Genomic DNA, 132,169 nt, shown 5'->3' on the forward strand with positions numbered 1-132,169 from the left:
CGAGCCTCCAGGACACTTCCCATCCCACAGGGAGGCTCCGGATATATCTGTGGACTTTCCGGGGAGGCCCCTGTTGCTGGTGGTCAGGAACCCTAGTCCGCAGTCACTGCTGTCTTCCTGACCTGGGCAAGTCGCCTCACTCCTGAGCCTGTTTCCTCATTTTTAAAAGGGGCTAGTGGAACCCACCTTCTGGGGTTGTCCTGAGGCTTAGAAGAGAGAACATCTGTAGGTGCCTGGGACATAGCTGGTGCTCAACGGTGACGAATGGATGAATGAGAAGAGATTTATCTGGACAGATCAGGTTTATCATCACTGTCACATGTTGGCCAGATGCATGCACCCCTCTTCTCACTCTCGGTGGTTCCCCTGGGATGACTGGTGCTGAAAGGGAAGAGCAGCCCCTCAGGGGAAGACGCCTGCCCCCAAGATTCGCCATCACATGCCTTTCATTTGGCTACCAGCCTTGTGCAGGGCAATGAACACACACACGCTCTTTAAATCGCTGTGAATGCTTCAGCCTTGAATGGGGAGTGAAACAGTGCGAGTTGTCTGGAATTTTCTTTCCTTGACAGTCATTCCTGGTGGTGTGGTTAAGACCTGTCTCCTGCATTTCCCTTACCTACTTGTCTTCTTTGGAGACATCGGGCAAGTCTGTTTCAGACACCCCAGGCCTCGTTGCGTCACGAAGCCTCTGCCTGGTCTTCCTGCCTTCGCCTCCATGCTGTCCTGTTAATCCCTTAAAGGACCTCTTGCGTGAGTCACCCTCCTGAGGCAGCTCCATGGGGCTCAGATGCTGAGATCTGGGAGCCTCAGTTTCCTCATCTGTGAGGGGTGGGGGTGGTAATAATCGCACCTCCCTCCTAGGGCTGTCCTCGGCACCACATCTGCTCTGGCCCTTTCCTTGCTGCTCCTGTGTGCAATTTTGGTCAGCACCATTGTCAGAGCATTTTGGATCTTCCCAGAGAGGTGGTAAACCCCACACGATGAATTCTACCACCTCACTCCACCATCCCAAGGGCCTTTTATACACCGTTGATGACGAAACGACAGCAGCATGACTGTCACTGGGCTTTAGTTGATCAGAGAGTTTGGGAGCCCTTGAGAAATTCTAGCCTCGCCCCTCCCTGAGCAGCTATAACAGACCTGGCGTTTGCTGAGCACACACTGAGTGCTGGCCTCATTCTGATTGCTTTAAAGAATTCATTAATTTAATATTCACGTGCTTATTTGATAGTCACAGTAACCCCTGTGAGGCTTGCATCATCCCTGTTTGATAAACAGGGAGACTGAGGCCCAAATGAGGTGAAATCAAATGCCCAAGGTCACAAGGCTAGTGAAGGGCAGAACTGGGAATTGAACGCAGTTCAAGGAGGTATCAACCTCCTGCCCCTGACAGGGACCTCTCCTACCTCTAATCCTCTCACACTTCTTCCCATCCTAGAGAGTAAATATTTATTGAGTTCTCTGCACTAATAGCTCCTGCTGATTGAGCATTAGATACGCCAGGCATGTACTAAACCCCTCACATCCTCTCTCGTTGGATGCAATGACTCTAGGAAGTAGAAACTGTCATTCCTTTCATTTCACAGGTAAGGAAACCGAGGCCCACAGAGAGTCCAGGCTCGTGCAACAAGCCAGCTAGAAGCAGAACCAGCCACAGGTCTCCTGATCTTGGAACCGATGTTTTTCTTCCATTGCTTGATGTAATCTTTCCTGTTTCATTAATAAGCTTTCCCTGAGTGCCTACGCTAGGCCAGGTCCTGAGCTAGGTGCTGGAGCCACGAAGTGAAGGTGACAGAGACCCAGGCAGCTCTGGCAGATCATGGACACGTGGAAATACCGGCCCAGTGCTGCAGGACCCTGCATTTTCTAGAGGAGCCAGAAATCTGTATTTTTTGTGTGATCCCCCTGACTCTCAAATTTTGGCAACGAACTTCCATTTAAAACACCGCAGCTGCGTAGAATACCTCTGTTGTCCGGTTCACTCTGGGGGCTGCCCGTTTGTGACATTTTGTCAAGAAAGACAGACAAATGTGTGAACAAATCCTCTGACAAGGATCGATACAAGGCCCCAAGGAGCACCCCTAACCCTGGTTAGGTGGAGGGAGTTGCGAAAGATATTCTGGAAGGAGAGCCTTGAAAAGTGGGTAGGAATTTATGAGGCAGAGACAGGGGAAGGGACTTCCTGGGCAGATGGAACAGCATGTGCAAAGGCGTGGAGTTGTAAGAGTGAGTTGAGCATTTGGAGAATGGCAGGTGACTCTCTTGTCTTAGGTGTGAATGGGAGACTGTAAGAGATGGGTCTGACCCAGGCCTTTGCTCGAAGCCAAATATACAGCAGAATGGCAAAAGAAAGTAAGGCAAGGCCTAGAACCTTCTTTGAGGGCTTCATTCAACAAGGATTTTCTTGAGTACTACTTACTAAGTACCAGGGACTGAACCATCCTAGTGGCTGTTCTCAGGGAGCATCCAACCCAGTGGGGAGGCAGGTCATCAAACAGTGATGATCTATGACTGCTTGTGGTCAGGGTTGAGTAGGAAATGACTAGTTGCATTAAGAAAAACCATTCTATTCTGTGGTCCCTGGACCACACAGTGACCTGTTAGAAATGCACATTCCCAGGTCCCACCCAGACCAACTGAACTCTGGGGGTGGAACTCACGATCTGTGTTTTTATATGCTTTTCTGGTGATTCAGCTGCATGCTCATGTTTGGGAACCACTGCTCTTCGGTCATGCCAGGACCCACTCTTTTAACAAAAAAATATTTAGTTATTTTATTTATTTATTTTCCTTTTTTTTTTTTGGCTGGGTCGAGCCTTAGTTGCTGCATATGGGGTCTTTGTTGAGGCATGCAGGATCCTTCCAATTCGGAACGCGGTCTCTTCGTTGCGGCACTCGGGTTTCTCTCTAGTTGTGTCATGTGGGTTTTCTCTTCTCTAGTTGTGGCACACAGGCTCCAGAGAGCATGGGTTCTGTAGTTTGCGGCACGCAGGCTTTCTAGTTGAGGCTCACCAGCTCAATAGTTGTGGCATGCGGGCTGCCCTGTGGCATGTGGGATCTTAGTTCCCCGATAAGGAGGGATTGAACCCATGTACCCTGCATGGAAGGTGATTCTTTACCACTGGACCACCAGGGAAGTCCCTGCCAGGACTCACTTTTATCCACTTTCTTTGGTTGCTTTACTATTTCTTAAACTCTCCAAGACCCTTCCTGCCTCAGGGCCTTTGCACTTACTGTTCTCACCATGACTGCACAACTTTCTCACGACCTTCAGCTCTTTGTTCAAATGTCATCTCCTTGGAGAGGCCCTCCGAAGCATCCAGTTGAAAGAATCGCCCCCAACCTGTCAGACTCAACTCCTCGTCTTACTTTACTTTCTTCATAGTATCCACCACTACCTGGTATTACTTTCTGTATTAATTTGTTTATTTATCTAGTATCTGTCTTCCTCCACTAGAAGGTAAGTTTCATGGGAACAGGGACTTGGTCTCTTTTGTCCTCCCAGCATCTGGGACAGTACCCAGCATGGCGAGATGCTCAGGAAATATTTTTGAATGAATGAATGAATCTCTTAGAGTTTACCCTTCTGGTCATTCATTCATTCATCCAACAAGCACCAATTCTAGAACCAACTCTTGTGCAGGTAATAGGCTTACTGGTGGAAGGGGTGCCATGGCCATTTGGACGGGGGCAGCCTGATGCCTGTGTCTTCCACACCCCCACCTCCCCCGCACTGCACAGCCAGCTCCCAACCCGTAGAGCCTCCAGACCTTCCAGAACTTCCAGACCTGAGGGCTCGTGGAGGAGGAGGGGTTAACAGCGCTGCTTCCCAAAGCCAAGGACTAGGCTGTTTGGGCTGACTGGGAAGCGAGGGCTTTGGGTGAGAAGGAGGCGGAGAGGCAGCTCCTGACAAGTCGTTCCCAGGGAATGTTCAATCATCCTGGGGTTGAATGCTTTTTGACAGCCCTGACAAGCAGCGTGCATCTGAGCTGCGGCTCGGTGCCAGGGACACCTGCAGTATTCCACGCACGGTGCCCTGGCCGATCGTGCCCACTTCAGGGTGTGAGTCCCTCTGCCATGGTTCCAGAGGTTTCTGCACTGCCTGGGCTGCTCTTCAGAGCCCCATGCTTGTAGAGTGTATTAGCAGGACTGTTGGATGCAAAACAATCCCACTGGGGACATAGAGGCTTTAGGAGAAATTAGTGGGGAAAGGCCTCTTGAGAGTTAGCCGGCATAAATATTCCTGAATCCTCAGGAAGAATACCTTTCATACGCTAAAGCAGACTTGCTCGAATGCCCTCATGTGGCAGGGCAGTGCAAAAGAGAGGGCTAGTAGATTTGTAGGAATTTTATATATTTGGATCAGGGTTTCTTCATCGTGGTACTGTTGACATTTTGGACTAGCTAATTCTCGGGTGTAGGGGCCGTCCTGTGCGTTAGAGGATGTTAGCAGCATCTCTGGCCTCTACCCATTAGATGCCAGAATCATGTCCCTTGTTGTGACACCCCAAAATGCCTCCGGATATTGCCAGATGTCCCCTGGGGGAGCAAAATTAACCATGGATGAGGACCACTGATGTATGAACTCAATAGGTAGGGAATATTGATTTTAAAATGGAAAGCTGAAAGGATTGGGACTCAGCCTTTCTGCACTGGAATCCTGCTTTTCCTGTTAAGCTCAGTTTCCTCATTGCTGCACGTCTGGGTGCCCCGAGGATCAGCGGAGTTAACACATGACAATAAGGGTTCTAGACCGGCACCTGACAAGTCATGAGATTCAGTAAACACCCGCTCTTATTAACAGCCATTGGGATGCTGATGAATCCCCCTAGGGGGATCTATAATGCAGCGGTGGCGTCTGTTTTACAATTTCCTATAATGCACTGTGTCGCAGCTGCCTTCTGGTACACTGCTTTCTCATGGTAATGACCTTTGCTGTTCAGTTTTCCACTGTTCACGTGGGCCTGGTGGTTTATGTCTCTGCTGATGCAGTACCCGGCTGTGGCCATCTCGGTAAAGGGCAGAGGAAATGTGACTGACTCACCTTCTGTGTGCCCAGAATGCAAAGTGGAGCTCTGAGCTGTGGCCTCGGAATTGCACAGAGGCTGCGATATCCCAATTCTGTCAGCAGGGGGCAGCAGCAGCTGGGAAAATGCCCGCTGCTGCAGGAGGGCGCCAGGGGCTGCCTCGCTGTTTTGATTTACTTCGCTGCTGCAGGTATTTCAAGTTGAGCAAATCATCCCTCCAGGGCCACCCGAGGTTTCCTTTACCAGCCCATGGTAGTTTACCTGCGGGAGCCAAGAGTTGCTTTTGGAGAACATTCTACATTTAGCGTGTCTGTCCATTTCCAGATGGCTCAGTCTGAACCTAGGCCAAATTGTGCTAGGGACAAAGTTAAACTGGTTCCTGTTGTTCTATGTTCCTTTCCCCTTCTGTTCACCGCACCCCATCCTGCCCCTTATCTGAGTGACACAGTGCCCTTCCCAGAAAGCACCCCAGGCAGCTGCACCCTATGCTCAGGTGCCATCTTACCTTGTTCCCCATCCTGCCCCCACCATAGAACCTCAGCAGTCCAGAGTCTTATTCTCTCATAATTTCCCTGAGTCCACTCTTGACCTGCTCCATTGCATTTTCTACCCAGCAGCCAGGGTCATGTTTAAAATTTTTAAATTTTGAATAGACAGTCTCTAACCTAGCTTTAAAATTTTAAAGATGGAAAAGAGTACACAGAAAACGTTTCCTCCCACCCTTGACCATAGGCCTGCAGTCACCATCCCCATGGGCTACCACTCTTAACAGTTCCTCATACATCCTTTCAGAGAGATTTTATGTACATTGCAGCAAATATGCATGAACGTTCTTTCTTATCCTTTCTCTTCTCCTTTGCCCCACAAATAGAAGCTGCCACACACTCTTCTGCACTTTGCTTTTTTCCGTCTAACCATATACTTTGGAGAGGTTCCACGTCAGTACCCACAGGGCCCCTTGTTCTCTTTTATTTTTTAATCGCAGTGTCCTCTTCAATCGCAGAAAGTTGTTTTCTAAATCTTGTCGTATTGCCACTGCAACCTCCTCAAAGGCTTCCTACTGCCCTAGGGGGTAAAGTCTGCTTCCCCCAAAGAGCTGCCAGCCTGGGGAGCAGGCCACTGCCTATCTCCAGCTTCATCTCACTTTCTGTGCCCTGGGAAGGCTGGCTTTCTCCATCCGCAAACTTGACCTGCTTCTCCTGCCCCAGGACCTCTTCCCCCTGCTGTCCCCTCCTAACCTAGTTTACTCCTCCTGTGTTTTTCTCAGCTCAAACATCACTTGCTCCATGTGTCCTGTACATTCCATTACAGTGGTGACCATTGTCTGTAGTTATTGGCCCTGTAGCATGGTGATTAAGTCATGGCCTCTAAGGCCATACTCCTGAGGTTCAAATCCCAGCTCAGCCACTCTGTGCCTGGGTGACCTTGGGCAGCTCACCACACCTTTCTGACAAGTGGAATGAGAGCAGTAGATCCTTCGTCCTGGCTTTTGTGGTGAGGATTCGATGACTAAATGAGCAAGCACAGAGCAAGACTCCATGGAGGTGGGGATTGCAGCACATCTCTTTTGTAACTGAAAGTGGGGTCCAGCTGCTCGCAGCTCAAAAGCCAATAAACAGGCAAGGTTTGTGGAAAGGAAAGGTTGCTTTATTTCAGATGCCACCAACCAGGGGCTGGGGGAAAGGGGGAGGGCGGACTCCTGTCCAAAGGCTGATGCCCCCCCCCCCCCACTGACAACCAGTAGGCAAGAGCTTTTATAGGTGGAGGGAGGGGGCTACATGCAGAAACAGCGCAGTCAGCTCTGACAGTCATCTTGATTGTTTTAAGTACAGTTAATCTTCAGTGCCAGGGTCAGTTTATTCCCATTTCTCTGAGGCCAATTCTCGGAATTGTGGCAGCTTGTGTCATGGCTACAGTCTGGTCATCATGTAGTTAACTTCTTCCATCTGGTGGGAGTTTCAGTATCTATAAGACAGCTCCAGGATATGGCTCAGAATATTATCTATAGCCCTTGAGAAGAAACTGAAGGTCCCTGACTTTGCTTAATGATTAAACTACTATTATTTGGTCTCCTTTGACTGTTTTCCTTTGTTTCTGCGTTTTCTCACTTCTCTGATTAAACTTATTTTTTAGCTACAGTTTTTCCACAGACAAAAGGCAGGTGGAGGACATGGGGGGCAACGACCATAGGGTCCTGCTGTGTTTCACTTTCACCTGCTGCATGCAAGCCCTGACAGTAAGGGCTGTGTCTCTTGTGCAGGTGTCAGACCCCAGTGCCTGGTGCAGAGCAAGAATTGTAGAAATATGGGCCAAACCTGCTGGGCGTATTTACATATTAGAAGGAATCTCTGGAGGAATCGTTGTCTTAACCACTAGTTTTGGAACCACGCCTCTTGTGATACTAGTTAAAAATAACAGCCAATGGTTGTTGACCCTGGTGCCAGGCTCATCCTTAGATTGTTTCATCTCTTCTTTACAATCCTGACAGGTAGGTAGCATCATTAGCCCTATTTTCCAGGTGAGGAAACTGAGGCACAGAGAGGTTTAGCAACTTGCCAGAGGTCACACAGGAGCAGAGCTAGGAGTCAAACCCAGGAAGCCTTCTAGGAAACAATAAACGTTTAAAGAACGTTGTCTTCACTCAGAGATGGCCATCTCTGTGACTGAGTGTGGGCTGTGCTCAGGGGTACCCTTCCCATCCACCACTGCCTGTTTCAATTCTAGGCAGATTTCGAGACCCAACTCCAGTACCCCCTCCTTCCTCCAACCTGGCAGCCCATGTCCTGATCTACCTCTGGACTCCTGGAGAGAGAAGGTGGCCAGTCCCTCCACCTGGGTTTGGGCCCCCTGCTGTCCCCTCTGGTAATTATACCCTCTTGCTCCTGGGCCCTCTATTTCCTCTGCCCACTTCCGCCCCACCCGCCTCCCCCCATGCTGCCTACACAAGCTCAAGCCGTTCCTAGCTCTCCAGAGGAGACCATCCCTCAGTCCTGTGTTGTCCACACCTCCCCTCAAAGGTCACTCATGGCCGAGTGGTCGGCTGCAATGCCAAGGCTGCAGGAATGGGGGACGCTGTGCCCTTACTACGTGCCAGGCCCGCGATAAGCACTCAAGCCTCATGGTACCATGTGAGGTGAGGATGAGAAAAGCGAGGCACAGGGAAGTGGAGCAGCGTGCCTAGGATCATAGACTTGAAACAGCGGGGCCGGCTTCGAATCCAGGCTGAATCCATGCCAAGAGCCATGGCCGCTGTCTGCGATAGGGCACCTCTGCCGGCTGGCAGGCCTCTCCTCCCTCCTGGCCCTCTCTCCGCCTTGCTTGGTGGCACCTCCTGGCCCTCCACCTGCCTCCCCAGTGTCTTTCTCCAAAGCACTGGCGGAGGCTCTGCTCCCTGCAGCGAGACGGTGGCCCCCAGGGCTGTCAGCCTGCCCTGCAGGCGCTCCCTGGCGAGTGTGCTCAGGCCACGACTTAACTCCTACCGCAGGCCACATGACGTGGCTGGACCTGGAGTCACGATTCCTCACCCCTTGCTCTCAAAGTGTTCCTGTGCGGCTCAAAACGGACTCTGCCTGTTGCCTCAGACATGCTTGGAAAACTGTAAAATGCTGGACAAAGTTAAGGGCTGTCACTCTTACCATGATTGGCTCCCTTCCGAGGTCGATTCCTGATCTCTTGCTCCAAGGATTCTGGGGACACGTCGTCAGCACCCGAATGTGGCATCCGTGGGTTGGCATCTGGCAGCCTTTGAACAGACTGGAAATACCTGACAGCCGTTCAGAATGCAGAGTCGAGGGGCCTTTTCTAGATGGAACCACAGGGCTAAACATGGGCTGGTGAGCATGTTGCCCTACAGGGTGGCCTCCAGGCCCAACTGCCAAGCCTCTGGTCGCTGTAAACAGGCATGATCGCCTGGAGACACAGGCATCCCTCACTTTAGAAGAGGCAGCTGGCAGGACACGAGCCACCCAGAGCCTCTTGACTTAACCTGCCCGGGGGCTATGTGCCTGATGGTGCCAGAGTGACAGGGGGATGGACTTTTAAGTCAACAGATCTGGATTCAGAGTCTGATCTGAACAAAAAGATGGCTCTGGTCTCACCTCTCAGTGAGACGACCCTCAGTTTTTCCCAAAGATAGTTCTGACGTCTTGCTTGCTGGGAAAGATTTTTAAGATCTCATGAGGAAAGAAAAAAACAGTTTGGGGATATTTGAAATGAAGAATAGATACCAAGTCATGTGGAGTCGTCCCTCAGAGGGCTGGCACTTTAAAGCTCAAAGCTCTGCCCTGTTCTCTCAAACTTCAACAGTCAGTGCATCCATTTTCCAGAGGAGGAAACAGAGGCTTCAATAAATGATTTAAAATACGTGTCTGACGCCACATGGCTAGTGAGAAGGGAGAGTGGAATTAGAATTCATATCTTCTCTCTCCAAATCCAGCTCCACTGCTTACTGGCCTTGGGAGAGCTCATGAACTTGGCTGAGCCTCTGTTTCATCATCTGTAAAATGGGACCAATGACCTACCTCAGAGAGCTGTGAGGATTAAACAGGATAATGTAAACCACTTGATGCAGCCACAGAGTAAACACCCAACAAATACCGGCAGTTGTTACTACTTTTAGGACTCGCTGTTATTAGTGAATGAATGAATAACTTAAATGTATTTCTGCCCTCTCCCGGGCCTAGGAACCTTCCCTTGCAAGAAACCCCCAAAAATGAAGGCAATTTCCTTTAGATGGAAATAAAGGCCCACTGAAGCCGTGTATGGTGGCAGAAGAATTGGCCCTCATTTCCTCTATGTCATTCACCTTCTTGAAGGATCTTTCCCAAAGCCAAGAAAGTGCTGGCCTGCTGCGCAGACCATCCGTGATGATCTCTCCAGCGATGCTGACAAGGTGGCCTTTTGTGATGATTATGCAGGAAGCCTTCCAATAACTGACCCTCCGCTCCAGCAAAAAGCTTTGAATTTTGCAAGACTGCGGCGTAGCAATTTCTCATCTGACACTGGCTCACCCTGCAAGTCTCTCAGCCAACCCAGAATAGTCTCTGAAGCGCTCTGCCCGACTGACTGCCCTCCGCTCATTTCTCAAGAGTTAACAGGTGTGAGATTTAGAGGAGAGGGTGACAAGTGGCCTGGGACCTGGAGAAGCTGGAGTGGTAAGAGAGGGGCCGGCTTCTTGCTGGAGCACATCCAAGTCGGCACTGCGGGGACCGCAGTGAATACAGAAAATGCTAGAATGTTCAAGGGCCTCCACAATCAGAGCAGCTTCCACGCTGGTCCCTTGGCTGCTGCTCCCCTGCTGCATCCTGCTCTTGGTGGCAGATAGCCAGCTACTTTTTATTTTGTGTCCCTAAATATGGGACACACATCATTTATCTATCCCATAGGGCAGAGAACTGTAGTGGATCTGAGCTGGGGCTCTGGGGTCAGGTAAACCAGGGATGGTTTTTGTTTTTCTGTTTTATTTTGGCTGCGTTGGGTCTTCATTGCTGCACGCGGGCTTTTCTCTAGTTGTGGCGAGCGGGGGCTACTCTTCATTGCGGTGCGCAGGCTTCCCATTGCGGTGGCTTCTCTTGTTGCAGAGCACAGGCTCTAGGCACGTGGGCTTCAGTAGTTGTGGCTCGTGGGCTCTGGAGTGCAGGCTCAGTAGTTGGCTCACGGCTTAGTTGCTCCGCGGCATGTGGGATCTTCCCGGACCATGGCTTGAACCCATGTCCCCTGCATTGGCAGGCAGATTCTTAACCACTGCACCACCAGGGAAGCCCAACTCCAACACTGTTTTGGTTTGGGGTTTGCCCAGAAGCAGACCCTGACCAAGGACTTGAGCACGGTATTTTATGGTGAACAGATTCCCAGAAGTATCACTCGGGGGGTGGGGACACAAGACAGGGAGGGAGGAGGAACTAGGAGGGCACAGCACTGAGCCAACGGCCGCTGTGGGAAGCTCAGCCCCCTGGGGACGCAGGGACGCTGCGTGGAGCATGCCTGGAGTCACCCCAGCTCAGCTGAGGGAGCTGACGAGTTCTTATCCACCCCACCATCCGGCACTGGTCGGAACTGCACAGCTGTTACCCTCCACTCATCCGCCTTGCCCTGTGCAGGGGCTGGACGTCCACAGCCAGGAACCAAAGCCCCTTGGACAGCGAGTCTCGGGTCTTCAGGGTGAGAGGCGAGGACACTGCAATAACTGCTGTGACCACTGCCCCCACCCACACTCCTCTAACCTGTCTCTGCCTCAGTCTCCCAATCTGTTAAAATCGGATAACAGTACGCATTAGGAAAAGGAGACGCAAAGCATGCAGCAGAGGAAGTGGTCACTACTGTTGCCATTATCATTATAGTTTGCCTCCCGTCCTTCTGGAAGGCCCTTCTCCTCTTTGTTAACCAATGAACTTCTATTTATCCTTCAAACGCCCAGCTTAGGTGTCACATTTTCTTTTCTTATCTTTTTTTTGCGGTACGCGGGCCTCTCACTGCTGTGGCCTCTCCCGTTGCGGCCTCTCCCGTTGCGGAGCACAGGCTCTGGACGCGCAGGCTCAGAGGCCATGGCTCACAGGCCCAGCCGCTCCGCGGCATGTGGGATCTTCCCAGACCAGGGCACGAACCCGTGTCCCCTGCATCGGCAGACGGACTCTCAACCACTGCACCACCAGGGAAGCCCAGGTGTCACATTTTCTATGGCACCTACTTTTCTGTATGTATCAGTGTCCTGGGGCTGCCATAGCAAATGACCACGAACTTGGTGACTTCAAATGGCAGGAATTTATTCTCTCATAGTTCTGGAGGCCAGAAGTCTGACATCACGGTGTCAGCAGGGCCATGTTCCCTCCAAAGGCTCTAGGGGAGAATCCTTCCTTGCCTTTTCCAGTTCCTGGTGGCCGCTGGCGTCCTTGGCTGCAACCAGGGCCTGCAGAGGACTCCATCCTCTGCCTCTGTCCTCACGTCAGCCTCTTCCCTGTGTACCTTCTCCTTTTCTGTCTCTTATAATGACACCTGTCACTGGATTTAGGGCCCCCACACTAATCCAGGATGATCTCATCTTGAGACCCTTAACTGAATTACATCTGCAAAGCCCTTTAGGCCAAATAAGGTCACATTCAGAGGTTCCAAGTGGACGTGCAACCCACTACATTACATTTTACAAATTTTCTTTAATTATGATTGCATTGGTTTGAGTTATATTTGCTGCATGTACTAACCACAGCAACTTAACCAATAGGGGTTTATTTTCTTCCTGTCACAAGCACTCTCAAGGTTGACAGCTTCCAGGCTGGTACGATGGCTTCAAGGAGCCATGAGGGACCAGACTCCTAGCTTTCTGATGGCACCAGCTGCGTCTTTAATCTCCATGGTCGTAAGAACGCAGCTCTGTCTTTGGACACCAAAGCTGCATCCTAGACAGGGTGAAGGAGGAAGGCAAAGGCCAAAAGATGAAGAGGATCTGCTTCTCCGGAAGCTTCCCTGCAAGCCTCACCCAGGGATGTCTGTTTATATGTCATAGACCAAAACCGTGTCCCTAGGTCAGGTATTTTTCTCAGGGTACATTGCTGTCCTGCCCCCAAATGGGATTGTGATAGAAAGAAAGAGGTGAGAATTAGTGAAAAGTAGGCAACTATAATGATGAGTAGGCAAATTATAGTATAATATAATATAATATAATATGACACAGTAAGTCCCCTATATATGAACCTTCAAGTTTTGCACTTTCAAAGATGCTTCGAACTTTCAAAGATGTGCATTCGAATGTCCAGTCACGTAAGTTAGTTCACATGTCTGGCGTACATTGTCAGGTGCATGCATCTGACAACAAGTGGTTGTGCTCTTGTGTACTTTACTGTACAGCACTGTATAGAGTACAGTAGGACAGTATCTTTATTTCAAGCCCAGGAAGTCTGGAAGCAAACGTAAAAGCAAAGGTGATGTAGCTGGTACTACTGTACTTTTCAAGGTACTGTACTGTAAGACTTTAAGTGTTTTCTTATTTTTTGTGATTGTTTTTTATGTATTATTTGTGTGAAAAGTATTATAAACCTATTACAGTACAGTACTATATAGCCTATTGTATTAGCTGGGTACCTAGGCTAACTTCGTTGGACTTACGAACAAATTGGACCTGGTGACATCGGCATGTCACCTTCCCAAGGTGGCGTTCTGAACACTGGGTCAGGTCGGGAGGGAGAAAATAAAAAGAGCAACCTGGGGCTTCCCTGGTGGCGCAGTGGTTGAGAGTCCGCCTGCCGATGCAGGGGACACGGGTTCGTGCCCCGATCCCGGAAGATCCCACATGCCGCGGAGCGGCTGGGCCCGCGAGCCATGGCCGCGGAGCCTGTGTGTCCGGAGCCTGTGCTCCGCAACGGGAGAGGCCACAGCAGTGAGAGGCCCGCGTACAGCAAAAAAAAAAAAAAAAAAAGAGCAACCTGGAAACTTCTCTGCTTCTCTAGGACATGGTACCCTCTTTGGATCCACCCGCATGACATCTGTGCTCAATAAATATCCAGTGGATGATTGATTTAACAAGGTAGCAAGAGACTGAACATTTTGGGAAGAGTTCTCGCAGTTGCTATGATGACTTAACAAGGTAATGCTTCTAAAGTGCTTAGCTGTGCAGGGCACAAGTAATCATTCAAAAATCATTTGTCGAATGGATGAATAAGTGTTTTCAATTTTCATTTTCTGTTTTCATTTTTATTAGCTGTGTGGTTTGGGCAAATTACCTAACCTCTCTGAACCTTAGTGTTTTTCACCTGTTGTCTTCCTTAGAGGGTCATGGTGTGGATTAAGTGGTGGCATATTATATACAAAACGTCTGGCGCATATTAAGTGCTCAAAGGAGGAAGAGGCAGATGTGGACGGAGGCTCTGTCCAACCCCAGAGCTGGAGCCTGGCACAGTCATATTCTCCATGTCCGTGGCTGAAAGAGAAGAGCATCTCCAACCCCAACTCTCCCCATCCATCCTTCTCCACCTCTGGTCCTTCCTCACTACCCCCACCCCACCCCACCACCATCTGCATGCTTTCCCTTCTCTTGGGCATCCAGTCCATCATTCAGCTCTCTGCCCAGGTGCAGGCTGCTCCCGCTCTTATCAAAAGGCACTCAGGAGGGCTTCCCTGGTGGCGCAGTGGTTGGGAGTCTGCCTGCCGATGCAGGGGACACGGGTTCGTGTCCCGGTCCGGGAAGATCCCACATGCCGCGGAGCGGCTGGGCCCGTGAGGCATGGCCGCTGAGCCTGCGTGTCCGGAGCCTGTGCTCCTCAACGGGAGAGGCCACGATGGTGAGAGGCCCGCGTACCGCAAAAAAAAAAAAAAAAAAAAGACACTCAGGAACCCATTTGCCGGCTCCTCTCCCAGCCCCGAGCTCCCTCCTACCTGCTCCCGGCCTGTCCCAGACAGAAGGGAGACAGAGATAATGAGTGAGGCTCCTCTGAGCATAACAATGAAGAAAAGGAGTCACGTTCAGCTGATGAACAAATGAGGAAGGGGGCTCAGAGGGTGACGAGGTGTTGGGGCGATGGATGCTGGGTGGTCGGAGGCTGGTGACACTCGGCCTACAGCAGGGGATGCTGGGCAGGCAGGACTTCCCCTGTGCCCCTCCCTCCTTGCTGAGTTAGAAGGTCCCTTTGGATGAGGCACTGAGGCAAGGTGGGAAAGCAGGAGACAAGTTCAAGTCCCCGTTCTGCTCTGCACTTCTGTGTGGCCTTGAGTGAGTCACTGACCACATTGGGCCTCTGTGGCCACATCTGCATCATGCCACCTTTTTGTGTGCCAGGCCCTGGGATCCAGCAGGGAACCCCACAGACATGCCCTCGGCATCTTATGATCTCTGGGACACATGGCTGTGAATTAGCTGGTCATACTCCCCCTCCTTTTCACCTGTGATGGGGAGAGTTTAGGGGCTCTGACCCCAGCTGGGGGCATGGTCCAGGTGGCTTTCCTGAGGATGAAGAGGACTGAGCCAGGGAAAGAGGGGTGAGGAGGGCAGGAAGGGTAGAATAGTCTAGGCTGAGGGACCAGCTTGGAGGGAGAAGGCAAAGATGGAGGATGGGGTGGGGGAGAGAGAGGTCAGGCCGTCCCTGGGGGCAGGGAAGGCTGGGCTTGGCTTTTGTTTGTTTCTTTTTTTTTGGTGGTACGTGGGCCTCTCACTGTTGTGGCCTCTCCCGTTGCGAAGCACAGGCTCTGGACGCACAGGCTCAGCGGCCATGGCTCACGGGCCTAGCCGCTCCGCAGCATGTGGGATCTTCCCGGACCGGGGCAAGAACCCGTGTCCCCTGCATCGGCAGGCGGACTCTCAACCACTGCGCCACCAGGGAAGCCCCTGGGCTTGGCTTTTTATCTTATAAAATGATTTATAGAATACTTTGTTATAAATATATGTTAAATATATTACAGAATTATCAATAAAATAGGTTTATTTTATTCTATAGAAGGCGCAGTCACTGGGTAGTTTCAAGCAGAATGATGTGACCTGGTCTGTTTTGGAAAGGGCCCTTGGCAGCTCTGGGTGGAGAATGGATCGGGGAGTGGGAGATGAGACCAGAAGACTGGGTAGGAGGCCGCTGCAGTGGTCCAGTGGCCGGGGCAGCTCCCACCAGTGTCTCTCAGAGCCTGGTTGAAGCCAGGGCATACAGTAAACTGCCCCGTTTATAAAAATGCCAAACCTGAGTTACCAACAGCGACTGGCAGAATCACCTCACTGGAAGAGATGCCAAAAATGCTAATTGGAGGCTCTTCACAAGTGTGAGACTCAGGCCACATGGCTCCGTGGAATAGTGCCCCTACCAAGCCCATGGCCGCCAGGGACGAGGTGGACTTGGCAACTGATGACCGGGGTGTCACTTGTCATGACACCTCCTCTGACCGCACCACTGCTCCCCCCGCCCCGCAAGGTACCCCGACCTTGTCCTGCCCAGGCTCTAGGCAAATTCTTTCCAAAACAGGGCCCTGGAGCCAATGTCCTGTGTCCCCTACGAGGTCAAACAAACGTGCTTGGTGATTGCACCATGTGCTGCCCTGGGTCTGCATCGTGATGTGCGGGCTGTCGTTTGGGTGCAGGGCGGGAGGTGCTGAAGGCCACCCCAGACCAGCGGTAGCGGCAGCTGTCACTATTCCTGACCCGTGTCCTTCTCGCGGGGCCCTGTACTGGTTTCTGTGGGAGACGCTCCGGCTCCCCAGCCCCTCTCCTGTAATCCACGTGGGCCACGCATAGGGCGGCCCCTCTTCATCTGCCCCGTCCTCAGAGTCCAAAATTGGGCCCCGTTAGACTTCACATGGAAACCCAGGTCGGCCCTGGTCCTGACTGCTGTTACAGGCGCGTGTGCACACACGTGCCCTCACACCCACCAGCTCACACCGTCTCTTGCTCACACGTACTCACACGCTCAGGCTCACCCAGGCCCACTTCCAGCCGCTTGACCTCTGGCTCACCTGCTGCCTTCTCAGCCCCCGAGGCCTAGTGCCAGGCTGATCCCCGGCAGGGCAGCCCTCCGGGGCTTGCCACTGCTTTGGCCCAATTCCCGGTTCTGGGCCCAAGTCCCCTCCCAGGCCTGGGAGTGCTGGCTCTGTCCGGCTGGGAAGGTGGCCCATCCATCCCTGCCTCTCAGCCTGGATGCTGATGGGTTTCCTGCCCAGGTCATCCTCAGTGAGAACCTTCCCTGACGGCCCCACCCAGGGCAACACCTCAGGGCCCAGGGGAAGGTCAAGAGGCACCACTGGGTATGGGGTCTGGAAACATGACACGGGAGGGGAGAACACTGCTCCAGTTCCCAGCCCAAGGCTGTTGTGGGGAAGAGCAGAAGCCATCCTGCAGGGCCGCTGCCATGCTTGCCCACCCAGCTTCCCTCCCCTCTTCTGATTTCCACGGGGATCTCTCTCCCCTACTCTTCTCCAGACTTGAGCTTTCTGTGTCACTGACCCTGCCTGTGTCCATAGATGGGCACCTTCCAGAATGGGCCAATCAGGGCTCCCATGCTTCAGGTCGCCGTGACTGGTCCAGGGAGGGATGCAGGCTCTGGAAGTGGCTGCGGGTTTGGGGTCCTGGTCCCACCACCTACTCACAATGTGATCTTGGGTGAACGTGTAACTTCCTGTGCCTCAGTTTCCTCATCTATACAATGGAGAGAATAATAGTCCCCACTTCATAGGGTTGTTGTATAGGTGGAATCATGTAAAAGGGCTCAGTGCAGAGTAAGTGCTCAGTAAACATGAGCTACTGGTATTAATAGGATTAAATTTGGGGTCTTCTGATGGACTGATTGCAAAAGAGAAGCTCTTTTTTTTTTTTTTTTAACTGATATTCTGAATAGACACCTTGAGCGGCTGGAGGAATCTTGTCATCAGGAGGGAGAGCCTGCCTGATAATGAATCCAGCACAAAGGAAAGCAGTGCCCAGAGATGGGGAAAGAAGGACTTAATCCTGATGAAATCACTTAAGTTCCTTGATCCAGCTGTTCCTGAAGATCTACCCCTGGACTATTCAGGAACATAACCAAGTCTTTGTTTTCTCTTCCTTTTTTTCTTAAGTTACTTTGAGTTGGGTTTCTATCATTTGCAACAAAAAGAGTATTAATGAGTATCCATCTGTCCATCCATCCATCCATCCATCCAACCATCCACAAGTCCCAGCTGTGTGGGCTTAGACACATCACTTTCTCCAGGACTCAGTCTTTGCACCTGTAAAACAGAGTTTCATCACCTACCTTATGGGTGGTTTCAAGGATGAATGGGCAACCCACGTGCCAAAGGCCAAGGAGGGGCTCAGTAAATTTCCCTTCTATTTCATCTTTTCTGTCTGTATCCTGCCCCATCCCCGTGCAGGTGTGCCTGGAAGGCCGAGGCAGGAGCCACACCCCACCAGGTCTGGTTTCTCTTAAGCAGCAGAATCTGATTGGTTACAGCCTTTATTGTTTCTCCATCATTTTCCAGAAGAATGGTGTCCTTCAAGGGCCACAAGGGACAGGGGTAGTAAAAATAACATAAACAAACTGAACAGAAAGGCAGGAGGGCAGCAAGTGGGGCTGAGATCGGGTGTTTGGGGCAGAGAAGGACAAGACCTGGGCAGTCAGAGCCTCTTAGCTTTCAGCCACCAGAGCAGAGAATTCTGCAAAAGAAAATGACAGAGGTGAGTCAGAGGTGGTCCGTGCAGCAGAGACTGGCCAGGACCTGACTGTGGCCCCCGCACCCCCCACTGGTGTTTTCTCTTGATTCTCGAATCTGCTGCAGAAGGGAAAGCTGAAGTGATGGAGCAAGTGAGCGTGGGGATGAATGAATGAGTGAATGAGTGAATGAATGAAGTGAGATGGGAAATGATGAGCCTACCATATCTTTCGCTTCACGATGTCATGTCACCCACAACTTATTAGTAATAATAACTGTAATAATAGTGGTGATGATGGTTTTCTGTCCCTTTTCTAAGGGCTTTATATCCAGTATCTTATCTGACTCTGACAATAATCCCATATTGTGCATTTTATCATTATTCCCCTTCCACAAATGAGGAAACTGAGGCTCAGAGTCCAGCAATGTCTACGACGTCACACAGCTAGTAAGAAGCAGAGCCAGGCTTCAGACCCAGGTGTGTCTGACTTCGGACCCTGAGCTCTTTCACAGCCACTTGTCTTAGCCCATGAGGGTCACCAGCAGGATCTAAGAAGATATAGAGTCCCCTTGTCCTAAACTTTCTGATTTAGAAGATCCGGGGAAAGGGATCTGGTGAGCAGCCAGGAACCACTGTGTGTTCCTCCTCATCTGGGGGATGGAGCCAGACCCTGGAGCCGTGACTTCAGCTCAGAGGGGTGAGTGCGCCCAGGTGCTCAGAAAGAGCTGGTCTCTGTCTCCTCATTAATCTTCGTGAACACTCAGGGATCTGGGAGTTATTATCCCCATTTTACAGAGGGGAAAACTGAGGCTCAGGGAGGAGAAGTGACTTTTCAGAGTGTCCAGGTTGTAAGTGGCTGAGGATTCAAGCTCTGCGGTCCAGACCCCTCCGTGTGGGCTTGCCTGCAAGCCACAGTGCCCCCCGCCCATCTCCCCAGCAGTGTCCATCTGCTCTGCTTAGCCTTAATATTAACTAAGGAGGTCAGAGACTGGTGTCAGCACCAGGGGTTGATCAGATGTCCTTCTATTGAATCCAACTCCACAAAAATGAACAAAAGGATGTCCCAACCAGGTGAGGGGAGACACAGGGGAGCCGGAGATGGTCCCTGCACCCCAGGAGCTTCTGGAACAAGATGATATCAGGAAATGCTCTGTGCTGCTGGCCTTTTCTCTGAATCTCAAGCACGCCTAGGGCATTCACACCGCAGGATATTTGCACCTGCCATTCTCACTGCCTGGTACACTTTCCAGGCTGCCTCACAGCCAGCTCCTTCTCACTTATCTGGTCTCAGCTTAAACGTCACCCCTCAAGGGGCCTTCTCTGACCACTCTGGCACAAGCAGTGACCCACCCCTACTGCGATCCTCTTTGCTCTCATCCTTATTTATTATATTCCCAGCACTCACCACTCTCGAAATACTTCTGAGTATTTTCTTGCTTATTCACTTGCTGTCTGCCTCCCCCATTGGACCATAAGGCTGCAGCCCCACTGGCTTTGTTCCCTCCATCCCACTTCCTGGCTCCACAGCTGACACCGAGGGGACCACATGTGTTTGTGAAAAGACGTGAGAGGCACAGAGACTTCTCATTCACAGGAGAAGAGGTGCCTTCTATTTAAGGGATCAGGAAAACCTTCAGAGGAAAGGTGGCTTCTGATACAGGTCTGTAAGATGCAGGATTCCCATAGAAGAAAGCAGATGGAGGGGTCAAGGCTCAGAGGGCAGGATGCAATGGGGTGTATTTAGGAAAGACCCAATAGCCGTGCTGGGCTGGCCTCTTGTGTGATAGGACGAGCTCAGCTAAAGAGGCCTGGGCCCCTGAATCTGGCTCTTCCCCTGACGGGCTGTGTGACCTCAGACAAGGCGCCTAGCCTCTCTGAGCCTCACTAGCATCATCTGTAAAAGGAAGGAAAGTCGGCTTTGCTTCTTGATCCAGAGACAGTCAGAAGAGAAGTGCTGGTGCACAGGAGGCCTCAGCCCGCATTGGGAACCCCTCTGCACCCCTTTCCATGTCCTCTCAACTGTGGGGCCCTCGTGTGCTGGTTAGAAGGGGTGCTGCTCACTAGCCAGGTCTTCTGAGACCTTTATTTGGAAGATTTATTTTAGGAGAGTCTTCTCTGTTGTTTTTCTCTCCAGGGGACAACAGAGGACAGAAGGAGTTTGCCACCCTCTCCTGGAGATGCCAGGTCCCCAGCCTGCCAAACACTGGGGGGCATCAGGTAAGTCACCATCGCCTCTGGAAATGCAGTGTTGTGATGTGGGGACAGCGCAGGTGGGGATCAAGAGCTAGGCTTCGAGGCCCAGCCTGGCCATGTTTGCTGGGAAAGGTCCCCCTCTGGGCATCTGCTCCCCCATCTGCCCGTGCAGTGAAGAAAGGGGGCGGTAACAACTCCTAGTGAGAGACAAACGAAAAACTGAATGTGAAGAGTCATGTACCAAAACGTTCACTGCAGCTCTATTTACAATAGCCAGGACATGGAAGCAACCTAAGTGTCCATCATCGGATGAATGGATAAAGAAGATGTGGCACATATATACAATGGAATATTACTCAGCCATAAAAGGAAATGAAATTGAGTTATTGGTAGTGAGGTGGATGGACCTAGAGTCTGTCATACAGAGTGAAGTAAGTCAGAAAGAGAAAAACAAATACCATATGCTAACACATATATATGGAATCTAAGGAAAAAAAAAAAGGTCATGAAGAGCCTAGGGGTAAGACGGGAATAAAGACACAGACCTATAGAGAATGGACTTGAGGATACGGGGAGGGGGAAGGGTAAGCTGTGACAAAGTGAGAGAGTGTCATGGACATATATACACTACCAAACGTAAAATAGATAGCTAGTGGGAAACAGCCGCATAGCACAGGGAGATCAGCTCGGTGCTTTGTGACCACCTAGAGGAGTGGGATAGGGAGGGTGGGAGGGAGGGAGACGCAAGAGGGAAGAGATATGGGAACATATGTATATGTATAACTGATTCACTTTGTTATAAATCAGAAACTAACACACCATTGTAAAGCAATTATACTCCAATAAAGATGTTAAAAAAAGAAGAAAAGAAAGGCCACAAGAGGTATCTGGGGCTCCCCTGAGGTATGTCCCACCCTCCCCAGGCTTAGTATGAAGCACATACTGTAAGAACCTCCCAGTGTAATTTCTTCAATGCACATGGTTATGTGAAACGTTAGCATTAGGAGATGCTGGGCGAGGGGGATATGGAACTTGCTGTACTATTGTTAGACCTTGTCCGTCAACACAGCTAGAAGTATTTAAAAATTACAAAGAGAAAAAACAAAAACCGCCCAAACCAACATGTGCTATCATCATGGAAATGACCTGCCACTGACCCCCGCCAGGTGGAGGGCTCCTCACCTTTCTGGGGTTTGACCTGGGAAATGGACACCACTCTCTCCTGTCCCCAAGTAGTCCCTGAGGCCAGGAAAGGCAGGTGGCCTGGATGTAAGGGCCTGGGTATCGACTCAAGGTGGGAGAGGGGAAGGGTTCTCCTGTTGGCCCTGAAAACCCTCGGAATCACTGGCTGAATGATCACAGTGACAGGAGTGCAACCGGAACACGAAACATTAAGAATACCTCTCACGGGCCAGATGTCAAAGCATCCGCTTTCTCAGCCACGAGCTCCTCTGATCCTTCAGAACCTCACTAAGCCAGGTGGTTTTTTTGAGATGTCTTTTATCGTTAGTACTTTGATTAGTATTGCCGATTTTTATAGAATTAAAAAATTCTTATTTTCAAGAATCACTTCCTCCATGGGAGAGATGCTTTTGTCTGCGTTTTACACATCGGGAAACTGAGGCCCAAGAGTCAAGTAGCGTGACCAAGATCACACAGCGGACGTGATTCAAACTTCCCTCTTTACCCTGGAGGTTTCCGATCTACCTTGACCTAGGTCTAGAGTGACACAGGAGTCAGCTCAAGTATCACCACCCCCATGACTGTCATATTAGCCGTTTTTTATTACTTCATGGTACTTAGCACTCTCTGAGAATGATCTTATTTATGTACGTACTTACTTTTTGTCAGTTTCCCCCTACCAGAACATAAACTCCAGGAGGGCAGGGGGCACTTTTCACCGCTCTCCTAGCAATAGAACACACCTGGCCCCCAGCAGGTGCCCATAAACAAATGTCAAGTGGGTGGACAGATGTCTGGACAGATGGATGAATGGATGGCATGGCTCATGAGTCCTTCTCAAGGTTCAAAAAGTACCGACTTACTGCATATAATTAAGCCCCGGGAGGTGAGTGGGATGATTCCCATTCTATAGATGGGGAAGTGGAGGCCTGGAGAGGTCAAGTGGCAGGGTCACGCAGAAAAGAAGGGGCAGGGGCAGGAGTTGGCCTGAGATCCCATGAACACCCCCTACATCAAGGTGGAGAGGCCGTTCCTGATGGCGCTAGCATCCCAGATCGGGTGGAAGCATGAACTCTCTCCAGCTTTAACCTGCCATTTGATCTGGAAAACTGGCCAGAGCCAGTAAAGCCTGTCCTTGGGCACTGAGTTGCTCTGTCCTGGGAAAAAGGAGACATGAGTCCGTCCACCAACACCAGCTCATGGAGTGATTGGCAAGAGGGGAAGTTGGTCCTTACTGTTTCCTGACTTCCATCTACCTTCCCCCTCCCCCCAATCCTCTCCCTAGAAGTTACGGATTCTTGGCTGCACCTCAGCAAAGAGCCTGACCATCACCTTCACACCAGATGGCATTTGGGACAGTCAGCATGAAGGGGACCAAGGGACACCAACCAAGGGACTCTCCAGCGGTGGCAGGTCAGACATTTTGGAGCCTGACTATGGGAGAGGTTTTGGACCTGTGGGGTTTTCAAAAGCCTCTAAAAACAGACCCCTGAGATCCACTGTGAAGCAGCCGGGTGTCACAGTGGCACATGCCCTGGCTTTCTGAAAAGAACACAGGATTCTAATTTTGTCCACCCAGAACCTGGAGCAGGGCACTTTGGAGACAAACTGAAGGCAGGAGTCACCTCTTTTGTACCTTTTGTACACCTCTTGGGGCAGAGCTCAGGAACCAGCCAATTAACTAATGCCCTCCTATCAAAAAAAGTCTCCTCTAAAACATCCAGGTCTCTCCTGAGAGAAAAGCAAATGAGCAAACATACAAAGACCCTGTAAAGTCTAGGTCAAGTGATTTAGCGGTAGGATGCCGGGATGGAGAATGGGCATCAGAGGATGGGGCTCTGGTCTTGGTTCTGCTCTTCACTCGTGTCCCTGGACAAGACACCTCACACTTCCACGTCTCTGTTTTCTTATCTGTGCAGCCTCGGGTCTAGAACATGCCTTTCTAGCTCTCCTCCGGAGTTTGGAGCAAGGGAGCTGGGAGTCAACCCTCAACTCCCATTTCTTGCTTCGGTGACCTGGGACTAGATACTTCACCTGACTGTGCCTGTTTCCTCATCTGTAAAGTGGGCCTCCTTGGGTTGTTCAGAGGAACCAGCACTACATCCCTTGTCGCCGGCCTGATCCATAGCCAGCATGCAGCATTTGGTAGCTGTTATTATCAAGATGCTTCTTTAGCTCCAGCCACTTTATTTATTTATTTTTAACATCTTTACTGACGTTTAATTGCTTTACAATGGTGTGTTAGTTTCTGCTTTATAACAAAGTGAATCAGCTATATATATACATATATCCCCATATCTCCTCCCTCTGGCGTCTCCCTCCCACCCTCCCTATCCCACCCCTCTAGGTGGTCACAAAGCACCGAGCTGATTTCCCTTTGCTATGCGGCTGCTTCCCACTAGCTATCTATTTTACATTTGGTAGTGGGTATATGTCCATGCCACTCTCTCACTTTGTCCCAGCTTACCTTTCCCCCTCCCCATGTCCTCAAGCCCATTCCCTACATCTGTGTCTTTATTCCTGTCCTGCCCCTAGGTTCATCAGAACGATTTTTTTTAAAGATTCCATATATATGTGTTAGCATATGGTATTCGTTTTTCTCTTTCTGACTTACCTCACTCTGTATGACAGACTCTAGGTCCATCCACCTCACTACAAATATCTCAATTTCGTTTCCTTTTATGGCTGAGTAATATTCCATTGTATATATGTGCCACATCTTCTTTATCCATTCATCTGTCGATGGACACTTGGGTTGCTTCCATGTCCTGGCTATTGTAAATAGAGTTGCAATGAACATTGTGGTACATGACTCTTTTTGAATTATGGTTTTCTCAGGGTATATGCCCAGTAGTGGGATTGCTGCTCCAGCCACTTTAAAACCAAGTCCATGAAATGCCTGGCTGCTGCCCAGCACAGGGGGAGGATGCCACCAATGGCACTGTAACCTTTATTTCTTGGCCTTGTTTTTGCCATCCCCCACCGTTTCCTGTCCTGCCTGGCACCTGCCGACAACGTTGCAGTAATCCTGGAGTTGGATCTGAATCTTGTTCCATCACTTTCTGGCTGGGTGGCCTTAGATCATCACCTGACCTCTCTGAGCTTCAACTTTCTCATGTGTAAAATGGATATGATAACGCCGACGTGCACAGCTATTGGGAAGACCAGATGAGAAAATACAGAAAGATGCCTGGCACATAGGAGATGGCTTATAAATGTTAGTTCCTTGGATATCCTCAGCACAACTGGCACAGGCTGGAGCTTTGAAATAATAACAATAGCCACAAAAATCCCAAAACTAAGACAGGAAGATGTAAACAGACAGAGGACACGGGATGCCCAAAGAGCAAGTTTCTGACACTGTCTATCCCATCCGAGTTAGGATTCCATCCCTAACATGCCTGCCCACGGACAGTCAGTCTCTGCCCCTCAGTTTCTACGTCTGTAAAATGGGGACAATGAGAGTATCTCCTCATACGGCAACAGTGAGGACTACACGAGGTACAGTGGTGCCTGGCACACAGAGGGAGCACAGTTAAATCAAGTCTTACTGTTGAGGTGTGAGGGAGAATGTTCCTGGGTAGAGGGGGGCGGGATCCAGAGTCCTTCCTCCTATAAAAATGCAGGTACAACTCTACCTTTGCCAAAGAAGCCTCACCTGAGGCCCCTGGGGCCAGCTCCCTGGTATCTTCATCATTCAATCAGGAAGAGACAAGGGGTGGGGCTGGGGCTGGGGAGCAGCAGGGAAAGGGTCAGAGGATGGGCGGACTCACTCCTCTCCTTTCCCTTAAGAAACTGAAATTAGCCTAATGAGGTCTGTCCCCGTTCCAGGCACTGTGGGAATTGGACCAAATTAGAAGCTATTGACAGGTGAGAGCATCGCTGCTGATAGCCCGAGGTGAAAATGAGATGAACTTTGAGTCAGCGCCTGGAAGACTCTCTCCTCCCCTCTGTCGTGATGACCAAGATGAAGACACCGGCCTCCGCTTTATCACCTCACTTCTAAATAGCTCCCAGGCTGGGTTTCTTATAAATTGGTATTGCAAACAGGGATCACCTTCCCACCCCAGAGAACAGGGAGGCTGGGTCATTTGGGGTCTAGCCGGACGGCCGCAAGGAGCCGGTAAACAGTCCTGGGGGCACACTCTGTGCTAGGCACCGCCCTGCGAGCTGCCCCATTTCATCCTTGCCAGCTGTGTTATCCCCATTTTACTTACAGGGAAACTGAGGCCGAGAGTCACTCAGCCAGGAAGATTGTAACTCAGGCCTGGCTTGTGGCAGGATGTGTCTCTTTCTCAGAGCTTGGAGTTGAACAGCCCTGGGTTCTTGAATCATGCTGTAACCTCCAGAGGCAGGAGAGGGATAAATGGAGAAGGAGGGTCTTCTTTCTGCCCTCACTACTGCTCCTTTTCTCAGGAGGGCAGTTATATAAGGAGTGCTGCTTTCCCTCCTTTGGCTAAATCTTATCTAGTGCAGCATAAGGTGGGGAGTTAGGGAGAGTCCACACGGGAATAAAAACGAGCATCTTGCTAAGTACAGAAACCATTTATAACTTGAATGTCCCAGCTCAGCCTGGTGGAGGGAGTGGTAGACTCAGTAGACCTAGGTTCCATTTGGCCAAGGGCTTGCTGTGTGACTTTGGCACTTCACGTCTGCTGGGCCTCACTTTCCACATCTCTCACTGGGGACCACAGACTCTGTCCCCCAGACCATACTGGGCTGGGATGAGGATGTAATGAAATAGGACAAAACACTGCATGACTTGGGGCTCTGCCATCAGGGCTGCGGGCTGGCCCCGATGTGCCTATCCTGCCTTGCTTGGAAATCAAACCCCATAGGGGCTGGAGGGCTGGAATTACAGGGAGGCAGGCATGACTCTCCTTTTATCCCTCTCAGTTTCTTCCCATCTTAGACTCCATTTCATTTCCTTTGAGAGTGGGTATTCCACTATTTCCAAAGGGTTTTGAGGTAGCTTACAAGAGAAAGCACACAAAACAAGAAGAAATGAACCATTTCCAGAACACTCACAATTCTTGCAACAACCTTTGAAGGTGGTTATTTTTAATCCTGCTTTGGGATGAGGACAGGGATGTCCAGAGAGAGGAGAAGCCTTGGCCATTCACACTGCTGGTAGCGGCACTCTACAGGTTGTATTTTCTGCCTGACTTCAGGAGTTTCAGCCCGAGGGCTTACTCCCTCCCTCCTGCCTCCCACGTTAAACATGCTACTTAAGGATAAAAGAGAACAGATTTTTGCCAGAAGGAAGCAGAAAAAGCAAATGCCTTTAGGCATGCGGAAACGACTGCAAGGGTCAGGCAATCATTATGACTAAATTTTTCAGCCACGGAAACAAAAGCAAACCACAGGCTCTTGAGTTGGAACAGGCTTGAAGCACAGGAAACAGGCTCTGCCACTGGGATCAGGTTTCAGGAAAACTAACTAGGATTGCGTGTGTGCATGTGTATATGCGGGGTACGCAGTTCCTGTCGATAGCATGGCGGGGCAGAGAATGTCAAGGTTTGAAGCAGCGCCCCAATGCTGAGTAGCTGTGTGATCCTGGGCAAGTCACCCCACTTCCCTGAGCCTCAGTTTCCTTGTCTGTACAGTGAGGGCATGTCTTGTGATGCTCTTGTGAGGACGGAAGGAAGTGCCACACGGATGGTACCCGCTATTCCCAGCAGCCTGCATGGTCCATGCGGGCAGGTATTGGGTATGGAGAACCCAGGCTGTGGACACATGCAGGGTGGCAGAGGGTCCTGCTAGGACCTCTGAGTCTCAATTTTGGCTCTGCTACTGAGGGACCCTGGGCATGTTCCTTAACTGCTCAGTGCCTCAGTTTCCTCAACTACAAACTGGAAGAGGGATGGCATCTATTTTCTAGGATGATTATAAGGCAGTGGTTCTCAAAGTGTTGTCCCCGGACCATGAGCACCACATGGGAACTTTGTAGAAATGCAAACGCTTGGGCCCCACCCCGGACTTAAGGAGTCAGAAACTCTGGGGATGGGGCCCAGCCATCTGTGTCGTGAAAAGCCGTCCGTGATTCTGATGCCAGGTGCTGTTGGAGACCCGCCATGGGGAAGGACAGTTACTTGAGAGAGAACCTGCTACTTACTAGTCTCACCTGTTACTGATCCCTGGGTTTGGGGGCACCTTCCACCTTTGATCACCTTCTCCCTCCTTTTCTGCTTTAAATCCCCCCTTTACCAGCTCTACACCAGGCTTTCAAGGGTGGCCATCGAGAATCAGTCGACCACATCTATAAAAGTCTTTGAGCTTCCTGGAAGTAGCTGCCCAGAAGTGGGAAAGCAAAGGGCTGTTATGAGAACTTTGTCTTTCTACCCACTCCCATCAACCTGTGATCCTAAAGGACCTGGTAAATATCACTCACCTTCAGAAGGGCAAGCAGCTAGAGACAGAGGCAGTATCCCTGGTTCTAGAATCCGCTAGCACCTGCAAGCCCCAGCCCAAGTGGGTCTCCACTCTTAGTCTGTGGACCTCTCCCTATACACCATACTTCCTCATCATTGCATCCCCAGAACTGGACACATTCATTCATCAAACTTTCCTTGTGCCCCTACTATGTGCCAGGCCCTATTCTAGGTGCTGGAGTCAGAGCTGAACAAAACAAAGTTCCTGCCCTTGTGGACATGACATCCAACCCAGTGGGAGAGACAGAGAAGCAATCAATAAGTCAATAAATAAAATCATCTCCAGTAGAGGCTCTTTGACTTTGAATGAATGGATGAATGAATGAAGCAGGCAGCACAGGGCATGTGCTTTGGATCTGGACAGACCTGAACTCAGATCTTGACCTTGTTTCTTCCTAGGCAAACTCTTAGCCTCTCTGAGACTCAGTGTTCTCATCTATAAAATGGGGATAGTAATAGTATCCTCAAAGAAGCTGGGAAGATTAAATGAGTAAAATGCTAAGCTCAGTGCCTGGCACAAAGAGGACTCCATGAAGTTAGATGTCATTGCTATCATTATTCAAGGTCACATAGCTGAGCCTAGATGCCAACCTGGTCCTCTGTCTAGAGATGTATGCACTGGGGCACATGGAGAGTCCCAGGGCTGGAAGGGACCCCAGTGATCAGCCAGTTATCTGACCCCTGATTTTAAAGAGCGGGCACCTGAAGGTCAGAGAAGTTCTGTGACTTGTCCCAAGTCCTACCGGGAGTTGAAGGCATCCTCCAGCTGGTGGACAGGGCTCAGCCTCTTTGGCCTTTAGAGGGAGTGGGCAGCAAAGCAGAGAGTCTAAAAGAGAAAATACTGGGCCCACGAAGGGCTCTTCTTCCCATCCCGCTGTTTATGAGGCACCATCACACCCATCCTTCCTGTCGCCCTCTGGATAAAGTACTGTGTTTGCGGGGGGAAGCGGGGAGGGGGCGTGTCTGCATCTTCCCACCTCAAAAGCATGAGGTGTGGGCCCCCCTGCCTCGGGTGATCTGTTCTCATTGCCCATTTCATCTCTTGCCCCCCTGTTTTGTTCTGCCCTGATTTCCAGACTTTCACCAGGTTGGCCTGAGCCTGGACTGTGCTGGCAGACAGACCTGGGTTTGAATCCATGTCACCTTGGGCACTGGAGCTGCTCTTTCTGCATCTGCATCTATGTCCTCTGTCATCCTAAGGTCAAATGAGGTGACATGGGTGCAGAGTCCAGCATCGGGCCGGGCGCACGTTACTCACCCTGGTAATAATTCTCTCTCCCCTCCCACCCTCAGCAAACCTACCTTCTTGCCCCTTTCTAAACATGCCCTAAACTTCCCAGCCTTAGTGCCTTTGTGGATTGATACCAAGGCCCCGCCTGGACCTCCCTCCACCTGCCCTCCTGGCCTGTGGCAGCCCTGCCCGTGGTCTCCAGATGCGCACGGGTGCCCACTGTCTCCCTCTCTGAAGATCTCGTCTGCACCTCCTGGCCTCTGCCTGGTATTACTGTGTGTTTGTGTATAAATCACAGAGCTGTAAACATCATGCAGGTAGAATAGAAACAGTGTTGCAGCCGCTGTTTACTGAGCACTTACTGTGCGCTGGGCACTGCACTTCACGCTGCCGTACATCATGTCACAGAATCCTCACAAAATCCCAGTGAGCTATGTGTTGTGTTGTGGTGCCCAGTTTATAGATGAGGGCTTTATAGTCGGGGCTCAGGGGCACCCGGCCAAGAAGTGGTGCCTCTGAGGGTTGGGTCTAATTCCACTTTGCTTCCCCCACTGCCCAGCACGGGGTTGCTACTCAGTAAGTATCGGTTGGGTCTGATGGAAGAGTTGAGTTAGTGCTTTAAGATCTGAGTTGGGCAGTTAGGGAGGCAGGGAAGCAGGCCAGGATCTGGCCTGGTTTCCCTTCACCGTGTAGGTTGCTTCTGAGCTGTAGCATATTGGTTGCAAATAAAAATGGGAGGGAGGTCCAAAGGCATGAGCTGGGGTCTCGGGGGGACCCGAGCTCGGGGTGGAACTGTCCGATAAGTGACTTAGTGAGGATGGGGGTGTGGGAGAGACACACGTCTCACTGGAATCACCTGGACCAGCCACGCTTTTCCCTCCAGCGCCCTCTGCTCCACCTCCTTTAAAGCCACCTCCCTCTTTCCCAGCCACAAGAAGTGCAGCTGGCATCAGGAGGTCAGGCGGCTCATTGCATCTAACCTTTCTAGAGTTTCTCCATTCTCATTTCTGGCATAAAAATTTAATAAACTATGCCCACGTTCAGACTCCTTGTACATTTCCCAAGGCAATGTTGTGTCTGCAGCCGCTTAATTTTCACAACGAGCCCAAGCAGGTCTTAGGATAAAACTGTGCACCCCGTTTGTCAGACACTGGAACCTAGGTATGGAGAGGTGATGGTCAAGGTCACAGCGGGTGAAGGGCAGAGAGCAAGCAGAGCACAGGGGGCTGGACTTCACACTCAAGCTACAGATATTTATTAAGTGCCTGCTTTGGGTTGGGTATGGGCTAGCTACTGGGGATACAAGGATGAATACAACCTAGCCTCTGTTAAAAAAGTAGTTAACAAACATGTATACAGCAATTCTTCTGTGCCACTGTTCTACACACGTCACACATGAACAAATGTAATCCTCTGACGATCCTATGAGATAAGAACTGTTGTTATCCTCAGTTCAGAGTTGAGAAAACTGAGGCCCAGAGTAGTTACTTGAATCAACCCAAATCACACAGCTAGCAAGTGGCTGGGCTGGGATTTGAACCCAGACAGCATGGGCCCAGAGGCCGAGCACCTACACATAGTTTTCTCTTAAATTGGCAGAAAGGACCGTCACGAGGACCAGCACTGATATGGCATAGAATATTGGACAGAGATATTCAGAACTGGTTCTAAATCCCCACTCCCCCACATATGTCCTAGCTCTTTGAACAGGCCAAGCACCTTCAACCTCACTTTGCCCATCTGCAAAATGGATATGATTCCCAAGGATGTTGTGATGCTAAGAAAGATAATGATGCTGGGATGTGAATGCTGGTTAGACCTGAATGGAGAAGGATGTGGGATGGTGGACCGCCAGCCCCTCGTCTGTTCTGAAAGCAAAGTTTGAAAAGCAAGGTCAGGCCAGATGTTCCTTCTCCTAATTCCCAGCTCATCCCTGGCTGGCTGTTTTTTCCTGGCTCTCATGCAATTCTGAAATGGTATATTTGGGTGAAACCGAAACAGGTTTTGAGGCTAAGTTACAGGACACCCAGGACAAGATGCTGAGGAGGATAGGAGATAACGAATTTCCATCCCTGGAATCTGAGAATGTGAGAGTCAGTAGGTCCTGGGGGATCAGTTGGCCTCGTTTCCTTGGGTTACAGATGGGAGACTGAGGCCCAGAGCAGGAGAGAGACTGCCCAAAGTCACATAGCCAGTTGGGGCAAAGCTGGGACCAGAACTCAGGCAAAAGTACAGACAAAGTTCAGGAAAAATCCCAAATTCTCCTGGATTCCTTACACAGCAGGGAGAAAAAAAAGAATCTATTCCTTTTGGGTTATTCAAATCTAGAAAACAATATACCAGTTTTTTCTTTGCCTGGCTTACATGAGAGATCTCTCAGACCTAATGGATTGGCTTTTTTCTTCTAATCTTGGGGAGTGGGGGACAGCCCCTTCTCCCCTTCCCATGGTGGAGGGACATAGCTCTGAGCTTTTAGCATCCAAACATCCTGAGATCCACCACATGCCCAGGTCATGGCTACTCACCATCGACCCCAATCTTGCCATCCCCATCCTTGTCTCCAGCAGCCAGCAGTGTCTTGATTTCTTCAGCAGATAGGTCTCTGGCATCTGGGGAGAAGCCTTTCAGAATGGATCTGGAGGAGGAAAGGGAGAAAGTGGGGAGGGAGTCAGGCCAGGGTCGCCTTGCAGGAGCACCGTGTGGATGGTGGGCTGGCGTCTGCACAGGGGAAGCAGGCGGCTGGGACGGGGTGAGCAGCGAGCACGCGTGCCGTTGTGCTGGGCCAGGTAGCCCCACCATGGCTATGCTTCGCGGGTAAGCGTGCAGGGAAGGACAGGCTGTCCTCTGCGAAGGGTTGCCCTCACTTCAGCCAGGGCACCTACATTTGTTTATTTATTCAGCCAACACAATAAACACAAAGGTGTCTTCTCTGTGCCACGGTCATGCTGGCAACGGGGGGCACAGAGATGATCTTAGGAAGCCACTTGAAAAAACAGGGAGGAGGCCATGTACTCTGGGAGAGACCACACAGTGTGATGGATGCAATGATGGGGAAGTGGAGAGCCGTGCTTGAAGGATGCATCCATTCACCTGGGGGTGAGGGGAGGAGTCAGGAGAGGCTTCCTGGAGAAGGTGATGCCTGGAGGATAGGTAGAAGTCAGCATCTGCGTGTGTGCATGCGTGTGTGTGCACATTGGGCATGGGAGGGTGGAGGAGAAGGTTCTAGACAAAGGTTACCCTTGTGGGATGGTTTCAGGGAGAGACAGGATGGATGGGGAAGTCCCTACTTGAAAAGCCCCTCTCCACACCCTCTCCCTTCTCTTTCTGACAAAATTCAAGGCAGTCTTGGCCAGAGTGTTACATAAAGCACAGAAGGGTTGGCAGACATGGGCAAGGTAGCCAAGAGGGTGATGGTGGGAGGTTTTTTTGCAGATGTCATCTTGCATTTTCCTAGTCATAACCTTCTCTGTCTTGCTCCTAGGACTCCTGAACCCCCAAAGCTGGTTCTGCATCCCTGACTTGCCCAGAAACTGTTCTAGCTGCTGGTACAGAAGGGTAGGGGTCTGCAGGATGGTAGAAGTTGCCTTTTAGAGGAATGAAAAATCAATGAAATTCTCAAGGGAGCGCTCTCTGTCTTGCCTATGGTGCTAGGCAACGAGAAAAACCGCCTCTTGGTTTGTATTCAATTATTAAGTAGCATCATTCCATTAGCAATATTAAGTGGCTATAGTTTAATCTCATTAGTTGCACTTTCTGCTGAGGATTTTATTTTCTGGAAGCAACAGCGATCAGGCACGGATGGTTATTTTCTGTGAAGGGTGCAGAGAGACGGGCAGCTGGACAGGAACTCCAAAGCAAGAGCGCCAGCCCCCATCCCCTCTCCCAGAGCCGCAGGCTGGGCAGCCCCTGCAGGCCTCAGTTTACCCCAGCTCCTCCTCCTCGATGAAGCCGCTCTCGTCTTTATCCAGGATGTGGAATATCTTCTTCACTTCATCTGGGCTCTTTTTCTTCAGTCCGACCATTTGGAAGAACTTTTTGTGGTCGAAGGAGTCGACAGCTGTTGGGGGGTGGAGAGAGGGGGTGAAAATGAGGACAGACAAGGGGCCTGGGGAAGGGTGGGAGAATATGGGTGTCACAGCATTTTGATTGCCTCCACAGGGCCAGTCCTGTGGGATGGCAGAGGCACCCCTCCACGGGAGGGCTGAGGGAGCCCAGGCCAGGTGAGGAGGCTTGGCCCAAGGTCGCACAGTGGCAGAGGTGGCCTTGCACCCACATCACCCTGGCTCTCCAACCAGACCCCACCCTCCACTGTACCCTTCACTAATGGTGGGGGTAGCATTTGAAGGCAGAGGGGCTTCCTGGTTTCCATGAAGCCTTTTGGGTGGCGGCTGAGTTGGGGTGGGCAGGGTAATTGGAGGCGGTGTGAACATGATGTGTGTATGCTGCAGGGGAGAAGGGAGGGTCGACCTTTTTCTTGGTCATAGATTGTGTGAAATCTATAGAAAATCAACACAGAGAGGACAAGTTTCTCTCAAGGTCACACTGTAGGAGGAGGAAGGGGACGACCCAGAAGCCCCCGCTTTGCTGCAGAAATCCATTCTGGTGGGAATGAGGGCGGGTGTTGGAAGGCTCCCCAAGAATTCCCAGTTAGGTTTCTTCTCTGAGGGAGCAAGATGGGTCAAGAGGTGGGTGGGCTATCGCAGTGCCCTGGGAGGGTGGCTTCCCAGAGTTTCTTCATGCCCAGGGGAGGGGTTGCCAAGAGAAGGGAAATGGGAGCCCTCCTCCAATTTTCTATGTCCCGAGCTCCTTTTTAAGGACACCTGAGAAAGGAAACTTTAGACCAAGTAACTTATGTGTGTGTGGGGGACGGGGGTGGCGGGGTAGGGGCTATCCCGCGAAGACTCACTGTTCCCTCCCTGGGCTGGAGGGGAGGAAAGCTGCTCTGTCCACCTCAGACACTAGGTAGGGGAGGGGTGGAGTGGGCAGGGACAAGATCCGGAGGTGACCCCCGTGCTAATTCCTCTGCTGCCCTGCCAGGTGATCTTGGGCAAGTTTCTAGCCCTCACCCTGCCTCAGTTTCCCCATCTGGGTGACAGGAGGGAGAAGGAAGGTAAGCAGCTAAGCGCTCAAGTCCAGGGCAGCTCAGAGACATGAGACTGCCGGCTCCCCTCCCTCGGTGCCCGAGGAGGCTGGAAGTTGCAAGCGCGGAGGATGCTTCTCGCAGGGCTGAGCAGAGCGGAGCGCCAGCTACGGGAAGGTCACCTCGCTCCCTCGCAGATCCGTTGCGGGGGGCTGAGCTCTGAGCCCCGGAGAAGGGTCTTGGACATTCAGGGAGCCAGGAAAGAGGTCTGTCTGGAAAGGGGTCGCGTGGAGAGAAGCATGCGCACCTATAGCCCCCTCCAAGTGCCTTGCAAAGGAAGCCCCCCTCCAAGTGTCTTGAAAAGGAAGCCCCGAGCGCCCAAAAGCACCCAGAGGTGCAGCTTTCCACCCCTGTCTTCGCCCTTGGTCCGGGACCTGGGTCCTCGCAGCGTGGCCACCCGGCCTTTGGCGCCCGAGAGTTTCGGTTGTCCGGCAGGGCGCACGGCCTCCCCCGCCCGCTCCCTGTGCCAAGTCCGGCCCCGGGCAGAGTTTGGGAAATGCCGTAGACCCTCTTTCACGCTCCACCAGCGCCCCGCGGGATGCGTGGGCAGAGAAGCGCTGCGGAAGACTGGCCGGCTGCGGGACGCACGGGGTGCAGGGGCCAGGGTGGTGGATGAGGGGAGAGGGATGCGGAGGGAAGCGCGCTGCTCACCGGTAAAGGCTCCCACTGCCTTCGTGATGTCCTCAGCGTTGAGAAAGTCTGTCATCGACATCCTGCAACTGTTTGAGCTGGCAGAGCAAGTGCGAAAAGATTAAAAAGTGCTTTTCTCATCGTTTCTGCTCATATGACCTGCGCTGCAGTGCCGCGCGCTGGGCGCACGCCCGCCGGCCTGGCGCAGAGCCAGGGGGCGCGGGGCTCTGCGCGCAGCCAGAGCAGCTCAGTCCTGCCGCGCCGCCGAGCTGCGCGGGCCGGCCGGGCGGGCTGGCGAGCTGTTGCCCTGCCGCTGCCGTCCCGCCCCGCCGGGGGGCCTTGGGATCCAAGGGGCTGCGGCCAGGGCGCCAGGGGAAGGGGCAACGTCTGGAATTTACCGGGCGCCCGCGTCCCCAGCCGGATCTGGAGGGTTCTCCTGCCGTCAAGGGCACGCAGGAGGCGCCGGCCTGGTGCGGCTCAGGGTCTCGGATCAGCGCACCTCCGAGGATGTCCCGCCGCTTCCGGGAGGATACCGGACTGGCAGGGGCCAGGCTTACACCCTCGTGGGCCCCTTGGCCCTGCTCCCATTCTCTCTCCACTCCTACCTCAGCCTCCGCTCTGTCTCTCCTGGATGCAAATTTATGTTGCAAAATCTGAGCGCTGAGGTCTGGAAACCTGACCCACTGGACGGGGTGGCACGGATAGGCCGGTGCTGCTAGGGCCCTCAGCGGGTGCCCCATCCCACATTTGGCCAGGGGAGCACACACAGAAACAGAATTTTTTTTTTCCCGTAGTCTGACTTTTCAAAGAACACTTCTCAGATCCCCACTAACTACTTGCTTTCCTGGTCTCCTGAGCCAAGGAGAGTATAGTGCGGGTCCAGACTCCTGCCCCCATAAACCAACGGGGATTGGTGGGGGGGCGGAGAGGCTACTTGGAGTCTCTGTACACCCTCCCCCCACTTGGAGACCAGAAGGCCTATGCCTGGGGAGAGGGTGGCACCCTCAGACTACACTTTCTAGACAACCGAAGCAGGTTTTATGGCCTGAACTTCATCTCTGGGAAATGTGACACTTCCTAATCTTTATGCAGCCAGTGACCAGTTGCATTCTTTCCCACGGTCTCCAAAGGATTCAGGCTGCAACCAGCTGTCTCGAAAGTGTGCAGAGCACGGGACAGGGAGTCAGGAGGCCTGGGTTCTAGATCTGGGGCTGCACTAAGTCCCCATGTGACCTTGGGTCGTGACCTTCCCCATCTCTGGGCCTCAGTCTCCCTCTGCTGTGTTGATGGTATGGGAGGTCCCTTGTGGCAGGATGTTGAGACTCCAACTTAAGGTGTGGGCAGGTGTGGGTGGGCTGAGATGGTGGTCCTTGATGGGGGCGCCGGGCAGAGCAGCCCAGCTGCCGTGTAGCTCAAGTTCCCTCGCACTCGCTGCTGTCAACACTGTCTCCCTCAGCTCGGCCCTGGACGGCTGCCCCTCCTGGAAACCTTAGGATGCTGCTGGCTCCAGCTGGCCCCCTCCCTGTGAGTCAGCTCCTTCAGGAGACAGCCCACCAGCTGGCTTCCAAGGCGCCAAGGCTGCAGCTCCCAACCCGATCTCTTGCAGTGTGAGGCCTTCCCCGGACCCCTCAGCTGCCCCTGCTGCCCCTGCCCCCAGCTGGGCTGTTAACTTGGAGATGCTGGGCTTCTGTACTATCACTTCAACCCCCAGGCTCAGCTCACTCCAGGGACCTGGTTGGAGAATCTGCTTCCCCAGCTGAAGGATCCTTATGCTATGCTAGTGGGGAAACTGAGGCCAGAGAGAGTCAGTGAATGGCCTAAAAACACACAGCAAGGCAGTGGCTCAGAGAGGCCCGGGTGTGCTAACTTCAAGTTCAGCGACCCCCTCCATGGAGCTCCTCCAGTGCTCAGGACCCAGCCTAGTCAAGTCCCACATGTCTGAGCCAGAGACCGGCTCCTGCAGAGTCCCCAAACACTGACCCCTGTGGCAGAGACTGGAACGTCAATAGAGGCCCCATCCTTCTCCGTCCTTCCTCCATCTTTCCCTGCTGCAGAAGCTTCCTATCAACTTGACACCCTCTCTGGGCTGAAGTCCACCCAGCCAGAACATCAGATGATGTCATTAGTCAGCCCATCAGCCCTCCGTACCCCTTCCTCCTGCCTCCTCTGCCCAGGCAGGGGCCTCCTCACCTGAACCCACAGATGTCTGGCTCCACCCCTCTCGTTCTATAGGTGGGGAACCCGAGACTTAGCCAGGGGGTGGGATTTGCTTCAGGTCACACCAGGAGTTAGGATGGAGACCCCAGGGACTGTACTCTCAGCCCTACACTCCACAGCTGCCCGCCTCTGAGCATCCACCCCCACCCCAGCCTGTGTTACTGGGGGCAGGGGACGTGTGGCTGTCCCTTCCAGCTGGCCTCCTCCCCGCTGCATACCTCCATCCTCCTCCGACCCCAGTAGCTGCCACTCACCTCAGGTGGCGGTGGAGGGCTGGAACCTGCACTGAAGGGCAGGCCCAGTGGGAGGTCCCGTCAGGAAGTGAGCCTAGCGGTAGGACGGCCACCTATATAAGCTTCTGCTCTGGCTATTTTGGGACGTGGCGCTCCCCTCTGCCCCCGGCCCCCTCCCCTTCTGGTGTCAGGTACTCCCCAGCCATGGTGCTGGATGTCTGTATCACATTCACCCTTCCTGGGCCCCTCGAGCCAGGCCTATTAATAACCCTTGGTCCCTGACTCCCTCCAGCACCCAAAATTGAGGCTCAGGCAGGGCTCTCCTCTTCCATGAAGGCTTCTGTGACCACTCGAGATGGCAGTAACATCTCCAGCCTCCAAAAGTCTACAAGGAAAGGAAGAGAATAAGCAAGCAGAAGGATGGAACAGGAATTGTCTTCCATGCACGGGGCTGGGCTAGGTTCCTGTTCCTACACCATCTTCTAACTACAGCCTTGCAGTGCAGGCCTGGTCCCTCTTTCATGGGTGAGGAAACTGAGATGTTAGGGGTTCCGTGATTGACTACTCAAAGCTATGGACCCGGAGCTGCGAGTGGACCCAGCATTTTCATAAGATGACCTAGTGCCTCCCAGAAACACATGGTCTGCATGTTCTCTAACAAATTCCTTCCTCTCTTGGCATCTCAGTCTCTCCATCTGTAAAATGAGCTCAAACAGGGGTAAACTTGGCTCTATAATGGACTGCGGGACTAAGAACCCTGTGAAATTATATTCCCAAAGTCACGTGCAAGTGCTCTTTTGTGAAGAGGGTGGCCACAGCTTTCATGAGACTGGGTCTCTGGGGTGATCTGTCTTGGATTGGAGATGACCATCCAAGGGGTGTGTTTTGGAAAGCGTGAGGGAATGAATGAATTTAACACATATTTACTGAGTATCTACTATGAACACCATGAAACCTTCCTCTTCTCGTCCCCAGCCTTAAAAAGAATCTCCAGGCACTGACGTTGTCAATAGGGCAGTCTAGTTCCTGACAGTGACATTAGGACGCCCAGCCTCCATGCAGAGGTGGGTTGGGAGGGAAGCTGCACCGGTCCTTCACTGACCACTGATTGGCTCCAAGGATGGAAGGAGCAGAGAGGGGACTGGATGGGGAAGCCAGTGCTGGACCGGATGTGTAGGGCTAGGGATCTGGACTAGGGTGATGGTAGTGGCATCAGGGAGGGGTGTAGAGATAGGGTAGCATCTCTGAGGAGACTCTCCCAGACTTGGGAGCTGTGATTAACAAGATGGACAAGACCAAGCTGACTCTAAGTTTTCAACCTGGGGTTCATTGGAGAATGGCCGCACTGCTTTTGAAGGTGGTAAGTCTGGGGAGGAAGTGGTGTCAAGCTGGGGAGATGATACATGAGAGGTGAGAGTCCTAGGATGTTAGGGCTGGGAGAACCTCTGGAATGATCTACTACAACCTTCTCGTGTTATAGGTGGAGAAACCAAGATCAAGGTGACAGACCCAAGTCACACAGAGAGTAGTGAACCAGCCAGAACCTTGTGCTGGGTTTGGGACGCCTGGAGGACATTCTGGTGGACGTGCCCAGGAGCTCTGACCTCTGGAGAGAGGTCGAGCTGGACACAGAGCTTTGGTGGTCATCAGGGAGGTCAAGTCACAGGCACAGCTGAGCTCTGGGGGGCGGAAATGCAGCATCTTGACGAGCCCTAGAGGAAGATCCCTGGCTAGGATCTGGGGAAATAATCACACTCATTGGTTGAGTACCATGCAGTGCACACTGCATCATGCTTTTGTCCTTGTAACACTCCTTACAAGGTAGGCACTGCCTTCAGGATTTTACTAATGAGGGAACAAGGCTCAGAGAGGTTAGGTGACTTGCCTAAGGTCACAAAGCAGAAAGAAAAATTCTATGCCAAAAAAAAGGCAAAAGGGGCATTTATTGACTCATGTGACTGTTAAGGCCAGGAAGGTTCAGGTATGGCTTGATCCAGAACTCAACTGCCACGAGAATGCTGTTTCTCTCTATTTCTCAGCATTGTCTTGTGCTGCATTGGCCACCTTCTCAGACTGGCTGTCCCCTGAGGATTACAGCACTGCCCTCCCCTGCAGTGCTATAAACTTTCAGGTCCAAGTCCTGTGGGGAAAAGGGAGTCCACTACCCTAAGATCTTGATCAAAATTCCCAGAGTTCAGTTTCACTGGCTGTGATTAGCTTGGTTTGGTCATATACCACCCCTAAACTGGTCACTATCAATTACAAGGGTTGCACAGACCTGGGATGCAAGGCACCTTCAAGTCTACACCGTAGGAACTGTGTGGGGAGGAGGTAAGGGATTCTGGGTGGTCAAAGCCATGAACTATTCACTGAGCTAGTCTCTGGGGTCGGGGGATGCCCAAACATGCCAGGCACTAAGGCGGTTTATGCCCTAAGTCCTTGGTGAGTTTGATGACAGAATACATGCGAACTTCTCAAGAATGATTCACTTTGGGGCCCAAAGTGGCCTTTCTGAACTTGAGATCTCCAGCCCCATCCTGATCCTTGTGAGGCCTAACAGGCAGCTACTCCCACCCCCTTGGGCCTCTACTTAAAGGCAGCAGCAGTGCCCAGTGAAATTTTCTCCTAGCTTCAGTGTTTCTTACTCTGAACAGGGATGAGGTGGGCTGGGTAGATAGATGGATGTCACATCCCCACACTGACCTCGCCTCTTCCATCCCCTTGGTCCCCAAACTGTGTCTGGCCTTCAGCTGAACACTTCCATGTATATATTACCGAAATCGATCCCATTATCCTCTTTTTATAGATGAAAAACCTTAAGTTCAGAGAGGTCAAGTCACTTGCCCAAGGTCACACAGCATGCAGAGACCAAAGCCTGGTCTGTCGGCCTCCACCCTTGTCCAGTGTTCTTCCTAAAGCCCGCTCTGGCCTCCCAGTTGGTGGAGGGAAAGAGACCAGTGTGTGTGGGTCAGCAGTCTCCTAGCTGCCATCTGCCAGGAGATGAGCATTCAGCTTTTAGCTTTGCTGGTGATATTTCATTAGTTCACACTATTTCCACATGCTGTGGCTGGGAACAGGATACAGAGTTCCTCACGTCCAGGGCCCTGGCAAGCTGGGTGGAGGCTGCAGGATCTAATGATATTTATGAGGTCAGCCCTGTGAGATGATGTGTATTAACTCGAAGGAAACTTGGCCCCGTTCCTGAGAGCCAGATCTTGAGCCTGTGGCCTTGTTTCCCCTCCTGCCTTTCACTTGTGTTTAAGTACAATTTCACCACTGAGAAAGAGGCCAAGGGATAGAGAGTCCCAAAGGTGCTAAAGGCATGCAGATAGACAGCTCTGGGTCCCTGCCACTTACCCACTGTGTGACCTTGAGCCAGTCGCTTTGCCTCTCTGGGCCTCAGTTTCTTCATCTGTAAAATGGAGCTGAAGAGGAAGCTGTGTTGAATACTAAATGAGACCCTCTCTGAGTAAGGGCTTTGGAGGATACAGAAATGATAATCAGGGTCGTTATCATTGTGAGGAATTTACCCTTGACCCAGTCCTCCCACTGAGAGGACCCCAGAGTGGCTTTGTGAATGGAAACGTGGGGAACCAGGGAGTGCCACCCCTGGTTTTCCCAGGAAGGTCTCCGAGGCCGGACTCAGTGTCCTTGCTGGGGAAGTCAGGAGCTACCGACAAGGGAGAAGGAAAGGTGGAGGATGTGAAAGGTACAAGGGGCTGAGAGTGGGTTCTGAGAGCCAGGGTGGTCCTAGATGGAGCTAGGACTCTGGCAAGTAAGCCAGGGTTGGGGCTCTGTAAACCCAGGTGGTTAGGGCTCTTGGCCACCTGAGTTTGTGTCCCTCCCTTGAAAATTCCATCCCATCTCAGTGGTGCTCAGAGAAAATCAGGGAAGGGTTTGGTTCCTGTGAAGCTGGAGTTATAAAGGGGAGCAGGACACCCCAAGGTCATGACTGTGAAAGTCGGAAAATCTGGTAGAAATTGGTAACGGGCAGTACCTGGGACTCTCCCTTCTCGGATTGTGCTGGGGGATGTGTGTGAACAAGCAGAGAGAGGTTGGTCTGCAGAGTGTTTAAGGGCTCTCTTGGCTCCCAGACACCTGCTGACATCAGGGGAGCAGACAACACCCTGTCTTGAGCCCAGCTCAGACGGATAAAGCCATCCTAGGTTCTAAAGGCAGCAGCTTTTCTCACATTATCATCTCTTCCTCAATCCACTTCTACCTCCATCTGTCCTGGCTCCCATCACCAAAACAACCCACATCCTATAGCAAAGAGTTAGAATGATCATTGAAAGAGGTTGTGTATTTCTGTGTGTATGTGATGTGTGCGTTTGTGTGTTTGTTTATGTGGTTTGTGTGTGTGTGTACACACTCATGCGTGCATGCAGGAGCACCCGCAGGAGATGGGTGATAAATTTCCATGCGTTTTTCCAGGACTTCCATCCAGTGTGCTCTTAACTGGCTCTTGGGATGGACGGTGGTGCCTGGTACTTCCCCACAGGTGGGCCCAGGAGCTCTAACAATCCACATGCATTCTCTCCAGCATCAAGCATCCTTGCATAAAAATCAAGTAAATACTAACGTTCTGAACTCTCCCACGCAATGGGGGAAAACAAAAGACTCATCTTGAACTATTTATCTGTACCCCAGTGCTATGGACTGAATTGTGTCCTCCGAAAATTCATCTGTTGAAGTCCTAACCTCTAGGACCTCAGACTGTGACTGTTTTTGGAGATAGGGTCTTTATAGAGGTAACTAACATGAGGACACTAGGGTGGGCCCTAATCCACTGTGACTGCTGTTCTTATAGGAAAAGGAAATTGGGACACGGACACGCAGAGGGAAGACCATGTGAAGACGCAGGGAGAAGATGGCCATCTGCAAGCCAAAGAGAGAGGCCTCAAGAGGAACAACCCTGCTGACACCTTGATCTTGAACTTGTAGCCTCCACGACTGTGAGGAGATGAATGTCTGTTGTCTAAGTCCCTCAGCCTGGGGTCCTTTGTTGTGGCAGCCCCAGCAAACTATTACACCAGAAACAGAGAGAGGCTGCTGGAAGGGGCACAAGAGGGAAGGGGTCTCCATTTCCACCACCAAGACATGGACCACATTCTCATGAAAACTCTCCAAGTCTTTTGAAATGGTTACCTTTACTTCCTTAAAAAATGTTTTTATTATAAAAGCGATATATACTCTTTATAGAAACAATGGAAAATAGAGGGGCTAGGGTGCGGGAGTCACCAATATCTATTGCTACCCAAGTACAGCCACTGTTATCATTTCTGGAGGCTTTTTTGCCTTCCCATTCCTGCCAGGCCATCCACCTGCCAATCACCCTTGGTGACTCAGCTTGGATGCCACGACTTACTGGAAGCCCTCCTTGGTTTCTCCCCCCTGACCATATGCCACTCCTAGCCCCTGCATTGACCTCTATCACTACCTTGGTAATGGCCCCATATTCCACTTGTTCTCTCTGTGTTTCCAGCTGCCTTTTCAGCTGGGAGCTTGAGGCACAAACACCAGCATCCAGCTTCTCCAGGAGGGCCTCCAAGGAGAATAAATCAAACTGATGTTTTAATTTTTGGCTATGTGTGGACAGTCACTGTTCTCTAAAACATTCTTGGATTGCTACTTATAAAGCCATCTAAATCCACTTATTCACCTGTACTTCAGGGGCACCTGCTGGTGTATAATTAGTCTTTCAGGAACTGCAGCCTTCCCTTGGGGTTCAAGACTCATATTCATCGGGCTCTCACTTGTAGGCCAAAAATTGCAGTTCATATTCTGATAAGAGAGGGTGCTTTGGGGAACAGGGAACTGGATATTTGAAACCAGACTAAGCAAATCTGGACTATTTGGTGCCTCCTACACGTCTTGGTGTCCCTTCAGCCAATGGGGGGAGGCCTGATGTTGGCCCCTAGAGGGAAAGCCCTTGGTGACATGACCAACGTGTTTTAAGGACATGGTTGAATCATCGCTTTTTCTTATCTGCTCTGTATTGCTTTCATTCTGGTTCTGGGTCAAATTCTATTGAAAAGATATCGTAAATCACAGAAGCTGAATCTATTTGAAAACCCAGTGGTTCCTATCTTGCTCCAGTACTGTAGACTAATCCACAGATTGTATTAGAGATCAGACTGAAGTTTGGAGAGCGACAGTGATTGACAAAAACTGAGAATCTGGAAATAAACCTATGGGCAAAGCAAGGCAGAGAAAGACTGCAGGACAGCCCTCCTTCTCCCCTCCCCCCTTCTCCCTGTACATCTCCTCTCTCCCCCTCCCCGTTCCTCTCCTTCCCTTCTCCTTCCTTCTCTCCCCTCTCCCTCCTCTCCCCAGTCTCTCCTCTCTTACTATCTCCCCCCCATCCCTCTCCCCATCCCCCCTCTCTCCATATCCCCTCCTCCTTCCCTCCCTCTCTCTCTTCCTTGACTGGACTTTTCCTTGCCTTCCTTTGTCTCCTTGGCCAGCCTTTCTTTTCCATGACTCTCAGTCATGAGTCCTTGGTCTTATTGTGCTATAGGATTGGGTGACCTTTAGCCATCAATTGATCAATTCAACCATCTCATTTTTAAAGTTCTTTCCTTGTATTGCTTTTTTAAAAACTGTGATAAAAAATACATACCATCTACCATCTTAACCACTTCAAAGTGTAAAGTTCAGTTGTGATAAGTGTGTGACATTGTTGCGTCAACCATCTCATTTTACAGATGGGAAGCCTGAGGCTCAGAGGGAATGGAACACGTCAAGGGACACAGCAGAGTGAGGACACACACCCAGGCCTGTGGATCGCCTTCTGGCTCCTGAAGGAGGGTCAGACATGCCTAAGGGAAGAGGAAGAAGAGGTGTGGAGGGAGAGGGCCCAGGCAGGGGCTGGAGATGCTGGGTCATATTTAGACCACGGTCCACGCTCTGTTCTCTCCTCCTTAACTGGAAAAGACATAAATTATCAAATGAAACCTTGAGAACGTGCTCAGTGAACGAAGCCAGTTACAAAAGGTCACATACTGCACAATTCCATTTATATGAGATAACCAGAATAAAATCCATAGGGACAGAAAGTGGGTCGGTGGTGGCCAGGGGCTGGGAGAGGTGAGAATAGAGAGTAAATGCTTAATGGATAAAGGATTTTTTTATGGTTGATGAAGAGGTTTGGGAACTAGATAGAGGTAGTGGTCGCACAATACTGTGAAGGCATTAAATGCCACTGAATGATTCACTTTAAAATGGGTAGCTTTCTGTTGTGTGACTGTCACCTCAATTAAAAACATGTTTTTCACAAGATTTTTAGTGAATTTGCAGATGACAAAATATCACACGACAGCTGATTTCACAGGTGTAGTCATGGTGGCTCACGCTCATAGGAGACACTGCCTTCCTTTTGCTTTGAAGGATTTCCTAGGCCACCATAACAACGGCTTGTAGGAATGGCCAGACCTGACACTGTGCTCCCTCTCTGGATGTTTCCTCACCCTCTCTCTCCTGCAGGCCCATGACACCTTCCACTCATCCCTCACGACTTAATTCAGGCATCACCGCTTTCCAGAAGCCCTCCTTGATTGCTCCCCTCTGCCCCCTGATTACATGCCATGTTCATGTTCCCTGCGTTTACTAGGACAGTTCCTGTGGAGCAATTATCCACTGACTTGCCTGCTCCCACCCTGTCTATGAGCCTGTTGAGGGCAGGGACCTTTTAGCGGCAGAGTGGAAAGGAAACCATGTAGATCTTGGTGCCACATCGACCTGGCTTCAAAGCCTGGCTTGGCCGACTTATTAGCTGTGTGACCTTGGGGCAAATTGCTTAACCTTTAGGAACATCAATTTCACATCTGGAGAATGAAGATGATATTTTCTCTATAGGACTGTGCGAAGGTGTCTTGATTATATGATCTCATTCCCTGAGAGACTTATCTTTTCCTTCTTCTTGTCCACCTCCTTCTCCTTCTCCATTATTATTGTATTGCTTTTGTTTTTCCCTTAGTTTCAGCCCTTTCCGAATATTGTCAGACTATCTCCCTGACCAGACGGACCGTAAGATGGGCAGCCTGGTGTCCACGAGGGAGGGCTGCAGTGGTGCAGGAGGGTCGAGGTGGGGCAGCGAGGAGGTGAGTCCCGGGGGTGAGTGTCTGGGGACAGCGATGCCTGCTACCATTGCCCGGGGACAGGAAAGGATAGTATTAGCTTGAGCTGCCAGCTCTTCCTGTGTGATGTGGCCAGAGAGTCGCCCTCTCTGAGCCTCCATTTCTGGTCGTGTAAATGGGGACTCATGAGAGGACTTCCCTAGAGTGTCACACCAACGGGAAGACCTAATGCAGAGAGTGGCCATAAGAATGGGTCATGCACTCAATAGCTGCAGAAGCGCAGATGTACCACCAGGTTGCCTTGCTTGTGTAGCATCACTGTGAGATGGAAGAATGATGTCTTGCACCAGAAATAGAGATATACTCAACTCTTTGCTGGGTTCTGAACAGATTCTTCAGCAGTGAACTTTCAGGAGCTCCAAATTCCTACCCAAATTCTTAAAATGATTTTCAGAAAAGCAAGAGAGGAGAGATCCTTTCTTTTTTCTTGCTTTTAAAAAAAATTGAAGTATAATTAATTTACGATGTTGTGTTGTATGTTTCTGGTATACATCAAAGTGATTCAGATATACATATATATGTATATATATATTGTTTTTCATATTCATTTTCACAGCAAAGGAAACCATAAACAAAACAAAAAGAAAACCCTCAGAATGGGAGAAAATATTTGCAAATGAAGCAACCAACAAGGGATTGATCTCCAAAATATACCAACAGCTCATGCGGCTCAATATCAAAAAAACAAACAACCCAATCAAAAAATGACATTTTGATCTAAATAGACATTTCTCCAAAGGAGACATACAGATGGTTAAAAAGCACATGAAAAGATGCTCAACATCACTAATTATTAGAGAAATTCAAATCTTTTCCATTGTAGTTTATTACAAGATATTGAATATAGTTCCCCATACAATACAGTGGGACCTTGTTGTTTATCTATTTTATGTATAGGAGTTTGTATCTGTTAATCCCAAACTCCTAATTTATCCCTCCCTCATCCCTTTCCCCTTTGGTAACCATAAGTTTGTTTTCTGTGTCTGTGAGTCTGTTTCTGTTTTGTAAATAAGTTCATTTGTATCATATTTTAGATTCCACATATATGTGAAATCATATGATATTTGTCTATCTCTGTCTGACTTACTTCACTCAGTATGACAGTCTCTAGGTCCATCCACATTGTTGCAAATGGCATTATTTCATTCTTTTTATGGCTGAGTAATAGTCCATTGTGTGTGTATGTATATATGTATGTATGTATGTGTGTATATATATATATATCACATGTTCTTTATCCAGTCATCTGTTGATGGACACTTAGGTTGCTTCCATGTCTTGGTTATTGTTCATAGTGCTGCTGTGAACATTGGGGTGCATGCATCTTTTCAAATTAGAGTTTTAGGAGAGTTCCAATCTTGTTGGCACAGCTGGTACCTGGTCTTGCAGGCTGAGGGGTGAGCAGTTAAGGGCCAGAGGCAGGAAGTGATGCCCCCACTTGAATTCCCTCAGACCACAGATGTGGGCTAAGGCCCCTCCACTTTTGGAGGGTGAGAGGGAGGGGTGAGGAGCGTGACCAGGACTATCCTCCAGGGCAAGTGAAAGTCAAGTCCCATAGTAAAGTGACCTTGGAGAAGGGGGGAGGGGGGCCCCACTCTCCAGGCTAAGGAGGCTACAGCAAGCAGCTCCCTAAGGACTCTAAACTCCAGGGCAAAAGTTCAATTAAAGTCTTAGCTCCACAAATGACAAAGAAACGTCAGTAGGATGAATCAAACACGTGGGCTGATCCCTGAATTCCTTCCTCTCACTTCCCTCCCTTCCATCATTATGATGGAAGGAAAGGTATTGCAAATTCTAGGCTACCTGAGAACTCAAGTAAATGCTCTAACCACCTGAGCTTGGTTTCACCGCCTGTCAAATGGGTGCAATCCACCCACTTCAGCAGATTCCTGAGATGCTACATTTAAGGCCCCAGTTCACACAGGCTCAGCAGGGTTGTTCCCTTAGTTCTCTCTCACGTGGAGTGGAACCACTTGCCTCTCCAGATCTCCATTTCCTCCTCTGGCTAATGGGGGAAGTGTGCTGCCCCTTTTCCCATGGAGGGAAGCCTGTGAGCTGTAAAGGCAATGATGGGACTTCCCAGTCCCCTCTGAGCCCAGGAAGTGCTGAGGGGGGAGTGCGGAGGGGCAGAAATGTCCCAGGAGCCAACACTGCCCCAGAGCACGGTCACTCATCCCACGGCTGCTCTCCAGGTCTGCTCCCCGTTCTCCTTTACTCTTGAGCTCTGAGGAAACAAGAGATCCCAGCCTGGCTCCATCCTCACCTGTCTCCTGTGAAGCTCCCTCAGAGGTTCGCAGACTGACTGCCCATCCTGAGCTGAAGAAAGGAGTCTTCTGTGTCCTTCTCCAGGTCCACAGACCCCAGAACCTTTCTCTCCACGATGGGAAATCAGTCAGTGGGTCCCTAGCAGGGGGAGCAAAACACCTAGGAAAATATTTCTGCCCTCAAAGAGTATACAGTTACAATACAGATAGATATATCAATATAACTATATGGTATTTGAAATAGAAGTAGATATGTGTAACTCTGTAGATACATGTAAATATGTATATGCCTCCAACTATTTCTTCACCAGCTCTCTATGCCCTACAGTTCAGGCCACTGCAAAGACTTTCTTGGACCATAGTAGTAAATATCCATATAAATATATACACACATAAGAGGTGATAATAGTCCTACATGGTGTTAACCCTGGGTGTAATTCCAGCCACTTTGCATTTTTCAGCTCCTCTATCCTCTAAAGCTATCTTCATTCCCATTTTACAGATGGAAAAACCAAGGCATCAGAGAGGCTAAGTATGCTGCCCAAAGCCACACAGCAGATAAGTAAAAAGCTGAGATTTGAACCCAGGCAGTCTGGCTCCAGAGCCTGTGCTCTTCATCCTATAATCTCCTGACACTCACCAGCAGCAGCCTCTATACGCGCCCCTGTCTGCAAAATCAGCCCCTCCAACCACCCTCCACACACTCTGAATCGACCATCCCACTGCCTAAAACCCTCCAGCCCACACCTCACCCCTGGCTTTGGGATAACATTGAAAACCCTTGAGCAGGTCCTGCTGCCCTCCTCTGCCTCATTTTTAGAAGTGACCCTTTTGTAACATGCATTTGAGAATCCATGTCTCTTTTTCAGTATAAACCTCCTTTATAATGTCAAAATAATTACTGAACCAAGCATGGTAATAGTTCTACTTTTAGTATCTATTAGTTGAGAAAACATCTACCAAAAAAAGCTGCTGTGAATTCAGTAATACTTTAAAATACATTTGACGGATTGTGATATGGATGTATTATTTTTTCAGTTTATAAACCAGGCTGGATTCAGAGATAAATTCTCAGACCATACAAATCCTTGAACCCAGAGATCCTTATCCCTCAGCTGGGAATCTTTATCCCTCCACTCTTCCAAAATTTTGCAGGTTCCGAGGCACATTTGAACATGCTGATCCCTTGTCCTGGAGTGACCCTCCCTAAGGACCCAGCTTAAGCACCACCTCCTCTGAGGAGTCCTCCCCTGACTCATCCCATCACCCCACCGTTGCCCAGCTCTCCTCCATTATCTCTGAACCATGGCCAGTTCTTTACCATTGCTCACATCACACCGTCTCATTGTTGTTTGTTTGCAAACACTATTGTATAATTTGGCCATTGAGTACAGGAGCTTTGGCATCCACAAGACCCAGTTTTCTGTCTTGGCTATACCGTCTTCTAGCTTTGTGAACTTGGGCAAACTTGAGCAAATACCTTCACTATTTTTTTTTTTTTTTTTTTTTTTTTTTTGCGGTACGCGGGCCTCTCACTGCTGTGGCCTCTCCCGCTGCGGAGCGCAGGCTCCGGACGCGCAGGCTCAGCAGCCATGGCTCACGGGCCCAGCCGCTCCGTGGCATGTGGGATCTTCCCGAACCGGGGCACGAACCCGTGTCCCCTGCATCGGCAGGCGGACTCTCAGCCACTGCGCCACCAGGGAAGCCCCTACCTTCACTATTTTTGAGCATCAGATTCTTGACCTGTAAAATGAGGATGCTCGTACCACCTGTCTTCCCAGCATCATGTGACTTTCTGATGACAGAGCCTTTCTTTCTCTCTTCCTTTGTTTCTATTTTAAAGTAAAGTAGCCATCCCATGTGGTTTGATAGGGCTACAGTGGTGGGCAGGTGTTCCAGACCTGGACAAAAAGAGGGCTCCATCTCCTGGTCACAGGGATTGACTTAAAGATAGGCAAGTGGCTCCAAACAAGCTAATCCAGACCTGTCTGGAACTTTCTATAAGAAAATAGGAAGAGATTGTCCCTTCACTCAGGGATTGCTAAGCAAGTAGAATGTGGTTCTAGAGAGGTGGGCAGCTATCTTACCCACCACATAGAAAGAATCTATCTAAGAAATGGAGAGAAAGATGAAACATCGATTGTATCATATGAGCCCCTTGATCCAGCCATTCCTGAAGATAGATAAACTCCTGGGCTTCCAATTACAAAAGCCAATAAATCCTTCCCCACACCTTTCCTTTTAAACTTAAGTTAGCAAGTGTCAAGTTTGCTTACACCTTACACCAAAGAGAATTCTGACTATGATTGGTGCTTCCTGATGAACCATGCTTTTTAGTATTCATGCCCTTGTGTTGTCAGCTCCTCTTGACTATGGGCAGGGCTTGCAAGTTGCTTTAATCAATGGAACGGGATGGAAATGATGTTGTGCCAGTTCTTGGGCCTAAGTCTGAAGAAAGCCTGGCAGCTTCTGTGCTCTTGGGAGGCCTGAGCTGTCCTGTAAGTTCAGGAGAGACCTTTTGGAGATGCCACATGAAGAGGGAGAGGTCCAGATGCCACACTGAGAGGTAGAAGCTCAGCTTCCCAGTGTCCTAGCTGAGTGCAGGCCCCTGTCAAACTTCCAGCTGAATGCAGCTATATGAGTGATCACAGGCGAGACCTGATGAATCACCCAATCTAGACCTGTTCAGATTACAGTATTTTGATTGATGATAAAATGATTGTTGTATTAAGCCACTGTGTTTTGGTGTATCTTGTTGCACAGCAGTAGATAACTGAAGCACTGACTAATGTACTTCTTCATAGGGTTGTTGTTAGAACTAAGTAATATAGTGCATGTAAATTGCTTAGCACAGTGCCTGGCACATAGAAAATGTTCACTAAGTATCAGCTATTCTTTTTCTTATTGTTGTTGTTATTGTTTACATGTTTGCTGCCCAAATTAGATTGTGAGCTCACTGAGGGCAACAAGTGTATCATATGCATTGCTATATCCCTGGGATCCAGCCCAGAACGTGGCATACGTTTGACTTTCTATCAACATTGCTTTCAATGAATGAATGACTGAATGAACAGCAAGGGAAAGTGTTTGCAGAGTGCAAAACCCAGAGCATTATGCATAGTTTGTCCTTAGAATGTATTTTTGAACTGAACATACTTCAGATGGAATTCAATCCAAAGGATATATGGACTGCTGAGGGTCCAGACAACTTTCCAGGGCAACTGATCTCCTTGTAGCAACTCAACAATCCAGGCTGAGGGAGATTTCAGAATCCTGTGGCTGCACCATCTGGAACATGGCCTCTGATTGGTTGGCACATCAGGTGAACACAGGCATGGAGTACACCACATTGGCTCTTAAGTTCTTTCCCTTAGAAGGACATGCCTTACTTCCTGTTACATTTCATTGGCCAAAGCTAGTCACGTGGCCCCATCTAATTTCATGCGTGACAGGGGGCTGTTCTCAAGGAGAGGGAACTGTTTTAAACCAGGGAGCCACCCCAACAGTTGCTTATGCTTTATGGGCACGATGGTCAACAGCTCTACCACTCGGATTAGCCCTGGTATAGTGAAAAACAGGGATAATACTTCACGCATCTCATTTTCCAGAGAGAAAATCAAGACTCTAATTTAAAGTAAAGTGACTTTCTTAGGCCTTAGGGATTGATTAATTTTTATTTAAAAAATTAAAATATATGAGATAAGGCTAGTCTAGCAAAATGCTAAGAGTAATTCTCTGCAGTGGGTACCTGGTATTCAGTAGAATTCCTTCAATTTCTCTGTACATTTGAAATTTTTCATAATAGAATGTTGGAAATTTTTTAAATTTAAATTTACTTTTAAAATAGTAAATACATTTACATGCTTCAAAATTTGGAAGGTATCAAAAGTTAAACAGTATAGTCTTCCTTCTCTGCTGTCCCAAGCACCCAGTTTCCTCTCCAAAGGCAACCAATGTTATTAGCTTCTTATGATTCTTTCAAGAGATATTCTGTGTCTGGGCAACCACAATTCCAAACAGATGCAGGCTTCTCCCTTTTTATTATTATTAGGAGGTAACCCACTGTACACACAAGTATGCATCAAGAATTTCCCCTGCACCAGCTAAATGCTTGGTACCCATTATCTCTTTAATCCTCATAGCAACTGTGTGCGAGAGGCATAATATCCCCATTTCATGGATGAGAAAACTGAACTATAGGGAAATTAAGTGAATTATTCTAGATCCCATGAATAGTAAGTGGCAGCATTAGGATTTGAATCTAGGTTTTCTGACCCCAAATCCCATGCTATGAGCCTCCACGTTGCAGCACAGGCGTGGAGGGTCAGGGAGATGTTCTGGTATTTTGTCCACAGGAATGGTGTTGAAACCATACTCCTTCGGATGGGACTCGAACCCAGCTGCACCTCAGAATGGGACTTGAACCCACAATCCCTGACTTAGGAGGGGACTCGAACCCACTGTCTTTTAATCGAAACCTCTCACCTGGTCTCAGGACTTACTGAAGCTCAGGTTCTTTTGTCTTGATGCTGAAAGAATTCAGTGTGAGGCAAAGTGATAGGCAAAGAGTGAGTTTATTAGCACAGGAGGCTTGTGAGAGATACAAGCAGGCAGGCAAGGGAGCACAGCCCCGAGAACAAAGAGGGCTACATTTTTATAATCAAAGAAAAAGTGGGGAGGGGAGAAGACCACCTTCTTCCTCATTTTTGGACAGACGTCAAGGCTTACATCTTTAGTTCCTCCTTTGACTCTATAAGGTCTAACTGGGACTGTCATGGTGCTATTTACATCATATGTATAGTAGCAGAAGGGTGATAATATATACTAAAATATGGTAATTCATCTCAGGTTTTGGTGTAATATCCCCTTTCCCGAGTTTTTTCACTTTTCACCTATATTCCTGTACTAGCTACATGCAGAAATGCAATTCTTCAAGGACCGTTAACACTGTGACTTCATGTTACAAGATTCAGACTCATGTCTATTGTCTTGTGTTTTAACTATCAGGATTGGTGGCTTGAGTGTGTCTGGTGCTTGAATGTGCCTGGTCTTCCTTCAAGGTAGAGTAGATTGTTGCTAGGTTACTAGATTCTTTTCTTGAGTGGTCATTAGCTTACAAAAGTCTCCCCAACTCCCTTAAAATTCCCTTTCTGTCTTTAATCCCCTGGTGGGATTTTTAAACTAACTATTTAATGATCCTACTCTATCCCTATCAGCATGGGGTAGAATTTTTTAAATCAAGCCAGAAATGAGAACAGGTACATCACTGTGTGAACCAGGCCCCATTTGAGCGTTAACGAGGCTCCAGGGCATCCTGCTAATATTCACTGAGCCTTACCCAAGCAGTGTCCTCTGGGATGGAAATAGATTTACAGCTGTCACAGAGACTGAGCAGGTGTAACCAGAAGCAATTTCATCTCTCCTGTCCCACACCAATGCTATGGGGCTTGTTCCTACTCTGGTCCTGGAGGAAATTGTCTCACTCTTAGGTAATGAAAAGCTCTCTCGTGCCAGTAGCCACCGTAGATATCAGTTCAATAACTAGCATGTCCAGTTTTATTGAATGATTTAAACTCCAGATTTTATTCAGAGATAAAGCTTCGCCCCACATCTAGCTGCCAGAGGGGGAGCCTGCAGTGGGAAAGGGGGATGGGGCCCACTTTTCCTGGTTTGCTGAATTTCACTCTTATGACTCATCCCCTGGCTTGCTAAGAATTGATGGTGAGGAGACAGGGAAGTTCTTACCTCTCTGGCGCTCTTGGGAAGTGGTGTAGGCTCTTTCTGGGTTTGTCAGATGTTTAAAATTGAGTCTTTCAGGAGGCCACTTATGTGGGTTCTTTGGAGACTCTCACTGCTAGGGACTTCTCCCTCCTTTGTGGGTGACACTTCTCAGAAAGGACACTGAGGACTCCTCTCCTGATCCCTGGGTACCCACCTCTACCCCTCCAGCAGTTTTCTGCCAAATTCTCTTCACCCCTCCAGGCAGCAGGCAAGGGCAGGATCTAAGATCATCTTATGCCGACTTGTTCTCTTGTGTGACCACGTCTACAGAAAATAAGCTCCCCAGACAGCATTAGACTTTATGTAGCTGGGAGTATTGTCACCTGTCAATCAGAGTTCTTTACTCTGCTGCCCCCGGCCACTTCATCAGACAATGATCCATGGGGCCGGGAGTATCCAGAATACTTGGGTCAACCTTTCCCATTGGTCTGCTTGGATCTACTCAAGTACTCCATGATGGATTAATCTGCAAGGACGGCTACCAGCAATTCCTCTCATCTCTATGTACATGCCATTGACCTCAGCAAGAGGTGGAGTCTATTCCTCTGCTCTTTTGATGGGTGGAGATGACCTTGTGACTGCCTTTGACCAACCAAAAAGGTACGAGTGATTTGTGCAAGTTTGGAGCTTGGACCTCAAAGTACTGTGCAGCTTCCACCTTTGCTCTTTTGGGATCCAGTTGCCACGTACAGAAGCTCAGGCTAGATCTCTGAGTGATGAGAAACCACATGAAAAGAGAGAGGCCTGGCCAGCACCCCCACCATTCCAACCACTCCAGCTTTCAGCCAAATGCAGTCACATGAGTGACCCCAGCTGACACCATGTGGCAGGAGAACTGCCCGGCAAAGCCCAGTGGACCCACAGAATCATGAGACATAACGCACTGTTGCTTTAATCCACTAATCATGACAATAGAAAACTGGAACAGGGGACTTCCCTGGTGGTCCATTGGTTAAGACTCTGCGCTCCCAGTACAGGGGGCACGGGTTCAATCCTTGGTCAGGGGACTAAGATCCCACACGCCACACAGTATGGCCAAAAAAAAAAAAAAAGAAAGAAAAAAGAAAAACAAAACTGAAATAGAATTTGGTACCTAGAAGTTGGTGCAGCTGGAACAAGACCTAAAAGACATGGCGTTGGCCTTGGGACTTGGTGGCAGGTGGAGAGAAGGGTAGGGAGGAAATTGTTAGCGGAGGCCACAAGAGCACTGAGAAAGTTTCTCCTAGAGGCTGGAGAAAGGTGGAGCCCTTTATGTAGTGGCAGAAGTTTTAGCAACACTGTTACCTCCAATAATGCAGATGATAGAAAACGTACTTCATGAATTTATGGATCTTCTAAGGAGATTTTCAGGCAGAATGTTGAAACAACAACTGGCCTCTTTTACTGACATATAATAGGTATTTCAAAAGAAAATTAAGTTAAAGAAGGAACTGTTCAATTTTCAGGTGAAAATTTTTTTAACTTTATTTATTTATTTTTGGCCGTGTTGGGTTTTCGTTGCTGCGTGCGGGCTTTTCTCTAGTTGTGACGAGCAGGGGCTACTCTTCACTGCAGTGTGCAGGCTTCTCATTGCGGTGGCTTCTCCTGTTGCAGAGCACAGGCTCTAGGCATGCAGGTTTCAGTAGTTGTGGCACGTGGGCTCAGTAGTTATGGCTCGCGGGCTCTAGAGCACAGGCTCAGTAGTTGTGGTGCATGGGCTTAGTTGCTCCATGGCATGTGGGATCTTCCTGGACCAGGCCTTGAACTCATGTCCCCTATATTGGCAGGCAGATTCTTTTTTTTTTTTTTTTTTTACATCTTTACTGGAATATAATTGCTTTACAATGTTGTGTTACTTTCTGCTGTATAACAAAGTGAATCAGCTATATGCATAGGTTTATCCCCATATCCCCTCCCTCTGCGTCTCCCTCCCACCCTCCCTATCCCACTCCTCTAGGTGGTCACAAAGCACCGAGCTGATCTCCCTGTGCCATGCGGCTGCTTCCCACTAGCTATCTGTTTTACATTTGGTAATGTATATATGTCAATGCTACTCTCTCACTTCATCCCAGCTTCCCCTTCCCCCTCCCTGTGTCCTCAAGTCCATTCTCTACGTATCTGTCTTTATTCCTGTCCTGCCCCTAGGTTCATCAGAACCTTTTTTTTTTTTATATTCCATATATATGTGTTAGCATATGGTATTTGTTTTTCTCTTTCTGACTTACTTCACACTGTATGACAGATTCTAGGTCCATCCACCTCACTACCAATAACTCAATTTCGTTTCTTTTTATGGCTGAGTAACATTCCATTGTATATATGTGCCACATCTTTATCCATTCATCTGATGATGGACACTTAGGTTGCTTCCATGTCCTGGCTATTGTAAATAGAGTTGCAATGAACATTGTGGTACATGACTCTTTTTGAATTATGGTTTTCTCAGGGTATATGCCCAGAAGTGGGATTGCTGGGTCATATGGCAGTTCTATTTTTAGTTTTTTAAGGAACCTGCATACTGTTCTCCATAGTGACTGTATCAATTTACATTACCCCCAACAGTGTAGGAGGGTGCCCTTTTCTCCACACCCTCTCCAGCATTTATTGTTTGTAGATTTTTTGATGATGGCCATTCTGACTGGTGTGAGGTGATACCTCATTGTAGTTTTGATTTGTATTTCTCTAATGATTAGTGATGTTGAGCATCTTTTCATGTGTTTGTTGGCCATCTGTATATCTTCTTTGGGGAAATGCCTATTTAGGTCTTCTGCCCACTTTTGGATTGGGTTGCTTGTTTTTTTGATATCGAGCTGGCAGGCGATTCTTAACCACTGTACCACCAGTCAAGTCCCATTCAGGTAGAATTTTGAGGCAACAGAGGACCCAGGACAGCCTCTCCAGTCAGCAAAAAATTCTCAAAGTAAGAAATAGTATCAGGGCAAAGATAAAACACAGGGGCATGCTGCCAGTAAAATAATGGCCTCAGGATAAAGATCATATCAAGGCTGTAAGACCTCTTTTTTTTTTTTTTTTTTTTTTTTTTGCTGTACGCGGGCCTCTCACTGCCGTGGCCTCTCCCGTTGCAGAGCACAGGCTCCGGACGCGCCGGCTCAGTGGCCATGGCTCACGGGCCCAGCCGCTCCGTGGCATGTGGGATCCTCCCGGACCGGGGCACGAACCAGTGTCCCCTGCATTGGCAGGCGGACTCTCAACCACTGCGCCACCAGGGAAGCCCTGTAAGATCTCTTTTAAGAGTTTGTAAACACTTAAGGTTTTTCTTTATAGACCCTCTCAGATAGACCAAAGTTTTCAAAAATCTTAAGGGAGTTTTCCCACACACCCTGCCATGCTCAAAGGAAAAAGAAATCTGTTTTGGAAAGAATTATGGGTGGGTCTTTTGGGACACAGAGTAAATCCCAATAACATTCATGAGAAACTTACAAAGTTTTTGAAGAGAGTGATTGGTGAAAGGATAATCAGCCTGGACTCAAAGAAAGAGAGATTGTTCATATTGAAAAGAGGTCTTTGGGATCCCAACTTTCTGTAGTTAGGAAGCAAGTCAAGAAAGCTACTCTGCTGTAGATGATGGGCCATTTCTTATGGAAAAGGAAAGACGACTCAGAGGGTGGACCCAAGAGCCCAGAGGATAGACCAAGAGCCAAGAAGAGTGGATTAAGGAATTTCTCCCTAGTGAAGTAGCTTTTACTGTCCTAGAGGAAGGGAAAATGGTAACATGTGCTCAGCTGGATTTCCAGATTTTCTATGGACCAGTGACTGCTACGTGCTTCCCTTTCCTCCTCTTTTGGAATGGTCGCATCTATGATGGTTATCTCATCCCTGTCTCACCCTTGTATACTGGGTGTGGGGGGCACAAAATTTGTCTTTTTGTTCACGAGTCTCTGAATCAAAAGGAAACTGAACTTGAGGAGCTGCCTCTAGGGAGCCTCATCTGTGCCTGTATGATGGAGATGATGAGATCCTGGACCTTAAGCTTAATTGCAAAATGAAACGAGACTTTGGGGATCTCGGGAGGGAGAAGGGTGTCTTATATGCGTGATATCTGTGGCCAAAGGGCAGACTAGAGTGGATTAAGGACAGTCACGAGTTCTTTGCATCTTCTCTCATCAAGAAGTGCAGTCTACATTCCCCTCTTTGAATCTGGGCTGCTCTGTGACTTGGCTTTGACCGACACAATGCAGCAGAAAGCCAGCCATCACATAAAGACATCTGATCACCCTGTCAGAGAGAGAAGACCTGGAGGATGAATGACAACAAAGGGTGAGAGAGAAGCCCTGCCATTCCACTCACTCTTTGTGGTGCCAGGGAGTGTTAGAAAAACCATCTTGAATCCTCTTGCTTTAGCTGAAGCAACTTAGCCAACACCCCATGGAGCAGAGATGGGCCGTTCCCACCAAGCTTTGCCTAGTTGCAGAATCATGAGCAAACAAACAGTTGTTGTTATTTTAAGACACTAAATGTTGGGCTTAACACTAACTCGGCAATAGAAAACTGATACAGGAGTTATTACCAGAAGTGGGATTTGAACCCACACAAATGTTGAATCCACTGGCGACATGTGCCTCTCTGGATTTCAAATTGCTATGGCCCGTTGATGGCTGTGCACCTTCTGTTTTTTTTTTTTTTTTTTTAGAGGATGTTGGGGGTAGGAGTTTATTAATGTATTTATTTTTGCTGTGTTGGGTCTTCGTTTCTGTGCGAGGGCTTTCTCTAGCTGTGGCAAGCGGGGGCCACTCTTCATCGCAGTGCGCAGGCCTTTCACTATCGCGGCCTCTCGTTGCGGAGCACAGGCTCCAGACGCGCAGGCTCAGTAGCTGTGGCTCACGGGCCTAGTTGCTCCGCGGCATGTGGGATCCTCCCAGCCCAGGGCTCGAACCCGTGTCCCCTGCATTAGCAGGCAGACTCTCAACCACTGCGCCACCAGGGAAGCCCCGTGTGCACCTTCTGTTTTCTCTCTTGTTTTTTAATGGAAACATCTACTGAAGTTATCTTTTCCCTATCTCACCCTGCGAGGGCATGTCACTCCTCCCATCAAAATGTGGAATCTGTTTCTCCAAACCCTTGACTCTGGGATGTCCTTCTGACTTGCTTTGACCAACAGCATGGGTAGAAGTTACATTGTGTGAGTTTCTGAGCCTAGGCTTCAAGATGCCTTGTAGTTTCCACCTTTGCTTTCTTAGGATCCAACCACCCTGTAGCAGAGCTTGAGCTAAACCACTGAACGATGAGAGTCCACATGGAGAGAGAGAGTCCCAGCCAGGATCCAGTCCCTCCAGTCCACTCCACTTGATGTCCCAGGCTTGTGGGTGACACCCCCTTTGTCTCCCAGCTGCACCTAAATCCCAGCTGAGTGTAGCCATGTGAGTAATCCTCAAATGACACCACATAGAGCAAGAGAACTATCCAACCACCCAACCCAAAGAATCATGAGAAATAATATATCATTGAAGATTAAGGTTGAGATGGGTTTTCCCACAGTGATAGGTAACTGAACTGTACCCCAGCAATTACCCCTTGGGGTTGGGGCACATCCTCCAACAAATCCCTCTAAAGAAAAATCTTTAACCTTCAACTTCTCTGCCTCTTCAACTTTAACCCTCTTATAGCTTCCAGTGGAGGAGAGGCCAAGGGTCACAAAAGAGTTTTTTGACCCTTTCATTTTTGCAAGACCAGCATAAGGGATCTAGTACAGGGGTTGGCAAAGTAGAGCCCAAATCCAGCCGACCACCTCTCCTCTCCCAGTTTTACTGAGTTATAATTTGTTTACTGGCTCATGAGGTATGAGCCACAAAGCCTAAAATATTTAATATCTGGCCCTTTAAGAGAAATTTTCCAGTCTAGAATCTCCCTTTGGTATGTGGGAACCGTTGGCAGCTCTTGTCTTGGACTCTCAGCTAAAAATTAGATGGAAATACTTAAATTTCAACACACCGTTTCAGGTGTTTGACAAATAGAGCATTTGATGGCCAAATAAACTTGAGAAATGCACAGTGGAAAAAACAAAATGTAAATAAGATTCTTTAATTGCGGCCTTCTCTCCAAGGGGGCAAAAAGAGGCCTATAGTATGTTGTTATGCTGTTTTTCTAAATATTCTGGAAACTTTTCCACTGGAGGATCTTATGTGATTTGAGTTCCATGTGACACACTTTGAGAACTCCAGTTTCCTGATGCAAAAGATGGTGGACGTTCAGAAAAGTGCCAAGGAGCCAGGCTGAATTCTTTTTTTTTTTTTTTTTTTTTTTTTTTGCAGTACGCAGGCCTCTCACTGCTGCGGCCTCTCCCGTTGGGGAGCACAGGCTCCGGACAAGCAGGCTCAGCGGCCATCGCTCACGGGCCCAGCCGCTCCACGGCATGTGGGATCTTCCCAGACCGGGGCACGAACCCATGTCCCCTGCATCGGCAGGTGGACTCTCAACCACTGCGCCACCAGGGAAGCCCCAGGCTGAATTCTTGATCCTGTGTCTTCATCTTAATCATTTTGCTCTCTTTCCTCCCTAGGCTTATCTGGCTGCCTGTCCTTCTTGATCAGAGACAGTCTAATTCATACTAGGGTATGAGAGACTTTATGTTCTCTAGTGGAGGGGAGGGTGGGGTTGGAGATTTCGCCTTTGAAGGATGACAGGGAAGGACAAAGTTGAATCCAGAGATGCTCACTTTTTCTGTTTTTTGTTGCCATCAAAGTTGTGATTTGTCATCCAGCACCTCTCCTGTAACAGTTCTGTATTTTGCTGGAGTTACTTCTGAACAAATTTCTTTCTGATCAGAAGGAATATTTTGTGCCAGGAGGAAATTAATCTGCTCAGGCTTGCTGCACATTCCGCTGACATGATGGGCTCCTCCGTCAAGGGATGTTTTACCTTCCAGCTTCTTCCTTGGATTACATTCGAAAGGCCCCAACAATGCTGAGCCATCATTTCAGCTCCTAAGAGCTTTTCTCTCTGTTTGCCATCATCCCAGGAACTCCAAAAGAATTAACTTGCAGCGGAAATTGTAGAGGAATGCTCTCTTCTCTTTGTAAAGCTAATTTTGGTCTGGAGGAAGATTTATGCAGGAAGATTAGAGAATATGTTAAAAAAGAAGCCGTGATTGTGTTTATTTTCAGCCGCAATTGCACATATGACATTTGCAGATGCTCCAATAGTAGGACCTAGACACATAAAGCTTTAATGATTTATCCCCAAACGGCAATCTTTTCTTTGATTGGCATAAAATTTCTACCTCCAATTTATTGGAATACTGAACAACCAAGAGGCATTTTGAGTGACATACCCTGCTCTATATGTTCAATGGAAGTCAAATTAAGTGAGGCTTTACCAGGGGATGGGGGGAGGGATAAATTGGGAGATTAGGACTGACACATACACACAACTATATATAAAATAGATAACTAATAAGAGCATGCTGTATAGCACAGGGAACTCTACTCAATACTCTGTGATGGCCTATATGGGAAAAGAATCTAAAAAAGAGTGGCTATATGTATATGTATAACTGATTCACTTTGCTGTACACCTGAAACTAACACAACATTGTAAATCAACTATACTCCAATAAAAATTTTGTAAAAAATTAAGTGAGTCTTTCATGGCCATAGCTACATATGTGCAGAGTTTGGTGGTCCAGGTGGAATTTAATGGTGGAATTTGGGGCTTAACAATGGAATCATGGGGGTCATTCTTGGGCCTGGGAGCCCTCGCTCTGCAAAAATAGATGAGGGAGCCTATTCATATGCAGCTGACACTATGTGAGTGTGAGTGTGTGTGTGTGTGTGTGTGTGTGTGTGTGTGTGTGTGTGTGTGGTTGATATCAAGCCAGGAGCCTGTGGTTGGGCTCCTCCTGGGCTGGTCCTGACACTCCTAACTCAGCCACCCCCCTGGAGGTGACCATGCATCTCACCGGCCAAAATTGGAGAGGGATCCAGGGAGGGAGCCGTATTTATCCAGGCCTTGCTGTCCACCAGGTGTGCTATGGTGCTTTATAACGGTTCCTCCTAGGAGCCTAACAAGCTGGCACAGGGCTGCACGTTTGACTCAGCTCTGGCTGCATTGGTCAATTCAACTCTGGAGCCTTCAACACCGAGGGCCAGACCCAGGCTGTGGTGTCTGTGCAGGACTGTCGCCCCCTCCTGCCACTCCCACCCCATCCTCAGAGGCTAGGCTTAGCAGCTGGTGCCTGGCACCGGAATGCAGGATCACAGCTGGGCCCATGTATAAAACTTGCTGGGCCTGAGTCTCCAGTGGTGGAGGGGCCTCTTCCCTCCAGGTGGGAAGGATGCTGCTTTGGGCCAGGTGGACCTCACTGCTTGGGACTCTGCCCAGAGCAGGAAGGGCCTCGTACACATCCCCAAGATGAAACAGGAGTGGTGGTGGTACCAGAAACACCGCCATTAGAGCTCACATGTAGCTACCAGGCAGCCCTCTCTTAGTGGGAATCCATGTCTGGCCTTTCCATCATGTAGGCTGCCAGAGAGGGGAAATGTAAACCAAATCCAGTAAAGATGGAAATTAGATCCCTTGACTCCCAACGCTCACCCCTCCCATGACACCCCCATCACATGTGGAAGGAAATCCCAACTCCTTCCCAGGACCCATGACCTGCAAGCTCTGGGTGCTTCCACCTGCCCTCCCTCGGACTTCAACTCCCACCCTGCCCTTCCTTCTTCACTGTGTATTCCAGGGACTCTGGTGACCCTGCTGGTCTCGGGACACAATGCCACGTGGGTTCTTACCTTGGGGCCTTTACCTTAGCTCCTCCCTCCTCCTGGAACCTTCTTCCCCCAGATATCTACCCTCATGGCACTCTCTAGAGCTTCATCAGGATGTCTACGCAAATGTTGCTTCATGCGAGAGGCCATCCCCGGCCACCAAGTCTACGGTGGCATCCAACCTTCCCTTCCAGTTCCCTCTGTCCTTACTTGCTTTTGTTTCTTCAAGGTTCTTCGGCTGCTTGCCTGGGGATTGCCTATTCATTTCTCCATCATTTGTCTCCTCCACTAGAAAGAAAACCTCAGAGGTTTCCCCAGAACTGATGCCTGGCAAAATGAAGCATTCAATAAATATGTATTGAATGAATGGATGGATCCTTGAGGGAGAGGAGGTAACTCAATATAAATGATGTCCTGGTGGCGGGACAATAGCATTTCTTTTTTTTTTTAATATATTTAATGAAAAAAAATTTTAACATCTTTATTGGAGTAAAATTGCTTTACAGTGCCGTGTTAGTTTCTGCTGTATAACAAAGTGAATCAGCTATACGAATACATATATCCCCATATCCCCTCCCTCTTGCGTCTCCCTCCCACCCTCCCTATCCCACTCCTCTAAGTGGTCACAAAGCACCGAGCTGATCTCCCTGTGTAATGCGGTTGCTTCCCACTAGCTATCTATTTTACATTTGGTAGTGTATATATGTCCATGCCACTCTCTCACTTTATCCCAGCTTACCATCCCCCCTCCCTGTGTCCTCAACTCCATTCTCTATGTCTGCTACTTTATTTCTGTCCTGCCCCTAGGTTCTTCAAAACCTTTTTTTTTCAGATTCCATATATATGTGTTAGCATATGGTATTTGTTTTTCTCTTTCTGACTTATTTCACTCTGTATGACAGATTCTAGGTCAATCCACCTCACTACCAATAACTCAATTTCGTTTCTTTTTATGGCTGAGTAATATTCCATTGTATATATGTGCCACATCTTCTTTATCCATTCATCTGTCGATGGACACTTAGGTTGCTTCCATGTCCTGGCTATTGTAAATAGTGCTGCAGTGAACACTGTGGTACATGACTCTTTTTGAATTATGGTTTTCTCAGGGTATATGCCCAGAAGTGGGATTGCTGGGTCATATGGCAGTTCTATTTTTAGTTTTTTAAGGAACCTGCATACTGTTCTCCACAGTGGCTGTACCAATTTACATTCCCACCAGCAGTGCAAGAGGGTTCCCTCTTCTCCACACCCTCTCCAGTATTTATTGTTTGTAGATTTTTGATGATGGCCATCCTGACTGGTGTGAGGTGATACCTCACTGTAGTTTTGATTTGCATTTCTCTGATGATTAGTGATGTTGAGCATCCTTTCATGTGTTTGTTGGCCATCTGTATATCTTCTTTGGAGAACTGTCTATTTAGGTCTTCTGCCCATTTTTGGGCTGGATTGTTTGTTTTTTTAATATTGAGTTGCATGAGCTGCTTGTATATTTTGGAGGTTAATCCTTTGTCATTTGCAAATATTTTCTCCCATTTTCTTTTCATCTTTTTTATGGTTTTCTTTGCTGTGCAAAAGCTTTTAAGTTTCATTAGGTCCCATTTGTTTACTTATTTTTTTTTCCATTTCTCTAGGAGGTGGGTCAAAAAGGATCTTGCTGTGATTTATGTCATAGAGTGTTCTGCCTGTGTTTTCCTCTAAGAGTTTTATAGTATCTTTTCTTACATTTAAGTCTCAAATCCATTTTGAGTTTATTTTTGTGTATGGTGTTAGGGAGTGTTCTAATTTCATTCTTTTATATGTAGCTGTCCAGTTTTCCAAGCACCACTTGTTGAAGAAACTGTCTTTTCTCCATTGTATATCCTTGCCTCCTTTGTCATAGATTAGTTGACCATAGGTGCGTGGTTTTACCTCTGGGCTTTCTATCTTGTTCCATTGATCTATGTTTCTGTTTTTGTGCCAGTACCATATTTTCTTGATTACTGTAGCTTTGTAGTATAGTCTGAAGCCAGGGAGTCAGATTCCTCCAGCTCTGTTTTTTTCCCTCAAGCCTGCTTTGGTTATTTGGGGTCTTTTTTGTGTCTCCATACAAATTTTAAGATTTTTTGTTCTAGTTCCATAAAAAATGCCATTGGTAATTTGATAGGGATTGCATTGAATCTGTAGGTTGCTTTGGGTAGTATAACCATTTTCGCAATGTTGAGTCTTCCAATCCAAGAACATGGTGTATCTCTCCATCTGTTGGTATCATCTTTAATTTCTTTCATAGTGTCTTGTAGTTTTCTGCATACAGGTCTTTTGTCTCCCTAGGTAGGTTTATTCCTAGGTATTTTATTGTTTTTGTTGCAATGGTAAATGCGAGTGTTTCCTTAATTTCTCTTTCAGATTTTTCATCATTATTGTATAGGAATGCAAGTTAATTTTGTATCCTCCAACTTTACCAAATTCATTGATTAGCTCTAGTAGTTTTCTCGTGGCATCTTTAGGATTCTCTATGTATAGTATCATGTCATCTGCAAACAGTGACACTTTTACTTCTTCTTTTCCAATTTGTATTCCTTTTATTTCTTTTTCTTCTCTGATTGCCGTGGCTAGGACTTCCAAAACTATGTTGAATAATAGAGGTAAGAGTCGACATCCTTGTCTTATTCCTGATCTTAGAGGAAATGGTTTCAATTTTTCACCATTGAGAATGTTGTTTGCTGTGGGTTTGTCGTATATGGTCTTTTTTATGTTGAGGTAGGTTCCCTCTATGCCCACTTTCTGGAGAGTTTTTAGCATAAATGGGTTGAATTTTGTCAAAAGCTTTTTCTGCATCTATTGAGATGATCATATTGTTTTTATTCTTCAATTTGTTAATATGGTGTATCACATTGATTGATTTGTGTATATTGAAGAATCCTTGCATCCCTGGGATAAATCCCACTTGATCATGGTGTGTGATCCTTTTAATGTGTTGTTAGATTCTGTTTGCTAGTATTTTGTTGAGGATTTTTGCATCTATATTCATCAGTGATATTGGTCTATAATTTTCTTTTTTTGTTGTATCTTTGTCTGGTTTTGGTATCAGGGTGATGGTGGCCTCATAGAATGAGTTTGGGAGTGTTCCTTCCTCTGCAATTTTTTGGAAGAGTTTGAGAAGGATGGGTGTTAGCTCTTCTCTAATTGTTTGATAGAATTCACCTGTGAAGCCATCTGGTCCTGGGCTTTTGTTTGTTGGAAGACTTTTCATCACAGTTTCAATTTCAGTGTTTGTGATTGTTGTGTATATTTTCTATTTCTTTCATCGTGTTTTCATTGTCATTTGTTTCTAGGTATTTTTGATTTTCTCTCTGATTTCTTCAGTGATCTCTTGGTTATTAAGTAGTGTATTGTTTAGCCTCCATGTGTTTGTATTTTTTACAGTTTTTTTTTCCTGTAATTGATATCTAGCCTCATAGTGTTGTGGTTGGAAGAGATACTTGATATGATTTCAATTTTCTTAAATTTACCAAGGCTTGATTTGTGACCCAAGATATGATCTATCCTGGAGAATGTTCCATGGGCACTTTTGAGACAAAAGTGTATCCTGTTGTTTTTGGATGGAATGTCCTATAAATATCAACTAAGTCCATCTTGTTTAATGTATCATTTAAAGCTTGCATTTCCTTATTTATTTTCATTTTGGATGATCTGTCCATTGGTGAAAGTGAGGTGTTAAAGTCCCCTACTATTATTGTGTTACTGTCAATTTTCCCTTTTATGGCTGTTAACATTTGCCTTATGTATTGAGGTGCTCCTATGTTGGGTGCATAAATATTTACAATTGTTATATCTTCTTCTTGGATTGATCCCTTGATCATTATGTAGTGTCCTTCTTTGTCTTTTGTAATAGTCTTTATTTTGAAGTCTATTTTGTCTGATATGAGAATTGCTACTCCAGCTTTCTCTTGATTTCCATTTGCATGGAATATCTTTTTCCACCCCCTCACTTTCAGTGTGTATGTGTCCTTAGGTCTGAAGTGGGTCTCTTGTAGACAGCACATATATGGGTCTTGTTTTTGTATCCATTCAGCCAGTCTATGTCTTTTGGTTTGAGCATTTAATCCATTTACACTTAAGGTAATTATTGATATATATGTTCTTACTACCATTCTCTTAATTGTTTTGGGTTTGTTATTGTAGATCTTTTCCTTCTTTTGTGTTTCCTGCCTAGAGAACTTCATTTAGCATTTGTTGTACAGCTGGTTTTGTGGTTCTGAATTCTCTTAGCTTTTGCTTGTCTGTAAAGATTTTAATTTCTCTGTCAAATCTGAATGAGAACCTTGCTGGGTAGAGTAATCTTTGTTGTAGGTTTTTCCCTTTCATCACTTTAATTATTTCCTGCCATTCCCTTCTGGCTTGCAGAGTTTCTGCTGAAGGATCAGCTGTTAACCTTATGGGGATTCCCTTGTATGTTATTTGTTGCTTTTCCCTTGCTGCTTTTAATATTTTTTTCTTTGTATTTAATTTTTGATAGTTTGATTAATATGTGTTTTGGCATGTTTCTCCTTAGATTTATCCTGTATGGGACTCTCTGCGTTTCCTGGACTTGATTGACTATTTCCTTTCCCATATTAGGGAAGTTTTCAACTATAATCTCTTCAAATATTTTCTCAGTCCCTTTCTTTTTCTCTTCTTCTTCTGGGACCCTTATAATTCGAATGTTGGTACATTTAATGTTGTCCTGGATGTCTCAGAGATTGTCCTCAATTCTTTTTATTCTTTTTTCTTTATTCTGCTCTGCAGTAGTTATTTCCACTATTTTATCTTCAGGTCACTTATCCGTTCTTCTGCCTCAGTTATTCTGCTATTGATTCCTTGTAGAGAATTTTTAATTTCATTTATTGTGTTGTTCATCACTGTTTGTTTGCTCTTTAGTTCTTCTAGGTCCTTGTTAAATGTTTCTTGTATTTTCTCCATTCTATTTCCAAGATTTTGGATCATCTTTACTACCTTTACTCTGAATTCTTTTTCAGGTAGACTGCCTATTTCCTCTTCATTTGTTAGGTCTGGTGGGTTTTTACTTTGCTCCTTCATCTGCTGCGTATTCCTCTGTCTTCTCATTTTGCTTAACTTACTGTGTTTGGGGTCTCCTTTTCTCAGGCTGCAGGTTTGTAGTTCCGTTGTTTTTGGTGTCTGCCCCCAGTGGGTAAGGTTGGTTTCATGGCTTGTGTAGGCTTCCTGGTGGAGGGAACTGGTGCCTGTGTTCTGGTGGATGAGGCTGGATCTTGTCTTTCTGGTGGGCAGGACCACGTCCAGTGGTGTGTTTTGCAGTGTCTGTGACCTTATTCTGATTTTAGGCAGCCTCTCTGCTAATGGGTGGTGTTGTGTTCCTGTCTTGCTAGTTGTTTGGCATGGGGTGTCCAGCACTGGAGCTTGTTAGTCGTTGAGTGTAGCTGGGTCTTAGCGTTGAGACGGAGATCTCTGGGAGATCTCTTGCCGATTGATATTACGTAGCGCCAGGAAGTCTCTGGTGGTCCAAAGTCCTGAACTCAGCTCTCCCACCTTAGAGGCTCTGGTCTGATACCCGGCTGGAGCACAAAGACCTTGTCAGCCACACAGCTTTTGGGAAGTCTGAGGTCTTATGCCAGTGTTCAGTAGGTGTTCTACAGGAGTTGTTCCACATGTATATGTATTTTTGATGTATTTGTGGGGAGGAAGGTGATTTCCACATCTTACTCCTCTTCCATCTTGAAGGTCCTCCTCAAGATATTTTACACATGCCCATCATTTGGGGCCACCAACGTAGGTGAAAGTAAAGGTGGAGTCTAAGTATCTGAAATTGGTCAGAATGTGGTCATGGTTGGGCCAGGGATGCTCTAGGTCGGGGGGAGCCCAACCACAATGGCATTTCTGAGTGAAGGGAGATGCCAGGAGGCAGGGCTTGACTCTCAGCCCTCAGGTCAGATGGGGCGTGGCTACTCTCATCACTCCTCACTGGGGTGCATCTGACACACTGTGTTCACAACTCCAAAGTTTAATTTAGCTGATGCCTTGGCTGTAAGCAAGAGCTGGTAAATTTAGTTGGAGGATTAAGGAACATATAAGATGCACAGCTCCTTAAAAGGAGCTGGATATCAAGGGAGAAGCAAAGCCAATGCATCCCGAAGTTCGCCGTGAAAGTGGAGGCAGGAGGCCTCCCAGAGTAAAGCAGGCCAAGGGGCCGCATTTGCTGAATCTTCTCAGGGGGAGCATCTCTGCGTAGGAGTGGTGGAGGGTGAGCACAGGGATGGAGTCAGTCACTGAGTCACTGAGCAACCCAGAGCAACCCGCTGACAAGGAGGACAGATCTAAAACCACCGGGTGGCCCAGAAACCATAAATAAATGGATGGAAAAATGTGACTGGAGGAAAATGTAGAACTTCTGCAAGGCAAAAAAAAAAAAAAAATATATATATATATATATATACACACACACACACACACACACACACACTAAAAAAGCAAACAACAAAATGGACAGTAAAATATTTGCAACACGCACAATAGAAAAGGAGCTGATTGGTGCTGATTTACAAAGAGCTCATAATCAATGAGAAAATGATGAACAATCTGATAGGAAAAAAGGGTCCTGAGCACAAACAGGAGGGTAAAAGGGAAGGAAATACAGATGGCTAATAAATGTATTAAATTCTGCTCAGTCTCATCAACCATAAAGGAAACACAAATCAAAATGAAATACTTTTTTTTAAATCAGATTGGCAAGAACTTTAAAGTATGATCCCATCCAGCAATGGCAATGAGGAGAGGAAATGTAAATTTCCCTTTTAGGAGGGAAATTTGGTGATTTCTATCCAAATTAAAAATGCACAAGCCCCTTGATCCAGAAATTCCACTGTTAGGTAGTTACCCTATGGATACTTATGATGGTTCTCTCAAAGGAATGTTTGTTTCAGAAGGTTTTGGTGACAGCAAAAATAAACTATAAGCCATTTAAATTTCCATCAATGGGAGATACCTATGGCTTAGCCGTACAATGAAATACACTGTGGAGGTTTGTTTTGTTTTTGTTTTTTTACCATACGCATCATTTATTTTTATTTATAAAAATGTTTCAGGGTATAATCTGGATCACAGGGTGAAGAACCCATCTATATTTTCTGACTTGAAAAAAACCCTATTATGTATAATATAAGACAAAATAGAAAAACCTGCAACTCGTTTGCAGCAAACCGGATTCCAGACATGCAGTCTGAAAATTGTGTATGAATGGCTTTGTCATTTGTTAGGCTATGGGATGACTCTGGGTAAGTCGTTTCATTTTTTTTGGACCTCACTGGTTTCATTTGTAAAAGGGGAGGGGTACTTCCTATTTTGTATTGTGACTTTGGGCAAATGATCTTACTTCTTCGGGACTCAGGCTCTTTGTCTATAAGATATGGATAATAATATTACTCACTTTATAGGATGGTTGTGAGGAGTAAATAAAATAATGCATGCAGCATCTAAGTGAGAGGAGCCAGTTGCGGGTGGTGATGGTGATGATGATGGTGGTGGTGGTGGTCGTGGTGGTGGAAGAGGAAAAGAAGAAGGCCAGGAGCAGGGGAGGGACCAAGATGAGGTGAATGAAAAGGAGGGAAAAAAGGAAGGCCAATCTGAGGCTCCTGAGTGTGGGCACTTTACCTTTCTTAGCTCATGCAATTCTCCTAATTATGCCATAAGGTCTACACGTAAGGTGATCACCCCATCTGCCTTGGATGATCAAGAAAATAGAGGTCAATGTTGTGACTCGTCCAGCAGCTCCTACTAGAGCCAGCTTTTGCCTTGTAATTTTTCTTGATAAAGAGTCAGCATGTGAGCATTCAACCCTGAAGATTTTTTTGGTTCCAAGCCTCCCCAGAGCACCCAGCACCATGCTTGGCACATAGTAGGTGATCAATAAATGTTAGATAAATCAGAATTTATTTCTAAGAGAGTTTTATCCCTCTAAATGGTGCTTTGGGAGTTGCTCCGAGGCCTGTGGCCCATTTCTTTGCAAGTCCCCAGTGGCGAAGGTAGTCTGGTTATTAAGCTATCATCTCAGGCCCAAAGCCACCCTTTCCTATGTCCCGCTCTGTGGTGCTGGGGCTGGGATTCTGCAAATCCAGTGCTGTGTTGCCAGCTGCCTCGTGTAGGGCTCTGCCACTAGTGGGCGCTAGAGGGAGGCTGCTGGCTCGTGGAGGCAGAAGGGCCTTGGGTTTTCCCTTCTGCTTGCCGTTCTCCTGAGCATCACCTGGCCTCACATCTGCACCCTAGCAATGGCCCTTCATCTCCGCGGCAGCACTTGTTACCATCTCCGGTTTTTCCCAGCACCCAAAACTAGCCCTACTGCATTTCCTTCAGATCCCAGAGCCAGCTGGCTAGTGTCCCTTCTCAGTGGCTCAGATCTCAGTTCTCCAGGGTCCCTTCTCTGAACCTCTAGGTTGTAAGACCTGTCTAAACAATTCCCTCTAGTAAATTCTCTCTATTAAAATAACTGGTGTGTTTTCTCCGTATTGGCTGGACCCTGGGTGAGGCACCAGGTAGATTTGATTTGGGGCAATAACCATTCTTTAGACCCCAGTCTTGGGAAAAGAAGAAGAAGAAGAAGAAGAAGAAGAAGAAGAAGAAGAAGAAGAAGAGAAGGGGAAGGAGAAGAAGGAGGGGGAGCAAGAGGATCAAGCTGCCTTTTTTGCATTTTTTTTTTTTTTTTTTTTTTTTTTTTGCGGTACGCGAGCCTCTCACCGTTGTGGCCTCTCCCGTTGCGGAGCACAGGCTCCGGACACGCAGGCTCAGCGGCCATGGCTCACGCGCCCAGCCGCTCCGCGGCATGTGGGATCTTCCCAGGCTGGGGCACGAACCCGTGTCCCCTGCATCGGCAGGTGGACTCTCAACCACTGCGTCACCAGGGAAGCCCTCTTTTTTGCATTTTTGTCCCTTTTGCATCAGAAAGAACTCTTCACAATGACGAGATGAGACAGATCTTCTCGTATGACTTACTGAGCTGTCTCCTTCCTCCTGGTTTTGGTTTTCTACTTTTACAACCCTTACAGGGAGAGTGCAGGCATAACGAGACGGAGGTGGAGCACAGAAAGTGCAATTTCCTCACAGGCATTGGACAGGGTCTTCCCTGGAGTCTGGATCTGTCATCACCTTCACTCTGGCCTCAAGGGCTGGGAAGGGGATGCTGTGATCCCTTAATGTTCCAACACAACCAGGGACACAAACTCCTTCCTACATTTGTCCTTGGAATTCAGGCAGAATCATCCTGAAACTGTCAAAAGACTTCACTGAACCCTAAGGGAGAGCAGCTGAGAAGTGCACACAAAGAGGACATGAATTTAGGCACGTCTTGCTCAGCTCATCACCCAGTGTTTGGATCCTGCTCGCAGCCTGTCACTCGAGAGAATCCAGAGAAAGCTTGCTTTTCTTGGGTCCCTCACTAACTAGCTCTTGGCCTACTTCCCTGGGCTCAGTGCCATTTTCCACCCTGCAACCCTAGGGTGTTGATACCAAGCAAGGGCTCTTGTGCCCGAGATGCAGAAAGCCAAACACTGACAGCGCGTGTTTGTAGCAAAGTAAGGATTTATTGCAGGGAGCCAAGCAAAGGAATAGGAGACAAGTCTCAGATCCCCTCCAACTTGGTCTTTGAGTTGGGGGTATTTTTAAAGGGGAAGAACAAAGAAGCTGGGATGAATCGTCATCTTCTGACATTTCTTAATCATAGTCTTGGGAGTCAGGATGTCTCCAATTTACGATTCTCTGGCCAGGTGGTCCATGGCTCAGGGCCTGTTAACCCATCTTTCCCTGGACAAACAACCTGAGTTTGTATGTTAATGATGATGTCTACAACAGCAATTTTAGTCATCTGACTCCGGTTGATTAGTGTTCAGTTTGCACAAGATTGAGGTCAGAGGGAGCAAGAAAGGGTTTGGGTAGAGACAGCAATCATAAACTCGGTAAGGGAAGTTGGTTTTAGAGGGGCTCGGTTTCAGGTGATGAGGGTGCTGATAATGGTGAGTTAATTCATGTATTAACTCATTTAACCACCCTCGGAGACAGACACTACTCTTAGCCCCATTTTATAGATGATGAAACTGAGTCACAATGAGGCTAAGTGACCTTCTAAAGTCACTCAGCTGGAAGGTAGCATGCTAGGATTTGAACCCAGTTCATCTGGATCCGGAGCCCCCTCTTAGGATGTCCCTCTGCTCCAGGTGGTTCACCCTACAGGGACTCCTCACTGCACTAGCAGACTGCCATTGACCAAAAGCTTACTGCTTCACAAGGCAGCCTGGCCTGTTAGAAAATGCTTTATATGGAGCTGGCATTTCCTTCTATCCTACCTGGAATTTCCTTTTAACGACACACAGAATGAATTTACGTCTCTTCAAAGCCAGCATGAGTCTCTTTCTGAGTTTTCTCCTCTTCTCACATTGCCTCCTAGCAGCATGACCTTGAACCAGTTACTGACTCTTTGCCTTGGTTTCCTCATCTGTAAAATGGGAATCATAGGAATAGATACCTTATTGGTACTTTACGTGTAAAGCCCCTAGAGCAGTGCTAGAGCACACAGTAAGCACTCAGTATAGGTGGGCTACTTTTATTGTTCTGCAGCCTCAATATTCCCAACCTTTCAAATGGGGATGATATTGAACCTTGCTCCATACACAGTGTGGCTGTATGGAATCAGCCAGGGATCTTGTGATCCCGCCTTCTGTCTGTCCTTCTGCTCAGACCCTCCCCTAGATACAGACTCAGTCTACTGCCCAGTCTTCCAGCTTCTCGTCTTGCACTGTTCCCACCCACCTTTCCCTTGGCTTCCTTGATGTTCCAGGTAAAACGCAAATCCCATCCGGCCCCTCCCCTGCTCAGTTCCCTCCCCAGGTGTTCCTGGGCTGCTGGATAAAGTTCAGTCTCCTTCGTTTGGCTTTTAAAGCCCTCCTTGGTCTGTCCCCTGCTGACCTCTCCTCCTCGCCTCGCCTCGCTCTCCGCTTCTGCTGTATTTGCAGCCAAATGAACCAACTCCCAGGTCTCTGAGCCTCACTTGACTTTGAGCTGCACCTGCATCCTGCTTGACTCCCCAGGGCCCAGCACAGGGCCTGGCACACAGCAGAGGCTCCTTGGTCCAACGCAGAGAGTGAATGCTCTAAGCCAGCGTGGCATCCGTGTCAGTTAATGTCATTATTTTGTCAGGGGTCCTCTTCAAAATCTGTCACCACAATTGTCTGGTCCGAAGCAGCGTCCTGGAGGCCACCTGATATACCAGGCGTTAACCCTTTAGTTGCCGCATTGTGAGGAGGCTCCAGAAGTCTGGGGGGAGTGTTGGGAAGCGGGGCGGTGCACAGGCACCAAGGGGCAGTGCTTTTTAACTGACTGGTGTAGAAGCATATCAATATTTTGACAATGGCACAGCTGTGCCTGCTTCTCTGGAATGCTCCTTCCCCATCCCTGGCCCTGTTTCCTCCCTTCTCCCCAGCTTCCTTGCCCAATTGCTCTGTGGCCACCTCCAGCCCATTACTATTTGGAGACTTTTATTTTGAAGACTGTACAGCATTAGGGTGACCCATTTTTTTCCCAGAGTTTGTCCACAGGGCTTGGAAATTCTCCCTCCCCACAGGGCACTGTGGACATCCATCTGGCCTGGTTCTTTAGCCTAAAAGTCCCTCGGCCCTGGGGCCACACACTCAGGATGGGGGCCAGGGAGCTCCCAGCCTGCTCCCCTCACCCTTCCCCAGCACATGCTACACAAAGAGCAGGGGGGCATGCAAAATAATGATTCACCACCTGAGACCTCCATCCAAATAGGTCTGCAAATTGGATTAGCTTTTTTTTTTTTTTTTTTTGCGGTACACGGGCCTCTCACTGTTGTGGCCTCTCCCGTTGCAGAGCACAGGCTCCGGACGCGCAGGCTCAGTGGCCATGGCTCACGGGCCCAGCCGCTCTGCAGCATGTGGGATCCTCCCGGACCGGGGCACGAACCCATGTCCCCTGCAACGGCAGGCGGACTCTCAACTACTGCGCCACCAGGGAAGCCCTAGGTTAGCTTTTGAGACACAGTTTAGTCAGCACATTTAAGAATGAAGGGTGTTTTCTCTCATATGGTGAGAATCGAGAGCTCTTGGACTGATGGGAGCCAGTGACCTTGTACCAGGTACTCAGCCTCTCCAGGCCTCTGGGTCTCCTCGGGCCAGGGCAGATGACAGTCTCCAAAGGGAAAACTCTCTCCTATGGTTCTGTTGCTTCATGGTCTCCATGGCACCCGAGGCTTGTTGGATGCCTAAGCTAGGTCTGTCGGGAAACCATCTTTGAATTTGTGACAAAGTTAGAAATGTCTGTAAGAGAAGCATCAGAAAATCGTTGAAGTCAGCCCTTCATGGAGGGGAACTGCCCTTTGAGGATGTAGAGTGGGTCACTATGGTCTCAGTTTCCTTGTGTATAAACGGGGACCGTTGCAGCCGGCAGTGCTGAATGAGCCAGGTAAAGCCCCTGGTCTGTGTGTGGCCCCTGCACCTGTGTTCTCCATCAAGGAGCGCTCTGGGCCCCAGGTCATGTGGTGTAGGGGAAGCAGCAGGAACTCTAAAATGAGAAGGGTGGAACTCAAGTCCCAGCTCAGCTCTGTGACCTGGGCAATTCATTCCCCTCTCCAAACTGCAGTTTCCTCATCTATGAAAGGAGAGGAATAATGCAAATGAACGAAAAAAATATGCATTGCCAATTTTTTAAATGCCTGTTATGCTTCATTCCTGGAGGAGTTGGTAGCAGATGATGACTTCTTAGTTCAGGAAAATACCTTGATTCATTTTTGTGTTGTTACCAGAGAGACCCCCTGGGCAAAGTCTGGATGAAAGATGTTTATAAACACAAAAAGCAATAAACTACTTTGTAGAAAAAAGGTAGCAGTGTTGGATTCTCCTCCCTCCTGAGCACGAGCTGTCATTATAGAGAAAAAATATAAACAGTATAATCCCATAAGGACAAAGGGAATAGAAAGGGTGCATTGAGAGATGAGAGACTGCAACACACTTTTAGAAGAGGGACTTGTTTGGAATGATGGTAACATATTTAGAAGTCAGCAGAAACCAGAGCACACAGAAGGGGACTCCAGTGAGAAGAAAACGAGTGAGCCTCCAGAACCCCAACAAGGACCGGGACTTTAGGGGCGCAGGTGGAGGGGATGATGGGGCGAGTTGAGAGCCAGTAGGCAGGGGCTTACCCTTGAGCCTCCTGCAGGAGATTTATTCTCTGGAGATGGTGGAGGGGAGACTCTCAGGACACCAAAGCCACCAGCATGAGAGGACAGGGACAAGACCCAGGGCTGAAAATTGTATTAATTGGAAATTTACATTCTGAATGGTCAGAACATCTTCCCTACCCTCTCACCCCCAGGCCACACTTGCCTACTCCTACATTGCAATCATAGAAGGTCAGCTGCAAGATAAGTACTGGAAAATTTACTAGAGAAACAGACTTATACATGCTATCTTTGTGAGGGTTCCCAACAACATAGCTGCCTCCCTGCCCCGACACCCAAATAGACACCTGTCAATGCACATGCCATCACCCACCCTTGCAGAGCTTCTGATCAGCCTTATTAGTGCATTTGTCTTAAATACTAATGAATAACCAAAGAGCATTAGACACATGAGGAAAACCACCCATGTGAAACAGAGATACCAAACTAAAATGATAAAAGAAAAAGAAACTGGAAGAAACACTGTCCCACTAGATTGGACTCAAGGACGAATCATTGGGGAATCCCCTGGAAGTCCAGCGGTTGGGACTTCACACGTTCACTGCTGAGGCCCAGGTTTGATCCCTGGTTGAGGAACTAAGATCCCACAAGCCATGTAGCGTGGCAAAAAAAAAAAAAAAAAAAAAAAAAGAATGATTCGTTGGATCAGAATGACTCCAGTCAAGCCACAGATGTATGAGCAAAAATAAATTGCTTATTGGGCTTCCCTGGTGGCGCAGTGGTTGAGAGTCCACCTGACAATGCGGGGGACGCGGGTTCGTGCCCCAGTCCAGGAGGATCCCGCATGCCGCACAGCAGCTGGGCCCGTGAGCCATGGCCACTGAGCCTGCGCGTCCGGAGCCTGTGCTCCGCAATGGGAGAGGCCACAACAGTGAGAGGCCCGTGTACCGCAAAGAAAAAAAAATTGCTTATTGTTATGTGCCACTGAGATTTTTGTGGTTGTTTGTTACACAGCAAAAGCTGATGGATACAATTCATAAAACAAGAATAGGAAAATACTGAACAATCAGAGAACAAGAGAGAGATCTTGAAATTTAACATAAGGTAGCCAAAATCAGTATTTCAGTAGCAACTTCGGAAGATAAGTCACAGAAATATCTTTTGGGTATAACAGGAAGAAATGGAGATGGAAAATATGAGGGGGAAAAACAGACTTAGAAAAACAACTCAGGTGGTCTAACATTTGACTTAGAAGAATTAAAGACAGAGAGAGAGAGCAAAGAAAATGATCAAAGAAACAAAATTTCCACAAACTGAAGATCGTGAGTTTCCAGATTGAGAAGGTTTACTGGGAACTAGTAAAATGAACAAGAAATAATCCACACCACAAACATCATCATGTAACCTCAGAAGACCAGAGTTAAAGAGAAGGTCCCAAAAGCTTCCAAAATTTAAAAAAAGTTTTAATACATTGAAACAAAAATAAGAATGGAGGTGGTATTTCTGTTTTTCCCAAGACCTACACAGGATGCTACAAAACAATGGAAAACTGCCTTTGATATTCTGTTGAAAATGATTTTCAACAAACAAGTCTATATCCAGCTAAGCCCAATCAAGCATGAGGATGGAATGAAGCCCTTCTCAGCTATGCAAGGACTCAGTGCATTAACCTCCAATGCATCCTTCAAAGTCTTCTTCCTTGTTGTGAAATAAGTGTCTGCATCTCTTGTTCAAACGGTGGCACATCCATGAAAAGAAGAAACAGGTGCAGTCAGAGCCACTGGGTAGGGAGGAGAGTTGGAAAGGAAGGATCATATATGGGAGAAGATTGCTGCAGTGGGCCATGCATCTGGCCCAAGACAGAGAGCCAGCGAGGAGCCTCTCACCCCTCTGATCAAGCCCACACCTTCCACCCTTCCATGGAAGCCTGTAAATGTGGTTTGGGGGAATGAGGGGCAGACCCATGCCCCACATGGGACTTTTCAGGGCCCAAGGGGGCTGGGGTAGGGGTGGAAGGGTATGGCTGCGGAGTAGTAGAGATAAGGCCCCTCTTCCTCCTCTTTCTAGAAGAAGTGGACTCTTGGAAAGAATCAGGGTTGGGGGCTGGAGAAGGTCTAGATCCTGCTATTAAGTGAAATGGGGAAAGGGTGACCTCTCCTCTCACCACTACACTGGTTGGAGTGGTCAGAGCATCAAATGTCATTATGAAGTAAAGCCCACGCTGGGATCCGATGAAAGCAGTCACCATGCTTGTTGCCAGCACCCCTGGGGCTCTAGGGTCCCCTACAAAAAACAATCCTAACCTCCTCATCTGAAGCACCTACTGTGTGCCAGGAGATACCACCTTTCTAATCCTTGCGACACCTTTCCTGTAGATGGTACAGAGAGTCTTTCAGGAGAAGTGGGAGTTGGTCAAGCAGAGAAGCTGTATACATGCTCGGGGACCAACGTGCAATGTGGGCTGAAGTTGGGAGAGGCGGGGAATGAGGCTGGGGGGTGGATGGAACCCACAGCCAGAGAGAGTGTGAAGGGTGAGAAGGGGGCTGAGGAAGCAGATGGTGAGGAGTCTGGAATGGAGCCCCCAGACCAGGAGGAGATGCTGGAGAGGCGGTGCCAGGGAACCAAGGCTGCTTCGTGGGCATCAGAAGAGGCCAAGGCTGGAGAAGGGGCCCTATGTAAGGCCTGGGGTGGATGCACTGAGAGCAGCACCGGCCACTCTGGCAGGAGGTCCCGGACACTCAGGGGTGGGAGCAGATTGTCAAAGGGGGAGAGGATGGAAGGGCGGCTACAGAATTTTTAGGACCTCATGTTGCAAAGCTGTCCGATTCCTTTGTGTACATTTCCGGGGCGACGGGGCACTCTGGGAAGCTCTTGCACGTTGTGGGTTAGGAGAGAGGAAGCGCTTCCTTTAACACAAAAGGCAGAGCCATGAGGCAGAGGAAGTGCATTACCTCGGTCACCAGGGTCCCAGCCTGGCCCAGGGAGGGGAGAGTTCCTGGGACCGGAAGCTCAGTCCCAGCCGGCTGCAAGCCCCTCAACTGCTGTGCCCCCTTCTTCACCTCCTCTCTCCCACCAACTCCTGTTGGTCCTGCTTTGGACACTGGAGATTCATAGATGAATGTGACACAGTCCTTGACCTGAATGTGCTCGTGGTACATAATCGTCAGTAGGAAGAGGTGGAAAGTCTAGAAGACGATCTGATAGAGACCCCCAACTCCCAGGAGCTAGAGAGAGAGGCCGCCCAGCCTTCAGGGAAAGTCTTTGACCAGCTTAGTGATGCAGAGAATTAAAAGGATGAGGTAAAGCCCTAGAATCACAGCAGTGGGAGGAAAGTGGGGAGAAGGCATGGAGAGAAGCCAAGTTGATCTGTAGGATACAGAAAAGGCAGAAAACAGGAGGAAAACATGTCCTGGGTGCTGGGGCTGGAGGGAGAGCCTGGGCGAGGGAGGCTCCCCTTTTGGTGCCTTCAAGAAAGTCAAGTTAGGGCTTCCCTGGTGGCGCAGTGGTTGAGAGTCCGCCTGCCGATGCGGGGAACACGGGTTCGTGCCCCGGTCCGGGAGGATCCCACATGCCACGGAGCAGCTGGGCCCGTGAGCCATGGCCGTTGAGCCTGCGCGTCTGGAGCCTGTGCTCCGCAAGGGGAGAGGCCACAATAGTGAGAGACCCGCGTACCGCAAAAAAAAAAAAAAAAAAAAAAAAAAAAAGTCAAGTTAGAGGGAAGGGGGAGGGACAAGATACGGATAGAGTAGGAAGAGGTACAAACTACTATGTATAAAATAAATAAGCTACAAAAGTATATTGTACAGCACAGGGAATATAGCCAAAATTTATAATAACTATAAATGGAGGATAACCTTTAAAAATCACGGATCACTATGTGTACACCTGAAACTTATATAATATTATAAATCAACTCTACCTCAATAAAAACATGTGAAAAAATAAATGGAATCCTTAAAAAAACATCAATTACCAACATCGCCAGGCTGTACAGACCACAGTCAGAGGAACCCTTCTTTCCTGGGGCAGAGTTTTAATGAAAGGCAGTGGTGTCATAGTGGCACCAAGAAACAGAAGTAGATCCCCAGGAAGGAGGCGACCTTGGGTGGGGGCAGGGCAAGCACTTGGGCAGCTGCTCGGCCTCATCCCCGCCTGAGCTCTCCTCAGCTCTTAGGAGAGTCTCTGTGAGCTGTTATCAGGGAGACTCTTGGCTCTTAAGTCTGCTGCAGGGATCTGCAAAGTACGGACCAAGGGCCGCATCCGTGGCCTATTTTTGTAAATCAAGTTGTATTGGAAGCCAGCCATACCCATTCAATTATTTATTGTTTATGGCTGCTTTCACGCTCTGACAGCAGAATCCAGTAGGTATGACTGACCGAGAACGGCGCCCTGCAAAGCTTAAAATATTTACTACCTGGCCCTTTCACAAGACACGTTTGCCAGCACTGCTCTAATGCATGAAGTAGGACACAGGCTCAGCTGCTGTGAACGAAGGTCAAAATATCATTGGCTTGAACACAATAGAGATTTCTTTCTTTCTCATGAACAGGCTGAATGTGAGTTGTGCAGCATTGGTCAAAGACCCAAGCTCCCTCGCCTTTTTTGGTCAACCATTCGCTACCCTGGGCCTCTCCAGCCAGCAGGAAGGGGAGGAGGGAAGTGGAGGATACGCCTTCTTCCTTTGAGGGCACAGCCCAGAAGTCGTGCCCATAGCTTCCCCTCCCATCCCACTGACCAGCCCTTGGTCACGTGGTCACATGTAGCTACAAGGTAGATTGGGAAATGGTACCTTTACCAGGGGGACATGAGTCCAGCTCAACTTCCTTTGGACTTTATTACCAAAGGAAGAAGGGGAACATGGATTCTAGAACATTCTGTAGTCAAGAACAAAAGTACAGAGTGAGGAGGGAGAGGAATTTGCATTCCCTGTAAGATATTGGAATAAAATTTGTAACATGCCCAAACTGAGCAGGCGTCTATAACTAATATAAAATGCCTCCTTCCCCCAATTCCTTCCTCAAATATTTATTGAGCCCTCAATTAGATCAGGCTCTAGCTCGGTGCTTTTTACAGATAAAGACACTGATGGTCAGTGTGGGTAGGTGAGTTGTCCAAGGGCCCGTCCTTCTGCTCCCTGCACGAGGCTCCTCCTGCCTGACCATCCTGCTTCCCTGAGGACATTCTAGCTGGGAGGTAGACTTGTGGCCTGCGAGGCGGGCTGGGTGTTGGGGAAACAACAGATAAATTATTTTAGCAGCGATAATTTAATATAGGGGATTGGTTGAACAGATCTCAGAAGACTGACAAGGCAAAAGGGGACACTGAGGTAACTAGATAGTAACTGCTTCCTACGACCGTGGGAACAGGAGAAAGAAAGTAGGGTTGTCACAACCTGGAAGCTTGGAGGAGGGAGATGATGGAGGTGGTGTTTTTGCCCAGCTACTGCTGGTGCCTTAGAAACTTGGAGAAGAGACCTCAGGGAGCTGGGACTCAGAACTTCAGATAGCTGAGGAGGGGGTGAGGTGAGCCTCATACTGGGAATGTGGGAAAAACTAGACACTAGAATCGATTGTTACTGGGACCACCTACGGCTTCCAGGGCAGCACTGCTGGGTACAGTGAACGAATATAAAGGAATAAATGCCTTTCTACTCTCCATCCTTCTGGCCTCCCTCTAGTGCCCCCTAGTGGCAGAAATTACTGGGAATCAGTTGGCAAAGCAGAAATGTGGTCTGGAGACCCAACCCCAGCTCAAGAAAGCCGAGCGCAGAAGCCTAGGTTTGGAGCTAAGAGGAGATAGTAACTAGCCCACAGTCTATGGATGCATTTAGACCCCTGGTCTTTACAAACCTGGTGCCCCCGTCTCTGAGCCACCATGGATCTGGAACGTTGAACATATATGCCTCCTGCTGGCTGGCCGCCGGGAATGCAAAATGCTGCAACCACTTTCTAAAATGGTTTTCTTAGAAGGTTAAATATGCACCTACCATACAACCCAGCATCTCACTCTTAGATATTTACCCAAGAGAGATGAAAACTCATGTCCACACAAGCCTTTGTACGTGAATATTTGTAGAGGCTTTGTTTTAATAACCCCAAACTTGGAAACAGCACTGATGTCCATCAACTTGTGAATAGATACCAAATTGTGGTATATTCATACAATAGACTGCTACTTGGCGATAAAAAGAATAAATTACTGATGTACACACCAACTCTGATGAATTATACCATGTGAAAAAAGCCAGACACAAAAGACTACATACTCTATAATTAATTCCATTTGTATGAAATTTGAGAAATGGCAAAATAGAATGATAGAAAACAGATCAGTGGTTGCCGGGGCCTGGGGTGGGGAAGGGAGGAGATTGATGGCAAAGGGGCACGATCTTTTAGGGGACCTTTTAGGAATAATGGAAATCTCCTATATTGTGATGTGGTGGTTACATAATTGTCAAAACCCATTGAATTGCACTTTAAGTTGGTGAGTTTTATCGTATGCAAATTATACCTCGATAAAGCCAATTCTTAAAAACAATGCTGTTAGAAGGGGGCACATAGTCTGTTTACTTACAAGGCCACCGTCCAAGTAGCAGACAAAGGGATCATTTAAACATTAATCACAGCTTCCCTGGTGGAGCAGTGGTTGGGAGTTGCCTGCCAATGCAGGGGACACGGGTTCGAGCCCTGATCAGGGGAAGATACTACATGCCGTGGAGCAACTAAGCCCATGCACCACAACTACTGAGCCTGCGCTCTAGAGCCTGCGAGCCATAACTCTTGAGCCCATGTGCCACAACAACTGAAGCCTGTGCGCCTAGAGCCCGTGAGGCCACTGCAATGAGAGGCCCGCGCACCGCAAGGAAGAGTGGCCCCCGCTTGCCACAGCCGGAGAGAGCCCGCGTGCAGCAACGAAGACCCAATGCAGCCATAAATAAATAAATTTTAAAAAAAGTTAGTCAGATTACATCACCCTTTTTTTTTAAAACACTCTCATGGATTCTCTCTCCCCTTTGAAAGAAATCCAGAGGGTTACTGTGGCCTACAAGTCCCTCTGCCCTACTTACTGACCCCAACACTACGGGGACTGGAGCGGTAGGACAAATGGAGGTCCACGTACCATATGTCTAAATACATAAGGCTGCAGAACGGGCCAACAAACCACAAATAAAACAATTCTGCCCTTCTACCTTGACAAGTAGACCTTCATGGCGAGCTGGAAGGCCAGGTTCAAATTTAGAATTCTTGGAGTCTTTTGGAGTTCTATGCCAGAAGGTGATGGCATGGAAGGCAGACCCTAAGCCACAGCTTGCCCACCCCCTTGCCTTTCCACCCTGGCTCCATCTGAAACTGAGGATACCTGCCAGGTCCCTGGAGACATTTGTGTTTGCAACCCCCTGGGGGCTGAAGACGGCATTGGGCATGGAATCAGGGAACCTGGATTCTTAACGTGTATCTCCTGGTTTCTCCCCATATTGTGCTTTGTTCTGTATGCACGTGTTAATGTGTGGGCGTGCATGCATGTGTGTGTATGTATGTCTCCATGTGTGCATGTGCACACACGTCTGTGTATGTGCAACTGTGTGCAGGTGCATGCATGCCTGTGCATATGCATGCGTGTGCGTGCATGTGCACGTGTGTATGCATGCATGCATGCATATTTACATGTGTACTTCAACAGGAGTGTGAGCTCCCTGAAGGCAGCACCTGTGCCAGATTCATCTCTGTATCCTTTCTACCTGTGAAGAGTGGATGCTAAACGCTTGTGGAATGAATAAATGAATGAATGGGCCAGTATAGCACAGTTATTAACAGTGTGGGTTTGGAGTCAGCCAGACTTAAGGTCAAAATCTTACTTTGCCGCTCACCCACTAGGTCACTTTGGTTCAGTCTCCTAATCCCATAGAGCCTCGGTTTCCTCATTTTCAGAATGGGGATAAAAATATGACCTATTTTATGGGGGTTGGTGTGAGGATTAAGTAACAATAATCAGAGCCAACATGCACTGAGCTGCGCTATGAGCCAGACACTGTTGTAAGGGCTTTGCAAGTGCTAACTCATATACTCCTGCAATTTTTTTTTTTTTTTTTTTTTTTGGCTGCGTTGGGTCTTCGTTGCTGCACGTGGGCTTTCTCTAGTGGCGGCGAGTGGGCGCCACTCTTCACTGGGTGCACGGGCTTCTCACCGCCGTGGCTTCTCTTGCTGCAGAGCACGTGCTCTAGGTGCACAGGTGCACAGGTAGTTGTGGCTCGTGGGCTCTAGAGCGCAGGCTCAGCGGCCATGGCTCACGGGCCCAGCCGCTCTGAGTCACGTGGGATCCTCCCGGACCGGGGCTCAAACCGGTGTGCCCTGCATTGGCAGGCGGATTCTTAACCACTGCACCACCAGGGAAGCCTCACTCCTGCAGTTTTATGGTGGAGGGTTAGTTAAACAGTAAACTCAGAGCATCTTGGCCGTTTTCATACTTATGATCAAAGGAGAGGAGATTCAGGATCCTTAAGCCTCAGGGAGCAACTTCTCATGAATACTGCTCAGGTTCTGACTGATGAGGCCGTCTGAAGAGGGCCGGGAGATCCAGCAGGCAGCGCTCTGCCAGGCTATCACACAATTTTACCCTCTGGTCGGACCGGTCCTTCTCTTGCGGTTTACGACATTCTTCCTGTAGGTAGCGAGGCAGAGTGGGAACCGGGCTTCTGGGTCGCAGCGCCCCCTGGTGGTCTATTTCCGTAAATATTTTGATTAAGTGCAGAGCCGTTCCCACAACTCAAGTGCAGTGATAGTGGATGACATATATGGGGAAAAAAATAGAATTTGATGTGATAAGTTTTAAGTCACAGGGGAGTAAGGTGTGCAGGGAGAGGTAGACCAAGAAGGGACCAAGATATACTAAGGAAATGATCATCAATAATAGCATTGGGCTTCCCTGGTGGCGCAGTGGTTGAGAGTCCGCCTGCCGATGCAGGGGACGCGGGTTCGTGCCCCGGTCCGGGAAGATCCCACATGCCGCGGAGCGGCTGGGTCCGTGAGCCATGGCCGCTGAGCCTGCGCGTCCGGAGCCTGTGCTCCGCAACGGGAGAGGCCACAACAGTGAGAGGCCCGTGTACCGCAAAAAATAAAAAATAAAAAAATAAAATAACATTAACATCAATGATTTACTGCCCACTTTCCGTGGGTCAGGCATTGTACTGAGTACTTGGCGTTCACCACCTTATTTAACACACTTCCAGAAGGTATGTATCACAAGAACAATGACTTTCATCTGGAACTTAGCACACAGTAGGTGTCTGGGATGTAGAAGGTGCTCACTACATTTTGAACAAATGAATAAGGCAAAAATCCTATGAAGCAAATATTATCTCTATTTAGAAAAATGAACAAGGAAACTGCTGATCAGAGAGGTCACAGAGCTCGTGTGTGCCAGAGCCAGGGCACCTGAGTTCCAGACCCAGCTCTGCTGCTGGTGCGTCACAGAGGAGGGCAGGGCGCTCTGCCTTCAGGGAGCTTGCTGTTTAATTGGCCTCACCCACACACTCTCTGTCTTCAAATACTGCTCTTGAGGGCCTGCCAGGGTGGCTCTTTATGGCTCTGGGAGGAGGTCCAGTGAAGCTCCCCTCATAAACTGTAAAGAGACACATGTGGGTCAGGGTTGGGGAATTCAGGGCATGAGGGATTCCCCAGGAATCTTGTTCAGTCTAATCTGAGATTTTCCTTCTCTTCCCTAAGAGAGTCACTGATTCGGGCAGCAGGCATTTACTGCGTTCCCATCATGAGCTACTGGGAGCATCTCCTGGTCCTGCAGAAGCTGCGCACCTCCTCCCCAGCCCCTGACCATCACCATGCCCCCTCTCCTGCAGCTGGAGCTCTTAGCCCTGACAAATGGCTACTCAGAAGTAGGTTTCCTCATTTTATCTCGCGTACCCACAGCACCCGAATGAGTAAGGTTTGAAAAAGGCTGTGCATTTTGTGACATTTAGATCCAGTCCTCATTCAGGCTCTGGCAATCCCTCAGGTATGTTCTGAGTGTACTGAAACTTTCCTTGGAGACGTGATTACGAATGATTAGTAAACCTTCATAATGCAGCAATGCCCTTTCTCTGGGTGGCCCCTGGCATTTGCCTTGAGCCTCTTTATATTTCATATTCCATCCTCTTTGCCACCGTCAAAATGTCACTTTACTGTCATTTGCTTCCGACTGCCCCTAGCAGTTTTCTTCCTCCTGATTCTCTGCTTCAAACCTCTGAGCTGTTAGGTTTGGGTGTACCTTCAAAGTAACCTGGCGGGAAGGGAGGGCCAGCGTGCGTGCTTCTGTGAATAAAACATGTGAGCTTTACTGCCTGGACCGGGAGCTACCGATTCAGATAGCTGGATGACTTGTGTGTGAGTTTTACTCACAGGCTGTGGTGGGGGGAGGGGGAGGGGGGAGGTTATCACAAGTCAGTTCTCGAGATGCAGGAGGTCCCGTCAGGCATTTCTTGGTATCTACCCAGAAAGGCTGGATACAGATGTGCTTGCTGGAATGTGTGAAGGGTTTGGCTCCCCTTCCTGGCTATTCCTCTGCCTCGTTCTCCTCCTACGGCAGTAGCAGCAGCAGAAGACCAGTGGTAGAGGTGGAGGGACACGGGGAACCACAGCAGCAGCAGGAAGGGAGCCTGCTGCTGACAGTGTCTGGCCTCAAATTACACAGTATCAGAGCTCCGGCATAAAATTAGCAGCAGTGTTCTGTATACGAGAAGCCAGGGAAAATACCCATATTCAGCAGATCCACAGGCAGCGACAGAAAAAGGGGAGAGAAGGAGTTGGGGAGGGAAAGAGCTGGCCCACCGCAGGCCCCTGGCCCTTCCCTGGACATCCTTGTCCCCGCCTCCCTACCGCCGAGGCAGAGGCAGCTGCCCTGCGGCTGAGTCAGGGCCACGGGAGGCTTCTGGGGGTGGAGGGGGCCGGGGATGGGGAGGGAAGACCTTGAGAAACCTGGGAAGGTGAATTTGAGGGCTTGTTCTACCCTACACACACATACACACACACATACACACACGTACACACACACACACATACACACATGTACACATTGAAAACTTTGAATAAGATTTAGAAATTCCCACATCTAGGCACTTTTCACACATTTTTTCTTGTTAATTCTTACTACAACCCCATTCGGTAAGCCTAGTTTACAGATGAGTAAAGAAAGGATGAAAAAGGACATGTTAGCTCACCCAGGTTCACATGCTATAAATGTATTCATGTTTGTGGTCATTTTGTGCCCACTTAGATTCCTGCATTTAAATATATCCTCTCTGCAGCCACTATGGAGGACAGTATGGAGGTTCCCTAAATGACTGAAAATAGAGTTACCATATGATCCAGCAATCCCACTCCTGGGCATATATCCGGAAAAGATGGAAACTCTAACTTGAAAAGATACATGCACCCCAGTGTTCATAGCAGCATTATTTACAATAGCCAAGACATGGCAGCAACCTAAATGTCCACTGACAGATGAACGGATAGTGAAGATGTGGGATATATACCCGATGGAATATTACTCAGCCATAAAAAGCATGAAATAATGCCATTTGCAACAATATGGATGGACCTAGAGATTATCATACTAAGTGAAGTAAGTCAGACAAAGAAAGACAAATATCATATGATATCACTTATATGTGGAATCTAAAAAAATGGTACAACTGAACTTATTTCCAAAACAGAAATAGACTCACAGACACAGGAAACAAACTTATGGTTACCAAAGGGGAAGGGGAGGGTAAATTAGGAGCTTGGGATTAACATATATGCACTACTATATATAAAATAGATAAACAACAAGGTCCTACTGTATAGCACAGGGAACTATATTCAATACCTTGTAATAGCCTATAATGGAAAAGAATCTGAAAAAGAATATATATGTATATACATAAAATGGAATCACTTTGCTGTATACCAGAAACTAACACAACATTGTAAATCAACCGCAATAAAAATTTTTTAAATAAATAAATAAATATATCCTCTCAGACTCACAATGTCACTACTATACACATCGCATGCTTGGATAGACACAGCATAAACACACTCACACTTGTCTACACAGACTTGTATGTGTTTATAAACATGTTTATACACAATACGTGTTTTTAACTATACACATATGATGATACACACAATCACATGCCAGTGCTGGATCATACTTTCTGGCTAAAATTGTTGTCACTTCCTATCTTTCCTGACCAACTCTAGGCCAATGTCCTCCTGGACCCCGGCCACGGCTCAGTGCTTGCACCTCTTGGAACTCACAGACAATGGCCACATCTGCCACAAGGAACCCTGTCCTGTTACTGCTCATTTAGTTGTTTCATCCTCCAGATGAGCGGAACCCTGAGACACCAGTGACTGGGTTGGAGTCATTGTTTGTATTATTTCTGGCTCTTTGGGTGTGAATTCTTCTGTACGTTCGGTCTATAAGCTATCTTTCATAGTGGAGAGGCTCTTTCCACAATTTGTAATTTTGGTCTGTGAGCCCACAGGGCAGTTTTGTTATTGCTCTGCAGGCTCATGGACTCCAAAGTATTTTTGATGCTTCAGCTTGGGAAGTAATGCTTCAGCTTGGGAATTCTATACCATGTGGGCAGCTTAGATCTTAGATCAGTGCATGTTTCAGGCTTGAGGCTCTGATCTGGTGTACGTCGCTCTCATTCCACCCATGGCCTGGGAGAGTATCTCAGTTCCTGCGGTGACCCCAGGCTGATAGCTGAGACGTTATATTTCTTTAATTGGTTCTGACACTCAGTTTCACACTGGGAGCGCATATTTGACTTCCTGTCAACAGAGCAGGACCTATAGCCTGGACCTAGTCCCAGATTAGGCATTAAAATCTCAGCCCTATGAACCCATTTCCACCCTTGGCTTTCCCATTGGGTGTGGCGTGCCTCTCACTGGTATAGATTTCCCCTCTCTTAAAATCTGAAAATTAGACTTTCTTGCTTTTGAGCTGGACTCTCTATGTTTAAAATACTTAAAAATATATTATCTAGCAGGTTTTATATGCCTGGAGTAGGATGGGAAATTTCAACTTGTGCTCACCCTGCCGTGTTAGTTTATATCTATATTCTAAACGCCTTTCTTGGTAAATAGCTGTTGATTGGGTATCTCTCTCCATTTTTCTCCTTTCTTGTCTTCCCTTCTGTCCTTCTCCAAAGCAGTCCCTGCATCCCAAGGAGTCCATAAAGGATCTTGGTTTCAGAAGAGCCTTTGGCCCTGAAGAGAGGGAGGGAGATCCTCACTGGGTCAGGACCGTAGTACTGGGCCCAGAGCATATTTCCTCCGTGGGGCTCTGCCTCCACCCTGAACTCTATTTGGGGAAGAAGGTCCCTTGGGGTGGCTGGGTACAGCGGGACGAGGTTCAGAGGAAGGGCTTGAGGCTCCCAGATGCCCTTCATCCTTGGAGCCAGACAGTCCTCAGGATCCTGAGAATGGCTCGTATTCCCAGTCCGTGTGTCTGGGAAATAACAAAGGAACTGCAGTGGGAAATCCTGGTTCCAGGCTCCACACAGCTGGCTTTGTCCCCGCAGAGCCCTGTCCCAGTCCTGGGGGATCTTAATTCAGCATGGGTTTGGGGAAGAGGGAGTCAGAAGGGCCCATTCTGTGATGGCACAAGGCACGGTTTCCCCATCATCTATATCCTCTTCCTGCTGCCTTTCTACTTTGTACCTGTGATGCATGAGTTTATATGAATGTGAATATGAGTGTGTGTGTGTGTGTGTGTGTGTGTGTGTGACCAGTTGGGGGTTCCTGAGTGTGTCTGTGAACTTCTAGGGTGAGCTCCCTCGGAATCCAATAGCCAGACGTTAGAGGGGCCACAGAATCACCAACTAGAAGCATTGTGTTCATTTCCTGAATATTGGGTAAGCACTTGCAATGTGCTAGGCACTGCGCTAGCTGGGAAGACAGTGGTGAAACATATAAATACACAAACAAATATGAAGTTACAATAGTTCTGAATGCTCTAAAGCAAAAGTATAGGGATCTGGGAGAGAACATCAGAGAGAGTGTGACATATTTAGTGTGAGGGTTCAGGGAAGGTCTCCCTAAAGAGGTGACTTCCAAGTTGAGCCCTAAAGGAGAAAGGGAAGAGCATTCCAGCAGGGGAACAGCATGCACAAAGGCCCAGAGGAGAAGACATCTTGGAACATTCTAGAAATGGACTAGAGGCCAGTGTGGGAAGGAAACAGCCCGGGAGAGGGGGCTGGGGAAGCCAGTAGGGTGTTCAGAACTTTGGAGGCAGACAGGACTAGAAGTTTGGACTTTCTTCTAAGTGCAGGGTGAAGCAGTTAAAGTTTAAGCAGAGAATGGTGTGATCAGTTTGTAATGTGAAGCTCACTCTGGTTGACAGCCCTGTAGGGAGGATTGGCATGGCAGGCCCATGTAGGCCCGGGGATCTACGGATGAGGAAAGTACAGCCCAGAGCTCCAGGAAAAGGGGAAGACGGAAGCATAAACCAACCTTCACACTTTAATATGACACAAGCACCTGTGAGCACTAACTTCGTTGGGAGAACCAGGGAGGCTTCCTGGAGGAGGTGGCTTCTGAGCTGGGCCTTTGGGAAGGCAGGCAAGGTGGAGGCCAGCACTCCAGGCCTAGGGAATAGGTTGGGTAAGTCTCAACAGTGAAGGGGTGCAGGTTGGATTTGATGAGTCAGTGGATGTGAAGTGACTCCCCAAGATTATAAGTCCCCATGGTGGCTGAGCCAGCACTGGGACCCGATCTCTGATGGAGAGGGGGTCTCTGATGCCCAACTGAAGCCTGGTCCCAAGAACTGACATCGAGGAAGTCCCCGACATCCCCCATATCAGTTCACTCCTGCATACCCAGCGTCAGCGTGTGCGCACTTCCCCACTTGTGGTACAGCTGAGAGGTGAAGAAGAGGAAGTGTGGGTCACAGGCCAGCCCCAGAGGGCTTTGGAGGAGGAGCCTCTTCTAGAGTTGAGAGAAGCCAGGCTGGGGCCTCCCTAAAGGCGGCTCCTGAGGACTCCTGGGACCACAGCCGAGACGCAGGGTGGCTGGAGGGAAGTGAGGGGCAAACTCAGCCTGGGCCTGGCTGGGAGAGAACCTCCACCACCGCCTCCCCTGGACCACTGACAGCCATGGCCATGGCCCAGCAGCTGCGGGCTGAGAGGTGAGTGCAGGGGCGCTGCCCTCCCGGGGCCTCCTCACTCTTCCTGGCAGGCCTTGGGGGATGGAAGCCTGCCTTCCTGCAGCCCCTTATCAACGCCGAAAGTTGAGAGGCTGGAGTTGAGTCAGAACCCAAATACTCAGAAATGCAGACTCTGAAAACTGTTTAAAGGAAACTCCAAGTCATGGCTCACCTCCCTCAGGCACGGTTGAAGACACTGAGGCTCAGAGAGGGCGAGTGGCTTTCCCAGGGTCACGCAGGAGTGGCTGGTAGAGTCTGGACGGGAACTCAGGTGTCCTGGGGCCCAGGCTGGGCCTTGCTGCTCCACACTGTTCATTAATGGCTGTTCAGACAGAGGCATAGAATCTGGTTCTTTTCCAGGGCTTGTCTCAAATATCGCCTCCTCCGAGAAGCTTTCCCTGATAGCCCCCTCTGAACACTTGCCCTGTTTCCTTTTCCTGTGTAGTCCTTACATTACAGGCATAATAGTCTATACTCACTCGTTGGTTTTCTTTACCACTGGCTCCCCAATTAGAAGCAAGTTCCATAAGGTATTTATCTCTTTTGATCACTGCTATATCCCCAGAATTTGAACAATGCCAGTACAGACTAAGTGCTCAGTAAATGCTGGTGAGTGAATGAATGAAGGAATAAAGGAATGAATGGACCACTGAGCTGGAAAATGTTCTTAGATCCTTCTGGTCCAATCCTGTCACTGTATGGGTGAGAAAACTAAGCCCCAAGGAGAATAAAGTACTTACTCAGGGTCACACGGAATGAATGGCAAGGCTGGGGCTCAGAGCACAGCCTTGTCAGGGCCTCGCCTCGTTTCTCAGGAGGCACTTTCTGAATGTTTCCTCAGTAGCCAGGCCTGTGCTCCGAGCTCTGGGGGGACCTGAGGACACAGGGCTTGGCTCCTGCCCTCCTGGATTGGAACAGCAGGTGACATCAGAGTGTGGTAACAGTGTGGAGGTGGCTCCGAGGGTCACCGGAGATGGGCCAGGCTGCTCTGGGCTGAAGTGGGCAGCAGAGGGCCTGTGGGGGAGTCTGTGGCTAGAAGTGGAGCCCGGGATGGAATTCCCGAAGGTCGAGAACGTCAGAAGGAAGGCTTGTGTGTATGGCGGGAGAGGCAGCGAAGCAAATGCTTGGAGGGTAGTTCAAGAATGGCCTTTGAGAGCCACAGAGGGTGGTGCTCGGGGCTGGGGTGAGGTTCTCCCACCAGATCCCAGCCCCTCCAGCCCACGAGTCCTCACTGGAGACTGGGCCTGGCACGCAAACCCAAACCTTGGGAAAACAGCTGCTGTTTGAGGCTGGTGGCACTTCCTATTTCTCAGAGCACGTGGGTCAGAGAAAGGATGCCCAGAGCTGGCCAGCCGGACAGTGTGTCCCCTCCCTCCCACTCCCCGTCCCTTTGCAGATGTCCTTGGCCCTCCACGGAGGAAAGGCGCCCTGCTCCCCTCCTTCATGGGGCTGTAGAGCCAGGCCCTGGGTCTCTCAGCCTCCCTGCACCTGGATGCCTGTCTGAAAGTGAGCCCCCGATGCTTGAGGCCGAAGCGGAGGATGGGAGGGCAGTAGATTTCTGGCAGTAGGACTTTCTAAAACCCAAGACGTCTAAAGATGGAAAGGACTGCCATGGGAGGAGGGAGTTTGCTTCCCCCAGACATGTTTTGAGCACCTACTGTGTGCAGGCAGCACAAAACCTGAACTAGCTGCCGCCTCAGGGCCTTTCTACCCCTTAGCCCTTCCCGTTCAGGCCCCCTAAATGGACTTCTCATGAACGATATGAATCTATGGGCCCTGAGTTGACTTCAGCTCAGAGGGGTCCCGGCTGAGGTGTCTAGGGGGCAGCTATTCTAGTGGGACTTGCAGCCGGGTTTGTTGCACCCCTGGCATCGCCCTGATGCAGCAACTTCCAGGCTCAGCTCCCCGCACCCAACCCCTGGCAGGGGCTATTTCCATGTGGCCTAAAGCGGACTTGCTGAAAGACAGACACAGGGAGTGGCCTTGCATCTCCCTGAGCACCTACTATGTGCCGGGGCTGTTCTGGGCCCTGGGGATGCAGCAGTGAGCAGGGTCCCTGCTCTCGTGGGGATTCTCCAGCTGTGCTTGTTACAGATGTGACCTCTGAACCCTCCAGGGATGTAAATACTTCCATGGTCCCCATTTTGGAGTCGGGGAGAGGCCAGAGTGCAGAGAGGAGTCTCCCCAAGCCCGCTGACCTTGGTGACGGCAGAGCGGGAATTCAGGTCTTCATCTTTCACCTGTGCTCTCCCGCCCCATGACACACAGGTCTCCCGACGTAAACTCCTTCCTCACCCCACCACCAAAGGGTGAGGCTCAAGGGCCCGTCATGAGCAGGCGCTGCCTGTCTCGCTGGCTTCGTCCCTCATAACTTGCCTCCTCTTGCATGGCTGGAGTCTTTGCACTCCCTCTTTCCCTTGCCTGTCATCCTGGGGCCAGGTCCTCTTTACTTCTCCCCCTGACCTGGTGCCACTTCTTCCAGGAAGCCCTCCCTGACCATCCCCGATCTGAGCACACCTTGTCCTCCTACATACACAGGACCCCTGATTCTCTCTCTCTGATAAAAGTCACCCTCATCTTAGAATTGTCTGCTTGCCAAGCTTTTTTGCCCACTACTACCAATTCGTTGAAGGAATATAATAATGGCCAGGCTCCTGCTGCAGCTCGAAACATCATGGGCTTTTCCTTCGCAGCTTCTCGGACCACTGAAACTATGTAAGTATTTGTCCAGCTCCTCCACTCAACTATGAGACCCAGGAAGGCAGAGGCCACGTCCTAATGTTCTTAGAACAGGGTCTGAGCTACAGTAGGCGCTAACTGTATGGGGTGACTGTTGCTTATTCTGGATGGGGTGACTGAGGCTGGGAGGGGTGACTGAGGCTGGGAGGGGCTGGGGTTTATCTGAGTTCACACAGCAAGCTGCTGGGAGCTTTCAGAGCAGGGCCAGCGCAGCAGTGTTTGGGAACAAAATTCTGGAGCCAAATCCCAGCTTCCTTACTTACTTGGGTAAGTTCATTAACCTCTCTGTGCCCCAGTTTCCTTGTCTGGACAAAAGTGAAGCTGTCTTAGAAGGGCACCTGGTGCTCGGTGAGCTCAGGAGATCGTTAGCTGTAGTTACTATTACCCAGCCCTCCTGATTCCCCGCAAAGGGCCATTTCTACCTCTCCGGTTTCTTCCTGCCCCACCCCCATCCTACTGCAGGTGAAATACCCAGGAAATGCACAGTCTCAGGGGAGAAAGTGGAGGAGGAAGTTTCTCCCATGGGTGTTACCACAGGACCATGTGTGGAAAGTGAGTGGGGAGGTTGCCAGCTGCCACCAAATTGCTCTGGGAGTGCTGGGGATTTCCTCTTCCCGCTCTCTGGCACCCTGAGTCACCTCCCCGCCAGCCTCCAGAGTCATGAGGTAGCCTGAGATCCCAAGCAGCCCAGGTCACGTAGGGACCAGCAAGGGCTGGGACTGGGTGTGTAGACTTTGAAACCAATATCGACTGAGGTCCCAGCCAGCTCTGAGGCTCGGACAGGGCAGCCCTGCCCCCCACTTCCGCTCTGTTTCCCAATCGCTGCAACAGTAACAGGATTGCTGATTGCTTCTCATTTCCTCATCTGTCCACAATCGGCTGGACTCAGTGACCCCCTAGCTGTTCCTTCTCCATCTCCTTGGCGGTCCCTTTCCTCTTCCTCCATCTGTCCCTCTCAGCCCCCTCCTCTGCTCAGTGATTGCTCTTCCCTGGGGGTCTTAACCACCCGTCACAGGGCAGATGGTTTTTACCACTCCCACCCCAGTGGGGTTCAGCCCCACCTCCGCTGAACTCCAGAGCCACACACCACCTTTTGCCAGACCTCGACCTGTGTGCCCAAGGGACCTCTCAGATTAGCATGCTCCAAACTGAGCCCATCAACCAGGCTCCCCCCCCAACCCATCCTGGTCAGAATATGGGTGACATGTGGGTGTCACTCCTGACACTGCCCTTTCTTTCATTTCCACGTCCAAACAGTCTCCAAACCCTGCTGGTCATAACTCTGGAATGACTCACAAAGTAGTAGTGTGTCTGTCGGATATGTATAAAGCTGCAGAGAACAGAGGAACTGATAGTGGCTGAAACAAACAGGGGTTCATGTTTTCACATAATGAGAAGTCCAGACGTAGGCCACAGCTGGTTCTGCAGCTCAGTGACTTCAGGACCAGCGTTCCAGAGATTCCTGTGATCAGTCTCATGTTTTTGCCTCATGGATGCAATGTGGCTGCTGCAGGTCCAGATGTCTCACCTGCTTTCCAGGCAGGCAGAAGGGGAAAGGGGAGGAGACCATGCTAGCCTTGTCCAATCCTCTGGATCTTGAAGCACACACTCTCCTAGAGGCTCCTACAGCCTCTAGGTTTCCTCTTAGGTTTCATTGGCCAGAACTGCTCATACGGCTGCTCCTAACTGCAAGGGGGTCTGGGAAACAGCAATGGGATTAGTATATTTGGCTCAGACCAATAGTGATCTATCACTTTGGGGCTAGGCATTGCCACCCTGAAAAAAATTGGAGCTTGATTAGCAGGAAGAAGCAGGGAACACAAAAATGGAACAGTGTCTGCCAAGGGTGGTGTCCCTTGCGTCTGTCCTCTCCTCCTGTCCCCACTGTCTGGCTCAGGGCCACATCAGCTCTCAGCTAGACCACTTCAGGGCATCCCAGTGGTGCTCTCTCTCTTCAGTCTCTGCCCTCCTTTTCCTCTCCATGCAGCTACCCCAGCTGGCCTCCTAAAGCCGGGGTCCTATTGTGTTCTCACTCTCTTCTGAAGCTTTACATGGCTCCCTGTTGCCTATAAAACTCCTTAGCTCAGCACTGGAGACCCTCCTCAACCGGGCCTCATCTGCCTATTCAGTCTCTGATCACACCAGACTCCAGCCACACTAGACCTGGAACCACTCCTCGGGCCTCAGACCCTTGGCACGTGCTGTTCCTTCTACCCGGAAGGCCCTTCCCCCGCCCCGGTCCTACCTGGTGGACTCTTATTCAGCCTTCTAGACCTGGCTCCAATGTCACCTCCTCTGTGAGGATTTTCCCAACCTGGGTATAATGAGCCATTCTCTCTGGGAGGTGTGTGTTGACTTTGTTTACCCCTGTGATCCAGGGCCTAGAACAGGGTCTGATAGGCAGGGGTGCTTGATTCCCTGTTCCCGGATGAATAACGCAGCCCCAAAGCGATTTGCTGGACTCTACTATGGCTGTTGATATATGGCTCCGACTCCAAATGCCTTCACTGTCAAGGTCTGGTCTGTGTTGCTGCCTGGCACAAGAGGGGTGTTGAACGGGGGAATGCAGGTACACGGGTTCACTTTGCACAGGGCCTCACACCCAGGGGCCACCCAACAGAGCAGGGTGATAACCAGGATTTCTTCTCATCCCGCCTCCCTCAGCGACTTCAACCAGCTTCCTGACGACGTTGCCACCTCAGCCAACATCGCCGACATCGAGGAGAAGAAAGGCTTCACCAGCCACTTTGTAAGAGAGACCCCTGGACCTTCACCCTCTGACCTCTGAGCCTTCAGCACTCTTCTCTCTTCACTTCTATCCCAGGGGTTCTCAACAGGGCGATTCTGCCCTCCAAGGGACGCTTGGCAGTAAATATCTTGAGACAGGTTTGACTATCACAGCTTGGGGCAGAGCGTCTACTGCCTGGAGTCCGGGGATGCTGCTTCACTCAGTGCGGTGCACCGGACAGTCCCCACGACAAAAAATTACCTGGCCTCACATGTGATACCAAGGTCGAGAAATTCTGCTCTAACCCTAGGACCTGTGGACCTCTCCCCTGCTCTGGCCCTGGCCTGAGATGCCCCACCCCCTGGTCTGCAAAGCCCCACCCCCTGGTCTGCAAAGGCCCACCCCCTGGCCTACGAGGCCCCACCCCCTGGCTTGCGAGGTCCCACCCCCTGGCTTGCAAGGCCCCACTCCCTGGCCTCTGTCCTTAGGTTTTTGTCATCGAGGTGAAGACGAAAGGGGGGTCTAAGTACCTCATCTACCGCCGCTACCGCCAGTTCTACGCCTTGCAGAGCAAGCTGGAGGAGCGCTTCGGGCCGGAGAGCAAGGCCAGCCCCTACACCTGCATCCTTCCCACGCTCCCAGGTAGGCCACCAACGGGCTGCCCCAGGATGGAGCGGCGCCCGCCAGCCTCTCCTCCCAGCTCTGTGGGCGCTGTTCGGTGCTTCTATTTTAGCACAAACCGTTCTGTTTTAGTGAAAACCGTTCATTTAGTCCACGGCCCCCCTCCTGCCAGCCACGGGCTGCCACCTCTAGTTCTCCGGACTTATAGCCCTTGGCCTCCTGACCTCTGATGACCGTTACGGCTGCCCTGCTTCAGCTATCCACCGCCAGCTTCGGAGCGCATCAGCCCGGGCCTCTCCTCTTCGAGACAGGAATCCCCGTGTCTCCCACGTTAAACACAGACCCATCTTCCAGCCCTCCCTCTGTCCCCTGCGGGGGAACTGCTCTCTAACCCCCCAGTTCCCCGTGGCTCTCCCTCCTTCCCTGCTCTGCTGGGACGCTGTGGGTGTGCACCTCTGCTTTTGGACAGTCCCCTCACCCCTTGTCTCCTGACCTTCCTCCCCTGCTCAGTCCTCACCTTGGACAGGCCCAAACCTCTGGCTTCTCAAGGCCAGCCTGCATGAGCCCAGCAGGAGAAAACGCCACCAGAGGGGGGTTTCGGGTACCCGGAGTGGTCTTGGCTGTGCCCTGCACATGCTGCAGGCTGCATCCAAGCACTGTTCCCCTAAACAGCAAAGATACTTCCTGACCTTCCCTTCCTCAAGCTCCAAACCCTGCCTCCAGCTTGCTTTCCTCTCTGCCTCAGCCAGTGCCTGAGGTCCCCTGCATCCAGTGTCCAGCCTCAGGGAGGAAACTGTCTCCCAGGGGTTCACCCATTCCCTGGCCCCGCCCCGCCCCCTCCCCATCTCTGAGCAGCAGGGAGGAGGGGTCCCTCTTACTCTCAGCTGACCTCTCCTCCCTGACAGCTTGTCCCATGCATTCCCTGTAGACTCACCTTCTCCTTTATCTTCTGATTCTCTGTCAAGCTTCACCACGGGAGGGCTCGGTTCTCTTCCATCTTTAAACAAAAACGTGCCCTAAGTGGGCATTCTGGCCACAAGCCTCCTTGAGCCCCGAGGGCCCTCAGAGATCTCTGCCTCCTTTGGTGCTCCTTGGAAGGCAGGCATCCTCTGTACTGTCATCCTCAGTTTTGTCTTCTCACTCCCCCATAGGCAATCTGACCTGTGCCTGTGATTTTAACTGCCCTTTTCTTGCTACTAATTCCCCAATGTCTCTCTCTACCCCAGACCTCAGACGCTACCTTCCTTACACCGCCAGACACCAACCAGTGTGTCTCACAGGCAGCAGGCAGCAGGAAGCAGACCCATCTCACATTCGCTTTCTGGGGGGCCCTCTGGGTGGGCAGTTCTCCCAGGACCCCCACCTGAGGCTCCTGGAGAGGACATTTGTCTTTGGTCCGCCGTCATCGCTTTCCCTTTCCCCACAAACACTTTGCCTTGCTTGTGAGGAATGATTCACCCATCCACTGCACAAATATTTATTGATTTGGGCATTATTCTGCACCATGGTTCTTAACCTTGGTGACCTATTGGAAGTACCTTGAGATTTAAAGAATCCTGATGCCCGAGTCCCACTCCCAGAGATTCTGATTTAATTGTTCTGGGGTGAGTCCTATGCAATGAGATTTTATTTTATTTTATTTTTATTTTTTTACATCTTTATTGGAGTATAATTGCTTAACAATGGTGTGTTAGTTTCTGCTTTATAACAAAGTGAATCAGTTACACATATACATATGTTCCCATATCCCCTCCCTGCAATGAGATTTTAAATGCTTCTCAGGTGACATGAATGTGCAGCCAGGGTGATGAGAACACAACTGTGAGAATTGCAAAGATCCTGTTCTCTCAGAGCGAAGAATTTGTGTGTGTGTGTGTGTGTGTGTGTGTAGGAACAGGCAATACATAAGCAATTAAAACAAGAAAAATATCAGCTGGTGATAGTACAACTCAGAAAATGCACGTTGGATGGTGGCCACCGCAGCGCTGTGGGAAGAGGAAAGGGAAAAGCGCTGAGCCAGTGTGGAGGGTTCCTGGCCCGGGTGGGCAACTCCGGGCCCAGAGACCACACTCTTGGGTCAGATTCCCAGGACAGCTCTTTGTGTTTCCTCAGCCAAAGTCTACGTGGGTGTGAAACAGGAGATTGCCGAGATGCGGATACCCGCCCTCAACGCCTATATGAAGGTAACAGAGGGGCCAGGCCAGGTGGCCCCTGGGAGGGCCCAGGATGCTGAGGATGGGCGGGGCCCAGGTACTATCCCTGGGCATGGCTTTGGGAACTAGGGCTGGCTCTTCTGCTCTGATGGTCCCCATCTTCAATCCTTAAAGGCCAAGCCTAGGGAGAGAAGCAGGATGTATTCTCAGGGTTCCAGGGATGGGACAGGAGCAATGGAGAAAGTTCAGAGAGCCACACTTTGAACTGACAAATCTAATGGCTGTGCTGGGTGTCCTGGTACAGAGGAGAATAGGATCCAGTGCCTTCCCCAAGGTCCCCGCTATCCAGGGGGAATACAGACAGGTGGGTCATGAAACCATAAAGGGATACGGTCTGTATAACAAGGGCACAGCGGACCAAGGCCCCGGCTTTCTCACATAGCACCTTTGTATGAACAGGCCACAGGCTGGATTTTAGTTGCATCCATGGGCCTTAGATGGATGCCCTTGTGTATTCCCCAACCTGTAAACTGTCTACCTCCTCAGAAGACGAGAACACAGAGGAAGGAACATCTTAAAGGCAGAGAGCCAGGCTGGTCAGGAAAGACCTTCCACCAATTAGAGCTGGGCAAGAGAGGGATAGTTTTCCTCATGAGGTAGTGAGCACCCTATCACTAGAGGCATGCCAACCTTGGCTTGATGACACCCTTAGGAAACTGGGGAGAGAAGCCCTCTTCATAGCCCAGAGGCATCCTCACAGACAGTGAGTCCTCCCTGTTCTACTCTTACGGGAAAAGAGCACCGAGCTAAGTGCTCTGGTCTTTGCTCTGACACTGAGTGGATGATTTAGGGCTATTTGCTCGTTCTGTCTAGGACTTGGTTTTCTCACCTATGAAATGGAGCCGTGCCCCCAGCTCTCCTGTCTCACAGGAGGGGAGTGATGTTGGGATCTATTGAGAAAAGGACAGGAAGGTGCTTTGTAAACTGTGAACCCGCTTCCAGAACGTGAGACAGCATGACTCCTAGTGGAATGAGGGGGCCCCAGGAGTATAAAGGGGGTGGGGGAGGGAGGAGGTGGCCACCTGCCCTCCCCAGTGGCTGCAGGAATCCTGGGCTATGGGCAGAGGAGAGGTAGGGTGGGAAAGCCCGTGGGCTCCAGTACTGGAGGCATCTCCCCTCCAGGGGGGCGCTGTGACAGCTGCTCCTTCTGGGCAGCTGGCGGCTCCACTCTCCAGCGGGGCTGGAAGGAGGGAGGAGGGGCTGTGGATCGGAAGCTCTTCCATCCACGCCTGGTCTTGGCAACCAGCAGCCTGAAGGATCTCATCTCTGCCTGTCTGTGTCTGAGTGGGTTCCTCGAAGCTCAGAGGTCAATCAGTACTATGGTAACCTCACCCTGGGCTTGAAACATTCAGAGACGGGGAGCTCACTACCGCTCTCCCCTGACCCAGGCTGCTCGTCCATTGTTGGACAGCTATTAGAAAAGCCCGACTCCCTGTGACTTCTACCCACCGGTCTCACCTCTGGGCTCATGAAGAATAGGGCTCACGTGACAATGACAATTGCCTAGAACTATATGGAGTGCTCTGACTGGCAACAAGGAGGCTCTTGATATACATTTATTGGATAAATAAATAGGCTTATTTAATTCCCTCAATAACCTATGAGTTCAATACTCTTATCCCTATTTTAAAGTGAGGAAATGGAGGCATAGAGAGGTAGAGTCACTCACTCAGTGTCACAGAGCAGTTAGGTGGGTAGGATGGGATTTGAACCCACATCTCTGTGACTCCAGGGTTGTGCTCTTACCCACTGTGCTGTATTGTAATAAAAGTAGCAGCAACAATGATAATATCCAGCTTGGATAGGGCCCTTGCTAGATGCCCGATGCTGCTCTAAGTGTTCTGCACGTATTCACTTATTTAATCTTTACACAATTCCACGGGGGAAATAAAATCACCACCATTGTATTAATGAACATACAGAGGCACACTTGCTCCAGGTCACCCAGATGGGCGGCAGAGCTGGGATGCTATCCCGGGCATCGCCTGGCTCTCTCTTGGCCCTTGAACCCATCTCTGGGCTGGGCCCCTGCCCGCCCTATAGGACAACCGTGTCTTTTCCAGGCCCTGCGTTCCCAGTTCCTCTGAGGGGAGTTCCCGGCCCCTCCCCGTGCTGCTGACCCCGTGGAATTTTCTGAGGGGGTCTGGGTGCCTCTGGAGCTGTAGCACTCAAAGCCAATCACAGTGCTTCTGAGGACCTGTGCAGTGGGCAGCTTGTGGGGATGACCCTGGCAGGTCCTGGGCGTTCTGCATCCTCACAGCCTGAGGGTCGTTGCACTGTGGTGGGTGTAACCAGCATCTGATTGAGAGTCCCGACCCCACCACTTCCTAGCTCTGCCCACCGGCCCGGGCACTTTCTCACCCTGAGCCTCAGTTTCCCCAACTGTGATATGAGATGAAGTATCAGGAAGCATTTTTTTAGGCTGTAATTCCACTAACTGTTGTTAATTTGGGTTATTTGGGGAATACTTCCCCCAGCATTGTCTCGTTTTGATCTAAGGGATGAGCCTTGGTGGCAGATGGCTCTGGGTGTCACTCGCTAGGCTGTGTGGCCCTGGGCAGGTCTCTTCACCTTTCTGACCCTCCCTCCCAGGTTACTGTTAGATGGAGCGAGGTCACACCGTGGGGCACTCAGTGCAGTGCCTGGACAGTCACCACCACATCACGTTACCTGTCGTCACCATTATCGTCATGTCTGAAGGCCTTTGGGTCTTTTCCAAATGAACTGTTCTCAAGCAAGTTGGCCCCCTCCTGACCTTGAACCCAGGGGCAAATCTTGTGACGTGTTACCCTCAGCCTATTGAGATTTAAAAATATGTCTTACTTGTTATCAGGCAGAGAACCATTAGTGGAGAGAGGCGGGCCCAGCTTGGGGGACGGGGATGGAGCAGCTGGGCTGGGATGTCGAGAGCTTTCTGCTGACCACCCCACCTGTCCTGCATCACCCCCAAATGCAGCACCTCCTCAGCCTGCCCATCTGGGTGCTGATGGATGAGGACGTCCGGATCTTCTTCTACCAGTCGCCCTATGATGCAGAGCAGGTGCCCCAGGCTCTCCGACGGCTCCGCCCGCGCACCCGGAAAGTGTAAGTGACTGGTCCCTGCACCCCCATCAGCTAGAGCCCTGGGCCACTTGCTCCTAATCAGGCGCTCTGTCCCAGAGGCCTCTGCTGCAAAGGCACTTATTTTCCCTGAAAGAGACAAGGAGTAGAGACCAGGTCTATACCTAAGCACTCCAGGGTGGTTTGGCTTGTTAGGTGAGCTTGGAAAATCAAGCGTAGGGCCTAGAGGACAGAAAGTGTGTTTGACAGTAGGGGCTGGAGGACAGGGGCTGGGCCATTGATGGGGGAGAGCTTGGTGCCTCAGCAACCACTGGGGATGGTCCGAGGGCTTTGGGTGCCTGGGGGGAGTAGGGAGTAGGGAAGGGAGGAGGAATCGTTCTGTCTGCAAACACTCCTCCCTGCATCTCCTGGGATGCCTTGTCCCTGGTTAGTTTTAGTTCCATGGGGCCGGCTGTGGCTCCTGGTGTATCACACTGGTCCCCAGGGGGCGTGCTGCTCACTCCCTTATTCCAAAGGGCCGGCAGCTCCCTCTAGCCCCTCCTAAGCTGGAAAAAGTCTTCAAAACTCCAAGCCACCGGGCAGCTTCCCTGGTGGCGCAGTGGTTAAGAATCCGCCTGTCAATGCAGGGGACGCAGGTTCGAGATCCCACATACCGTGGAACAAACGAAGCCCATGCGCCACAACTACTGAGCCTGTGTGCGCACCTAGAGCCAGTGCTCCACAACAAGAGAAGTCACCACAATGAGAAGGAGCCCGCGCACCACAGCGAAGAGTAGGCCCCACTCGCCGCAACTAAAGAAAGCCCGTGCAGCAACGAAGACCCAATGCAGCCAAAAATAGATAAATAAATAAATTTATTTTTTTAAAAATCCAAGCCACTGAAATAGGGCTGGGCTTCCAAACAAGAGGTTGCTGCTGCTAAGAATTTCAGGACAGGGCTCCTGAGCCCCGCCCTCCCACACAACTCCTCCCTCCTCCCTCTGGCCAGTATCTCTGAGTGTCCTTTCTGTGTGGTGCCTCGCCATCTCCCCTGTGCACCCAGGCAGGTGTGCTCTGAATTCCAGCTGTGCCCCACAGCAGCCCTGTGTCCTGGAGTGGAGCTCAGCGCTTCTATTTTTTTTGGGAGGGGGGCACGCGGGCCTCTCACTGTTGTGGCCTCTCCCGCTGCGGAGCACAGACTCCGGACGCGCAGGCTCAGCGGCCATGGCTCACGGGCCCAGCCGCTCCGTGGCATGTGGGATCTTCCCAGACTGGGGCACGAACCCACGTCCCCTGCATCAGCAGGCGGACTCTCAACCACTGCACCACCAGGGAAGCCCAGCTCAGCACTTCTTGAAGCCCATTTCCTCAGCTGAAAAATTAGGGTTGAGTGTGGGAGTAATGTGAAAGGGTTGGCAAGCTATGGCACTAAGCAAATGTATATCTGAGCCTATGCCTCCTGGTCCACAGAAGAGGATGCAATCCCTCCTCCAGGGCAGTGAAAGCTGTGGGGAGTGTGCTGGTCCAGAGGAGCAATTGTAGCTGCATCCTTAACACCCTCTCCCTCCCCTGCCTTTCCTGCCTCTGCTGAGGGTCTCCTCCGGGCACAGAAGCAGGAGAGGTGAGAAGCCCCTCTTCTCTCTCCACAGAAAGAGCACGTCCCCACAAGACACTGGCTTTGACCGCATGGCAGCTCCACGAGCGGAGGTACCTCACCACTGGGCAGCAGCCTGGCTCCACCCTTCAGCCACTGAGCCCGTCCTGCTGGCGTCCGCTGTGTGCCCAGAATGGGGCTGGGTATTGGGGGGTGGAAGGACCCACATCCGTGGCCTTGGACACCTGAGGACTCCCAGCCAGCTGAGGGGAGGGCATATGAGGAGCACACGGAGACAAAGGGGAATCCATCCATCCGTCATTCATTCAGCAAGCTCTTCTGGGTCAGCCCTGCCTTGGGGACTGAAGCTTCAGAGGTGACTCAGACCAGGCCCTGTCCTCAAGGAGCTCACAGCTCCCCAGGGATGCACCCTTAGAAATGGGTATTTCAAAACCAGTGTGGTCAATGCCCTGGGGGTTATGGGGGCATTGGAGTCCCCAGTGAGGCCTGGGGGATGGGGAGTTTCCCAGTCCACGGAGTTTGGCCCCTTCCCTCTCATGCTTATCCTGGCAGGCCTGGAAGGAGCACCATTCTGGAGTCAGGGAGACATGGGTTCTAAACCCGGCTCCTCCGCTAACAAATAGAGTGGCCTCAGACAAGTCACTTATACTCCCTGAGCCTCAGTTTCCTCATCTGTTAAATGGGACGCTGAAGTATGTAAAGCACTTTAGTAGGAACTCAGTGAATGTTTCCTCCCTCCCTCCTTACTCCACCTTCTCCCCAGGCCCTGTTTGACTTCACTGGGAACAGCAAACTGGAGTTGAATTTCAAAGTTGGAGATGTGATCTTCCTTCTCAGTCGGATCAATAAAGACTGGCTGGAGGTAAGGTTGGAAGTGAGGATGGAGGTGAGGTGGAAGTTAAATTGGAGGTGAGGTCACTTCAAGTCTGTGAGGGGATCAGAGAACACGGAGGTATCTGAGAAGGCCCCATGGAAGAGATACTGTCCAAAGATAGTCCTGGAGATCTGGACAGGTGGATCGGGGAAGCCTGAGGAAATACAGCTGTGTGTGGCTGGAGCAGCAGATTCTGAGCCTACACTTGCCTTTGGTACTGACCCCAACCAACGGTCGCTTTAGGCAAGTCAGTTAACCTTCTGAGTTGAATTTCTTGGTCTATAACAGGGTATCTCAGCCTGTTCACTATTGGCATTTGGGGCCAGGCAGTTCTCTGCTGGGGGGCTGACCTGTGCACTGCGGGGTGTATAGCGGCGTCCTTGGCCTCCATCCACTAGATGCCAGTAGCACTCCTCCAGCTGCAACAATCAAATGTGTCCCCAGACATCTGGCCCTGGGGGGCAGAATCACGCCCAGTTGAGACGCACTGTCCGTAATCTGGGGTAACGTTACTCACCACGCAGGGAGCGAGTGAAGGTGATGAGGGAGACGAGCTCCAGAGTCTGGTGTGACATCCTAGCTCTGTTTTTAACTATCTTTGCAACTTTGGGAAACTTACCCAACCCCGTGGTTTCCTTTCCCATAAATGGAGATAACTAACAGTGGCCGTTTCTTCACAGGTTTCCGGGAAGGGTTGAAGGAGGTGCAGCTGTTTTAGGGCTCGGCCCATAGGGAGACTGGGTGTGTGGCATCTTGGCCATGCTTTGTCCCTGCACGCGGCAAGCGTGATCCATACAAGGCTTCATAGCACGACTGGAGATGGGGGGTGGGGGTCACCGGGTGGGAGGCCCCGGCCTGGTGCCAGCCTTTTGGATTAAGTCCTATAGTTATGAAAGACTCTCTTTTCTCGGGGCTCCTGGGGGGTGGGGTGTGAAGGAGGTCATGGCACAGGAGGCAGGGCCAGCCCCTGGGGGTCCTGGAATCATTGAGGGAAGGGGAGGGTCCCTGGCATCCAGGGGCTGGAGAGGCGTGTGGACCAACCGTTGGTCTCGCAACTTGGCGGTTTTGATTTTACGCCAGTCCCGGAGCTCTGTCTCAGGCAGTCTACAAGCTGTTACAGCTGAGGGGTATTGCTGGGTCATTCTCCAGAAACAGGAAGTGTTTGTTGACTTCTTGTTTTCTAGAAAGTTCTATGAGTCGCTATGCTGGCCGACTTCTGGCCTCAGATGGAAGGGAGGGCTGGGGAGGAGCGAGGGTAGTACTTCAGCCTCAGTTTATACGTCTGTAAAAGGGGACGGAGACAATATATCTTCCATAGTGTTGCGAAGATTGAGAACAGGTGACAAAGCACAGGCAGCGGCTGTGTCTTGGATGGAGTTTAAGAGAGAGGCCTGGCTGGAGGGAGATTTCTGGCTGTCTGGTCTAGAGCAGATGGAATCCGTGGACAAATGAGTGAATTGGCCCCACCCCTCCTCCTCCCTCCCCCCCCCAACTTTCTTCCTGAACGCCTACCACCACCTGAGTCCCCGTGAGATTCACCTGTGTACCTGTGCATTGTCTGTCGCCCTCCATCACACTGGAAGCTCCAGGAGGGAGGGCAGGGATTTTCATCTCTTCTGAGTGCCCAGAGCCTGCTCCGTAGCTGGCACTCAAGAAGCCTTTGAATGAATGACTGAGTGAATAAATGAATGAGGTGAAAGCAGCTTTCCAGAGAAATTCAGGTCTTAACTTGTTCTAACATGGACGCCTTGGGGTGAACAGCTTGGTGACCTTGCCCACTTTTTCTCCTCCCTCTGCCTAAGGGGACCCAGAGCTCATCCGCCTGTCCTGTCAGTATAAAGGGGCGGGTCCCAGGGGCATGGCCCTGATGCCTCTGCTGGTACCGGCAGGGCAGTGCCTTCTCCCCCTCCCCGCCCCGCAGGGCACTGTCCGGGGAACCACAGGCATCTTCCCGGTGTCCTTTGTGAAGATCCTCAAGGACTTCCCAGAGGAGGATGACCCCACCAACTGGCTACGCTGCTACTACTATGAGGACACCATCAGCACCATCAAGTTAGTGGCCTGCTGGGAGGGAGGGGCCTGTCCAGCCTCCCTGCCCCTCCCCACCCCTCCCCCACCTCCATATCACACTCTGGGCTCTAAGACCCAAACCAGATCGCATGTCCCCCCACCAAACACACACACGTAAAAGCCCGCAGGGGCTCCCAGCGCCCTCCAGATAAACCAAAAGGCGGTCACAGGATGTCAAGGTCCAGCATGACCTGGCCTGCCTCGTCCCCCTCTCCCCACTCCAGCTTGCTGCCTCCTCACCCTTGCCCCTTGTCCCCCTAGGGACATTGCAGTGGAGGAAGAGCTCAAGAGCACCCCACTCTTCAAGGACTTGCTGGAGCTCATGAGGTGAGGGGCTGGGGTGGGAGGCGCTGGGGGCGTCAGACACGCTGGAGGAGAGAACAGAAGGGGAAACAGTGCATTCAGGGGCTGGGCGTTTTGCCTCTATTTCACCTTCTTGTTTTATCCACAGCCCAGCCCTGAGGGGTGGGTATCACCTTTCCACATTAGAGATGAGTGGGGGGCTGCAGAGAGGTAAAGGGGCTTACAGTTTGTGGGCCTGGATTTGCTAAAGTCTCTCTAGGTTCAAAACCTTGGACTTGGACCCTCCACCCTTAGGGAACCACCGCCTCCCAAGATCCAGCTGAGTTATGAACAGTTATTTTACAGAATGGAAATAGCATTGTTATATTCCTGACTGCAAAAGCAATATCTATTCATTATTTTTTAAAAGAATGTCAGAAATCACAGAAAACATGAAGAGGTGAAATCCCCTCATAGTTTACTCCTCTCATTATCTGATACGCATTCAGATTTCTTCAGCGCACACCCCACCTGCACCCCACTTCCCCTTAAATATTATTTAATTGGCTACATAGCAGCATTCTGTGGATGCACCATAACTGGCGTAGCCACCCCTTTGTCGGCCACTTAAGTTATCTTCCACTTTTTTACTACAGTGAACGGTGCTGGGATTCACATATTTGGTGACTTGCCTGATGATTTCCTTAGGATGATTTTCTAGAAGTGAGATTTGGGGATCAAGGTGTTTGCAAGTCTGATAGGGCTTCTGACGCATTTTGTCAGATTACCTATGGAAAATTGGATGGCTTTTCGCCCATCTACCTGCACCCCAGGTCAGACGGTTCCAATCCTTAAAAGGTTCTTCTCCATAGCCACACACAGGGGCTGTCGCAGGGGCTTTTTTCTGCTCTACTCTGTGCCTGGCAAAACCCATTCTTCTTCCCTATGACAGTTCTTAAGTCTTCAGCACATTGATGCACAAGACATTTCAAGCTGTGCCACTAATTTGTTGTGAAAGTCCCGTTGTCCCCTGGAGGTCTCAGTTTCCCCATCTGTATAGTGGGAGGTTGGACCACTCGGATGATAGGGCTGGTGTCCAGCTCTGACCTCGTCTGATTTTTCGATCCTGGCCCTAAAACTCCCTCTGTCCCCTCTCCCTGCCCCCACGCTTAGGCCTAAGGCCCCTGGACCTTTCCTGAACCCTGATCTCTCCCACCCAGGCGGGAGTTCCAGAGGGAGGACATCGCCCTCAATTATCAGGACGCCGAGGGGGATCTGGTTCGTCTGCTATCAGACGAGGATGTGAGGCTCATGGTGAGGTGTACCCAAGGTCTCCCCTCCCAGAAGCACCTCTTCCCCTGGAAGCTGCATATCACCCAGGAGGACAACTACAAGGTCTACAACACGGTCCCCTGAGCCAGCGGCATCCCTGGGGCAGTGAGGGGACACCTAGCAAAGAGCCCTCGGAGAGGATTAGGACCAAGAAAGGCTGGGAGCACGGGACACACTTCCTGGTTCTGAATCCGATGGACCTACTGGCCTTGGCTTGTACCATCTCTGCATTTGGTCTCTGAATTAAATAAACCATTTCATCTCAAAGTGCTGGACTGAGGAAGATAGTGTCTTTGGAGGAGAGAGAGGAGAGGGAGGAAAATACCCATTAATGAGCATCACTGAGGGGTCATTTATATACGGAAGGGGGCCCTGACTTTGGGCCCCTAATCCAACTGCCTCATTCCCTCGCCCTGTCCCCATGTGTGGAGAAACCCAGCGACACTCATGTCCCTTCTGGTCACTCCCTTTTATGCCCTTTCCCAGGAGTGGCCGCCTGCCTCACGGAAGTCATAGTCCCCCGGGAGCCCTCTGGGTCAGGCCAACACCAAGCCCTCTGCATGACCAGGGTCGAGGGCTTCCTCTGCCCTCTTATTCCTGCTGGTCTGCAGAGGGGGCAGAGACCTGGGTCATGGTGTTGGTGGTCTCCATTGTAAGTAGGGGGCGAGCGGAGGGAAGACTCTGGCCCCACTGGGGAGGAAGAGGACACAGAATGACGGGATCTTCCTCTGTGAGCTGAAGCTTTTTCTCTCCTAAGCAGCTAAAATGGCAATAGCTATCACCTCCAGAATGGCTGCAGGAGGAGCTTGGTGGACGCCCCTGCCCAGTGAAACAACCACTTAACTGATGAAAAATACTAAAAACCAACCATTGAAAGTTTCTGGAAATTGTTCTGAGGGCATACAGGAAGTGGAGAAGCGTTTATTCTAGAAAAGCCTACTAAATCTCAGTAAGAACAATGAGTCTGTGGCATTTGAGCCTCAGTGTGCTCCCCTCCCTTCCCCATCCCCTACTCCATGTGATGGAAACTCTTCTCCAGATGCCCTATTCTGAGTGGATGCAGCCAAGAAGATGGGGGACCCCTCTCCCCTCAGCTCCCCGTCTTTTGCCATTTCAGCCCCAGAAAGGGCAGGCTGCCAGTGCCTCTCATCCCCACAGCCCTGTGTTGTAGAAGCGCTATTCCAGGCCATCATGGCCCCCTACATCTGTGTGCTGGGGCCGCCATAACAAAGTACCACAGGGACTTCCCTGGTGGTCCAGTGGTTAAGACTCCATGCTTCCACTGCAGGGGGCACAGGTTCGATCCCTGGTCGGGGAACTAAGATCCCACATGCCGCCCAGCGAGGCCAAAAATAAATAAATAAATAAATAAATAAATAAATAACCACAAACTGATGGCTTTCACAACAGAAATTTATTGTCTCACAGTTCTAGAGGCTAGAAGACTGAAATCAAGGTGTCTGCAGGGCCATGCTTCCAATGAAGCCTGTTGGGAAATCCTTCTTTGCCTCTTCTTAGCTGCTGGTACTTTTCTGGTGTTCTTTGCCATCCCTTAGCATGTAGACACCTCACTCTAATCCTCCATCTTCATGTGTGTCTTTGCATTTTTCTTCCCTCTGTGAGTGTCTGTCTCTGTGTCCAAATTTCCCCTTTTTATAAGGAAACCAGTCATATTGGATTACAGCCTACCCTGATCATTTTATTTTGACTTAATAACCTCTGTCCAGACCCTATCTCCATGTAAGGTCACATTCTGAGTCACTGGGGGTTCATATCTTTTGGGGGAGTACAATTCAACCGTAAGAATGCACTAGAAAACATCTGTTTAAGAATCATTAAACAGACCATGCAAAGTATGTACGGGCAAATTCAATTGTCTGACTTCTAACATGTTGCCTGACCAGACTCGCTGAGGGACCCTGCTGCTGCAAAGTATCGGGACCCTAGATAGCACACACTCTTCAAAGAATCATGAGCCCAATAAGAAGTAGCGGGGTTCTCCAATGACCCTCCCACCCCACCACCCACCCCCACTGAAAACAATCCCATGATGAGAGCTGGGGCCAGAGCCCACAGCGTCTGGGAGGTGGTTCTGGAATGCAAAGGCAGTGCTGCTGTGCGAATGCTGAGTCCCAGGGGAGGCCGTGAGATGGGGAACCTGGACCAGGGGCTCTTGCACTGGGTCAAGGTCTGGGGATAAGGGCTGAAGTGACCCTGAGAGAGTGGTGTCCCCCTCTCCAAGCAGAAGCAGAAGGAAGTCTGCTCTGGAGTAGTGTCCCCAGTTGAGGCTAACAAGACTCACTCAGGTTAACATGAAGCAAAAAGGGGACTTCCCTGGCGGTCCAGTGGGTAAGACTCCACGCTCCCAACGCAGGGGGCCCGGGTTCGATCCCTGGTCAGGGAACTAGATCCTGCATGCATGCCGCAACTAAGAATTCCCCACACCACAACTACAGAGGATCCCGCGCACCATGACTAAAGATCCTGCGTGTTGCAATTAAGACCTGGCACAGCCAAAATAAATAAATATATAAGTAAATAATAATTTAAAAAAAAAGATGGGGACTTCCCTGGTGGCGCAGTGGTTAAGAATCTGCCTGCCAACGCAGGGGACATGGGTTCAAGCTCTGGTCGGGGAAGATCCCACATGCCGCAGAGCAACTAAGCCCGTACGCCACAACTACTGAGCCTGTGCTCTAGACCCCACGAGCCACAACTACTGAGTCCATGTGCCACAACTACTGAAGCCCGAGTGCCTAGAGCCTGTGCTCCGCAACAAGAGAAGCTACCGCAATGAGAAGCCCATGCACCGCAACAAAGAGTACCCTCTGCTCGCCACAACTAGGGAAAACCCGTGTGCAGCAATGAAGGCCCAACACAGCCAAATAAATAAATAAATAAATAAATTTAAAAAAAGAAAAGATGAAGCAATAAGCTCCTAGTCAAAGATCACTGACTCTCTGTGAATGACAATAGGCAGTGACAATAAATAATAGCTTTAGACCCTCAGGGTCTACAGATTATTGAACTGCGTGACTAAAATGTTTAAAGAAATGAAGGATTAAATCATAAAAATGAATGAGCTAAAGCGAATGACCAGGCAGATTTGCAAAAGAAAGATGGCATATATATTGAACTTGTACATATACCTATGTATAGGAGTATGTGTGTGGGTACATCTGTTGAAACAGAAAACCCAGTGGATGAGTTGGATAGTAGTATATATTACACACGTGATGAGAAAATTAGTGAATTGAAAGATAAAATCAGAAATTACCCAGAATATAACACAGAGAGACAAGTAGTTGGAGAGTATGAAAATGGAGTTAAGAGATAGAAACAATAGAATGAGATTTTTTAAAAAATCAGAATCTCAGAAAGGGAAAATACAGAGAATGGCAAAGAGGCAACATTTAAATAGATGGCAGATGCACCATTTCAAAACTGATGAAAAACTTAAACCTATGGATACAAGAAGCATGTCTGGATAAGCAGGATAAATTAAAAGCGGTCACAACTGGCTACAATATTTCAAAACTACAGAACATGGAAGTGCAAGGGAAGACCTTAAAAGCAGTCAGAGAAAGTGGCGATCACTACAAAATAATAACAGAATGAGAAGCAGACTTTTCAACAGCATCAATGGAAGCCAAAGCCAATATAATTGTACCTTCAGATTTTTGAGATAAAATAACTTTCAAACTAGAATTCTATGCTCAGTAAAACTCTCTTTCAGTAATGAAGGTGAAATGAAGTCAAGTATGGATACAAACTGAGACTCTGCCATCGAGATACCTGAACTATCCTGTATATCAGAAGTTAACACAACATTGTAAATCAACTATACTTCAATAAAAAAAAAAAGATACCTGAACTAAAAGTATCTTTAAAGTACATGCTTCAAGAAGAAGGAAAATGGCCCTAGAGGGATAGTCTGAGATGCAAGAACAAATGATAAAAAAAAAGGTGAACATAATTTTTGGACTTGTGTTGACTTAGCAAAGCTGGAACTATATTTCCAAGAATTTCCTTCCCTGCATGGATCCAGGTTAGCATGGGCCAGAAGAGACATTTTGCAAGAGACTTTTAGAAAGCAAATGTGAAGCAGCAGCCAACCTCTTTTCAGTTCAAATAAAAAGTGCTGTCCAGACAAACCAGACAGCATGGATAACCAGAGAAATATCTTCTGACTGATTAGCAACTGCTTTGTGCCAGTGGTGCATATTCAGTGCAGGGATGGGTGGAAAACAAACAAACAAACAAACAAACACACTGGTGAGATGTTATCATCCTTCCTGGAAAAATGCTATACACACCCCCTTCCTGACCTTCTAATGGAAAGCAGTGTTTCACATGAAAGAATGCTCAACAGGGCTTCCCTGGTGGCGCAGTGTTTGAGAGTCTGCCTGCCGATGCAGGGGACACGGGTTCGTGCCCCGGTCCAGGAAGGTCCCACATGCCGCAGAGCGGCTGGGCCTGTGAGCCATGGCCACTGGGCCTGCGCGTCTGGAGCCTGTGCTCCGCAAGGGGAGAGGCCACAACAGTGAGAGGCCTGCGTACCACAAAAAAAAAAAAAAGAAAGAAAGAATGCTCAGCATCATTAATCATTAGAGAAATGCAAATCAAAACTACAATGAGATATCATCTCACACCAGTCAGAATGGCCATCATCAAAAAATCTAGAAACAATAAATGCTGGAGAGGGTGTGGAGAAAAGGGAACCCTCTTGCACTGTTGGTGGGAATGTGAATTGGTACAGCCACTATGGAGAATGGTATGGAGGTTCCTTAAAAAACTACAAATAGAACTACCATATGACCCAGTAATCCCACTACTGGCCATATACCCTGAGAAAACCATAATTCAAAAAGAGTCATGTACCAAAATGTTCATTGCAGCTCTATTTACAATAGCCAAGAGATGGAAGCAACCTAAGTGTCCATCATCGGATGAATGGATAAAGAAGATGTGGCACATATATACAATGGAATATTACTCAGCCATAAAAAGAAACGAAATTGAGTTATTTGTAGTGAGGTGGATAGACCTAGAGTCTGTCATACAGAGTGAAGTAAGTCAGAAAGAGAAAGACAAATACCGTATTAACACATATATATGGAATCTAAGAAAAAAAAATGTCATGAAGAACCCAGGGGTAAGACGGGAACAAAGACACAGACCTACTAGAGAATGGACTTGAGGATATGGAGAGGGGGAAGGGTAAGCTGTGACAAAGTGAGAGTGGCATGGATATATATACACTACCAAACATAAAATAGATAGCTAGTGGGAAGCAGCCGCATAGCACAGGGAGATCAGCTCGGTGCTTTGTGACCACCTAGAGGGATGGGATAGGGAGGGTGGGAGGGAGGGAAACCAAGAGGGAAGAGATATGGGAACATATGTATATGTATAACTGATTCACTTTGTTATAAAGCAGAAACTAACACACCATTGTAAAGCAATTATACTCCAATAAAGATGTTTAAAAAAAAAAAGAAAGAAAGAGAAGAAAAGCAGTGTTTCAGTTTTTATTTCTCCCTAGTGGGATTTGTGTATTACAGCCTATGTACAAAGAATTTTTGAGCAAGGTTAAACATATTTTTTTCCGACTCTGTGCTTGCTACAATCACAGAGCCTGACTCCTTCACTCTTGAAAGTGTTCAGTCTTAAGAATGTCATTTACATAATTGCCAAGGTTTAGAATATTGCTGGTAAATCAACATTCACAAATGCTGAAGCAGGCTCTGTCTGCAGTGATGTCAGTTCTCCCCACTCACCCACAGGGATCCGTGAGTTTAATCCAATGAGAAAATACACTCCAATAATTTTTTTGGTTTTGTTTTTTTGTTTAGAGTTTCATAAACTTATTCTAGAATTGATATGAGAAGAATAAAGGACTTGGAATAGTCAATGTACTCCTGAAGAAAATAAAGTGACGAGGCATGCCCTCTGGAGAGCAAGACTTATTGTAAAGCAATGGAAAAGAAAATGGTGTGATATTGGGACAGGGATTGACAATCTAGCAATGTTGCAAAACAGACAGTCCAGGAATACCATGCATACATGGTATTTGATATATGATAAAAATAGCTTTGCAGATCTGTAGGGGAAAGGAGGAAGAAAATCAAAGAATGGTACTTGGGCAAATTGCTCAACCGTATGGAACCCCAAACAAGTGAGACTGAATCCCTAAGTCAAACAATTCCCAAAGGCAGTTTTAGATATATTAGGTTGTAGGAAAGAAAAGCAATGCTTTGAGAAGATATATAGAATACTACCTACCTAATCTTGGAGTAGGGAAGAAATTCTTAAAACAAAAATAAATATTAATAGATTTGACTACGTTAAACATACAAAGTTCTGTTCATCAAAAGATGCATGGGGGGCTTCCCTGGTGGCACAGTGGTTGAGAGTCTGCCTGCTGATGCAGGGGACACGGGTTCATGCCCCGGTCCGGGAAGATCCCACATGCCGCGGAGCGGCTAGGCCCGTGAGCCATGGCTGCTGAGCCTGTGAGTCCGGAGTCTGTGCTCTGCAACGGGAGAGGCCACAACAGTGAGAGGCCCGCGAACCGCCCCCCAAAAAACAAAAAAACCAAAAGATGCATGGGAAAACATAAGCCAAAAACTAAAAGATATTTGCAAGATATATAAATGACAAAAGATTAGTATCTAAAGTAGTAAAGAATTCCCACATCTAGAAAAGAAAAATACAAACAATTCTATAATATTTAAAATGAGCAACAAACATGAATATGTATTCCACCAGGGAGGAGAAAATAAAGGGCGAATGAATATATGAAAAGATGCTCAGTAATAATAAGAGGAATGTAAATTAATTCAGTTTCTTTGGAAAACCGTTTTTCATTATTTTGGAGAGTTGAACATTTGTGTATTTTATGACCCAAGAATGAACTCTTGCATGGGACCAGGAGATGGCAGCTCTCTTTGCAACAACCCCCAACAAAGGTTATCCATCCAAACTCTCGTCCAGAGAATAGTAGGTTTATTCATTGATTAGAGCACAATGGTGAAACACACAACAACACAAATGATTCTTAGAAACATAACTGAATGAAAAAAATCAAGTCTCAGAAAATAGGATTCTATTTTTTTTTTCTTTTTTTTTTTTTGCGGTATGCGGGCCTCTCACTGTTGTGGCCTCTCCCGTTGCGGAGCACAGGCTCCGGATGCGCAGGCCCAGCGGCCATGGCTCACGGGCCCAGCCGCTCCGCGGCATATGGGATCCTCCCAGACCGGGGCACGAACCCGTATCCCCTGCATCAGCAGGCGGACTCTCAACGACTGCGCCACCAGGGAGGCCCAGGATTCTATTTTTATAAAGCTCAAAAACTATGAAGAAAAAATAGCAAACACAAAATTCAGGATAGCAGTTCCTTCCGGGAGGGAGGCAGGGAATACATAGGGGAGGAAGGCAGTTGGATACAGATGATGGGTAATGTGTTGTAGTACTCAGGGTGTGAGTGGTAGGTTGACAGCTGTTTGTTATACTTTGTAGCTTACATACATGTTACACACGTTGTTTTCTATGTATCACTAAGACATTAAGGGTATACTAAAGGTTAAAAATTTAAGAGGGGGAGGGATAAATTGGGAGGTTGGGATTAACAAATACACACTACTATATATAAAACAGGGAACCAACAAGGACCTACTGTATAGCACAGGGAACAATACTCAATATTTTGTAATAACCTCTAAGGGAAACAAATCTGAAAAAGAATATATATATTCACCTGAAACTTTGCTGTACACCTGAAACTCACACAACATTGTAAATCAACTATACTTCAATTTTAAAAAAAAGTTTAAAAGTCAGTTTCCATGGGAGATTCATATTCTCCAATCTTCAGAACTTTGGGTTCATTTTGTGTTAATTAATTATTTGATCTCTTATGCTAAGAGAGCATTGGATCCCTCCCTTGGGTCATTTTGTACATTTTTGGACATGAAGTGACACTGATCAATTCTTTCTCTCCCGGCTCCAGAATGGGCATGGCAGGACTGAGGGCTGACATTTCCTGTCTCTATAATAATTGGAGGATGCTGATTTTCTGAGAGGGAATGACTTCTATTCTTTGCAGTGCCCAAGGCTGCAGTCCGTGAATGTGACCTTAATATGTTTTCTCGACTCTTCTGGCTGACGGACGTGACAGGAATGGGGTTTTCCGGGATGAGGTTGTGGATTGGTGAGCCTGGCCTTGGAGAAGAAAGACCAAGGCAGGAATCCAAGTAAGCACTGTTGTGGCAAGAGACTCGGAACCCTCCTCCCAACCTGTAAACTTTGGGACTTTCCTCCTTTGAAATTCTGGCTCATGTTCCATTTCCCCAGAAGCTGGTTCAGTAAACCCTCACAATAGCCTTGGTTTGGAAGTTTGTCCTTAGGAGCAACAAGGAATGGACAAAAGAAAGGAAGGGGGACCAACCGGGAAGGGCAGAGGGGGAGGGGGAGGAAAGTGAAGCAGCTGCCAACTTGGGGGGAGGCTGTGAAGAGAGTGAAAGCAGGGGAGGGGCCTGGCTCAGTGAGTGAAAACTTGGGTCCTGTCTCCATCACTTCCTAGCTGGGTAACTTGGGTAAGAGACTCAGTTTCCTCCTGTATAAAATGGGCTCACGATAATAGTACCTCCCTTTGTCATAGGGTTTGTGAAAATAAAGAAATATATCTTGTACATTCCCTGGCATACAGCACCCACCCAAAAAATGCAGACTTAATAAAAAGAAGACCACCTAAAAAGAAGTCACTAAGCTTTAACACAAACTCTGAGCATTTGAGCTGGGGCCCATGGTCCAGCGGGGAATGGAGTGTGGTGCAGGCTGGTTGGAGTCTGGAGGGAATCGCAGACACTTTGATCATATTTCCCCACCCCACTCCACCCACCCCGTCCTATGACAATTCCCTCAAGGAAGAAAGATGCCCTTATAAACACGAAAACATCCAAGCACTGTGCTGGAGACGTGGTTATTACTGTTAAGTGGACTTTTATGAGCCATGTCCTTTTCCTCTCATGTCTGTCCAGAATACATCAGGAGGTTTCCAGTAAGGCTGGTTTGACCTTTTCACCCATTTGACATTAAACAGTGTACACTTGGACCCAAATAACACCCATTGGGATGTTTGGTGACGTTGGTCGGGGCTTATGTCCTTCCTGTTTGGAAATTGGGGCCTTTGAGAAGGAACATGAGCTCTGTGGATGCTGAAGTCTTATAACCTCAGAAACCTGGGCAGTTGGAATCCTGGAGTCCCCATGACTGAGTCACAGAACCTCTGAAGATCAGGGTGGTGTTTGGAAGAGGCGGGTGGGGCAGAGGCTTCCCAAACAACAAACCAATGTGGGACAGATGAGATCAAAGTCGTAGAAAGAGGACAAAACATTTCTGCAACCTGAAGCCAAAAGATACCTGGTGATGGCCCATCAGTGGTGCTACCTGCCCCCTTGTCCCAGGGAAAGCAGAGGTCATCTGGTAGGGGCCACTGCTGCCAGCCTTCTGTGAATGGGTGGCCAGAGGATGAAGCCAGATGAAGCCAGACTTTCCTCTGAATATCTCATCAAGGCTGTTGGCACCTGTCCTGCAGAGTTAAGGAAAGATGTAAAGGAAGTCAATGAAAGTCTGCAAGTCAGAAAATATCAACAGCTGGAAAGTGTTGAGATCTCTTGCCAAAGGGGAGAAGTAAAGTTCTTTTGGAAAAATATAATTTTTTTGGTAATAAGTAAATAAAAATAAGTAAAATATTTTTTTCTATGCACTGAAAGCATCCACTTCTATCAGGTGAATGGTTCAAAGATTAAAATAAACTTGAGGAATAGCAAATGATTTGCTTGACTTAATTAATCTGACCGTATGGAAAAGGTAAACTTGCTCCCAGTCAAAAACATCCAGGATATGGACCTAGAGATTATCATACTAAGTGAAGTAAATCAGACAGAGAAAGACAAATACCATTTGATATCACTTATATGTGGAATCTAAAATATGACACAAATGAACTTATTTATAAAACAGAAACAGACTCACAGACATAGAAAATAAATTTACGGTTACCAAAGGGGAAAGGGAGTGGGGGAGAGATAAATTAGGAGTTTCGGACTAGCAGATACAAACTACTGTATATAAAATAGATAAACAACAAGGTCCTACTGTATAGCACAGGAAACTATATTCAATATCCTGTAATAAACCACAATGGAAAAGAATATGAAAAAGAATATATATACATGTGTGTATATATATATATATATATGTAACTGAATTACTTTGCTATACACCAGAAACTAAAACAACATTATAAATCAACTATACTTCAATTTTATAAAGGCTGTACTAAGATATACACTCAAAAACAGTATAGAGAAATCAAAATTAAATTAGAGAAAATTCTAGAATGTGACCTACAGAACAGGAAGGAAGAAAAAAGACAGAGAAACAAAAAATAAAATAAAACAAAAACAAACATCCAGGATCATATATTGAGCACGTACTTCTGTCCAGGGCCAGCTCTAAGCACATTCCATGGATCATCCCACTGAACTTTCAAAGTGGTCCTGTGTAAAAAGGAAAATAGCATCCCCAGTTTGGAAATGAGGAAGCAGAGGTATGGAGAGACTGAGTAACTTGTTTGAAGTCCGACTGACAGTAGGATTTGGACCCAGGCAGTCTGTCTCATTCTTTTAAACACTCCTGATCGTACCACGAGAGCATCTGCCTTTATTTTTGGAATCCAATTATTTGAATGCTTCAGTTCCTTCTAATATTTTCCCTTAATTTTTGAAACATCATATTTTCTCCCGTCAAACTCAAGGACTGCACCATTCCTGGGTTTCTTGATGTCGTGATGGGTTTAGAGAGAGGTTCACTGTAATTCCTCTAACGTTGAGTTGTGCCATGTTGGGAACAAGTTCGAGATTTTATTTTTACCTCTGGTCTAGTGTCAGAATCTCCTTGGTTAGGCAGATGAGGCTACTGGCTTCAAATCCACACCAAATGTGCTCTCGTGGGGAATGACATCGCAAAAGGGCTTCCTCCAACTGGTCCTTGGAGTTGTTGCATTTGAAGATCATGAAATTTAAAGACTATCTCGACCCTTGGGCTTTCAGTAGCGTGTCAGAGAATAAACTTACCTCCAAATACTTTTCCTGATCTCTGCATGCAGACACCCAGAAGCCGGGTGGCCCTTCTGGTGGCACATGGGTCTGTTGTAGGAGCAGAAATAAACTGGGGAAATAATGATCACAATGAACATTTATTCAACTTTTACTATGTGCCTGACACTGATCTAAGTGCTTACCATCCATCAGCACCTTCCCTCTTTGTGACACCCCATGAAGTTCAAGAATTGGAGATATAGGGGGCTGTTAGGAGTTTTGCCCTAAGTCTCAAGCTGGGGAACAAATGGCTCCAGGGGAAGAACATTTCTCCTTTGTGATCCAGTGTTTCTTTCTGTCTTAGAGTTCTGAGAATTTGTTCTTTTGCTTAGAGGATGAGGTTACATTACCTTGGGGAATAAACTTGTCTTTGATGACAACTCCAGGCAGTGGCTGGAACTCGCTGCTTCCTAGGGGCCCGAGGTCTTCCATTAACTAGCCCAAGTGGTAGCCTCACAGGTCAGGGCAGAGAGCAGTGGCCCTGAGAGCCAGAAGCTCCAGGCCAGACCATGCTCCCTTCCCCCTCCTCGTCACCTTGGCTTATCAATTTACAGCAAGAAATATAATTGCAGAGACATGAAACACTTGCAATCTCTATCCAATATTCTCTCCGAGCCATGCTGGGGGGATGAATTCTAATCCTCAAGGCCTGGAATGGGGAGATCAGTGGATGATTCGCATGTTTAATTATTTAGCGTGATGGCTGATGGTGTTCATCTCACAGGAGAGATCTGTGCCTTAGTTTCCCCAGGGTCCCATCCTCTGAATAGGACTTGAATGGCTTTGGACTCCACAGCTGCCCTTGTCTGTCTGCCTGCCAAGGGCTCTACACCTCCTTCCTGATGGGCCCAGCTGTCTTTAGATACATTAGCAGTTTCAGTGACCAGTAAGCTTTTGCTTCTCTTTTCCTGCCCTGTTCATAAATAATACATGTTGAGGGCTTCCCTGGTGGCACAGTGGTTAAGAATCCGCCTGCCAATGCAGGGGACATGGGTTCGAGCCCTGGTCCGGGAAGATCCCACATGCCGCGGGGCAACTGAGCCCGTGCGCCACAACTACTGAGCCTGTGCTCTAGAGCCCTCGAGCCACAGCCACTGTAGCCCACCTGCCTAGAGGCCATGCTCTGCAACAAGAGAAGCCACCACAATGAGAAGCCCATGCACTGCAAGGAAGGGTAGCCTCCGCTCGCCGCAACTAGAGAAAGCCCATGTGCAGCAACGAAGACCCAACGCAGCCAAAAATAAATAATTAAAACAAACAAACAAACAAACAAAAAACATGTTGAAAAATTAGAAACTACAGCTAAGCAAAAGAAGTAAACAAAAATCACCCATAGTTCTAGCCAGAGAAAAAAACTTTTGACATTTTTTGATGTATGCCCTTCCAGTCTTTTCCTTTTATATTGTTATATTTATATTTCGTTTTATATTTGCAAAAATACATGATTTATAATTTGAGGACAAAAAGTATTATTTTTCAACCAGCATTTTCACTTAACAGTACATTGAGAACATATTTTTATGGATGAGTATGCACCATAATTGATTGACCTAATATTCTCATTTAATATTTAGGTGTTTTCCTTTTTTTTTTTCCTTTTTTTACTATAAAAAGCACTTCAAAGAACTTCTTGGTACAGATCCATGCACTTCTCTCTAAGTAGCTCCTTCAAATAAATTCTCAGAAGTGAAATAGCTGGGTGAAGGGATATAAGTATTTTGATTTAAAGCTATTGATACTTATTAACAAGTAGCCCCATTGAAAGTTTAAAACAATTTACACTCTCACCAATAGTGCGTGAGAATTTGAGTTCCTCTTCTTTTACCGACTTTTGCAAACACTGTATGTTACTATTCCATTCAATCTTTGTCATTCTTATTGAGAAAATGGTATGAAGTTGCATCTTCTTGGTTAAACATTTTTTCACATTTATGGGGGTATTTGCATTTCTTCCTTTATGAATTATTGTTAATTGGTATGCTCATATTTTTCTTAGGTATTTGTAATATCTCTGTTCCTATGGAGATCAGCTCTGTGTCTAGCATGTTTGCTTTTTAAATTCTGGACCAATGTCACTCAGCAGCTCTGAGAAAAAAACAAGGGCATAGATAACCAACAAGGACTTACTATATAGCACAGGGAACTCTGCCCAGTACTCTGTAATAACCTAAATGGGAAAAGAATTTGAAAAAGAATAAATACATGTATATGTATAACTGAATCACTTTGCTGTACACCTGAAACTAACACAACATTGTTAATCAACTCTACTCCAATATAAAATAAAAATTTTTTTAATTTTAAAAAATTAAAAAAACAAAGGATTCTCTGGTCAACTTAGCCATAGGAATTCAGTGTTGGTTGTTTTTTTTTTTTTTTTTTTTTTTTTTTTTGCGGTATGCGGGCCTCTCACTGTTGTGGCCTCTCCCGTTGCAGAGCACAGGCTCCGGACGCGCAGGCTCAGCGGCCATGGCTCACAGGCCCAGCCGCTCCGCGGCATGTGGGATCTTCCTGGACCGGGGCACGAACCCGTGTCCCCTGCATCGGCAGGCGGACTCCCAACCACTGCGCCACCAGGGAAGCCCTGAAATTCATCTTTTGATTGGACAACCCAGCCCCTTCCCAACCCACCCTGCCACACACATTTCCTTATTTTCCTCCCATATCGATAACCTGCCTGTGCTGGTTATTAAGCTATTGTCTCTCAGCTCCAAATCGGTCCTTCCGTTCTCTGCTTTGTTGCCATTTTGAGCCTGGGAATCCCCAGCCACATTTCTGCTTTTTCAGCTGGTACCCTCTTAGTGTCCGTTAACGGGGACCCAAGAGAGATGCTTTGAGGCTGGAGGAGGAAGAAAGGACTTGCCCCTTCCTGCCTCCTAGCTGGTCTCATGAGCCTCACTCAGGGAACTCTACCTCACCCCAGCAGTGGCAATTCTTTCCTCTCCATTTTGTGGTTTTTCCAGCACTGGCAGGACCGGCTTCATTGGGCAACTCTGCCCCCCACCTCCCAAGACACTGGCACCAGCTGAACAACGTCCCCTCTTCAGAGGTCTGAGCGTCACCTGAATGGGGTCCCTTCTCTCAATTTCTACGTTTTTATAATTCCAAGCTCTTCCCTTTTTTCCCCCAGCACTTGGGCTGGTAGCTACAGTCTGCAGTTGCTACCTCCATGATACCTTAAAGTGCTCACTCTCTCTTTTTAACTTTTTAGTTACCAAGTTAACAACTTTATACTTAACAATTATGTATGTCAGATTCTCTCTGGTCAAATAAATCGTGTAATTTCTTTTTTTAAAATTTATTTTAAACATTGTAAAGCAACTATACTCCAATAAAAATTAATTAAAAAGTAAGAAAAATAAATAAAAATAAAGTTTATTTTATCGACGTATACTTGATTTACGATGTTGTGTTCGTTTCTGCTACACAGCAAAGTTAAATATGTAATTTCTGTCTCTGGATCGGACCTTGACTTATACAATAAATATAAATTAATTTTATTTATTGCATTGTCATTTTCTGGGACTTAGAAAGTCTGTATTCCAGACCTGATCCTACCATTAGTATATAAAGTAGCTAGTATATAAAGTATATAGCATATAAAGTAATTAAGTAAACAATTCCTCAGCTTGTCCTCTCACTCTGCTCTCATCCTCTTGGGATACAAAGTTCTACCTACTAGACTGCTCTTATTTCCAGGCTATATTAATACTAATACTACTCATTTATTATGAGTTTTTTATGTGCCACATAGTTTCTTAGTTGAATGTTCTAATTTAGTCCTCAAAACAGCTTCATAAAGAAGACACGAGTCTTATCTTTACTTTATAAACAAAGACATTGATACACAGAGAGTTTAGAAGATGGCAGTGCCCAAGGACTCACAGCTCTAGGTGGCAGGGATGGAAATCAACCCCAGGTAGATGGACTCCAGAATCCAGGTACTTCACCTGTTGGCTGTGGGATTGTAGAAAGAAACAGGCTCTGAACCACAGCTCTGCCACTCATGTGATGAGTGACCAAGAGGCTGGGGTACTGGATGGAATGGATCTTGGAGATGATGCTCTAAGGAGTGGAGGGAAGGAGACAGCAAACCAGGTCCTCAAGCCATCAGTGATTGAGAGGGGTCGACTGTAGCGTCAGCAGATGCCAGCAACATGGAAGGAAGCTGGGTAGAGTCTGATGCCGTGAACTTCAAATGAGCTGGGGATTTTAGAAGACAGGAATGGGAGAAAAAACCCTCTGCTGGAGAGAGCTGTAGAGGAAGCAAATGTCCTCAGGGGAGGGCAGGCTTGAGTCAGAGCTAGATGGGTATCATAGTTTTCTGGGACTGCCTTAACACAGTAGCATAGACTGAGTGGCTCAACCAACAAAATCTGTCTTAGCTCTGGAGGCCAGAAGCCTAAAGTCAAGTTATTGGTAGGGCTGTTTCCTTCTAAGGACTGGAAGGAAGGATCTGTCCCTGGCCTCTCTCCTTGGCTTATAGATGGCAGCGTTTATATTCACAGACTGTCCTTTCTGTATGCATGCCTGTTTCCAAATTTCCTCTTTTTATGAGGATACCAGTTCTATTGCCTTAGGGATCCATTTTGACCTCATTTGGCCCCTAATGGCCTCATTTGAACTTGATTACCTCTGTAAAGACTCTATCTCCAAATAAGGGCACATTCTGAGGTCCTGGTGGTTAGGACTTCAGCATATGGATGGGGGGTGGGGTTTGCAATTCAACACTTAACAGGAATTAAGGGAACAGTCAGAGAAAGGAGCCTGAGCTGTTGCTAGACCAGGAGTTCCCAGGAGTGCAAGGTAGGGTTTGGAAAGGCTGAGGTATCAGACAAGGGGTCCAATTAGGAAGCATACAGAGAACTTGGGAATGAATTTCTGGGTCACAGGGGAAGCCTTGGGAGCCTGGAATTCTGGCAGTGACTGGGATGAATCAGAAAGTCAGTGTGCTGGGCCTGGCCCTGATGGTCTCTTGGGGAAGATGGTAACCAGTTCCAGCTGGCTTGGGGCCACCAGACAGCTGACCTCTCTCCCATTCTTGATAGTTCAGGGCCAAGTTGGGAATGAAGGCCTCCTCAGGGCCCTCTCTCAGGCAGCGTTGAGGCTGGGTGGGGTTTCTCCTCCTAAAAACAAAAGGACAAGGGACCTTCCGCAAGGCCATCAAAGTCGAGATAACATCACTGAGCACCACTGACAATTCTGTGCAGAGGAATGTCCATGGAATTTCCAGAACCTTTGTGACTTCCCTCAATGAGCCAGATTTATTACCCCTGTCAAGTTTTATCTTGTAATCAGTAGGGAAACAAAATCCTAAGAATGTGGAATGCCCTTATGGCAGTTTTGAGGCCTCCTTCCCTAGTGGGTGTTGAGGGAGAAGGAGGCTGCAGAGGGAGTGGCCCCTTGAAGAAAGACAGTGATGCAGAGAATCTCTGAAGCCTACAGGAGAACCAACTGCATGGAAAGCCACCCCATCTGCCAGGCTGGGAGGAAGGATCAGAGCTGGGGGCCAGGTCTTGGGGCAGCACGCAGATGGGAGAGGCCCTAATGGCCTTGTACCCCAGGGCTGATAAGCCCATGCGGTCTGAATCTACTCAGCTCTGCTCATCTGCCTTCCCACCAAACTCCAAAGCTCCCCCCTTGCCTGAGACCGCCTGGTGTGAGAGAACCCATGTGTCTCATCAGCTCCCCCATTCCCATGCTAATCACCCCAAAACACATGCTTACCATTTCCTCTGTCATACTCAAGAAACCATCAATTCAACAGAATCAAATTATGCAACAGAGAGAGCAGTCTAAAGATAAAACTAAAACCACAGTCTAGAGAGAAGCAGAATCTCATGCAGGGCGCTGGGGAAGATGTGTCTGAATCTAGGAACAGAGTCTAAGCACTCCCTGAGTCTTGGGCAGGTCTCTGCCAATGGTGGGGTTGGATGGCGGTCCCCAGGATGGGAAAAGGAGGCCCTGTGAGCCTTGAACTCCCTCCCATCTCTCTGTTGGCTCCCTCAACCAGTGCCAGTGCCCCATGTTCCCCAAGGCTGTGCAGGATCCCAGCCTAGGCTGCCATCTCTGAGCCCAGCAGTCCACACCCACCTCTCCTGACTGTTCCATCAGACTTCTGCCTTCAGAATATCCTTGATCAGAGGCAGCTTCATGCCTTGTGTCACACTCACAGGATCTGTTTGTCTAGGCCTCTCCCCAAGATGCCTCCCAGGGGTCCCTGCATTCTCACCTGGAGCATGGCCTTTAACCTCACAGGTCAGTGGTCTCAGAGATAGTCCCAGTTCCTCCTTTCCCCAGCTGGAGGCTCAGATCCATCCTCAGCCCTAGAACCATTCCTAACCCACAAAAGGAGGAATGAACAGGGTCACAGCTGTTCCCCAACCCTCCTTGAGGCTCTGTTCTCACCTCTGGGTCCAGCCTTGTTTCTGAAAGCCAGGGCTCTCTTATGCCTGACAGCTGATTTCCTATGTTCCTCCCCATGACAGAGTCTCTAACCTAAAAAGCTCAAGATGATCCTCAACTTGATAAAGAATATCTACCAAAAGCCTACCACTAACATCACACTAATGGTAACAAATTCAAAGCTTTCCCACTAAGATCAGGTACAAGGAAAGGATATACCCTCTCACTACTTCTTTCCAACGTTGCACTGGAAGTTCTAAGTTATGCAATAAGACAAGAAAAGGAAATAAAAAGGTATACAGCTTGGGAAGGAAGAAATAAAACTGTCTTTGTTCGCAAATGGCATTATCGTCTATGTAGAAAATCAAAAGAACTGACCAAAAAAAAATCTCTTGAAAATAATAAGCAATTACAACAAGGTTGCAAGATACAAGGTTAATATACAAAAGTCAAAAGTCAATCACTCTCCTGTATATCAGCAATGAAAATGTGGACTTTGAAATTAAAAACACAATATTGTTTACATTAGCACCCCCAAAATGAAATAGTTAGATACAAATCTAACAAAATATGTACAAGATCTATATGAGGAAAACTCTGATTAATAAAATCAAAGAACAAAGTAAACAGAGAGATGTTCTTGGATAGAAAGACTCAATATTGTCAAGATGTCAATTCTTCCCAACTTGATCTATAGAGTCAATGCAATCCCAATCAAAATCCCAGGAAGTTGTTTTGTGGATATCAACAAACGGATTCTAAAGCTAATATGGAGAAGCAAAAGACCCAGAATAGTCAGCACAATATTGAAGGAGAAGAACAAATTGGAGGATCAACACTACCCAACTTCAACTCACTGTAAAAACTACAGTAGTCAAGACAGCACAGCATGGCTGAAAGAACAGACAAATAGATTAATGCAACAGAATAGAGAGCGTAGACATAGATCCACGGATATATAGTCAATTGATCTCTGACAAAGGAGGAAATGCAATACAATGGAGCAAAGATAGTCTTTTCACAAATGGTGCTGCACAAATTGAATCTAGACACAGACCTTACATCCTTCACAAAAATTGACTCAAAGTGGATCATAGACCTAAATATAAAATGCAAAACTATAAAATTCCTGGAAGGTAGCACAGGAGAAATTCGAGATGACCTTGGGTTTGGTGATGCCACCAAAGGCACAATCCATAAATGAAAAAATTGATAAGCTGGAAAATTAAAAATACACCTGCTCTGGGAAAGGCAATGTCAAGAGGATGAAAAGACAAGCCACAGAGTGGGAGAAAATATTTGCAAAAGACACACCTGATAAAGGACTATTATACAAAATACGCAAAGAACCCTTCAAACTCAACAATAAGAAAATGAACAACCTGATTAAAAAATGGGTCACAGACCTTAACAGGCACCTCATCAAAGAAGATATACAGACATCAAATAATACGTCATCAGGGAAATGCAAATTAAAAAAAAACAATGAGACGGGCTTCCCTGGTGGCGCAGTGGTTGAGAGTCTGCCTGCCGATGCAGGGGACACGGGTTCATGCCCCAGTCCAGGAAGATCCCACATGCCGTGGAGCGGCTGGGCCCGTGAGCCATGGCCGCTGAGCCTGCGCGTCCGGAGCCTGTGCTCCGCAACGGGAGAGGCCACAACAGTGAGAGGCCCCGCGTACCGCAAAAAAAAAAAAAAAAAAAAAACCAACAAGGAGACGTTATTACACACCTATTAGAATGGCCAAAATCCAGAACACTGACAACACCATATGCTGGTGAAGATGTGGAGCAGTAAGAATGTTTATTCGTTGCTAATGGGAATGCAAAATGGTACAGTCACTTAGGGAGACAGTTTGGCCGTTTCTTCCAAAGGAGTTGAAACCTTACATTTACACAGAAACCTGCATATAGATGTTTATAGCAGCTTCATTTAGAGCTGCCACAACTTGAAAGCAATCAAGATGCTCTTCAGTAAGTGAATGAATAAGTAAACTGGGATACATCCAGACAATGGAGTATCATTCAGTACTAAAAGAAAAAATGAGCTATCAAGATGTGAAAAGTCATGGAACAAACTTAAATCATATTACTAAATGAAAGAAGCCGATCTGAAAAGGCTACATACTGTGTGATTCCAACTATATGACATACTGGAAAAGGAAAAACTATGGAGACAGTCAAAAAATCAGTGATGGCCAGGGGTTAGGAGAGGGATGAATAGTGTAATGAAGTGTAATGGGGAAAATTAAAATAATTGTATTTAAATTTTACGACTATTTATTCTGAGATTATATCCTTTCCTTAAAAAAAAAATTATTTCTCTAGTGAAATCAACAGTGGTAGGTGGTGTGGTGACTGGTTTTGACTTTTTTAATTCCATAGTTCCTTTTATTTACCTAACATTCCAGGAAGGGAACTAGAAAAAAGATGAACATCCCCAATGTAAGAATCAGGAGCACAGACGATTTTTCGGGCAGTGCAGCCGCTCTGTGTGATACTGTAATGATGGATACACATCTTTAGACATTTGTCCAAACCCAGAATGTACAACACCATGGACTTAGGGTGATAATGATGTGTCAGTGTAGGTTCATCACTAGTGACTAAAGTCCCACTCTGATGCAGGAGGGTACCAGCAGAAAGGGCATGGCAGTTGCACTGCAGTCCCATTGAGGAGTGGTCTTGGAAAAAATGAAAAATCCTCCCAATGGGCATTTTTGAGCAGAGCATTTGGCTATTTACTTAGTATGGAAAGAGAAGTGGCCCAGGGTTAGAATAAATATAGACTCATGTGTAGGCTGTGGTCGGGCCAGCAGCAGAGCTCAACTTCTGCTGCTAGTCTTGGTTCCTCTCCTTCCCTCTTACAGGTTTTGATCCCAAGGACACATCTTAATAAATGCTAAACACCATCTCAGAGTCTGCCTAACAGGATCCCAGCCTAGGACATAGAGAGAGAAAGCAGGTGAGAGAGACCCTGAGATGGAAGAGCCCGTGGGAGCCATGAGTAATACAGGAAGTCGGGCTGAGGGTGCAAACAAGCAGGGACAGGAGGGAGGGGGCAGAAATAGAGGAGAATGGTCACGGTGGTGGCAGGTGCTACTGCTGAACAGCTGACAATGTAACCAGTCCCTAGAGCTGTCTCAAATTCTCAGCCCCACGCAAGTCCCCATCTACTTTCCCAGTTCTGCAAAGCTTGGCTCTATGGGTTCCCGAGGATGTCCATCCTCCTGCAGAGGGCAGAGACTGCTCATTGTTCCCCAGTGTCTGTATTTCCCTTTTCCTAATAAAATCATTTGTGCTGGATACAGAGTGTAGTGGGTTCCCCAAAAGATATGTCTGCATCCCAACCCCCTAAACATGTGATTGTGACCTTATTTGGAAAAGGAGTCTTTGCAAATGTAATTAAGTTAAAGATCTTGAGATGAGACCATCCTGGAATATCCAAGTGGCCACTAAATCCAATGACAAGTGTCTTTATAGGAAGAAGGCAGAGGATAGACACAGAGAGAAGGGAAGACCATATGAAGACAGAGGCCGAGATTGGAGTTTTGCAGCCACAAGCCATGGAACGCCTGGAGCTGGAAGAGGCAAGGATGGATCCTCCCTAGAGCCTCCAGATGGAGCACAGCCCTATTACACAACAATTTTGGACTTTTGGCCTCTGAAATTGAAAGAGAAAAGATTTCTGTTACTGTAAGCCACAAAGTTTGTGCTCATTTGTAGCCACAACCCTAGGAAACTAACATACATAGTTGCCATGAATAAAGACTGAGTTTCCCAGTTTCCCTTGCAGCTGAGTGTGGCCATGAGACAAAGCCCCATCTGTGGGAATAAGCAGAAGCAATGTGTGCCTCTCCCAAGCTCTGTTTCTACCAGATGAGGCAGCTTTGAGAAACTTAGAATCCAGGGATAGAACAAAACTTACCTGCAGAGATACCCTCACAGGAAGAGCAATAAACAAACTGTTCCCAAATTTGTGGCCCAGATCAAGCTTTCACCTGTCTGAAGTGTAATGGGGAAAATTAAAACAATTGTGTTTAAAATTTATGACTATTTATTCTGAGATTATATCCTTTCCTTAAAAAAAAAAAAAAAACCCAAACAAAAAACATTCTTTCTCTAGTAAAATCAACAGTGGTAGGTGGTGTGGTGACTGGTTTTGACTTTTTTAATTCCATAGTTCCTTTTATTTACCTAACATTCCAGGAAGGGAACTAGAAAAAAGATGAACATCCCCAGTGTAAGAATCAGGAATTGATGGCAAGCTACACGAGCAGCCTTGAACAAAAAGGGAACTGACTGACCCATGGTTGCTTTTGAAAATGTCTGTACCTAGCACCGCCCTTCCACCCAAATACTGGCAACCCTATGGTGGTCACTAAAATAATTTGGGGAAAACTGGGATGGGAAGCTTTACTGGTGTGTAACTTTGCAAAGTCTGAGACGTCTGAGGTAGAGCACAATGTAGGGCAGATGTCAAGGGTCCAACAACATCTTATTCAAGGAATCCATGTCCTTAGAGAACAGACTTGTGATTGCCAAGAGGGAGGGATGGATTGGGAGTTTGGGGTTAGCAGATGCAAACCATTATACATAGAATGGATAAACAACAAGGTCCTACTGTATAGCACAGGGAACTATATTCAATATCCTGTAAAACACCATAATGGAAAATAATTTTTAAAAGAATGTATATATAGGTATAACTGAATCACTTTGCTGTACAGCAGAAATTAACACAACATTGTGAATCAACTATACTTCAATAAAAAAACCCAAACAAACAAAGAATCCATGTTTCTGTGAGAGTTAAAGATGGGGAAATCTGTCTGGGTGGGGAATTAAGGAAAGTTTCATGGAGAAATGGAATGAGTTTGAAATGGGTTTGAAATGAGCTTTAAGGATGAATAGAATTTATATTTTTGGTAAATATTTTGAATAGGTAATACAATCAAAAATTAAAATTATAAAATTATATTCAGTGAAGGTTCTCACTTGATCTCATAACAATCTCCTTCCCACCCGAGGTGATGTTTAAAAATTGAGTTTTACTGTAATTTTTAGATGATTATAAAAGTAGTATATCCCCACAGAAAAATTTGGAAAAGTCCATCTAGTTTATATCTTTCTACCTGTCTACGTACCTCCCCATTCAATTTCTCCTTGGAGGGAAGAGAGAGTTTGTTTCTTCTCTGGAGACGTGGGAACCCAGGACCACTGTCCATGCCTCCACACGACACTGCCACGGTCACGAGGCCATGCTGGGTCCTAAGGTTTGGAAAGCCAATTTGCAACGTAGTGCTTTGTCCTTCAGGGGAAGAAAGCATGGAAAAGAGTGGATATCTGGGATCATATCAAAGTGAATGGCAGGCCTATGATGCTGCCCATCTTGTGCAGTCCTGTCAAAGTTTCTCGGCTGGACATACTAAGTGATCAAGGAAAAGATACCCCCAATTCCTTGCAGACACACAGTTACTTCCTCATAACTTCTTGGCTGCCTGTACAGAAGCAAAAATTCCTGTTATTTTGTTTTGTTTTATTTTGTTTATTATATTTTCTGGCCACACCTTGAGGCATGCAGGATCTTAGTTCCCCGACCAGGAATTGAACCCATGCCCCCTGCAGTGGAAGCACGGAGTCCTGACCACTGGACCGCCTGGGAGTTCCCTCCGGCTGTTTTCAGATTGTAAGGAAATTATGATCATAGCTGCTACTTCATGGCAATGTTTATTACTGATCAGCTCAGGCTTCATGCAAAAGAGCTGAATGCATGAAAAGCTTCAGATACCAGAATCTCTTCAGGAATATCAAAGTAATACACACAGAATTTCAGGGAAACATTTTCAAAACAAGGGAGTTTTAAAAAATGGTGTCCCGGGCCTCCCTGGTGGTGCAGTGGTTGAGAGTCCGCCTGCCAATGCAGGGGATACGGGTTCGTGCCCCGGTCTGAGAGGATCCCATATGCCGCGGAGCGGCTGGGCCCGTGAGCCATGGCCGCTGGGCCTGCGCATCCGGAGCCTGTGCTCCGCAACGGGAGAGGCCACAACAGTGAGAGGCCCGCATACCGCAAAAAAAAAAAAAAAAAAAATGGTGTCCCTTGGGTAGACACTGGCCTGTAGTCATGCCCCACGGCACCTTTGCACAAGGCTGTGTGGGAGGCTGAGTTGCTGGAGGTCTGAGGCTCACAGATGGGGTTGCATCCGAGCACCAGACACGAAATACCAAAAAGTTAGGGGGATGCATGGGGTCCTGATCAAATGGAGCTGTCTATGATAGAAAGCAAGGAAAAGCATCAAGTTAAATAGGCAAATTCAGTGGTGTAAGTTAAGCAGGTTTAATTTAAGGAGTTTAAGTCATGCCTTTGCTCTGCAGTCAGATCTTGTGTGGAACAAAAAACCAAAATGAGGCCAGAAAACAAGCAATCACTGAGGATCAGCTTACGTTCTTCTATCCTCAGGAGT

The 132,169-nt window shown here is 48.4% G+C and overlaps 2 protein-coding genes across 7 annotated transcripts; one reads left to right on the top strand and one right to left on the bottom strand.

Annotated features, from left to right (window-relative positions):
* Positions 1-17,969: 17,969 nt before the first annotated feature.
* On the bottom strand, positions 17,970-92,903 carry PVALB (parvalbumin). Of its 2 annotated transcripts, XM_082636159.1 has the most exons (6): positions 91,363-92,903; positions 90,795-90,944; positions 34,946-35,022; positions 33,079-33,211; positions 31,680-31,789; positions 17,970-18,120 (listed from the first exon to the last, which is right to left on the bottom strand). In XM_082636159.1, the coding sequence occupies exons 3-6, from the start codon at positions 35,004-35,006 to the stop codon at positions 18,092-18,094; spliced, it is 333 nt and encodes a 110-aa protein (XP_082492285.1). In that variant the 5' UTR covers positions 35,007-35,022; positions 90,795-90,944; positions 91,363-92,903; the 3' UTR covers positions 17,970-18,091. The 2 variants fall into 2 exon arrangements, with proteins under 2 accessions (XP_082492285.1, XP_082492286.1); XM_082636160.1 differs by lacking the exons at positions 90,795-90,944; positions 91,363-92,903 and adding an exon at positions 35,323-35,413.
* Positions 90,304-109,217, top strand: NCF4 (neutrophil cytosolic factor 4). 5 transcript variants are annotated; one of them, XM_082636146.1, is made up of 11 exons: positions 93,026-93,337; positions 93,824-93,913; positions 96,026-96,110; positions 96,578-96,731; positions 98,823-98,893; positions 101,880-102,007; positions 103,612-103,669; positions 104,341-104,439; positions 106,373-106,503; positions 106,783-106,848; positions 108,024-109,217. In XM_082636146.1, exons 2-11 carry the CDS (start codon positions 93,840-93,842, stop codon positions 108,217-108,219), a joined length of 1,062 nt encoding a protein of 353 aa, XP_082492272.1. In that variant the 5' UTR covers positions 93,026-93,337; positions 93,824-93,839; the 3' UTR covers positions 108,220-109,217. The 5 variants fall into 5 exon arrangements, with proteins under 5 accessions (XP_082492275.1, XP_082492272.1, XP_082492274.1 ...); XM_082636149.1 differs by lacking the exons at positions 93,026-93,337; positions 93,824-93,913 and adding an exon at positions 90,304-90,604; XM_082636148.1 differs by lacking the exon at positions 93,824-93,913.
* The last annotated feature ends 22,952 nt before the right edge of the window (positions 109,218-132,169 follow it).

This window comes from Mesoplodon mirus (genome assembly GCF_964341445.2).
Source record: "Mesoplodon mirus genome assembly, chromosome: 11".
Classification (NCBI taxonomy): Eukaryota; Metazoa; Chordata; class Mammalia; order Artiodactyla; family Ziphiidae; genus Mesoplodon; species Mesoplodon mirus.

Coding starts and splice junctions, on each gene's coding strand:
- PVALB (XM_082636159.1), bottom strand. CDS start 35,006: ATGTCGATGACAGACTTTCTCAACGCTGAGGACATCACGAAGGCAGTG. Junction 33,212..34,945: donor GGCAGTGGGAGCCTTTACCG/GTGAGCAGCGCG, acceptor ACCCCCCAACAG/CTGTCGACTCCTTCGACCAC. Junction 31,790..33,078: donor ATCGAGGAGGAGGAGCTGGG/GTAAACTGAGGC, acceptor TTCCTCCTCCAG/ATCCATTCTGAAAGGCTTCT.
- NCF4 (XM_082636145.1), top strand. CDS start 95,844: ATGGCTCCGACTCCAAATGCCTTCACTGTCAAGGTCTGGTCTGTGTTG. Junction 96,111..96,577: donor AAGGCTTCACCAGCCACTTT/GTAAGAGAGACC, acceptor CTCTGTCCTTAG/GTTTTTGTCATCGAGGTGAA. Junction 96,732..98,822: donor CATCCTTCCCACGCTCCCAG/GTAGGCCACCAA, acceptor GTGTTTCCTCAG/CCAAAGTCTACGTGGGTGTG.